At 56.7% G+C, this 140,773-nt stretch overlaps 2 protein-coding genes across 13 annotated transcripts; one reads left to right on the forward strand and one right to left on the reverse strand.

The window, feature by feature from the left end:
* Positions 1 to 1,072: 1,072 nt before the first annotated feature.
* Positions 1,073 to 105,860, reverse strand: LOC107320959 (ankyrin repeat and fibronectin type-III domain-containing protein 1-like). 11 transcript variants are annotated; one of them, XM_032447638.1, is made up of 23 exons: positions 105,746 to 105,860; positions 78,693 to 78,886; positions 76,143 to 76,372; positions 40,351 to 40,391; positions 23,812 to 23,940; positions 11,639 to 11,840; positions 11,184 to 11,391; positions 10,583 to 10,777; positions 10,302 to 10,415; positions 9,570 to 9,667; positions 8,982 to 9,072; positions 7,582 to 7,689; positions 7,291 to 7,390; positions 6,697 to 6,829; positions 6,063 to 6,182; positions 5,556 to 5,771; positions 5,237 to 5,403; positions 4,873 to 5,023; positions 4,619 to 4,787; positions 4,230 to 4,396; positions 3,728 to 3,938; positions 3,051 to 3,649; positions 1,073 to 2,257 (listed from the first exon to the last, which is right to left on the reverse strand). In XM_032447638.1, exons 2-23 carry the CDS (start codon positions 78,763 to 78,765, stop codon positions 1,970 to 1,972), a joined length of 3,810 nt encoding a protein of 1,269 aa, XP_032303529.1. In that variant the 5' UTR covers positions 78,766 to 78,886; positions 105,746 to 105,860; the 3' UTR covers positions 1,073 to 1,969. The 11 variants fall into 11 exon arrangements, with proteins under 11 accessions (XP_032303529.1, XP_015732857.1, XP_015732856.1 ...); XM_015877371.2 differs by lacking the exon at positions 105,746 to 105,860 and adding an exon at positions 96,041 to 97,095; XM_015877370.2 differs by lacking the exon at positions 105,746 to 105,860 and adding an exon at positions 86,149 to 87,460.
* A 7,159-nt stretch (positions 105,861 to 113,019) lies between these two features.
* On the forward strand, positions 113,020 to 120,848 carry TEDC2 (tubulin epsilon and delta complex 2). Of its 2 annotated transcripts, XM_032447642.1 has the most exons (10): positions 113,020 to 113,513; positions 113,596 to 113,691; positions 113,836 to 113,892; positions 114,013 to 114,679; positions 115,171 to 115,224; positions 115,936 to 116,020; positions 116,265 to 116,373; positions 116,588 to 116,689; positions 116,980 to 117,188; positions 119,110 to 120,848. In XM_032447642.1, exons 1-10 carry the CDS (start codon positions 113,288 to 113,290, stop codon positions 119,254 to 119,256), a joined length of 1,752 nt encoding a protein of 583 aa, XP_032303533.1. In that variant the 5' UTR covers positions 113,020 to 113,287; the 3' UTR covers positions 119,257 to 120,848. The 2 variants fall into 2 exon arrangements, with proteins under 2 accessions (XP_032303533.1, XP_015732867.1); XM_015877381.2 differs by lacking the exon at positions 113,596 to 113,691 and having other exon boundaries at positions 113,031 to 113,513.
* Positions 120,849 to 140,773: the final 19,925 nt, after the last annotated feature.

Raw genomic sequence — 140,773 nt, forward strand, 5'->3', positions numbered from 1 at the left:
TTTGTTTGAGCAGCTCCCCTTGGGTGGGAGAAAAGAAACACAGATGCTTCAGAACTGGTGCCAACAAGCTCCTGATTTTGGGGGGGAAATGCAGAGTGTCACAGTTCAGGTTTACTTCCATGAATCCATGTGATGTGAGCAAGGCACCGCGGGGTGATGGCTCTCCTGGCACTCTTATTTAATACACCCCTATTTGCCTCTGTGGAATGGTGCCAGTTTTCTCCTGCTGAGCTCCTGGACCTGGGTCTACTTTGAAGCAGAGGAGCACCTTGGGGAGTGTTGCTCACATCTGCCCTCACCTGGAGGAGATGTTTAAGGGAGTCTAAGACATTAAGGCCCTCAGCAGGATGTGGGGCTGGGTGAGGTCTGTGTACACGTGCATGATGCCAGGAGGGATGGCAGCCGATGGCCACAGTGTAAAGAACAATCCTGGGCTTGGAGCACGTGGGTGAGTGCTGGCCTTGCTGGGTGCAGCATTTTGTCAGGGGCATATGCGGCCCACGGTGGGCAGTGCTGGGGGACATGGGCACTGTAGGGACAGGGACATCTGCACCTCGCAACTCTGGTCACCTGTGCCATTAGCACTTTTATCTAGGTCAACTGAAGGGAAAACATCTGTCCCACCTGCCCCCATGTGGCTCTGAGGGCCAGGAGTCACGATGCCCTGGTACTGTGCTCCAACTATAAGACCCTGCTGTGTGTAACAGCCCCAAAAGGTGTAACACCAATGTCCCACATGCAGACCCTGGCTCCAGGCTGGCCCTGGCTCCTGCAGCACCCACAGCTCTGTGCACCAAGACTTTACCCCAGAACCTGCCCCATGTAGGGCCAACCTATGTCTGCTCCTGCAAGGGCAGGAGGGCACAAAAGGGCTTCAGGATCCATTGGGAAGAAAACATGGCAATGTGCCCATCAAGACATTCAGGAAGAGCAGAACATGAGAAGATGTGCATAGCCCTGTGCTAATGCTGAACTCAGCCCAGGGCTGCCAGGAGCCATGCACCAGCTGTAATGTGGGGGTAATAGGGGTTAAGGATCAGGTGCTGCCCATCAGGTCACAAGGAGAGAGCAATACACAGTCAGCAGCAGTCACCTTTACTACGGACCACAGGAGATCAGAAAAATAACCTTGGGAACAAGAGACCTAGGTGCTAAGTGTCATGCTGTAGGACATACAAGAGGCCACTCACAATCACCAGGACAGAACGGCAACCGAGGAGGAATGGCAGGCAGTCCCGTGGTGCTGCTGGGCGTGCTGCAGCCCTGCCCCATAGTAAACCCAGCGTGGTGGTGTGGGCACAGCTACATACACATGTGGGGCTGTTGGCGCACCTTCCTTCGGCCTCTACAACAATAAAAGGGTCCACACCTTCCACACGACTCCGGTGTCTCTAGCACAGGTTTGTCATTTGTCTCAGGAAAGAGAAGAAAAAGCAAAAAAAAAAAAAAAAAAAAGCATTTTGTATAAGAAAGGAGCAGGAGCTGCTCGCTGGGTAGGAGACAAACCCCAGCTTAGTGCCATCCCTGCACACCAACACCGCAGCCCCCCCAGCAGCGCCATGCAGGTCTTCCCTTCTGCCGGCCCTGGACGAGGATGTCCAGAAAAAATAAGAAGGAAAAGGAGAAATGATTAAAAAAAAGTATTGCTGCTTCTTCTCGGAATAGTTTGTCCTCTCTTTTCCAACCCCCCCCTCCCCACAACCTTCCCCTTAGAAATGTTTGCTCTCAAAAATTCCATTCCTCCCGAGCTCTGAGGTCTTCACGCTCCACCCTCGCCTTGTGCAGTCAGAAAAACCGAGTCTCGATGTCTCTTTGGTTAAAAAGAAAGAGAGAAAGAAGGGAAGAAACAACACCAACAAGAAACACAGAGCCCAGTATGATCCCACTCCACCCCGCGGACGCCTGACGGGAGGGTGTCTGTGGAAGAAGGAAGCATCAGAGCCGCGCTGTCTGCCGCAGGCTGCGCTGCTCATACGGTGGTTGCCGGCCCGAACTGCAGCACCAGCGGCGACGTCTCCTTGATGCGGACGTAGAAGCGCCCCTCGGGCCGGGCAGCCTGCAGGGGCAGCGGCCGCGCTTCGTCGGGCAGCCACCGCTCGCCCTCCTCGGAGGCGAACACCAGTCCGAAGTGCTCCAGCTGCTCCTCGCCGTAGCAGAAGGCGGCCGAGCCGCCCAGCGCGCCGTGGGAGACATCATTCATCTGCAGCACCACCAGCTTCACCACCTCGCCGGCCGACGTCTGGCTGGTGACGTGTAGCTGCGGAGAGACAGAGGTGGGAGATGGGGGTGAGGGGGGGACAGGGCAGGAGGCCGGGGAGAGGCGGCGGATCCCTCGGTACGTCCCTGACGGCTGCAGAGCGGTGCCCGGCCGGGTGGTCCCGGCCCTCAGCCCACACGAACCCCGAGCGCTCACTGAGGGGCTCTGCTGATTTATGCCAGCCAGGAGCCTCCCCTTTGAACTCGGTTCTTCGAGGAGAACATCTTAAAGCGCTGTCAAGCAGGCGTGCCCTGAGCTCTGCAACTTCAAACGCCACGTGGGCAGCCCGCCAGGAAGCCGGGGCTGCACTTCAATTGCACAGAAATCTACGGGACTTTCTTAAATGGAAAATTAATTCTGCGAGTCAGCGTTCCCTCTGCTTCTACCATCCCTGCTGGGTGAAGAGAACCCGGCTACCAGAGCTCCCATCCACCCCTCTGCCTGCAGGGAGCTGAGCAGGGCAGAGCCTGGTGCTGGGACACAGCTCTGCCTGCTCCTCCGAGGACACACAAACACAGAGAGGAGCAGAGGCCGTGGAGCCCCGCGTGGCGCCCTTCAGATCCTTTACAGCCCAGCGCAGGCTGTCAGCAGTGTGAGCCGAGCTGCCAGGGCTGTGGGGACCCCCACCCTGCAGCAGGGCTGGACAGGAGCTGGGGCAGCAGCCGGGGTACCCCTGGCACAGCAGAGGATGCAGAGGGCAGAGCCAGGCGAGGGCCAGGCGTGCCCACGGTGCCATCCTCCCCCATCCTGGGCACGGCACAGCCGCAGCGCTGCCCTCAGCGGGCGCCGGTACCTTGACACTGGTCTCTTTGGAGAGTCCGGTTTCGTACTGAGGGCAGACCCGCAGGGTGACAGAGCCCGGCTTCTTCCCACCGGGTTGCTCTGCTGGTTCCTGGAAGCTCGCAGTCCACTCGGCCGAGCGTGTGCGGCCGCGCTCGGGGCTGTGCGTGGAGCCAGTCCCTGGCCTGCCCTGCGCGCCGGCCCTGCTGTCCGTCGGGGAGCTGTCGACTGAACCGGGACACGATTTCCTGGCCACGGGGCAGAGCGGCTTGGGGAAGTCCAGGCTGCTGGTCCGCACGCAGTACGCCTGCCGCTTCTCGGTGACGCGCAGCAGCTCGATCTGCCGGCTGGGCAGCACGAAGTCGCTGTCGTACAGCTCGGGGGGCGGCCGGGGCTCCGGCGAGGCCAGCGCTGCGGGCTGCAGCTCGTGGCTCTGCAGCACGTCGGGGGCACTGTCCCGCAGGCTGCGAGCCGCCCGCCGCCCGCAGCACTCGGGCCCCGACGACACCAGGTCCAGCTCCTTGGGGCTCTGCGCCCTGCTCGAGTCGTAGTCGCTGTCGGTGGCCAGGAACACCTCGGAGGAGCCTTCCTCGTCCGACAGCCCGTGCAGGTCTGCGGGGGAAGCACAGAGGGGCTGTTGGCCGCCGGGTGTCCGCAGCGTGGTGGAGCCGTGCGGTGCCGGGTCCTTACCGGAGCTGAGCTTACGGCTGCTGTCCGGTGAGGGGGCTGGGGAGGGAAGGAAGTCGAGGTGGGACGAGGAGGAGCGTGTTTTGTCCTTCACGGTGCCGCCGGAGGTGCTGAGGAAGCCGCTGAGGGACAGGCCGCAGGAGGGCTGCTTGTAGCGGGCGTGCTGCAGGGCGTCCATCATCCAGCGCATCTCACGCCAGATCTCCTCCATTTGCTGCTCGAGCAGGAAAGAAAGGATCAGGGAACAAACCACCACCACAGAAGAATGGAGCTGAACCCCTGCCTATCCCCACACGCTTTTCCTGGGAGGCCCAGCAGAAGCATCCAGCTCTAACCAGGACTTTAACACAACTACTGTAGGAAGAACTCGTCAGACCAAGTCCTGACACTGCAGCATTCCTGGGGCTGCACAGCACATAGTCTGCCTTGGGATGCCCAGCACGTCCCTGTCCCAGCCACAGCCCACACCCAGCCACAGCCCACACCCTGCTCACTGCTCTGGTACCTGGATGTACTCCTGAACCTGCTGGTGCCGCTGCTTGGCGGTGGAAAGCTCGCTGTCGGAGAAGGCTTCCCTGAGGCTCTGCTGGGAGAGGAGGGACTCCAGCTCCAGGAGGGCGGACACCTGGCAGTACTGTGTGATGAACTCCCGGTCATACGTGAAGAAGTGCACTGAGGGATGAAAGGGAGGAAGGGAATGGGAAACAGCACATCCCAACGGGTTCCTCCCCTTCTGCTCAATGCAGGAAGGAGGCAACACTCTCCTCTAGCTGGTCTGGAGCAGTGGGGAGCCCCCAGCACCCCCCCCCCCGTCCTGGGGGAACAGAGCCAGCCCACCCCAGGAGGAGAGCACCATAGACAGGTCTGGGCAGTGCAGGTCACCCCTCTTCTCACCCAGCTCGAATATCTGCAGTGGCAGAGTGAGGAAGCCAGACTGTGGAGTGTAGGGGTTGTTCTGGCCCGGGGCCGTGCAGACATCATCTGAGGGAGGCAGCAGCAGCAAGAAGGAGACCTGACCCCCAAAGTCCAGCACCTCCTGGCTGTACAGACGGAAATCTTTTGCCTGCAAGAGTCCATCCAAAAGACACCACAAGTAATGGCTGCAAATGTCACCTCTCGTGTCCCCGGACCTCAGCTCCCACCCGCACCTCTTGCAATGGGATGTTGACCAGAGCCATCAGCTCCTTGATGGCCACCTGGAGCTCCTGAAACAAGTGGTTTGGCGATGTCTCATTCTCAGACTCCACAGGAACGGGCTCCTCCATGCTGGCCATCTTCTGCAGCCATTCCCACTCTTCCCTGAAAGACAGTAGGCAGAAATGTGCTGAATGGAGCAACTCGGGTAGAGCTGCAGTGGCAGCAGGAGACCTTGGTTTGCCCCATGCCCACACGGCAGGGACGGAGCTCAGAGGTGATGCTGCTGCTTCCTGGAGCACATGAGCAGGAGGTGGAAGCCAAGGATGCTCGAGGGCTGGATGAGGCAGTGAGGCCTGGCTGCGCCCACAGCCTCACCTGGAGATGTTGGGGTTGGAGCGGATCTTCACATGGCACAGGATGTTGGGGAGCTGCTCTGGTACCAGCACCCGGATCTGGTCCACAGCACTGCAGAGCTTCAGGTAACCCAGGTAGAGGCCCGGAGGGAGGGCATGGCTGCTCCGCTGGTGGTAAGCCAGCTTGTCCTGGGGAGACAGGCACCGCTGGAGAGAGCCAGCCTTCATGGCATGGTGCTCTCCAGCCCTTGTGCCCCATGGGACAGGCCAGAACAGCCTCAGTGTGCTGGTCAGGACTGGCAGCTGTGCCCCCAGCCTGCTCTCTCGTTGTGGAGCAGCACCTGCACAGAGATGAGCAGTGTGTCCAGGGCAGTGGGCTCCTCTGGGGAGGACACGGACTTGCGGCTCGTCTGCAGCTTGCAGATGGGCACCCAGCGCACGCTCTCAAAGGTCTGGTTGGTCTTCACCTCCTTCAGGGTGACGATGAGGATGTTGCCCTGCTTGTCTTTGATGGGCTCAAAGAAGACCTGCCCCAGGTCCTGGATACCCAGCAGCCCCTGCACACAGCAGTGAGGGACAGGAGAAAGCAACAGGTCAGAGGACAGTGCTCTTGTGCTGGAAACCAGTCCCAGAACAGTCCTCGGTCCCTCCCTGTGCCATGGAGCCTGGCACACCACTGTCACTGTGAGGGGACAAGGTGATGGCACTGCCTGCTCCTGTTGACCCAGCTGCAACCTGGTTGCACTGGAGACTTTCTCCAAAGCAGCCAACACCCAGCACCCCCAAAAAGCACCCTGCATGCCAGCAAGGAAAGGGTGCTGTGCTCGCTCCCACCCCAACACCCTCACCTGCATTTGTGAGATGGCCAGCAGCATCTTGAAGCGTGTCTGTAGGATGCAGGAACAGGACGACTGGGAGACGGTGACGCACTGCCGCAGCCACAGGATCTCGTCCCACATGCACGACACCTGCAGCACAACCAGCAGCTGTCAGTGCCAGCCAACCCAGCTGAGCCACCTCCCACAAAGCTGCTCTGAAGAGAGCCACCTCCTCGCCAGTTGTGCTGGGATGGGAAGGTGCACATGCACGGATCACTTCCAGCAGCAGGGGTCTATTTTCTCACACCGAAGGCACCCCTCCTAAAGGGGTTTCTGCCAAGAAGGTGTGCTCCCTCTTTCTCTCTTGGTAGATTAGGAACCTCCAGCAAGAGATTTTGGGCTTGAGCAGCCCACCTGCCTTTGTAGTGAGAGCTGAGGCTCAGGCAGCAGCATCCCACCCTGCATGGGAGAGGCAGAACCAAGGAAGAAGCTGCAAAGGGAGGCACCCTGCAGTTCAAGACAGCCCTGGAGAGCACAGTATTCAGTGTGGTGGCTGCCACCATCCAACCAGCACCTGGGCTGGTGGCAGCTGAGGGCAGAAATACAGGGTGCAAGCACAGCTGCCACACTGCAGCACACAGCATGGAGCCATGAGGCTGCCTACCTTGGTGAACCACAGAAAGTCCTGCATGAGCAGGCAGGAGTAAGTGTCATCGATCTCCACCACCGGTATCTGGTCTTCGTGGGTCACCAGGATGTTGTCGTCCTTGTAGAAGATGGCTGTTAGGTAGAGGCCCCTGCATGGGAGGACAGACAAGCTGCAGGGTCATCACTAGCACTGTTTCCCAAAGGGTCTCCCCAGAGGGCAGAGGAGGTGTCTGGGGGTCTGAGCTTATCGCCAGCAGCAGAAGAGGCAATAGTGGCAGAGTGGCAACAGAACCATGAGCCTGCACAGGCAGCAAGGTCAACCTGGCTCACACCATGTCTGACACGAGTAAGGGAGGTGTGGACCGGCTTGAAGCAAGAAGGTGGGAGACTGGCAGGGTCTGGAGGATGGTGAGGTGCTGGGCAATGCATGGAGATGTTAAAGGGATTCGTGCACAAGCACAGCTTGGTCAGTCCAAATAAAAGCATTTAATTTCCAAGAGATGGGACTGGCTGCCCATGATGGCACGGGACCCACCCAGAGCCCTGGCTGGGTAGTCCCATGTCCTCATGGGGTGAAGGGCTGTGAAATCCCTGCACATGAGTCTCTCACCGCTTCAGTGTCTTGAGGAACTTGCTGCCGGGGTGGAAGAGGTGCTTGAGGCTCCTGGAGACCGAGTGCTTCCTGCTCTGGGGCTGGCTCTTGCAGGGCTCTGTGAGGCAGGAAGCAGAAGCATGAGACCAAGAGCAGCTCTGGAAGCCCAGGGGAAGGGGTGGGCTTTTCTTGTGCCTCCCCTGCCTGAACTGCCTCCCTGCTGCACCCATCCCATTCCCACATGCCATCCCAACCCATTGCACCATACCAGGTAACACCCTGGAGGGCCACACCATGCTGCAGGCTCACCGTGGCAAATGCAGTGCTGGTGGACGGTCTTCACCTGGCCCAGCAGATGGTCCAGAGCTTCAGCCTGGCCCCTCCTTCGTGGAGCCCGGCCATCGTACTCTCTCCAGTCTGCAGGGACAGAGCCAGTGTCACCCCCATGCAGCCCTTGCTGTGGGGCTGCTCACTCCCTGGAACCCCAGCAGGGCAGGGAGGGGGCAGTCCCCAATGCTCTACTCCCAGAGACTCCACCTGCGGCACAGCATCCAGCTCTGGCCCCATCATAGGGATGTGAGAGGCTGTTGGGGAGGGGATGGAGGAAGACATGGGGATGTCAGAGGATGCAGCACCTCTGCTATGGGCATTGCTGCCCAGAGCTGTGGGTGCTCTGTCCCTGGAGCTGCCAATGGCCATGGATGGGCCCTGATCAATCTGCTCTATGGCAGCCCACAGGGTTGGAACCAGATGGGCTATAAGGTCCCCCCGAGCCCAAACCATGCCATGATGTTGAGGGTCCTATGTCCTCCCCCAGGCAGCAGAACCAGGACACAAAGCACATCTGGGGATCAAGAGCCACCCTGGGGGCAGCGCTGCCACATATGGGGCCAAAGGAGATAAAGAAGCAGCACTGCAGGGCCAGCAGCTTCCCTGCAGTGGAGGGATGGCAGAGGTCAGGAACAAGGTCCTGTATGTTGCTGCCACTTCACTGGGCTTAAAAAAATCAAATCCTTTCCAATGCCTTCCTCCAGGTCTTCCCTGGAGCTGCAGCTGATCATGGGATTCCCAGGTAACACAGCTGAGCTCCACGGCACCAGGACGGGGCAGTGGCACTTGTACACTCATTGCTTTGCACACCCCCTGTTCTGCCTGCTGCTGTTTTCCATGGAAAGTTCAGCTCTGTTAACTTTAGCTGAGGTTGGCCACTATTTTTAGGAGCTTTAAAAACACCCAGGGAGGTGCCCAACTATAGTCTGCTGGGCTGGGGAGGGATCCTTGGGGAGGGGAGAAATATTAATGGAGATAACAGCAAGAAAAACCAATTATGTCTGATACATTTCAGCTGCACTCTGTATCTGTGCCGTGCAGATCTGACCTGTGCTGGACAGCAAAGGGGCTGCAAGGGAACAAATGTCAGCAGCACGTGCTGCCAGGGCAGGGCACAGCCAGCCTGCTGCAAGAGCTGGGCAACCCGTTTATGCATCAATGTGTGTGCAAATGTATAAGAGATGCCACAGGCTGGAGGCAGCATCCCCCAAAGGGCAGCGCTGATGGCTCTATGGCTGAGCCCCACAGCCACTCTGGGACCATCTGCAAACCCCAGACACTGAATCCAGCTCTGAACCGAGCCCTGCTCCACGAGTCCTCACACCTCATCCCCGAAGCTCCCCCTCCTGCCCCATCCCACCGCCGGGTGCTGTACTTACTGGAAGGGATGGCAAATGTGGGTACGGAGGCTTGTGGGGGCCCCCAGCCCTTCATGTTGTAGGCAGACACCTGGACATAGTAAGCTGTGCCCTGCCAGGGGAAACAGTGTTCAGGATGGTGGTACTCAGCATACGGGGCAGGCAGGTGGGGAGGAACCCCAGAACATGGCAAGGAGCACAAAACTGGGTCTCACAGCCAGGTACCAGTCTGACCACGCCCAGCATCACTGTACATGTGATGGATGGGCTGGGGCACAATCCCTGCACAGAGCCCTGCCCCATGCTGTCCTTCGGTGGAGCAGGGTAGCAGCTCCCAGACCGCAGCACTGCTAGCTTGTCTGAGACCCCATACCTCATCCCACTCCTTGAACCCACCAGTACCTCCCTACCCCAGAGCAGGGAGTGCTGAACCCCCTTACTATGCTCCCCCACATCTCCACTTCACCCACCCCACCCCAAACCCCCACTCTGCCACCATCCCCCTGCCCACCGAGCTGCCATAATGTCCCCCTGCCCCACACACAGGGTGCAGCCCAGCCCCAAAGCTGCTCCTGCTCCACTCCCCACACAGCCCAGCCCCCAACTCACCGAGGTCAGCCCACGGATGGTGTAGTGCAGGCTCTTCAGCTTGTCCACCACGGCCTCCCCAGCCAGCGGTGAGAAGGATGGGGAGCAGCTCCACTCCACTGCAAAGAGAGACCCCGAGGTGCTGCATCCATGGAGGTGAGAGGGGACAGGGAGGTGACCAGCCAAAGCCAGGGGACCCAGCCAGGAGGAGTGAGACGTGAGCCACCAGCTGGCAAGCTCTGATGGGAGCTGGTATGGGATGGGAGCCAAAGTATCTGTTTAAAGGTGTGAAGGGCAGAGGAGCAGGTGCTAACCCCACCTGGGCACTGCTCTGGCAGGACCCAGTCTGATAGTGATAGGACAAGGAGGATCAGTTTTAAACTAAAAGATGGGGGATGTAGTTTGGATGTGAGGATGAAATTCTTTACCCAGAGGGCACTGAGGCACTGGCACTGCTGCCCAGAGCTGGGGGTGCCCCAGACCTGGAGTTGCCCATCACCACAGATGGGCCCTGGTCAGGATGAGAGGGTAGAAAACAAGCAGCACCTTGAAGTTTGCTTTGGTCCAGGTGGGTGGTTAAATCCAGCTGTCCAGCTGGAGGACACACCATGTCATGCCACAGCACGCCGGGGCTGTGCCACAGTTCAATGGGGGCTCAGCAGCCCCCTGCAAGGCAGCATGGTGTGCATGCAGCAAGACCCCATCACACGGCACCATGTGCTCAGCAGTGTGACACAGGGACCAGGTCCTTACCCTTGTACTTGGTGACAACGGCTGAATTGACACTGAGGGGCTCACAGAAGGTCACCTGCAATGAGGAGCTGCTGGCCACCGAAAGGTGGACATTAGCAGGAGGGTCTGGCACTCCTGGGGAGAAAGAGTGCAGGGGGTCACTGCAGTGAGTGGCCGCTTCAAACCCCACAGTGTCCCAGGGGCACATCCCCTCGTGCACCTGCATAGCAAGCCAGTGCATCCCCACCTCCCCCCAGCCCTACACGGCCCCACTCCCCCCTCAGCCCCCCTGCAGGACTCACGGGCGTGCTCAAACCCTGCCTTCATGCGCTTGTATAGCCTGTATCTCCATTCCCATGCTTTTAGTTGCTTCTCCTTCTCGGAGCAGTCGGCGCTGGGTGCCTCATTCACCACCTGTGCCGTCAGCTCATTGACGCGCTGCTCCGCTTCCCGCACCAGCGTGGAGAGGTGCAGCGAGCGGCTCTCCAGGCTGATGACTGCATGGCAGGAGGATGGGAAGGGAGGTGAGAAGGCAATGAGGAGCAGCAATGAGGAGCAGCACCTCGGCTCAGCCCTGAGGGCTGGTCTGGGCAGCAGTGTCTTGCTCCTGGGTGATGCTGCTCCCCAGGACCCTCCCAGGCACACATTTGGGCTCCTTGCCCCCACAGCACCATCACCACTTGATTCCCTGCTCTGAAATGTGGGGCCAGCACCATTCCCAGCTGCTCCATGGCATGTACAGCATGAAAAATGGGCTCTGCAGCCCAAGCTGGAGCACTGGAGTGCAGCACAGCCCACTCCTGCCCACCACACACACACACCCACTGGAGGGGGAGGAACCCCCCAGGCCGCCCAATGCCTCATACCAACCCCACCGCCTCTGTCTGTCCCCAGGCAACTCACAGTGCGGGCTCTCCTTTGCTCCTGCCTGCAGCAGAGCCCTGGCAATGGGCGCATTGTTGGTCATGATGGCGATGTCCAGGGGCAGCAGCCCCTCACTGTTGGGGGTGTTGAGATCCAGCTCTTCGGGGCTGTACTGCTTCAGCAGCTCCTGCACCCTGTCCAGGTCCTGCAGCTCCACGGCCTCAAAGAGAGCAGCATTGCTCTGAAACTGGATGGAACAAGATGTGTGGGTCAGCTGGGCATGGAGAAGCCTCCCGCACCCCAACACCCTTAATCCCAACAGGAGGCTGCCCAAGGCCGGGGGGTTTGGGACCACCAGCCCTTGGAAACACAACTGACAATGCTGAGTGATTGTCCCACTCCTCAATGGCTCCACCACATGCACCCACGGGTTTCATGGCCCTCGTGGTGCTCCCATTCCTTTCTCCCCTCCTCTGAGGGGCAGCAACACTTACCAGGTAGGACTTGCGGGGCTTCTCCTTCTCACCCCGTCCCACCAGGCTGCCCTCATCAAACGATGTGTAGTTGACTCGGAACTTCCCCGAGAGGTTTCGGTACAACCTTTTGGCTGCGTTTGGTGAGGACGGGCCCGGCGGTTTCCTGGCCTGTGCCAGCTGCAGGTCCCGCATCTGCTGCGTCATTTTAGGGGACGATGACCTGGGGCCGGGGGAGAGAATGCAGTGAGCACCCAGCCAGCAGGACATGACAGCAGGCACCGGGACCTGCACCAGGACTGACCCACAAGAGCCGGAGCCCCAGCCTGTCTCCAGCACTCAACAGCCATTCCTCAGCTTCTGAACCTAAAGGAGCTACAAGGTCTTTTCTCCATCCTGATTTTAAACACCAAGCAAGGAACAAGCACAACAAAAGCCCTGCAGCCGTCTGGCAGGTCGTGGCACAGTGGTACTGCAGAGCTGAACCTGTGGCCATGGTGCTTACAAAGACACCACCAAGAAGGCAGGATGTCAGTACTGACATTGCCCTCCGCCATCCTGTTTCCTCAGGAGGCAGCCAGAGTCCTCTCATGTCACCTTTTATGATCGTGGCATTTAGAAGTGATGTGATGGGGAGCCTGGTTCCTGCCCACCTCTCATCTCATCAGCTTCAGCCCATGGATTGAGAGGTCTCTATGGATGGAGCAGGCAGCCATGCCCATAGAACCACAGATTAAAGCGAATGGCACTTGAGCAAAAGAGCAAAAGCACATTCCTCTGCCAACTAAAACAGAAGGCAAACGACCCAGCACAGGCAAAATGCAGTTTGGAGGCACTTGTCTCAGAGACTCTAGAAACAGAGGAGATATAGGGAAATTTCTCACTGCTTTCCCTCATCTGATTTACTTCTAATGAGAAGTAAAGAGACAGAAATGATTCCAAGCTCCGGAGTGAACTTCTGTCTATATTAAACCGGCTGCGGCGCAGATGAAAGGGTTCCGTGCCCTGTGGCTGTGAGTCATTGGGACTCAGTGAAAGGGCCTTGATTTATCTAGAGCTAAACTCTGCGGTGGAGCAACTGATAGCTGCAAACAACGCCCACGATCTACAACCGGCCGCAGGAGTGTGCCCAGCAGCTGGGCTGTGTGCTGTGGGCATGGAGCACCAGGTCAGGGCTGCGGCTCAGCTGCATTTATCCCCACTGCAATCAGGTCTGGCTGCTCAGCTGAGAGCTGCCCTGGGGTCGGCAGGTCACAGGTGCAGTGACAAAGGTTTTCAGAGCGTGTGAGGATGGATGTGCTCAGTACAGCTTCATTTTATCCCTCTCTTCCACTGCTGCAGCTTCTGCATATTCTGGGTTTCCGTGTTTGTGGTGCTGCAGATCTCAGCCCAGTGAGCAGTGTTAATAATTACTGCAATTATACAATTTTAAGCACAGTGTGTTGAAGGGCGTGGGCTGCCCGAGATCCAGCACAGAACCAGTCCGGGTTGGACAGGGCTGCTCCATCCTGAGAAGAAGGAGCTGAAAAGACAGAGGTGGGAGGTGTTAACTCTTCAAAGGGATGCCACAGCGGGGGGTGGCAAAGAGACAGGGGCTGGGGCCATGCTGGGCTTCTTGTGGCTGTGTGGCGTGGGGAAGGTGCTGGTGCAGAGGTTGCTGTGGGATGTCTGCACTGGGTGCCAGGGCTGCTTTCCTGAACCACAGCCCAGCCCGACTGGAGATCACCCAGCAAAGGAGCAAGCAAAGCCAGGGAGAACACTGATGAGAAGCTGTCAGGGAACAGCCAACCCCACGCGGCCAACCTCACCCCAAACTAGGAGAGTGGAACCAAAGGATCAGCCAGAACCCAAACTGGGAGCTGGCACCAAAGGATCAGCCAGAACACTGCCCCAGGGCACGGCGTGCAGACCACTGCCAAAGGACTCAGACAGCACTTGCAGTTTCCACTCTCACTGCCTGAGCACAAGCAATTTTTCAGGACTGGAGAGACAGAAAATGGGTATAAACTGGAGCGTGAACGCCCTCCCAAAACAGTGGGATTTCATAACCCACCCACAGGCAGCCTCAAACCCAGGACACAGCTCCTTGCTTGGCACCCCTGCTTGGCGGCAGCGCTGCTGGGAGCGGCGTGCCCAGCCACCTGCACATGGAGCATTTCACAACCGGGCACCTGGAGCGCCGCTGGGCTCCAGCCTAGAGCCAAGGTGCTGCTCTGGTGCCGGCCAGGCGATTTGCAAGCACTGCCATTGCTGCCCAACCCCATGGAAGTACAGAGGGTGCTCGCCACACCAAAGCCCTTTTTCCCACGTGCACACACCCCAAAGCTATTCAAGTATTGCGCAGACGTGGGGTGGTGACCAGGCCTGCAAGGATGGAGCACCCTCAGAGCCCAGGCTGCCTCTACCTGCACTGCTGGGCCAGACGCTGACACGTGCCACAGAAACATCTGCGTGCCTGGAAAATGCACTTGCTTATTGAAACCTGGGTCCAGGGAACGGCAGCAAACAAGCAGCAGGGCTTTGTTTGTCTGTTTCCTACAGATTTTCTCTTTTTCCCACTTGGCAAAGCCACCGGGTTTTGTTTTGAATGGAGCCGAAATGAGCATGCCTCTTTTGTTTAGCAATAACAACCAACTTATACAGATCCCACTCCCCCAGGACATCTTTGCTCGGGCTCCAGAAGCCCAGTGCTGTCAGCCCAGCACCGGGAGGAGCAGGGTGTCCCTGCACTACCACGGGGCCAGGCACAAGGACGTGCCCTGGGAGCTCCCGTGTTCCTTCAGACCGAGCACAGCGCAGTGAGGATGCCGGGACCTCCCACAGCACGTTGTGAGGCCGGGAGAGATGGAGACTGCAGGTCAGCAAAAACGCCGGGACTCTGAGAAGGGTCTGGAGCCAACCAAGGAGATCACTCGCTGGCAGCCACAGGAGGCCTCCCATAAAACACAGCGCTCCTGCCAGCCCAGCAGTAAATTTGGGGCAGGAAGGGAGCCGAGACGCTGCAGCAGATTCTGTTGCGACACAATCGTGCTGCTGATGCTTCTTTGGGGGCTTCATTTTTTTGTTTTGCTTGTTTTGTTTCTTTTTTTTCTGCATTGTTTATTTATTTATTTGTTTCAATTAAGCGCTCTGATCAAGGCTGTTAAATGAGCCCAGAAGGAGCCCCGTGGCTCCACTCCCGGTAACGGATGACTGCAATTAGACTTCCAGCTCCTCGCTCACCCATGAGAACCTTCCACTGCAGCCGTGTGCGCAGCGAGTGCTGCTCTGTGTGCCCACACAGCCCCTCTGCATTGGGCACTGCAGGGCAGGGGCTGCTCCCTTCTCTTCCAGGAAGCCCCTGTGCCTGGAAAAGCCTCATTTCTGCTTCGGCACATCCGAGTTCCCGAGGTGTGAGTGCTGCAGAGTGCGGCACCTCTGGCCCGAGGGGCTGCGGGGGGCAGCTCGGCCCCATCCTGCCTCCACTGAGGGCAAACGCTCTGCGCTCCTGCAGCGCGGCCCTTAATTGCTGCTTGACATGAAGTATCTGAGCGAGGAAGTCTTGGGTAAATGTTCTTGCTATGGGAACACACAGTGCTGAGTCTCTTTAATTACATTGTTTTTGTTTGGCTTTTTTTATTAGTTGCGCTGTGGCTTCCCCTCCCCAACGGGCCGAGCAGCTCACGCTAAATATGGCCGGGCTTAGCGGCAGCGCTGAAACCCGAAGCGCGGCACCAGCTTGGCTGGACGCGGCCGGACAGGGGGACGGGGGGGACGCATTCCAGCAGCCACGGCCGGCTCCGACCCGAGCCGCTCCGGGCACCTCCACCACCCTGAAAAGCATCCCGTGCCCCCCCACCCCTCACCCCACCTTCTGCACCCACAGCCCTCCTGCACCTCCGCAGCACCCCCCAACCCGCGCCCACCGCTGCCGCACACCTGCTGCCCTCACGCTGCCCACCGGGCACGGCGCTTTCATCTCCTTCCGCCCCCCTCTCCCTCCTTGTTATTTTAAAGGCATTCCGGAGGATGCTGTCGGCCTTCGATGTGGTTTGGTTGGGTTGTTTGTTTTCGTACTGGAGGTTTTATGATCGCATTGGGAACGGGCCCTAATTGAGCTGCAATTCGAATTGCAGTCCGTGGGTATTTGTTTCATTTTTGGAAGGGCTTAAGCTGCAGCACAGCTTAGGCTGGAGAGAGCATTTGGTTTTAACTGGAACCTGATGGGGATGGGGCTGAGCGGGATGGAGCCGACACATGTAGGGAAACCAGAATGGGGACAGCAGCCCTGCGGCCACCTGAACCTGCAGCACTGCCTGGATGTGCATGGGGCAGCTCACAGCCACCCCGCACACCCCACAGTGTTCCCAGCCTCTCCAGGAGCCGCAGCAGAGCTGAGCTGCACACAGGCAGCAGGCAGGACCTAAAGGTCAGCACCCAAACTGCCCTTCATGGGATCGGCGTCGGTGTCAACTTCTGCTGACTGCCCAGCGCCGACTGCCAGGCCCCAGCACTCAGCGTACACAGAGCTGCTGGCACAGGTAGGGACGGGGAACAGAGGGATTCCCACAGCACAAGGGTCCATCCAAGCAGCGGCCCCACACTGCAGCGTGTCCCTGTGCTCCCTGTGCTCCCATGGGTGTTGGGATGCTGGGGCAGGCGGCGGTGCTGGGGGGACGCCCCGACCCACTGGCACCATCCCGGCTCAGTCCGACTTCCGCATATCAAAAGCGGATGAGGAGCGGGGACTTAGTGCCTGTTTCAGGAAGAAACCCAATCCCCGCACGGCCTGCCAGGAACAGGCAGCGCTCTGTGCCACAGATGCATGTGTGCAAACTCTTCTCGGGGGTATCAAATGCAGGAGCTGAGTCATACGACGCCTGGGCTCAAAGAGCACTGAAGGCAAAAGGAGGGGGGAAATTCTCTCTGTGGGGTCACCGGGCCCCTGCTGGGCCCCCCCAGGGGAAGGGCCGGGATGCTGAGCTGAGGACACACGGCCGCTGTGCTGGGAGGGGTGAGAAGGGCACTGAGCCGTGTGCTCCCACAGCCGATGCCATCCCATGATCAGCTCCCAGTGGGGCCAGAGGAGCTGTGGGGCCAGTGGCTCCATTACAGCGCTGTATCATTGGGATATAGGGCCGTGGGGCAAGGTGGCAGGCAGGACCCCCAGCTCCTCTCAGGCTGACCTGCAGGCTGGGCTGAGACCTGCAGAACTGTCACAGCAGTGCCAGGCACCCATTTGAACCCAGGCCTGGGGGATGCACATCAAATCCTTTAACCTCCTGCGCCACCTGGTGCCACCAGGACGAATACGCGGATGAGCGCCGGCTCCCACTGGAAGCCACCCCTTCTCCCAAGCCATGAAATTGCAGAAAATTGGCCCGAGGAGGATGTGGGGCTGCGCTCTGCCCCACGCCTGGGGCTGGATCCCACGCCCAGCCCATCCTGCCCAACCTGCACTCCACAACTGCCCCCCATGCGACCTCCCTGTCCCTCCCTGTGGTTTCCCCACCAGTGGAAGGCCACCTCCAGTCCCTCACCCTACCCAAGTCATGCAGTGAGATGGGGACTGAGCTGCTTGCTCATGCCAAGGCTGCACGATGAAAACCAGCACTGGCTGAAGACTTCCAGAGCTGCACCCAAAGGGGTTATAAAAAGGCAGGCCACAGACATTGATCTCGGCAGGGAGGAGGAGACAACGGCCAAGGCACAATGGAAGAACAGACAAGCGCACACACCCGGCTCCAGAACTGCTGCCCAGCTGGTAAATGTTATTGGAGTCAGAAAACCCCTTTCTTGCTGGAAGGCAACCAGCAAGACACAGCCGGCACCACCGGGCACGCTGGTCTTGACCTGCACAGCAGACCTGGCACCGTGACCAAGAGCGGCCACCATCCATTCCTTGGGGACATCCCTGGCCTGCAGGACACCTCTCTGCCCTGCACACACTGGGCTCTGAAGCCAAGCTGGCCCAGCCAGGAGTCTCTCTATTACAGCACAAGCGTTCCCAGTGCTCCCATGTGCCCTGCAGCAAGGCTCGAGGCTCTCCCATAGCCTCCATCCTTCCCATCACTGGGTGAGGAGCACAAGGACAATAGAGCGTATGGATGAATTTCTGAAGCCCTCAGCAAAGCTCTGCCTTCCACTCTAATACGAAAGAAGAATGCCAAAAAGCCACAGCAACCCCCAGGTCACACCTCCAGGTGAAGGGACGCACTCACCTGCCCATGTGTTACACTGGATGTGGCCAGCACCGCAAAGCAAACCTACTGGAGACACAGGGGCAAATGCCCTTCTCCAAGGATTCTCAGGATGGCGGAGCACATGGAGCTGTTCTCCTCCCATCACACACCACCTCAGCTCTCAGCTGCTGGAGCCCCGGGCACAGCACCCCAGGGGACTCAATGTGCCTTTCCAGGCTTCACAAGGAGACCCAAAGGGCAGTTCCTGCCAGCAGCCAGAGCCTCAGCCCACAGCCATGGGGACCAAGACAATGCCATCATTTGTGGAGTGCTCTGCAGCTCCCCAACGACCCTGCTGGGGTGCACACAGTCACAGCTCCTGACTCAGACCCTCATGGGCTGGAGGTGGCTCAGTGCTCGGTGCCGTGACCAGGAGCCTCCCTGCCTCCACTGGGGACTCTGAGGAGCAATCCTGGCATGCACGGCCATGCTTCCCAGAGGCTGACAATTTGACCAAATCTGGGTTGATTTCCATCAGGAATGTCCCAGCCCTGCCAAATTTCAAGTCTCTTTTCCAAAGCATGGAGGCACCAGAAGTCCTTAAACAAAGAGACGGAAAAAAGAAACAGCATTGGCAAAGCTACCGTTTTTCCCCAACCTTCTGCTCAAACTTGAAAGAAAAAACAAAAACAAAAAAAAAAAAACCAAAAAAAAAAACGAAAAGGGAGAGAGAAAGTTCAGCCCGAGGCAAAGTGAGCATGGAAAAATTCAGCCCCAACAGTTAAGGTCTGGCAAAGGTATAAGCAAACAAACTTCCATTGGAAAGCATCGTATAGCCTCAACAACAGCGTCTGCTGGCTCCGGCCGCAATCAGTGCGGCGCACAACGTGCCCCCCGCGCCCCTTCACTGCGCTGCGGGGCACACGAGGACGGCGCTGCTGCGGCTCAGACACCGCAGGAGCGGATCCCGAGGCCGGGTGTGGTTGAGGGGGGGGTGGCTCCGCCCGGTTGTGTGTGTTCCTCCTCCCGGTGAGGAGCCGCTGCTGGGGCGGCACATCCCCCCTCCCCGGTACAGCAGCAGCGCCAGGTGAGCGCAGCGGCCTCGGGAGCATCCGTCTGCGTTGTGTGTACGGGAAACGGCCGAAGATCGGCCTCAGATGGACCTTCACTGAGTTCATGTGAGGTTCACAACAGTGGAGCTCCGCCGCACAAGCAGAGTTGCTTTTCTGCTTGCCATGAGGCTCTGGGACAGTGCAACTGGGGCAGAACAAGGCTAGGAGCGGAGGGCAGGAGCTCCTGGCAGCTTCTGCCTCCTCCTGCTCAGAACGTGGGGCTCCAAGCACAGACACATGGCTGAAGCTCACTCACACGGCCCAGACGCAGCTGCATGACCCTGGGGGGAGAAGAAGCGTCGGCTGAGTGCCACAGAGGCTTAGCAGCACCCAGAGGCATCTTCCTCGCCTCCCAGGATCCACAGGAGCCATCCCTCAGTGCTCAGACATCCAAAACCCAGCCAGGAAATAACTGCAGGCTATACCTGCCCAGATCTCCTCTGACCTGGAAAGAGCCATCCACCCACCTCCTGTCACTGCCTCTGACCAGAATAACTGCCTCCTCCTCCCCACAAAGACACTGAAGAGTGAGAACACCACTCAGGAGAAAAATAAGCCTTGCTTTTTATAGCACCTGCTGCTCAGCCATCACAGGATTCTGCTATGTGAGACCCAGTGCACAAACCCCAACCTCGGTGCTCTTTGCAGGAGGGGAACCCACATTAATGGTGCAGCCAAGGCACGAGGAGGGGGAGGCACCTCTGTGCTGGGGAGAACGGAGATGCCAAAAAGGAAGAAATGGGAACTTGGAAGTGAGCAGCAGATGGGGATGAAACTGCTTCCTCCTGACCCCCAGGCACACATCAGTGGGTTGAGGGGCTCCCTTGGCTCCACAGAGTGGTGGAAAAAAGCTGGGTAAAGGGAGTGCATGAGAAGCAAAGCAATGCAGGAGAGTGAGCATGCAGCCAGGGGAGAGCATGGGGCAGAGGTGAGGGAGATCCCAGCACAGCCGGGCACTGCTCAGCCATCTCACAGCAGCCAAGCCAGGAGGTCCAGCACCGAGCTGGCACCTGGACACGCTCTCCAGGAAGACAAACAGGAGATTCCTGGAACCCTGGTGAGCAGTAGTGTCTCAGCCAGGAGGAAACTATCAAAGAGCAGAGAAAACCACGCAACACGGACTGCTGCTGTTTGTGGGATGAGGGAGGACTACAGGCACTCACTGCCCTAAAGCAGCTGGGAGATGGGGCTGGGGAGGTGGTGGTGAGGTGAGGAGTGCTGCTCCCACACCTCAGTGTCCCCAGCAGATCAGCAGTGATGCGGGACCCTGTCTGCCCCAGACACCAGCCTGGTCCCCTCCACCTGTCCCACTGAGTGATGGGGAAGTCATGCTCAGAGCCCACAGCTCCAGAGCCCCATTGTTGGGAAGCCAGGACTTCTATTGGTATTCCCTCTGCAGAACTGAATTGAGATCTATCTTTTGTGCAGGCTGAGGGCTGGGAAAGCTGAGACCCCTCCTCCAAATGCAGTACACAGACATGAGCCAGCACCTAGTGCAGAGGATCCGGCAAAGCCCACGAGAAGGGCTTGGCTCACAGTAAAACCCAGATATCCACAAGGTTTCCCTTCACACCAAGGACTGTGGTATCTCTGCACCTTCCTCCAGCACAGCCATGGGGTCTGGATGCTGCCATACAAACTCAGCAGCGGGCACCTTCCAGGCATGGCTGCATCCATAGAGAAGGAGCCCTGGGGGTTCTGCACAACTGAGAGCATCTTCTACATTCCAGGTGGAGACCTAAGGCATCCAACCTGCTATACAGAGCCGGGCCATGGGGGATGAGATGGCAAACGGCCCCAAGTCAACGTACACTGAGGGTAACAGATATGCTGCACTGAGAAATAAACTGATCAGGCTCAGATGTGCCAACTACCAGCAGAAGGAAGCACCCAGAACCACACACCGGTGCCACAGTGCAGGGCCATGCTGCCATGAGCAGAGCGCAGTGCTGAAGTCCGGTTCCACACAGCTAATTCAATAAGTCCCAGATACCATTACTTCATAAGGCAGAGAGGCTCCACAGCTATTAGGGGAATTGGGAACGGGGGGAGGAGGAGCTGAAATGGAGAAGGGAGAGAGACGGGGAGGGTGGAGAGGGGGAAGCTAAGACAAGCAGCAGAACAAAACATCCCATAAATCATGAGGAGCTGCTGAAATACCAGAACAAATGACCCCATAGCTTGGCCATTGTTCCTGAGCGATGGCTCAAAGCTCTCCCAGCAGAGACAAAGCGCTGCTCCTTCATCCCAGTGCTGTGCTGCCCGGCCAGGAGCAGCACCGAGCTGGGAGTCAGGAGCCACGATGGGTGCACGTAACCCTGGCACGGCCACGTGCCCCATGGCACCAGTGGGACACATGTCTCCCTGCCTGCCATGAGCATCCCTGAGCTCTGAGCATTCCCACAGCCCTACAGACCCCAGCAGTGCTTTCACCGAGTGCATCAGAGCCTGATTCTCCCTCTTGTTGTTCCTTAACCAGACCAAAAGGCACAGGGCTCGGGAGAAGCAGATCTCCTATTGGGCATGTAAGGGGTAGGACTGCTCAGGTATGGCCACGCAACCCAAAGGAGCACAGAGCCCTTCATGGAGCTGCTGCTCCCTGGCTCCCAAAAAGTCACTGCTAACTCCCATCATCAAACAGAGAACCTTGCAAACCAAGTGCTGCGTGCCCATGGGCTGCAGGATGGAAGCAGAGGCAGCAGCAGATCTCTGTGCATGGGAGAGAGGGGAGAGTCTCCATCCTGTTTAAAGCTAAAAGGGGAACATTATTGCATTAGGAAATGTTCAACCCCTGTGCTCCTGGCCAGCAGGGCTCCTGCCAGCACTGCTCATGGTGGGCAGCCAAGGAGCAGGGATAGGGGATGGGGACAGGAGGAATGCACTGCGCTTTTCTTCTGCTGTCATGGGAATGCCCTGCCCTGAACACTGACATGGACGGGCTGAAAATGTGGGAAGCCCACATGGAACCAGGGAGTGCAGAGATGCCCCAAGCCCTAACCCTAACCCTAACCATAACCATAACCATAACCATAACCATAACCATAACCATAACCATAACCATAACCATAACCCTAACACTGAAACAGGAGGAAAGCAGGGGAAAATGAGAGAGCAGAGAGCAAGGAAAACTGGAATGAGAGGTGGGTAGGAAAAGGAGGGCACAGCCTGATGCCAGGAGGGTACGCTGCTGCTGGGCACAGGAGCAACATAAGGCACAGAGCATCCCAGACCCTGCACAGAGCCAACAGGAGTGGAGGGGTGGAGCCCTCCTGTCTGCTTCAGGCTCATGTAATGGGACAGAGGATCACTCCTGAGGTGACACCCAGGGAGGGGGGGCTCCCACTCACCTCGGCTCACCCCAAAGGGGCAGAGGGATGCTCACATATCCCAGGGGGGCTCTGCAGACACCGGAATGTCCCTGTGGGGGCCATCAAGGTTCTGATTCAGAACCCAAACAGCAGGAGGTGCTGAGCTGCAAATGCTTTTTTCTCTAAGCCTTCCCCTGATGGAGGGTTCAGAGCTACATGGACATCATGGAGCAGCAGAACCACCCCATGGCTCTGGCCATGAGCACTCCGAGCCCCCCCAGCTCATCCTGCAGCACCCAGCATGCTCTCAGGGCCCCAACAGTGGGAACTTTGTGGTGGTGCCCTTAAAAAAAATTCCCTAAAAAAAAAAAAATAGTCCAAATAATGAAGTATTTATTTGGGTAAACAACATATGAATGGAAGAAGTGTTTTCTCAAGACTTCACTTTTTCCCTGCCACCTCTCCATCCACTCCCAGTAAGAAGCAGAACTAACGGGGCTCTGCTCGGTCACAGCTGAGCTGGGGATCAGACCACGCTCGCTCAGTGCAGCACCACGACAGAGCAAGCAGAGCTCAAAGCCAACCTGTCCCCAACCAGAGCTGCCCTACAGCCCCACAGAGCAGCACCATTTCCTGCTGCCGTGGTGCCACAGCTGTGCAAGGTGCTGTGCAAACACTGCAGAGAGATGGGCTCCCTTCTTGTAGCCCAGGGGGCTGATGGGGTGTCAGAGGGAAAAGAGACACACCGACTTCTCTCTGCATGAGTAGAGAGAAGAATGAAAAGCTGGTGGGTTTTAATGAGCACTTTTGGCTTGTTTTCCTGTTTGCTATGTTACCAATTCCCGTGTTTGGAAGATCGAGAGTAACTGAGGTACAGCGTTCTGATGACATCAGTTCAGCAAAGAAGAAGGTTGTGCAATGGAGAGGAAAATGATCTGAGCCCACAGAGCTGACATTCCTTGCCTGGCCTCCTTGGCACCTGCACAGCTTCGGTGCCCAATAACCTCACGGATGGAGCAGCCCGGAGAAGGACCCACCGCCTCACAGCAAAGTGTGAGAACATGCAGCAAATGCCAGAAAGTTCTCCAAAGAAAGCAGGGAAAGCGAAAACCAAACTTGACATTCTTCACATTTCTGAGCTTTTCTTTTTCTCTTTCTTCTTTTCACTTCTATTTTTTTTTTTAGTTTTTTATTTTTAAGCCTTACCCTCCTTTCTCCATCTAAGGAAGCAGAGAGCGATGCAATTTCCAGTTCTCTGAAATATCCTTTGCAGGTCACCTCCAGCGCAGGGAGGGCCAGCTGTCAGCTGCTTCCAAGGCTGCTGAATGAGAGCTCCCCAAGCCGGGGTGGAGCTGGGCTGAGCATGGGGAAGGGGCAGCCCCACACTCCATGGGGCTGGGACCCAACACAGCGGGCTCACACACAGCTGCCCATCTCAATGCTCTCCTTTACCCCACGCAGCAGGAGCCCATCTGGGGCTGCCCGTCACTCCTGCAGCGGGGTGATGGTTTGAAGGGTGTTATCCCGTGGGGCAATGCACAGATAGAGTGGGGACAGGGGGCAGGAGAGGGCTGGGAGGCTGCTTGCCCCCAGCCCCGTCCTGCAGCTCTTACCATTCAATGCTCAGAGACCTGGGCCGGAAGGCAGACAGCTCGGCCGAGCCATACTCAGCTTTCCTTCTCTTCTCCTGCTTCTGCTTCACCGACAAGCGGTGGGCAAACCTAGAGAGGCTGCTTTCCGACCTGGGGAAGGGGAGAGGAAAGGCGTTAATGTCACTGAAGCTACCTGTGCTGGGGATGCAAGGGGTGGGGGGCTCCCAGGGGCAGCAGAGCAGCACCACAGCACAGCAGCAGAGGCCGAGCAGCGCTGCAGCTCCAGGGTCAGCCCCATAGGGCTGCAGCAGCGGCACAAAGCTGAGCCCCTGCCCAGCACCAGCACCACTGCACGCTGCCAGAACCATCGCTGCTGTTCTCTGGGGTCCTGAGCAGCCTCGCTCACCAAATACCTCTTAAAGCACAGTCACATAAAGAGAAGGGACTTCTCAGAAACGAGAGCTCTCGCTCTTTCCTTACGCTAATTAAATAAACCACGAGCAGCTAACAGTTCTTTTCCTGATACATTTTAAACACAGACATCTTCAATTCATTAACTCTGGTTATTGATTTATTTTTCAGCTTATGAATTGCTGTTGCTCGGGACGGGGTGGAGACAGCTTTCTGGAGCAGGCGCTCGTCTCCACCATCAGCGCCGGGAAAGAGCCGGTCAGCCCTTCCAGGGTCATTCCTCACATTCTTGGGAAGAAACACTACTTTGATGTAAAGGATGAGATTTGCCTTTAAAGAAACCCCAGCAGAAATGCAAACCCCAGCGTTCCCCCTCGGAGCAATGCAGGGAAGGCACGGGGTGAGAAGGACCCACGGGAGCACTGGGAGTGGAGCTGCTGCGGATGCAGCCTCACTGTCACAGCTGGGAGGAGTGATGCTCGGTGCCCATCACTGCTCTTGAGGGGTCTGGGAGCTGTGGGACCTGCCTGGAACACACTCCCACTGGCTCTGCACAGCCGGTACTTCAGCCTGCATCCTCTCCCAGACCGACAGTGCGGCCGAGGGGTGCGGATGGGTATAAGGAGAGCAGGGAGAGGTGCCAGAGGGCTCCAAGCAGAGGCACGGGGCAGCTGGGGAGCGGGAGAGCAGGGACACTGCAGGAAGCAGGATGTGGGCGTGCAGGGATGCTGCTGGCACTGGGGGAATGGTGTCCGTGGAGGGCGGGAGGGGACAGGTGACCACATGTGCTGAGGCCACCAGACCCAACAGCTCCAGCAGAGACTTCAATTTCCTTTTCTATTTAGAAATCCAGGAGCACATTACAGTATCATCTAGCTATTTATACAGCACTGCTTTACATAAACGGTGCTGCAGAAGAAAGAATGAATCATACCTGCTCTGCCCCGGCTGCGTGCACACCATGTCCAAGCCTTTCTGCCCCCTCCCCTCACCCCAGGCTCCATGCTGGGTGCACCCTCAGCCCCCTGAGCTCCAGTTCTGGGATACTGCTGGGTCTGTGCCCAGCTCTGAGGTGACACCGGCACAGCAGGGATGCTGCTGTCACACACATCCACTCCCCAGGTGCTTTCCAAACACAGATGCCCCTTGTCCTTTGATCCATATTAGGGTAATGACAGGGAAACTGAGGCACAGAGGCCACACAGTGAGGCCAGCTTGCCTTTGGCTGTCAGCCCCATCTCCTTACAGGCTGCACCAGCCAGCAAGGTGTGTGTGTGTCTCCTCCCAGCAGCACTGGTACCATCCTGGCCCCAGCTCTTGCCAAACCAGCCACCAGCGAGGGACATTCAGGGAGAGCCATCAATTGAAACATCAACTGCAGCGATGGGGAGAGCCGTCTCCTGACAACCAGAAGAGGTTGTTCAGCTACTGTGCTGTATCATAAATCACACCTCTCTGACTTGCCATCTGTCAGCCAGATTACACATGTTCAGAGTCCCATGTCAGCGTTTAAGTCCGAACACAGCATCTTTTTCCCAGAAACAATTATCAGCCCTGGAGATTCCTGCAGCAACACCACCGAGCTACGGCTCATCCCTTCCCTTACAACACTGCAGTGGAGCAGGCTGGCAGTGAAGGCAATGGGGATGTGGGGGGGAGGGTGGAGGGGCGGAGGGGAAATGCAGCTACCCCCCTCCCCATGAAATCACAGCTTGGTGCACGTGAAGGCCATGCACCGACAGCACCTCTTGGCAGCAGCTCCTGTGCCTGCTCTGTCCTCAGCCTGCAGGGACATCACAGAAAGGTGACAAGGCACCCAGGGCACCTGCACCCACTAGGAGAGCCATATCAGCTGGCACCAGCAGCACCCCCTGCCCCCAGCCCCTCACCAGCCCCCTGCATGAGGGCTTGAGGCAGCAGTGAAGGAGACATCTTAGCCAGGGCAGGAGCAGCTCCCACCTGTTGCGCTCGCTGGCCCAAGACACAGCACGTGTTTGGACGTGGAGGCAAATCGACCCCACTCCTGCAAGGCAGCCAGCATCCCCCCGAGCAGGCAAGGCTGAGCCAGGCACCAGGACGGGCACGAGGTGGCTGTAGGCACATTGCAGCACCCGACGAGCAGCGCTTTTTGCTGTGCCTCCCCCTGGAACGGTCCCCGCACAACCAGCTTAGGGCTCATCCCCCGTGCTGGGGAAGGGACAGAGGGCAGGAGCCGGCACAGCTCCCGCGCCCCTCAGAAGAGCAGCCGGGCTCCTGGAAGAGCTCTATTGGCACGGGTGCGTTCAGAATAAAAAAGGAGAGAGCAAGAAGCACCTCCCGAGCAGGGACAAGTTTTCCGAGGCAGCACGCACGGCCCCACGGCTGCACGCGCGCAGCCCCCAGCGAGCGTCAAACACGAGCACGGCCCCGGCAGCCCCCATCCCGCCCGCAGCCCCGCGCTCCTCGGGCACGATCGAGCGCGTCCCCAAAGCAGCAGCCACGGATAAAACCGACGGGCCACGCGCGGAGCCGCCCCGGGAGGATGCGATGCCCGCAGGATGCGCACTCACCTGCACCGCTCCTCCGCCTTCCCCTCGCGCTCTGCCAGCAGCCAGCAGCGCTCACCCGCGCACAGCTCCCCGGCAGCGTGCCCATCCCCAGCCCCATCCCCAGCCCCAGCCCCAGCCCCAGCCCCAGCCCCATCCTCAGCTCCATCCCCATCCCCGCTCCGCACAGTGCCGCACACACGCTCCCATCCTGGCCGGGAGCGCAGCCCCGCTGCCCCGCTCCCAGCTGCCACCTCCGCCTCCCTCACCCATCACCTCGGGTTCCTGCTGCTCCCCGCTCCGCTCTGCTCTTTTTTTTTCTTTTCTTTTCTTTCTTTGCTATTTTTTTCCCTTTTTCTTTCTTTTTTTTTTCTTTTCTTTTTTCTTTTCTTTCTTTCTTTTTTTTTTTTTTTTTTTTTTNTCTTTTTCTTTTCTTTTCTTTTCTTTCTTTGCTATTTTTTTTTCTTTTTCTTTCTTTTTTTTTTCTTTTCTTTTTTCTTTTCTTTTTTTTTTTTTTTTTCCTTTTCCTCCCAATCTTGTTTCTATAGAAACGAGATTAGCAGAGGGGGAAATAAAACAGCCCCATGTGACTCAGATTCCAACACTGAAGAATCTCCTGGTCGCGCCTGTCGGCTCTTTACATAACAGGGAGCCTGCGCGGCTGGGCACAGGGACTGGGCACGGGGAGGGGGCCCAGGATAACCACACACTAACCACACACGCTCCAATGCCACGACGTGCCCTGAGCCTCGTGCCCCCAGAGGCCCTGTTCCTTACAGGCCCTGCTTTGCCACCCTCTTCCATCAGCAGCAGAAGGGGCAGAGGCACTGAGAGCGGCCCCAGCTCTCACCAAACCCCCCGCACAGTTTGGGGCAGGTGACCCAGGAGCCCCTCACGTTGCTGGGCTGTGCTGGTGGCTCAGGGAATGGCTTCGGTCAGCGGCCCCCAATGGTGGCGGCCTCACAGGTGACAAATGCCCACAGGACGTCCTGAGCCCCCAGTGCTGCACTCACACGCTATGGGTGGGCAGCTGGGTGGGATGCTCAGAGCCTCAGGGACAGACACTCACTGTTCCACGGCTCCTTCCAGCCCCACATCCCCCATCCCGGTCCCTCCATGCTCCCCTGGTGGTGCTGACTCAGCCATGATTAACATGATTAACGTGATTAGTGTGAGGCCCCATGGCACTGCAGCCTTGGGGCCACCCATAGACTGCTCACCCCCAGGCACGTGGGAAGGAGCAGCCAGACCGCGGATGGACAAGGCTCCATGGTGAGATCCTGTTTAAAGGATGATTATGGGGCAGCAAAAAGTTCCTGCAGCAGCACAGCTTTGATACTGGCAGCTAATTATAGCGAGCATTATTGGGATGCGTGACAAGCAGTGACCCGGGGGATGCTGCCTATTTTTGACCCACAACACCAGGTGGGCAGGTGGCCCAAAGGGTGAGAGGAGAAGGGAAGCGTGGGGAGAAGGACGGAGATACCTTCCGTGCGTGGTCAGATGAGCAGAGCAGCTGCTTCCGAGCGTGGGTTTGAGATGTGAGATGTCAGTGGTGAAGGCTGGGAAGTGAATTGACACATCCTGCAGTGCAGCCCCCCATTGCCTGCTCACTCCCCTCCCAGTGTTATGGTCCTTTGGGTGCATCCCCTGACCCAGCTGTCCCCCAGGCTGACTGTGCTGGAGCCATGATAAAGCCAAGAAACCCAACACCCATCCTTTGCCTTTCACAGTGCCCATCCCTGCTGGCCTCTATGGGACCCAGCACCAAGCTGGTTGCTGTGCATAAGAAGTGTCAGTCCTTGGAACTGGGTGGCATTTTCAGAACTTTTTCTTGTTTTCTCCGAGTTTTGTTGAACTTACAGCTTTTGCTGCAAAGGATTTGATGCAAATCCAAGCAGAAGGGACCGCCTTGTGAGTCCTAAATTAAAACGTCCCTTTGTTTTGGCTTTCAAACACTGTATTTTAATGTCCATCCACACTCGGAATGGAAGGTAAATTTGCATGTCGTTCCCCTACGAATCCTTTGCCAAAGCAGTGATTTGGTTCATTTGTATTCCCCGGCGACAGCAGCTCTGCCCTCGGAGCAGCAGCTGTCTGCCCGCAGAGCAGTGGGGCTGGGCATGCTGGGGATGGTGAGTACAGACAGCCCCAAACACAACTTGATGGGGTGGGTGGGCTGTCTTCAGCTGGCCTTGGACTGCCTGGGTCTGCCTTACAGGCCCCAAAAGAGCAGCTCCAAGCAGCACTGTGGGCTCAGGCTGGGGCCTCCAGGCACAGGCCAGTCCCATCGAGATCCCTCTTGGTGCTGTGAAGCAGCTAAAAGAAACCGGAGCATAGATCTGATCCTGCCATGTAACAGACAGCTGGCAGCACCATCTCAGGGGTGTGCAACGATGTACTTCACCCTCAAAATCAACCACATCAAAACCAGGCTCCAGTCAACTGCAGAGAAGATAATACAGGTAGAAACTGCCTTCCTTGGGTCCAATCCTTGCCATTTGGCTTGTTTTTCATGTTTCTGCTATTTCACCCTATGGGAAGCAATGCTGGGCTGTGCAGGGCAGCAGGACAGGGCCTGTCCTGTCCCATAGTGGCTGCATGAGCCTCGAGTGTCTGGGTGCCACACAGAGCCATGTGTGTGCATCCCTTAGTGCTGGGGGGCAGGAGCCCGGCACACACAGCTCCAGCACTCGGTCTTCAGAACATCCCCAGCAGCAATTCAGGCTTTTACCATAACTAATGTGATACCGAGAGCAAACAAAGACCGAATTGCAAAGCAAACGCTGATAATTCCCTTTCCTCCCACGGATCTGCTCAGAACCAGGACGAGTTCCCCAGGGCTCAGTGTTCCCTCCCCACAGAACCTCCGTGGCAGCAGCCAAAGGGACCCTGGGGTGCAGCGCTCCCCAGCGCATCCCCCACACAGGGGAGCAGAAAAGCCCTGCGGGATGTGGGGCTCCACATGCTCTCAGCCCCACGCTGCAGTCAGCCCTGCACGGCCCCACTGTGCCCACCGCCCGCTGTGGGGCACGGACGGCCCATGGACCTGCTGTTGTTTAGTCTGACGGCGGCACTGACGCTGGAGCCAACCCTTGTTTTCGATGGCCCCGCGTCCAACGCTGTGTGCAGGAATGGAAAGACTTGTTATTCTGGGCTGCCCGAGCGGCCGGGTTTTCCAAGTGCAGGAGAGCAGTGATGTGGTTAACGCGAGCCGGCCGCAGAGCCTCCATGGTTTTCCTTTTTGGACGGGCATCAACCTGCAGAGGACCACACCGGCTGACGCCATCGGGCACCTCCCAGAGGGCGGGCAGGTGCCAGCAGCCACGCGTGCACGGGGGTGTGTTGGTGCACATGGCACACTGCTGAAGTGTATTGCACACAGAGGCGTGCCATGCACGTGGGAATGCTGCGCACACTGGTGTGCTGGTGCAGGGTGCTGTGGGGCAAGGTGAGAGGCACAGCATGGCCTGGGGTCTGCCCTCCCCTTATCACCTCCACAGACACAGAAGGTAAGGAGTTACCTGGGCCAGTGCAGCCCCACTCCATGGAACCCAGCCCCAGGTTGGGCAGCAGGAGGCTGTGGAGCCGTGGGGTCTTACGCAGGGCTCACACACAGCCTGGTCTATGCACAGATCCACACTGACACTGGTGTGATGCAGCCTGATAGTGATAGAACAAGGAGCAGCAAGCACCAGCCCTACTCAGTCACAGTCACAGCATCTCCAGGCGAAAGGAAAATTCCCCTCTCCAGTTTTTTAGTAGCTCTCGTGAGCGTGTCACTATTGGAAACGCAACCTGCCAGGCTCCCTGCTGCTGCTGCATCCCCCACAGCACTGCGCCTCGCTCGTTCCTCCCGGAGACATGCAAAGGTTCCCCTTGGAGAAGGGACCGAGGGGAAAAAGGCACCGGAGAAAAGCCCTGGGCAGCCCCCGCTCCTCCCCACGGCACGGAACCACTGCGGAGGTTTGAGGGACTTGAAGGGCTTTGCAATGCAATAAAAACATTCCTGCCTACAAAGCATGAAACCCCAAAAGTTTATGGGAAACCACTGTCTTCGGATGTCTGCATATCTTCAGGCATCCTGGGAACTGTAGTTCAAAGAAACCAAGAACAAGAAAGCGGCCGATAATGACGGTTTCTGGACGGAGGCTGTGTGACTATTGGCTCCCGGATGAAAGCCACATTTCTGGGATGCTGAGCGCATTTCTGCAGCCAAGCACAGAGCAGCTCCGTGGCGGCGGGGAGGGACCCGGGGCCAAAGAACCAACAGCAAAGCTCCAGGCAAGCACATCGAGAGCCCAAAGCTGGTTCCTAAGGGCACTGCGGGGCCATGGGAGCTGTGGGACCCCGAGGATGTGGTACAATGGCTTTCCCTGGGTCCTGCAGAAGCAAGGGGTGCAGTCCGGGCTGTGTAAGCCAGGCCCTTGTGAGCGAACAGCTTGGTGCCTTGGTTTCCCTATTAGCTCATACTGCCCAGGGCTGCACAGACTGCCATCACAGACTCAGTGCCCATCGGAGCTGAGCTCCTGGGACACCAGCTGTGTGCATCACACCATGCCCACCATCCTTAAATCCCCACCAGGCCCATTTCTTCAGACCCCACGAAGAACAGCCATGTCAGCCAGGCTGCTGAAAGGCATTTCATCCGGACACAGAAGCCTCTTTGTGAAAGGCAGTCACATCCCAAGGGGTGAAGAACCAGCATGCAGTGTGCCCGGCCCCACACCTCTCTGTGGGGGGACCCTTGGGGACCCGGGGCAGCACCTGCCCACCCCACACAGCCAACCACAAACACATGACGTGTGACATGGTGCTGCTGGCAGGGCTGCTGCAGGGAGCCTGAGCAGGTTGCTTCAGACACTCTGAAAGCAAACAGCCAGCAATGACAGATAAACCACAGGAAGGTTCTGCCACAAAGAAAGTCTGGTGCCCTGAAGAATCAAGAGGAGGTGCGCTATTTGCGCTGGCAATAGCACCACAAATGCTTTGCACCATGCTCAGCAGTGGTTCTGCTGTTCCTCCAGCACAGAACACGCTGCAGGTCACTGCCAAAACCGCATCTCAGCACCTTCACACTGCCCTGCAGCTCCTCTGGGCTGCCACAGGGCGTGCAGCCCCCTGAGGTCCCAGCAGCAGATCCACACGGTGCTGTTTGGATCCTGGAACAGCACCCCAAGGTGTGTCTGTGCTGGCTGTGTTTCCATAGACAGTAGGAAAGGTGACTTGGAGGTGCTGAGAAATGAGCAAGGAATAGATAGGATGGAAGATGCGGTCAGCAAGATTTTGGGTATCTCACGGGTGTCCAGTGCTTTCCTACCCATGGCTGCCAAAGGCACACAGCCACCCCAGCCACCCCAGCTGTTACCAAGAGCACCCCATGGGCACAGCCTCTCGCCCTGCTTTGCAGTGACTTGGCCCTGGGGTAAGGTCCGAGCACAGCCTCAGCACTGGGCACCCCAAGCCCCAGCCCAGTGCGCTCAACCAATAGAGCCCTACAGGATGGCACTGCACAGCCCTATGGGATGCTCCAGCACAGCCCCAGCTCAAAGCATCCCACGCTGCCGGGGCTCGGGGCAGGCTGTCAGCACTCCCCAGACACGGAACGCGCCTTCTGCAATCTAAAACACAGTTGTTAAACTGCGCCTCTCTTTGAATTAACGCGGCTGTAAAGGCCAGGTTGGAATTGCTGACGTCCATCTATTATATCCAGAGCCGTTCCCAAAGCTACTGTGTCTCTTTCAAAATGAGCCGAAGCAGCATTGGGTTATTAACCAAGGGGAAAACGAGGACAGGGAGGGAACGTGCTGTTCTTTGATCAGAACTGCGCTAATGAACATCATAAAGATTAGCAGACCTCAATGACAACTTCAGCCCTAGAACTGCTGCAGTCAGACCTACAGCAAACTGGATGAGAGAAGAGGGGAAAGGCGAGATGGGTCCAAGGTGCTCAGCATCCCATGGGGACCACACTCCCACGGCCTCGTAGGGGCTCTCAGCTGCCATCAGCTGCTAGAGGGACCAAACCCAAAGCGTGTGGGTATCTGACAGGGTGAGAGCAGCCCGGCAGAGTGATGCTTCATGATGTGAAGCCTGGGAGCCAACACCTGAGTGGGACCTCCCGCTGCTGCCTCTTTCCTGGACAAGCAATGAGCCCACACCGCGTCAACCTATATTTTAGGCATTCAAAAACAAGCAGACTCACCCTTCTCTGCAAAACAACACAAAATCCTGGGGAAAAAAAAAAACAAAACGGAGCACAAACTGTGCCTTCACACACCCCCCACTGAGCACAAGGCTGGGAGCAGAGAAAGGAGGCAGAGTGTGAGGGCAGCCAGGTTTGTGAGCGGTGACAGGGAGAGGCGCTGCGGGAGCTCCCAGCGCTGTGCTGCTCTGCAGGAGTCGGGTCGGACCCCGGCGGAACGGATGCGCTAAATTAGGAACGAAAACATTCCCCCTTCAGCAGAAGGGGAGGCTCAAAGTGAGCCCTTGTCCTGGACAGACAGCGGCCGAAGCCGGGCGACGACGACAGCTCGATGGAGTCCAAAACACACTCGAGGCTTGTTTTGAATTACTCTGCGCGCAGCTTTAAAATGCTTAAAACTTTCCATCTGACCCGGCTGCGGAGCTGCGGGGGAACCCCGTGCTGTGGGTCACATTCGGTTTTGTTTCCACGCAGCTGAAAAGAGAGAAACCCCAGGGGGTGCATCATCGAGCAGGGCAGTGCCCACGGCCACCCAGTGCGCTGCGCCCCTGCCCACTGTCCCCACTGTCCCCATTGCAGATGCAGTGGCCCTGCACAGTGCCCTGCTGGTGCCATGCAAGGTGGTGGTGCCCAGTGCTCCTGCTGGGATCGACACAGCAATGGTGCACAGAAACATGGGGGAGGGAGAGAGAAAGGAGGAATCCCTTGAGGGACACGGTGCTGGAGGAGCTAAAAATAAGCACTGACAACAAGTTGATGCAGAAAGATCAAATCAGGATTCCCAAGAACATGGGACTGCCAGGCAGTGGAGGGGCTACATGGCACCCTGCACAGCGGTGCTGCTGGGCACCAGGGCTGTGCCAGAGGGGACAGCAGGACTTGAGCTGGGCTCACACCTGCGGCAGAGCCAGAGCCCATGTCCCACACGGCAGCAATGGGAGCAGCTCACTGCTGTGAAGAGCACAGGTCTCTGTGGCTTTTCACCCATGTGGCCTCCAGGTGCCTCTCAAGATGGACCAGCTGACTCCTTAGAACCAAGTTGCCAAACTCCCTCCTAGGCTCCCTTCCCAGCTCCAGAGTCAAAGCCTAACCTGACCTGCCCAGTGCTGGCCGCTGTCTTTCCCACACAGTATCACAGCATAGATGCAGCCCAGGATGCAGTCGGCCTTTGGGGCTGTGAGTGCACACTGCTGCGCTCCCAGTCTGCATAGATCTGGGATTGCCCAAGTACAACACCCTGCACTGGGCCGTGCTGAACCTCATCAGGTTCTCATGTGCCCACTTCTAGAGCCTGTGCAGGTCGCTCTGCAGGTTCATCCATTGGGTGCACACAGGAATTCACAATGGGTGCCAGGGCAGGATCCTGCTGTCACCTCGTTTGTCCCCACGCTGTCACCTCAACCCAACACGCCGCAGCCCAATGAGCCCAACATCCCGCACCACGCACACCCTTCACACACCACACAGCTGTGAGCAGAGGGATGGAGGAAGGACAGCCCATGGGAGCGAGGTACCGAGTGGGGGGAGGTAACTCGATGACTTCCACCCCCCCTCCCCAGCGCCAGGCTCGGGTGTCTAATGCTGCAGGAAGGGGACACCGGGCTCCTGACACGTTACCCGCTGCTAATCCTATGGGTTTATCTGTCGCTTCCGCGCGCCGGGAGCTGGCAGCACCTGGCACTGACACAGCACCCCCTGCCTGGTGGGGAGGCACAGGGATGTGCCCACAGCCACGGGCACCAGCACTGAGCTGAGAACCTGCAGCCGGTGACAGCCAACACCATGCAATCCTGGGACGTGCAGCTCGGCGCTAACCCAGCTCTCCTGCTCAGGAATGTCCAAATAAATACTGAAAGGTATAAAAAGGACATAAATAAGGTTGCCTGAGATGGCTGTTTGTCTCCTGCCTGGCCAGGACCCCCTCTGCCCTGGTACTGTTTGGCTTGGCAGATGACAGCTGGGTAATTTGTTTCCATTGCAATGAAGTCCTAATTAACTGGAATAAACTTTTTACACTAAGTGTGTTTGTTTAACAAACTGGCTCTTTCAGAGCCTCACCGAGACCTGATTGATGCATGCGAGGGGAGTGGAAACACGCTGGGTGCTCAGGCATTAAAGCTGCAGTGTCTGAGCAGGCCAACCTGAATGGGCTCTGTCTGTGTTGGGAAAACTTAGCTGACACCCCCAGTGTCTGGGCTGGGGTGCGAATTTCACCATGGCCTTTGCACACTCAGGGCTCCACGTTCCTCCAGGGATCCCTGTGGGTTGCTGCAGAGGTTTTGCTGTGTGCAGTGAGGCACAGGGACACAGCCATGCCTTGCAGTGACAGCAGCACTCGTGGCACTGAGTGGGGGCAGCTGGTGAGCCCAATGTGAGGATGCTGGGATGGCAGGGGTCAGCAGGGGGCTGCCTGCAAACATCTGGGAGGGGGTGAAACATCTGGAACGGCAGCACACGAGCTGCACTTCCTGCAGGAAGGCAGCTGATGGAGCAAGGAGCCTCGGGACAAGCAGTGCCAAACCCATGCACTGATGACCTCAGCCCCTGCACTGAACCTGCTGTCACAAAAAGGAGAGGGACACAGCAGGACATGACAGCAGGACCGTGGCTGGGAGATGCAGACTGGCTGTGGGCAGAGTCCATCCAAGCCTGGGTCTCAGCAAGCCCTGAGCTGGAGCTGCTGCTGCCCTACACAGTGCCCCAGACCTGCAGGGACAGTCAAGCACTTGTGTCCTCCCCTCTCTGCCCCACATCCCAGGCAGCCAGTATGTTGCTCTGACTCCTGCCTTTGCTAATGGCCAAAACCTGAGGGCAAGCTTAGAGCGTCAGATCTCCGCTTTGCTGCTGTTAGGGTGCAGCAGAACTGATGTGCTTTCCTCCTTTCATGTCTGCAGACACACCGGTCCCAGAGCAAATTAGCACTATCTCCACATCTGTGCAGCACAGCCAGGTAAATGGTGCATTCCACATGATGGTCCCTCATTTTCCCACAGCAAATGGCCCCACCAGAAGCACCACACAAGGACGGAAGCCTGGAGGCTCACTGCTATCAAGGCCAGTGCTGTCATTTCCACCAGCACAAGCAGCTTTTGCCTTAGCAGCCGCAAGCTGCTGTGCTGCAGCACATGGCCCCATGGTGACGTGGGGTGGTGAAGCTGAGTAAGGAGAGTGAGGCACTGGAAATCTTCACTCATGGGCAGAGATTTCATGCAGTTGACACCACTGAAACCTGCTGCAATGATTCCCATGGTCGGGAGATTGAAGCCTCTGCACAGCAGGGATGAGCAGAGCCGCAGCACGTGCATCTCCAAGCATTCCTGGGGCCAAACCTTCATCATGCAAGGCTGGAGTCAGGTGCACACAGAGCTGCTTGCAATCCTTGCAGAGCAACAAGGGATGGTGGCAGCCGGATGGGCACCCGTGGGGCTGCAGAATGGCTGTTCTTACACATGGGAGATGGGATAAACCCACTGCAAGGAAAGGCTTTGAAAAAGTCAGGGGAAAAAATACGGAGTTCTTACAGGGAGTTTGTTGGGTGTCTGCAAAGTCCAGTTTTATAGGTAGGAAAACGAGCAAGTGGCTTAAAGCCCTGTTTGCCAAATGAGGGCTCAGAGTGGAAATGGAATACGCAACAAAGAGAGGCCATCGAAATGAAGAGTTAAGAGTGTGTAGAAACTTGATTCGGAAAACACACAGCTGGGACAGGCAGAACAGCACAGCTACCGCTGGGTCCCACCGTGCCCTGGGCAGGGCTCAGGCTGTGGGGCTGGGGGGCAGGAAGCCCCACTGCGCCATGTAGAGCCTGGGGGAGGGAGACCCAATTGGCTGCAGAGAGGCCAGGGCTGAGACCCAGAGCCTGGGCTCATCTGGTGTGAAATTAAGACATGATTAAAGGACGTGGGCTGTAATTAAAACCCGCCGGCAGGTCTTCATGGGAAAGAGGTCTTGTCAAATGAACCTGATTTTGCTCGTTAGTGAATGCAGACTGAGTTGTAAAAACACTGCGTGCACACACAGCCCCTGCAGCCGGAGCGCCCAGCACTTCATAACACTGATTTGAAAGGATAATAGTACTACATGGTGCCAATACGGCACACTGAGCAGGCTGGGAGCTGGCTGGCAGATCCCAAACAGAATGGGGAACTGCAGAGCTGTTCACAGTGAGCTCACATGCTTAGTGATGGCTGCGTCCAGAGACTGGGGAGGAACCAGAATCCTCACTCTGAAAATGAATGGATGACAGAAAGATGGATGCAACAGTAAATACTGAGGGGCAAAGAGAGAAACGTGGGCTGCCTGGTAGTGCTGAGCTGAGCCATGGAATGGATCCCAGCCATGTTCAGGGGCACAGAGTTGTCCCAGCAAGGGAGGGACTGTGGGGGTCACCACGGGTGAACAGCCCTGCACAAGGCCCTAATGTGGTGCTGCGGCTAAAGGGGCTGATGTGGTTCTTGTGGGAGAGGGGAGGTACCTCCGTGTGCTGCTGAGGGTGGCAGGGGAGCACTCCTGCCATCAGGATGCTGTGCTTAAATTGGGACACTGAAACCAGAGGGGACACAGGGGGACGGGCCACAAAATGGATCCAAGGGCTGGGAAAATGTCCTGCTTCTAAAAGCTCGAGCTGCATTCAGTTTATTGACAGAAATCCTGCTCCCGTTCCCCCAGACCAGAGCACAGGTCAGGGAGAAAGCAGCACATGCCCCACTCCATAGAGGGGCAGAGCCGGGGGGCTGGCACAGGGATGGGGCCTCACTGGGCCCCTTAGAGCAGCTGGGAGGAAGGGCTGCTGCTCACAGAGCATCCACAGCCCACACAGTGCAATGTGACAGCCCCAACCACCAAACCCACAAACCCAACCCCTCTGTGCCTCCTTCCTCAGCCGTGATTAATGGCAGGCGTGGTGGATGTGGGAGGGCTGCAGTGGGTGCAGGGGGCTCCCAGCTTGTCCCAGTGTGGCCCAATGAGCCATAATGCTGCCCTCAGGGCATGAGTCCCCCTGCGTGGCCTTGGGCACAGCATGGGACCCCCAGTGTATTGGAGTCCCCATGGGTTGGGACCCAGGGCTGCCAAGGTGTGCCACCCTTAGGTGAGGACAAAAGGAGACACAATGCAAATACACCAGCTCCTGGTGTGGCAGGGGCTGAGCAGGTTTAATTGGATTGGAAGTGAAATTATGAGGGGAAAAAACGGCTTTGGTTTAAAGAAAGGGGCTGGGGGGATAGGAGAAAAAAGCCCTTCAAGTTTCTATGACAACCGGCACAGCAAGAGCCTGCATTGAAAGCTCGCTTAACACATTGAAAGCTGTACAGAAATAACTAAACCCCAAACTTTGCTCTGCCAGAGCCGGCAGCAGCACTGAGCCAGCACGGAGCACTGCTCCTCCTGTCCTGTGGGCTGCAGCTGAGCAGAACCTTGTCCCCTGGGCTGGCACATTTAGGAGCAGATCCTCATCCCTGGTCCCACGTCAGGTACCACTGATGCTGGTGCCACCCCGGCACAGTGAGAGAAGGGGCCTCTGACCCTGGACGTGGGGTACAGAACCCCTCCATGGCCCTCCCGCTCCACAGCTCCAGGCTGTGTCCCATCCTCTCCCCTGCAGAACCATCTTTGCCCTCTGCAGACATCCGAGGCAACCTCCTGCCATTCACACCCACTCCTGCCACCCTTCCCCTTCCATCAGCTCCAGTCTTGCTCTGCTCTCCAGCCCCAGAGCGACATTTGTTGAACCACAACATTTCTCAGAAGCACCTTGGAAGGATTCCCTTCCTTTCCCAGCACTTGGGGAGGCTCAGAGCTCTCCACCTGCCCATAACGCAGGATCTGTGTCCACTGTCCAAACCCCCAGGGAAAATATATTTTTAAAGTCCCAGTGGCTCAGCTCGGATACCCTGCCTGGCAATGGAATCTCCTTTGCCTTATTACACGGCGTGAGGAGGAGTTAACTCCCTCACTCTAAAGCCAGGGTTAGGGCTCTGCTGCCCCTCAGCTGCCCCCCATGCCTTCAGAACCCTTCCTAATGCTGGGCAATGCACCGTCCAGCTCAGTGAAGGCAGCCTGGGGCAATTTCTTGCACAGATGTGCTGGCGATCACCTCCCCTACCCCCTGGCAGCATCTGCACCACCCCTCAGCCCTCCCTTCCCCTGGGCTTCCTGCTCTCACTGCCTGGCACTCAGCAGCTCCTTGCAGCATCCCAGCTGAGCAGCTCTCTGGCTCTTGGGCACTGCAAAGAAGTGAAACCCAGCACACAGGTACACTGCTGTTATTACTGCTGTAATGATAGCGCCTGAGTTAAGGAGGCAGTGAAATGAACATCCTGCTTAGGAACACATCTAGATTATCGTGATGGCTTTTAGTGCTTCCAAGGTGTAAATACTGGTCTCCAGATCCTTAAAGATGCCAAGGAGTTACAAGGTAATGACTCAGAGATGAAACACTCACTTCCATCCCTGTGCCGGCACAGAGAGGTCTCAGTGTAAGACATCCACCTTAAGAGCAGGGTGATAACAAATTAGCCACAGACACTCTTGGCTTAATGAATACTGCAAGGCAAAACAAACACGAGATGCTGCAGTTACATAAGGAGGTTTCAGAGGTGTGTTTGCACCTCCGAGGCTTCACACGGAAGGTGGGCGGCAGCCTTGAATGTGGAGCAGGGACAGGATGGCTGCAGGATCTCCAGGGTGCAGAGGGCTGAGCACGGCCATAGCTGTGCACAGGGACATGGGCAACGTCAGGGCTGACACCTCGAGTGCTGCAAACACGAGCTGCCCCCAGCAACTGAGTGCTGCTCTCAGCGCCGCTTTAATTAAATCCAGGTATTTTGGTCTGCACTCACACGGGGCTTTATGATCATTATTACAACCAACATTTCCCTCTTGGTTTGAAGAAACCAGTCCACGCCTGACACTGAACAGCAAACGCCTCCAGGAAGCAGCAGCCTTCCCCAGCCCCAACGGGGCTCCCACAGCCATCCCAGCACTCACCCACAGCACTGTGCACACTGAGCCTGGTCAGCAGCGCAGCCCCACGCTCTGCTCCATAGCACACACAAAGGGCCTCGAGTAGAAGCACAGAATGGGCCCTGGATGTCCCAGCACGCACCCAACAACAGCAGCTCCCTGTGCCAACAGCAGAGTGGAGATGGGAGATGGGAGCAGTCACTCCCTGCCCCACTGCACAGCCCCATGGGGTCCCAGCTCTGGCCCCATGCTGTCAACTCCCCCTGATCTGATGTAACGACCTGCACATGCCCCAAAGCCAAGGTGACTGACAGCCCTTCGCTCTCATCCTTGCTCATGTAATTGCTGCAGCTATTCCTGTACACTGAGATGTCTAATCTTAGCAAGGCAGAGCTGCCTGACGGTACGGACCAACCGGGAACTTCCACGCAATTACTCACCAACACCACCAGCACTTACTTGGACTGGTAGAAGTCCTTCTTGTCTGCTGACCCCAGGCTCTGCAAGACAGAAGACAAAACAGTTATGTCCCTTTAATCCATGGCCATGCTGTGCCATTGATGACGATGTGTGAGCAGGAAGGGCTGTGTGCATGGCTGGGCAGGATGGGGCACTCTGGGCTGCCAGCTCAGGATCTCCCACCCCAAACACGGTGCAGGCACAGCCTGCAGTCACCAGGGCTGTGCTGAGAAAGGGTCATGGCAGCAGCATGAGGATGCACTGAGTCTGGGCCCAGCATACCCACATCTGCTGCCACTCACAGGGCAGGCTGGGAGCAGGAAAGGGTGTGGGGTCAGCGGGGAGACCCACATGCATGGGGACGGGTCCATTAAATTCTTCTGTCCAGTAAAACCCCAACCACGTGCACAACGAGGACGGCCCAATGCTCGTGAGTTACCACACACCCGCGCCTGCACAAATCCACTACCGGAACCAACATGTGCTATTGGAAGCCCAGTGCCACCCCGACCCTGCAGGATGAAGGGATGGGATGAGCACAGGGAGGCCCCCAGCACTGGGGGGATGCACTGGGTGCAGCGTGATGCTCACGGTGAGGCAGACAGATGGGCTGATGGATGGAAGGACAGACAGACAGACAGACAAACAGACCCACCAAGCCAGGGCAGCAGCGCAGCCACTGCAGCTCCTGCTCCAGGGACAGCCCTGCCCTCGCAGCCCAGCAGCGCGGGGTGCCGGGCAGTGGCACCGGGTGGCCGGGCCACCGTCCTCTCCCCGTCCCCGTCTCCACGGGCGGATTCCGGCTGTCGGGAGGCACGGCGGGCCCGGCAGCTGTTGTAGTTTTGCTCCGTGGTTGCCAGGCAATCGCGAAGGCGAGCGCCGAAGCAGCAGCGGGGCCGAATGCTAATGGGGACCGGGAGCGATCCCTGCCCAGCCCTAAGGAAAGCTGCGGGGCTCAGTGCCGTCCCGCAGTGTCGCTGGGCAGGTTTTCCGTGCCACATTTCCATGGGGCTGCGGGCACCCACCCGCTCCCAGCCCCAACTGCAGCCAAACCTACGGCACGGGGAGCGTGGAGCTGGGGCTGCGCTGCCCCCACACTATAGACCTCATCCTATAGACAGGGATGTGCCCAAGAACCGGCCTGGGCAGAGCTCAGTGGGAACAGTGGAGCCCCACGCGATGGGGCAGGAGCAGCGCAGGGCAATGTGATGGGAGCTGTGCTGCAGCCCACAGCCGCACCGAGCACCGAGCAGCTCCCCAGAATGAGGTGACTTTCACTGAAGCCTCTTCTATACGTTACAATGCTCCTCCTCCTCCTTGCTGAGCCTTCCTCCCATCTCCCACACTCAGAGGCTCCTCTGCAGACTCTGTGTGCACTGTCCTCATGGTTTTCCTCAGGGAACCATCCTCAGACCATCCCCAAGTAACACCCGTCTCATTTTCACTCCATCACCAGATCACACAAACTCATCATTGCTGTGGAGCTCTGCAGGACGGCCACCACTGCCCAAAGGCAGCTCAGAGCCTGAGGTGGCCCAGCACAAAGTTGGCACAGGCAAAACTGGCATCAAGAGCCCCACAGCTGGCACTGAGAGCCCCAGAAGTGACGCTGGGAGCCCCACAGCTGGCAGCAGCAGCCCCAGAGGGCAAGGAACGGGTTAATGCAAGCCCGCTGAGCAGCTGGTTTTTAAGAGTCATGGAAAACTCAGGGGGTATTAGATAGCTGGAATAGAACAACGAGGCACGAGCTTTGGAGAGAGGAAAAACAAAACAAGAAAGCGGGGAGCTCTGTAATGATGGCTAGCCAAAACATCTCATTTGGAGCCTCACTAAGAAAATAGCAGCCGAGGAGGGACAGCAGAATTCCAGCCCCATGTCCAAGGAGTTGGGCCTGGAGCGGGGCCAGCAGCCGAGGCTCAGCTCCTGGCTGCCCTGCACCCCCTGGCTGACCCCTGTCCGCCCCGTGCCTCCCCACAGCCCCACACAGCCCTCCTCACCCTCTTCCCAGAAGAAAGAGGGTCTGTGCACAGCACACAGCCAAAACTCCCCCAACATCTCATTTCTTTCTCCTCAGCACGCACAGGGGGTGAGGATGTGCTCTTGGCATCCCATCTATGTGGGATGTAATGGAAGCCCTTTGGTGAGGAGCAGCATCACTCCGGGGCAGTGACAACCCCAGCCTCTCTGCTCCAACAGCTCCAGTCCTGCTGTACTAACAGCCCCAGCCCTGTTTTACCATTGGTCCCAGTCCCATTGCACCAACAGCACCAGAACCTCTGCACCTACAGCCCTGGCCCCGCTGCAGAACGTGGGGTGATCTCAGCAATAGGTGACAGGTGGGGACAACCGTGGATGAGTGGATGAGGGAAGCACCACGGGGTGGAAGGATGGACTGTTGTAATGAAGCTGAGTGTGAGGAAGCACAATGGGAACATAAAGCTGAATCTTCAGAGAACCATGTTGGCACTCAGCAGAGCTGAATCCAGAGAGGGGAGAGGATCAGCATCGCTGGGGGCTGTGACACCAACCAGATGAGCCACACAGAGCTGGGCAGAGCTGCTGGTGTGCAGGGAGCTGGGATGAGCTCTGCTTCCCCCTCCTGCGCTGGGAGAGAGGCAGAGCTCCCAACACAGAGCAGAAGATGGCCTGGATCCTCTGCACCCTGGGCGGAATGATCAATCCCTCCTGAATTGATATGGCCTATGGAAGTTTTAATCTCTGCAGTTATACAACACAGCATTGAACGCTGGCCGTCTCACACACATTGAGACTGGGATCTGCTGGCTGCCAGGAGAGCTGCACACTGGCAGCTTGGGCACATCAGTGCCAAGCTGGGGCTCTGGGAGCTGCAGATCCACAGGCAAAACAAACCCAGAGCCACAGAGGGCTCTGCTGATGCCACGGGGAGAGCCTGGGGGGGGTGGGGGCATAGGGAGGTGCGAGCATCCCCGTGCTCAGCGCACACCCCACACTGCAGCGTGAGTCACGTTCCACGGGGCCGCCGCGCTGCTGCTGCTTGCTCATTTCATTGATGACTCAGGGCTTAGGAAGCACGTTTGAAATCCCTTAATGAAATAATGGAGAGAGTCATTTTTATCGGCATGTATTTTTAAAACAAATCCTTGAGTGAGGCTTGTGCTGAGCTCTGCCGTTCCGCCCCAGGGATGGAGGTGAGCAGCTCTTGGATAGAGCTCAGGGCACTGGTGGGGCAGGAGCAGCCCCTGCACATGGCACATCCCAAAAGAGACGGTGGTTGGGAGTGAGGATGGTGCCTGGTTGAGATGGAAGGGCTGAATCCCAGCATGGTTGGGTGGGAAGGGCTCTCCCAGCCCCCAGCCCTGCCATGGGCTGTGCCCCCTCCCAGCTCAGGATGCCCAGGGCCCATCCATGGCCACGGGCACCTCCAGGGATGGGCACCAACAGCTCTGGGCAGCGGTGCCAGCATCTCATCGCCCTCTGAGTGAAGGATTTCCTCCTCACATCTCACCTAAATCTCCCCCGTTTTAGGACTGCTGGCCAATGTGACTAAGAAAGTGCTGTCCCAAGCATGGCCAGGGCCGTCACCACCAGGACCCTCTTCCTTTCCCTATGCCAGCATCACAGAGTTGGGCCGGTGCTGCTGATGCTGCCCTTGCTCTGAGAAGAGCAGCACTCCACATGATGCTCAGAGCCTGCTTCAAAGTGCAGCATCACCAGAAGCACCAAGAGGGAAAGAGGTGCCCAGTGACAGACAGGGCTTATGCAGGCATCAAACAGGAGAACGCTGTAAAGGACGGCGCTGAGCTCTGATGTTGAGCTGCACTGGGAAACAACAGCCATGGGGCTGGGAAGGCGGCTGCACAGAGGGGCCGAGGCAGTTCTACATGATCCATTGATTCCCACCAACACACATCACTCCCGCTGCACTTCTTACCCCCTGAAATGTTGCCAAGCATGATCTGAGCTCATCTTTTTTTCTGGGCAGTGTCCCTGGGAGAACCACGTTCTGAGCGGGGCTGAAGAAGCCTCGTGCTATTGTTTAGAAATGACACCAAAACGATCCCCAAAGAGAAGCAGCTGCTCGCAGGTGGCAGCTTTCTCAGTCATCCCAATAAAATGTGGCTCAGTGCTCCTAGAATAACCAATGCCCACACAAACAAAAGGAGAGACAAAAACCGAGGGAGGTGATTTTTTCCATGCTGGAAGAACACTCCTCCAAACAAACCTGGGGGCTAATGCTGATTGAAGCCCAGCCCCCAAACCTGCACCCAGTGTGGCTCCCGAGCACTGGGGCTGAGGCAAAGGCAGAGCTGGGGTTGTGCAGTGCAGCCTCACACAGCACTGCATGCACTGGGGAGCCCAGCATGCCATGTGCCAGTGGAGCCCATGTTGCTCGCTGCCCGGTGGGGATGGGGGCAGCTGCCCAGCCCCTGGTGCCCAGCCTGGCACACAAGGCACATGGTAGCTCCTCATTGCTTCACCCCTCTGCTGGCTGTAGCTGCTGGGACATGATGGCTCGTGGGTCATGAAAACCCATGCTGGGGGATGTAAGGGTGGAGCACAGCCCTGCTGCAAAGGACTGGGGTACTGGTGGATGGCAGCTGGGCATGAGCCAGCACTGTGCCCTCATAGCCCTAAAGCCGATGGATCCCGGGTGCACCAAAGCAGCATGGCCAGCAGGGCAAGGGAAGGGATCTGAGCTGTGAGACCTCACCTGGAGCACTGCGTCCAGATGGGGAGTCCTCAGTGCAGGAGGGACATGGAGCTGTTGGAGTGTGTCCAGAGAAGGGCCACAAAAACAATAGAAGGGATGGAACAGCTCTCCTATGGGACAGGCTGAGAGCTGGGGATGTGCAGATGGAGAAGAGAAGGATGTTCCAACCCATCATTGCTGCATGTGAGTCTGTGGGAAATCCAATCTGGTGCCACACACTTCTCCAGGAGCAGCCCTGCCCCAGCAGCCCTGCAGGAAAGGAGCCATGGTTCCCTATGGGCCCCCAGTGCCACCCTGCTGCTGCCCCACGCGTGGCCCCGCACCGTGCAGCCCGACCACCACTACGTGCTGAGGCACCAAACCCCATGGAGGAAGCGCGAGACACACTGCAGAATAATTTGAGAGCATTTTAAAAAGCCCGGAGGGGAAAAAAGCTTTTTGGAACGTGTTCCCAATCTCATTAATTGGGAAGACAGCCTTGGATGGGGGGGTGTGGGGGGGAGCTTATATTCATCCCCAAATCATTATCCACTCCGAAGAGTGTATCATATGAAAACAGTTATATAAAAGAATAAATTATATTTGGAATGGCAGGAACCCCAGAATAAAGCTAAGAGCTCTGATGTTCCCATATAAAGATAGGAGACAGTTATCTGTTCCAAATTTTCCAGTTTTCTGCTGTGCCAATTCAAATTCACTACATACCAGCATGGCCATATAAAGGGGACTCCACCCATGTAATCTTGGAACGAGCTGTAATCCCCCAAACTATCAATTTAATGTATGGGGATACAAAATGAGACAAGAATGTACTGACGGGGAGCGCGATCCATTGGCTCCGTGGCAGAAGGCACCAGAACGTGTGCGCAGGAACAGCTATTTAAAGCCACATTTGCATTTAAAGACCGGGTCTGAAATGAAGATTTCTGCACGCAGACAGCGCCGGTTCTGCCAGTGAAAAGGCCATCTCGGAGCCCAGAGTGAGCTCTGTTTTCCCTTTTATTTCCTCCTGTTTGCTCAGCGTCACGTTTCTTGGCCGGCGCTGGGATTAAAGCGGCTCAGGGTCAGGAGTTTCCCATCTGACCATGGCTGTGTGCAGCCCCCCAGCCCGTCCTGCTCGTTGTGCCCCATGCCATCACGGTGGGGATCAAAGCTCCAGAGCTGCTGTTCTGTGCTGCTGGGGCTCTGGGCGCCCTCTGTGACACCGATGCAGCCAGAGGGGACACCCACAGCTGCAGGGATGCAGTGCACACAGACAGCTCGGCACTCCTCTGCTCCTCACCCCACACACACGCTGTGTAACATCCCAGAGGAGCAAAACACCCAATTTTCCTGTATTTCCACAGGCGCAGTGTGGCTGCAATGAGCCCCATCCTGCACCGAGCCCTTCCCACCAGCCCACAGCAGGATTCTGCTCCTTGCCCCAGCGCTGCCTGCTCAATGGCAGCTCCTGCAAGAGCTGTGCTGCAATGCAGGGCATGGCATCAGCAGCACAGGATGGCACACAGCCCCCACAGGGAGACTCCCCTGCCTGGGGATGGAGGCCTGGACAGGCCAGGTCAGCTCAGTGTTTCCATTGAAGCCAGACAGTGACTGATAACTCCATGGATTTGTTACTCAGTTAAATTTTTCAGACCCACAAGAGCCAAATGGTTGCTCCAAGCAAAGAACTCCTGCAAAACGCATTCCTTGCTGCTGTCCCAGGAACACCCGGGGATCCAGCACTGCAGGACAGAGCTGACAGCTCTTTCATCCATCACAAAGAACAACACAGTAACCTTTCCTTTCTCCCTTTTCCTCCCCAAATGCCATTTACTGGTAGTGAGAGCTCACGTCACGCTCCCGCAGCACCACAGGGGTGGGGGCTGAGCGAGCTCCTCGTGCTGCCACTGCTGCACATCAAACAGATGAGAAAACAAACATTTGTTTTATTGGCGTTATGGCTGTCAGCACAGGGAAGGGAAGAGCGTGCTCCACAGAGCACCCACCTTCCACCCCTTCTGCATCCAACGTCACCGCACGTACCAGCTACATCTGGCAGCCCTTGGAAGCCCCTCTGAGCTCCCTGTAGGTACAGCACAGAGCTCAGCTCAACTCAGCGCTGGGATTGGTGATGCTGTGGGATTCATGGCCATGGACTTTTTATTTGTGCCTTCAGAAGACACGTGCCAAGGGCCTGCACTACACACCAGCACATCCCAGCTGCACAAGGGGAGCCCAGCATTCCCCTGCTGGCTGCCCCCAAGCCTGGGGCACAGAGGGACCCCAAGTGTTGTTCCCCACCCCCCTTCCCACTGGCTCAAAATGGACCTGCTGCCTCCGAGACTGCATTGAGATTCAGTTGAGAACCATCAACTGCTCCATCCCATGTCCCACCAGTCACACTGACCCCTCCAAGTGCAGGGCAGCACGTGGTGCCCCCACACCACCTGGCAGCCACTCCAGCCCAGCCCTTCACCTCGTGCCCCCCTGAGCCCCTTTACCCTCCTGGCCTCCACCACAGCCAGATGCTTTGGTTCCCATTAGGCTTTTCCCAAATTATATCCCAGGGTTCCCCAGCTCTGCAAGGTGCACTGCTCACCATCTCTGCTACGCTCTGGTCTTCAGAGGGGCTCCAGCTTCTTCCTCCTTCTCCTCCTCCTCCTCGTCCCCTCCCTGGCTGCACAGCAGCCGCCCGTCCCGGCTCCATTCCACGGTCTCTCCCCACGATTACAGGGCAGCACAACCACCCCAGGTGAGCTGGCAATCACAGACCTGGAGGCAATTTCCATGGAAATGTCCCCTCCCAGCTCAGACGTGGGTTTATCTGCCTGGGAGGAGCATCCCACACCAGCTCTCCATAGTGCTTGACCTGTGCCTTGCCATCCCAGGATGCAGCAATGCTCCACAAACAACAAACCATTTCATTCACTACTTTCCTCCTTCTGTCCCACCACAGCCCGTGAACTCACTTCCTCACTTGCTGACCCCGTACCCCAGGTCCTGTCTGGCATCACCAGCCCCATGGCATTGTGTACCCGCAGGGTCCCCAAGCTCCAGCCCCAGCCCCAAGCCATTGATGGGCAGAGCTGCTTCAGGAGAAAAGCACACATTTGACTCCATGTGGGGTTAAATGGGCAAAGACCTGACTTCACTGCAATAAGATGGGCATTTATCAGTGCTGGGATGAAGATGAGGGCAAGCTCAGACCCCAGAGCCCTCACAACCCCGTCCCTGTGGGCTCCAGCACAGCAGCCTCCATGGGGCACTGTAGCAGGATTTGTGGCAGTAGCACAGAAAAACAAATGTGCCGAGGATTAGATGACCTGGCAAGTCACAAGCATGGCCAGGGATGGAAAACCAGCAGTCTGTCTCACCATGACACCATGTAGAATCCCTGCAGGCAGAGCAGTACCCACCCCTATGGGAGCTGTGAGAAGTGCTCATCCAAAGCACCCCAAGAACAACACACAGAGCTGCAATGGGCTGTGGGTGTCTGTGCTCAGAGCAGCTTCCAGGGGAAACACAGCACCTCGTGCCCAGGCCCTGGGGAAGCCCACCCACATTCAGGCGGCATTTGGGCTGCTGAGAGGGAAGAAATTAAAGAAATAAATCATATTTTGTTCGTGCTCAGTAAACACTCGCTGGAGAGCCGTGATTCAGCCTTGCATCTGCTCCTCCCCGGCAGGAAGCCATGGTGCTGGTTAGTGTGGTGGCTGCAGGGTATGGGGAGCCCAGGGCTGGTGTGGGGACAGGGATGGGGACAGGGACAGGGGCAAGGGATGGGGATGGGGATGGAGGGGAGGATGGCACAGCCACACATCCTCAGTGAGAAGGATTTGTGGGGATGGGGAGAGAGAAGGCAGCTGGGAGGAGAGTGGTTCAATGGGGAGAGGACACTCTGGGCAGTCCCTGGGGAACAGGGGGGAGTAAGGAGCTCGGGAAGGGAGAACAGGAAAAAGAGATGAAAAAGCTGCTGGGTAAGGGATGTAGGAAGGGAAAAAATAAAAGGGAAGGGAAAAAAAAATAAAACAGTTGAAAAGAAATCCTTGGGGAATTGTGGAAGAGAAGAAAGCGCGCAGACACGGCGGGCGCGCCAGAGCCAGAGCCAGAGCACAGGAAGCGCCTAACGAGGCTGGAGACAGAGATACTACCGTGCTGCTGACATCATGCCGCGCCGCAGCCCTTTCCAAAACAGCTCCGAGCTGCTGCGTGGGGCACAGGCAGCGTGATGGGAGATGATGTGCTGGGAGATGTACTGGGAGGTGTGCTGGGAGCTGCCCTCGGCCAGCACGGCCCTGGAGTTGGCACAGAGGAGACAGTGTTGGTGTGGGGCTGGGTGCGTGGGAAGGGGCACTGCCAAAGGTGTTCTCCAACATATACACACACAGTGAGACCTGACGTCCCTGTTGGGCAAAAAGGTGAATGCCGGACGCTCCCAACAAACAGAGCCAAGGAGAGAGAAATGGCACAGACAGAGACCCAGCGGCAGCAGGGCACTGCAGGCACCGGGGAGGATCTCTGGGCTGGGCTGGCAGTGGTGCCACGCAGCTCCTGGTCCTCAATGGGCTCATCGTCCTCCCGGGGTCTGCATGGAACACCCGCACCGAGGGCGCCCAGCAGCTGCTCACCCAGCACCTTCTGCAGGAGATCTGCCCTCCAAGGGCTGGGCAGGTGGGAGAAAACCATCATGGAGCCTCTGTTGGCCCCGGGGCTGCCCGCACCCCCCAGCTCCTCGCTCCCAAGCCCTGGGGCTGCCTCCCTGCCCGAGGGGGGCTGACTCACGCGCTGGGAGAAATTAATAAGCACACACAGAAGAAGGCTCATCCCTCCAGCAGCAGCATGAATCACGGCTCTGCCTGCCTGTCCAACGCATTGTTCTGCACTGAGTCAGTACTGCTGTGCAGGTTAACAAGGGCAGAAATTAAAAGTGATGGCCCACAAAATGCAACAGCGCTGAGAAATTATAAGGCAGTGCTACTGTAAGTAAGTTAATGGGACTGCCCACAGAGCCCCAGAAAAGACGCTCTCTGTACTCCAGCTTCTCACCAGCTGCCTCTTTGCAGCCAAGCCCTCCTGGTGCCTGCAGTGCTCCCCATTGCCCCTCAGTGAGGGACAGCACTCCATAGCCACCACCTCTGTGCTGGGGGGCTCACCCCTGCAGCCTTGGCTGGGGGGAGAGCCCTAACCGAGCAATGTGTGTCTCAGGGCTGGGGGCCATCCCCAGAACAAAAGCTCTTGCCAAGAGCAGCTGTCACTGTTTCCCACCCAGAACAGCTCCTGCAACACCGGGGTGCATCACCAATGCAAAGAGCAATGATGTTTAGAAAGTACATCGTAACCTCAGCATAGCAGAATGACTGCTGTGGAACACCTCAAGTGCTCTTCAGGCCCTCACCTCCAATAGCCCTCACGCTTTGCAACCTGGCAGGTACTATGAGAGTACACCAATATGGGCTGTACTGCACTCAGAGAAAGGTGGGAGCAGAGAGAAAGAGAGGAGACACCCAGTTTGGGAAATGGGGTCAGCTGCTGGGCTGCCCCGGTACGAGAGCATGAGCATACCCTGGAAACAGGAGCTGTGCCTTAAGTGATCCCTTCTGATCATATCTGCCACCAACGACTCTCATCCCGCTCCAACAGCAGCTGATGGATCAGCTTTGAAGATATGGTGCAGCAGCAAGTTCTGCAGGTTACGTCCTCTGGTATAAGAAAGCACTTCCCCACAGCAGTGCTTCACTACCTTCCTTGCAGCTCTGGCTAATAGACTTGAGCCCAAGACACAGACCAAAGCACCCCCAAGGACACTGTGACTCACGGTGCCATCCCACACTGTGCCGGGACCCCAGGGCAGCTCCCACCCACCACCAGCACCTCTGCTTTGTCACTGCAGGGCTGGTGGACAAGAACACACCGTGACACGCTGCTCCATCCCACCCAGCGGTCCCACAGAAAGCTAATCTGAAGGAACCATCAACTGAAAACAAAACAAAATCTGCTCAATCTGGCGAGCGCCAGAGGACCCGTTTTCTTCGACAAGGATCCAATTCAACTCCAAGAGGACAGTTATTAGATTTTAAATGAATGGCAATCGATTATTAAGAGCGCATTCATTGGGACTGGGTAGATGTGTAAGAAGATACCCACCTATTACATAGCTGTGAAACCACACTGAATGCGCTCCTAATGACCAACTGGTATTTACTTAACATTCAATATCCATTGCTAGGGAAGGTCTCTCTAGATTTAATAAGCCTCTGTTATTTTATGTTTAATTAAATACCGTCCACTATTAAAAACATATTTAACTGAGGTCAAAACCAGTAAAAACTGTATCTTATAACACAGCTGCTAAACCTCAAATATCTCCTTAATGATTAATTGGGATTTAGCACGATTGCTGTCCGACCGAGAGCACGTGGAAGCCAGAAGCTCCAAGATTCAAGGACAAAAGTGCTTTGCTTCTGCAAACAATTCTGCTGGTTGAATAGGAACGTAGCAGGGTGGTGGGAGCCTCAGCCCAGTGTAACCCAAGTGTGGAAGATCCAGCATCCAGCACATCCAGGTGCACAACGCCTGCACAGCCCAGTGGGGAGCTGGGTCACAGTGCCCCACATGCCCCATGGCCTGGGAACCTCACTGGACCCATCCTGCTCAGCCCTGACCCAGCTCTGCTGCAGAAGCTCCGGGAAAGTGGACTGGGGGCCTCCAAATGGGACACAACCAGCTGGGGTTACTGATGGTCGGGACTGACAATGGTTGGGATGGCCAATGGCTTGGGATTGTCAATGGACTGATTCCATGGTTCATCACCCACAGCAGCTCCTCCAGCAGGAACCATGAGTGCCGGGAAGGACCCGGAGCTGGATTTGCTATGATGGCCTAAGCCCTCCTCTCCACTCCATTCGTCATCAGCGCCACTGGGCACAGGGACAGCTGTGGGGACGGGGGCCTCTCAGCTGGGAGAAAGAAGCTTGAACAGAGAGCAGGGAGAAGTTCAAAGCGTGTCAGCACTTGGGATAAAGCCATTCCACCTCAATAACCTCCTGCAAGAGGATTTGATTCTTGTTGTTTTCATTCTGAAAGCCCTTCAAAGCAAAATCTGATACTAGCAAAGAATTAAATAGAGCTGTGCTTACCCACACAGATTGCACAAGAAAACAAAAGTAAAAATAGAAACAGCAAGAACAAAACTGAATGCAGAAGAAAAGCTCAAGAGTAGAAATCCCGGGGGTCCTCTCATTCTGTTGTTCCCTCCTAACCTAACCTAAGGGATGTGGTGGCAGCAGGGTCAGGGATGGGAGTTAAGAGCCCAGAAGTTCAGCTCAGCACTGGGCAAACCCAAGTGCAAGCTGTGAGCTCACCGCACTGCGGTTGGAATTGGACCACGGTGGGGGGATTTAGGGAGATGTCTCAGGCAAATGTCAGCCCTGAGCAGCTGGATGGGGCTGAGACAAGCAAAGCCCTGCCCCAAATCATGTCCTAAGAGCAGCTCATCATCCTGCCACAAATGTCATTCCAAAAGAATAAGAAGCCATCGCTGGCATCTGACAAGGCGTCACGCTGTGCACTGAGATGAGGTGGGTGCTAATATCCATATTGAGCAGGCACCTCTGGAGGAAAATGTGGAGATAATTAAGAGCTTCTGACACCTTAAGGGATCCTGGGAGTCCCAGCAGCGTACCCCGAGGGAAGCAGCAGCACAAAGCCAGCTGGGCGCTTGTCTCTGCCTCCCCAGGTACTCCAGGGACAGGACAGGAATGAAAAGGATCCTGTGGGAGGATGCTGGTGGAATAACCACGTCACCAAAGCCACTCACATCCCAGATCTCAGCACCAGGAGGAAAGTCCACTTGGTCTTTCTTAACTACCTTCTCTGAGTCCTGATTTATATGTACACATAAATGCACAAAGTGCCTATTTGCTCTTCACAACAGCCCTCCCATGAACTAGCCATACCACAACAGTAAGCAACCCATGGCAGATACCATCTGCGTTACTTCAAAGCCACGCAACACATTAAGCAAATAGCAGAGGTGTCTGTCTGAGGAATATGGTGATGAAGGACGTCTCCATCTCCAGATCAGCCTTGGGGACCTGCTGTGACATGGAATGCTGTGCCAGGATGCAGGGCAAAGAATGCAGCACCCAATCTGCCCCATCTCATTCAGGAAAAGTCAATGGATGGGAAGAATCGGGAGCAGCTCCTGAGAAGCCTCCCTGGTCCAGCAGAGGAAGGAGACACCTATTTCAGACATGTTCATCCTGCCTGCTTCCCTTATGTTCCCGACGCTCTGTTCGTCTTCCAGTGAGTCCACCTCTGTCTGATTCACTCTATATAAGGATCCAAGAGCTCTGCTGAAGTCAACAAGCCAACACTGAATGCTGGTATCTGTGAATGACTCCTGCAGGGCACGGGAAACATCAAGTGCTGCACCTACACAAGCACAAGGGTTTGCTTGCTTCAGTTCACCTCTTGGTATCCTTGCCATGCTATGATTCTCATGGCAGATGACTAAGGAGTACCTCCTCTGCCAACAGAAATAGGTTGCATGGATGTCTTCAGCTGAGGCTCCAGGCCACGTGCCATAAAGGGCTGCGGGGGCACCATGGATGTGTGGGATGAGGAAGCAGGGCTAAAACAACCCCTCTGCACCTCTGCTCCCATGGCATCATGGCAGCAATTCGGCCAAGGCTGAGGGCAGGACAGCCAATACCTTGGGGGTCGGGCAGACAGCAGCAGGGGGTCATGGCAGAGCCAAACCCCATCTCCATGCCTGCTGCAGCTTTCTTAGGTTTCACATCTTCCTCCATTGGCTGCCTGCAATGCAGTCATCGGCTCCAGTCATCTCTGCAGCCACCGTTCCTCTGCTGTTTTATGCACCTACACCCATAGCAGCCTATGGCACACTTGGAAATGCCCATTTCTCTCCATCCCCCATGTAGAAAGCCTGGACACACGGCCCAGACACCAACACATGCCGAGAACTCCATCCTGCCCCAACCACAGCAGCACAGCACGGCTTAATTCATTACAGCCTGCAAACCGCCTTGAGATCCTCCCCTGCTCCACAACCCCAGGGCTGCTATTTGCTTAACCCCGCCGAGCAGACGGGGCAGGCACCCAAAGCCGCGGCAGCACTGGCTGCTTCAGCCGGCCCCACGGAGCAGCAGCAGATGCATTGGCTGCTGCGAAACAACAACTTCCTCCTTTCTTTTTGCTGGAGTTAGCTGGGGTTTAGGCTGAGATTTCGGCTACGTTTTGCGGCCCGTCTTTCTGGAGACAACCACCCGCCTGATGCTGGGCGAGAGCGCGATGTCTGAGACCACGAGCGGTTGTGTTTATTTGGGTTCCAATCTTCCAATCATTCAGAACCCTGGGAAAATGAAGCTGCGTTGCTGGGGCGAAGCTTTTGAAAACTGGTTTTAATGTGGGGTTGATGTGACGTCTGCAGCCCCTGCCCGCAGCTCCCTGCAGCTCCATGCAGCACCGCAGGGACAGCAGCTCCATGCGGCCCCCGAGACATCCGGGGAGCGAGCGCTGAGCCGCTGCCAGAACCCGACACCGCACCGGAATGTAGAAAATTGCAAATGATACTTTAATTCCACAGTCACTCACCGCCAGTAGCTCTGGCCATGGGAAATACTGGGGCAGGAGCATGGCTGGGAGCGTCCGCACAGAGCACAGCCAGCCCCAGCAGAACCCAAAGGGCTGGAACTGGGATATATCAACCAGCGCTCCCAGTGTGAGCAAGCTGTGCCCACCCCATGGTCACACCAAGTGCTCCTGCCCAGATCCCATGTCCCTGCTCAGCCATGGCACCTCCAGACCCTGCCCCATCCACAGGGCAGTGCCTGCTCCCTGCATCTACTGCTCCCCAGGAATCAGGAAGTCGTGGCTTCAGGACTTGTCCCCTGTTTTGTCTGGTGCCTGGCAGAGCTCCGGAGTGACAAAGAGTCAGAACAGAACTGAAATGAAACACAAGACAATGTGGAAAACTCAGAAAGTCCATGTCCTGCCCACCAGGAGCTCAAGAACTGCCAAGGTTGGATTTATTGTCAGGGTAATTATCAGATACAGGAGGATGTGAACTCCAAACTCCCTGGGGCAGCTTGGAGTTGGATTTAATACCACGTAGAGCTCAGCCAAAAGTGCTACGAGAGAAAAGGGGCAGCACATTGGGATGAGGCTGCTCTCACATTTCAGGAACTTCCTGCTCCAGTTTCAGGTCTTCCTTCCTTCCTCTCAGCCGTCCATCTCAAGTCAGTGGTTTGGACACCAAGGAATAACATGATTCCCTGTTGTCGCGCTCCAACAGACAGAGCTCAGGGTTCCACGGCACCCAAGTGGCTGCCACCTCCCTCGGCTCTGTCTGCACCCTGGGATGGTGCCAAGCATCCTCCTGCCCACCATGGCCAGGAGCAACCAAGCCATGACCCAGCCTACCCCATCCCTTGTGACAATGAGCAGCAGCAGGTGAGTTCCCACTCAGAATAATAGAACCATTGGAGGACGACCTGGCACTTCTGCTGGCCACAGAGGCCTCATCATTGTGTCCACACCAGTAAAGTGCTACAGGTATGGATTAGGTTCCCACAATGGAAAAGCAGCATTAAATCCTTTTGTGCCATGGAGATGGTCTCTAAGCCAAAGTCTCTGTACTGCAAACATGAGAACCCTGAGGTGCCAGTCCTCAGCCCCACATTGAGCAGGGGAGAGATGTGGGGGGTGGGGTAAGAACTCAAAGCCACGAGCTGGAAAGCTGTCACTGGGCAGCTGTCACCCCACTGCCACCAACGGGGGCTGTAGGAACCGTCTGGGCCACATGCTGCACCCACTGCCTCCTTCCCACACCTCTCTCTCCTATGGGGTTCCACCTTCAAGCAGATGCATCAAAGTGAAGAGCAAAGCTGAACCAAGGGCACTTCTGGAGATGCACAGCCCAGGGCAGAGCACAGCAGCATCCCGGTGCCTCCTGTGCCAGACCCAGCTCCCAGGAGCCCTGTGTGCCACCTGCAGCACGCAGCCCCAACGTGCCCAGGGCAGGATTTCCCTTTCCAGCAGCACAGCCCAAGGTTTGCTTTGTGCTCTGCATAAAGGGGAGAGTGCAGAGGAGAGATGAGAGGAGCGTCACGCCGTGCGATGGAAGAGGGTAACTCGAGCTGTGGTCTACCCTACATTCCTTGTGGCTCCAGATCCCCAGCCAAAACAAAACCAACATTTTCCCTTTTTTTTTCTTCTTCTTTTTTTTTTTTTTTTTTTCCCCTATCCTTGAGGCCAAACAGGAGGTGGGGGCACCCCCACAGCACTCAGCCCAAGTCCTGCTGGCTGAAACCCAGCTCAGCTCCTCCAGCTCCCAGCACTGCTCCCAGCAGCACATGGCCCAGACCCAGGGTCCCCCTGCAGTGACACCTCCACCCACCCACCACAGCCCTGAGGGTCCCCCCGCTCCCCTACCACCTCCTGGTGTGTTTATGGGAAGGTTCCTGCTACCCACAGTGCCCACAGGAAGCCATGGGGCAGGGTGCCAGGAGGAGGACACCAAGCCCTTGATGTTCCATCCTGTGCCATCCCGTCCCACCTGCCAGCAGGAGCGCTCTCCAAACTGCTGCCCACCCCATCCCCGAGCAGCAGATGCACTGAGTTGGCCTTGGCTTGGCCATACGGCAACACTGGGTGCTAACGTCCAGGTGTGAAGCACCAAGAAATCCCCGTGTGTTCATGTGGGTGCATTCAGTATCTGACCCCTCCAGGCTGCCCAACCGCACGGGTTAGAGCTCACATTTGGGCACATGCTGCCATTCACTGCCCAGCCCCAGCCATGGACCAGGGGGCCCCGCTGGGCTCATGGCAGCAAGATGCAGACAGGGGAAAGAGTTAACGCTTCCCCCAGCTCAGCTCGTAGGCTGTTATTCAATACATTATTGACGTTGAAAAGTCGTCACGTTACAATCCAGCAGTCCACGAGTATTAAGAGGAAAACAGAGGCATGCAGAGCGAGACACACACCGCGAGCTGTGGGCCCCTCCGCGCTGCGGTTACGTTGCTGCACACAAACTCCTTTCCCAGACTTGGTTTCCTCCCCCACCACTCCCATTTGGTGCAAAACCCACCCGGCCCACTTAATGCCGCCGTGAATCCCAAATCCTGCTCACAGGAGGGATTACCCAGGGGGGGAACGGCGGCCGGGGGCTGTTCTCAGGCTCCAGCAGCTCTGATGCTCCGCGGCTGACATCGGTGCTCGGGGCCAAACCCTGCAGGGAGGGCTCCCATGTGGGACCCCGTGGCCGTGCCAGGGGCTGCCGTGGCAGCAGGGCAGGAGGGGAAGGCAGCACCTGCCCAATGTAAGAGTGGGGTCAGGCTTCTTGGGCCGCTGCTCGCCAGCCACCGCACACCCCACTTGTATTTTATTTCATCCCCTGATGGGTAAAATGTGTCCTTAATTTGTCCTGAAAGAAAAAGAGGGCGAGCTGCATTCTCACATCCAGAACGAAGACAACACGCAAAGCCCTTTAGAAGCCGGCGCCACACATACGACGCGCTCCTTTTTCTAATTAGCGACGCTTTTCCCAGCGAGCAGAGTGGGGGGGCTGCACACCAGGCCCTGCGCCGCTGCCCCTCGCGCCCCTCTGTGCCCGGCTGGGCCCTCCCCTCCGATCTGTCCCCAGAGGGCAGTTCTGGCTCCTCTCACACAGCACAAACGGGGGTTCATCTGGTTTCAATCCAGTCCCTCACAGTAGCTGTCACCATGGGTTTGCTGGTGGGGTGAAGGATGCCTTTAATGCAGCCCTTTGCCCAAGTGACAAGCACTCAAACCTGTGGCTGTGGCAGAACCCCAGTGCCCCGCTGGTACACCTTGGCCACGTGGGGCAGAACACAGCGGCGCTTGCAATGAGCAGACACGGAGCAGCGTTTGCTGGGCTCCAGCCAGCACCTGTGGCCGCAGCACAGCAGCACGGGCTCTCCTGGTCCTCATCCCCTCCCCCAGAAAGCCCCAGGAACCGCAGGAACCACAGAAATGCATCCCCGTGCTGCAGAGCCTCCCTGCGAAGGGCACGCTGTGCTGCCGGGGAGCTCTGCCGCCCGCACCGCCTGGCCGCCCGCCAGCCTCTGACAGCAGCTGTCACATAAAAGCAAACACTTAAAACCATTACATTTACAGCAGTTTATCTTGAACGCCGCCGAAGGTTTTGACGTCGCTCCACGATGACCGAGTTCAGTGGGTTCCCCCTGCAGCCCCCTCCTCCTCCCAGCTCGCTGTGACGCCACGACACAGCACTGAGGTCACAGCTCACCCCGTCCCATGCAGTGACCATGAGCTGCGTCACTCCATCCCTGGGCACAACACAGCCAGCATCCGGCTGCCAGCAAACAGCACCATCCTGCACCAGGGGACACAGCCCCTTGTGATGCAGCTCCCAATCCCATTGGTTTTAGGGCTGTGAGGGCACACTGCTGGCTTGTGCCCAGCTGCCACCCCCAGTCCTTCCTGACAGGGCTGTGTTCCATCCTTACATCCCCCAGCTCATACTGACAGCAGGGGTTGCCATCACGCAGGTGCAGACCTGGCACCTGGCTTTGCTGAACCTCACACAGCTCCCCTGGGCTCCCTGCTCAGCCTGTTCAGGTCTCTTTGCATGGCATCAAATCCCTTGGGTGCACTGACAGCCCGGCACAGCCCGGTGCCATCTGCAAACTGCTGAGCATGCATTCAGTCCCAGTGTCAGTGTCACTGATGAAGGTGTTGAAGAGCATCAGTCCCAGCACTGACCCCTGAGAGGCACCACTCATCATTGATCTCCACTGGACACTGAGCCATTGGCCACCACTCTCTGGGTGTGATCTCATAACCAGTTCCTCACCCATCCAACAGCCCACCCATCAAATCTCTCCAGTTTGGTGAGAATGATGTTATGGGCAGTTACACCACACAGAGGCACACGGTTGGTCAGGCAGGCTCTGCCTTTGGTGTGGCCATGCTGCTTGTCCCATCACCTCCCTCTCTCCTCCCCTGGCAGCAGTGCCCCAGCGTTCCCCTTTGTTTCCATCCCATTCAGTGCACATCAGCCATGAGTGATTTCCTTGCAGAGCAGCACAGCGCTGGCACAGCCCTCACATCACTGGGTGTTTTCCCCACATCTCCCACTCTGTTTCCTGCACTCCTCCTAACAATGTGACTTCTTTTCTGTATATATATATATATATATATATATATATATGATTTTAAGCCCATTTTGCCAATGATCAAAAACACACCACAAGAAGAGAGCGGGAGCCCCAAACCAGCACCTGGTGCTTCCAAACCAACACTTGGCATGTAGGGCTGGGAGGGAAGCGAGGTGCAGCCCCAGGAGTGGGACAGGCACAGAGCTGGGCCAGGCCCCGTCCTGCTCCTGGGCTCCCATGGGCTGCCATGTCACTGCCATCACTAAAGCACTGTGCTGTGAGGTGATGTCCATCCTAGGACAGGGCTTCGATCGGTGTCACCATCACCGGGAGCCTCTCATTCTCCTTCCTCCACGCTCACATACAGATGTGTGTGATACAAATGAGAAACCATACTTGCAAGGAAAAATGGCAGCAGGAAATTAAAAGGTTGGTGTGACAGCATGAGCACGGCTGTAAGGCACACTGCCTGCCCTGTGCTGAGCACACTGCCGTGCTCACCCAGCTCGGCTTTTCTCTGTGACATTTCTCTTTGCTGCTTTTACTTCTTAAGGCACAGGTGAAAGAAGGAGAGAGGCACTCAGCCCCGCACAGCATGCACAGCCTCAGCAAACACTGTCAAGGCTCCTGCCCTAGATGTCTCTTGCTAACATCCTACAGGTGACCCTGCTCATCTCAGGCACCTCATGAGGCTGCCAGAAACCCAACAGAGGCCAAATTACAAACAGAGCAACAGCATTGACCCGTCTCCATCCCAACACGCACAGGTCCCACAGGACAGCACCGGGAGTGCTCCTCCGAGCATCACCACGCTGCAGCCGCCATCCTCGGGCTGCCGCTGGCATCACAGCGTGCAGTCAGGAGGGAGGAAGGGAAATGGGACCTGCAACGGGCTTGGCACCGTGGGAGAGTGGAGGAGGGAGGGGGTCGGGGAGGAGGGGAGAAGCAGAAGTTTGGGAAAGCGGGAGCCAGACAGCCAGGGGATTTCGCTGCGCTTTGCCATCGCCCTGAGTGCTCCATGGGGTTGGGAGCAGCGAAACCCGATCGGCCGTTAACCCTGGAATGCGTGGAAATGACAACTGCGCATAACTCCGGGGAATCTGCAACGGTGCCCCCGCGCCCGGAGCGGCAGCGCCGACCGCGAGCCTGCGGCATGAGCTCATCGCGGGGCTAATACCCTCCATGAGCCCAGGCTGCAGGAATGCGCCGCGCTGGGGGCCGGGGGGACGCGGGGGGACGCGGGGGGACACCCACCTGCCCCGTCCCCTTCCCTCCCTCCCCACCCCCCGTTTCCCACAGGTCACACGCAGCTTCGCCTTCCTCTGTTCTTATTTTCTGCCTTGCGGAAAGGGGTTGAAAGCCCCGGGGTGCTTCCCCCGTAAGGCAGCCTGCTCCCTGACACCAGGGTGAGGCGGATCATGGAGCACCGAGCCCTGCCAGCACTCAGGCTGCCCGCAGGTTGCAGAGCTGAGCTCCTTGTGACTCTGTGAGCAGCCCCAGCGCTGCCAAGGTCTCCCCGGCACGTGCTGACATACAGGTGACAATGCAGGTGACACACGAGCTGGGAGCCACAGCAAGGCTTGTATTTTGTTCTGCATGAACCGGGGGCTGCTGCCACATTCTCTTCTCGTGGCATCTGCTGTAAACCCAGCCCTACACAGTGGGCACACGCAGGTTGTGTGCAGGGGAGCAGGATCCCCCTGGGCAGTGGCGCTGCAGCAGGACTGTCTGCTGCCCGCTCTCCCTTCTTAAGCCCTTATTCAGAGCTGCTTTATGCTCAGAGGGAAAGCCCCATGTGGAACCTCGCAGGTATCCAAGTAAGGGGCTGCTCGACAAATTGCTTTGAAACCTACAGAGTTTATTCTCTCGAGAGTCTTTTCTGTGTTTCATCTGCAGCAGCCTGAAATATCCTTTGGCAGGTGCAAATGTCTTTACTGAATTCCAAACTAAGATCTATTAGTAATACAGCTGGGATGGGGGTTTTTTTTGACCCAACTGGGAGAGGTGAGTGCGTGGGAGCCTCAGCCCATGTAAATCCACAGGGAGTGTGGTACTGTGGAGGATTTTATTCCTATGAAATGCAGCAGGACTTCGGGAGCAGTCACAGGCTTTGGGGTGCTCAGCAACTGGGGCAGCACTGCTCCTTCATGGCCACCTGGAGTCCTTCCTGTGGGCAGAGCAGCTCTCCCTTCTGAGCTGGGGAAACCAAACCAAACCACAGCAACAAAAGGAGACGTGTCCATATTCCACCTCATTGCCAGGGGGGGAGCAGTGAGAGCCGTGCCTGAGCACAGCTCCACACCATGCCCACAGCCCCGCGGCCGCCTTGGGTTACACAAGGGAAGTAGCCCAGCCCGGGCTCCCATTTCCAAACACCTCGCCTTCATATGCCAGGGTTGCATCAGCTCCTGTGCCCGTATTTATAACTGGTCCTAATACCCGATATTCCATTTCCAGTAGCTCATGGGGTGAGCTCAATGTCCGGGGCTCCGGCCAAGCAGCTGCTGCCAGCGTGATCCCTCTTCCCTTCACATCCTGCTCAGTAAAGCTTCCCACTGGCAGCCCAGTGCCTCAGCTTACCTCATGGGCTCCTTAATTAGCTGACGAGGCACGAGGCAGTCTCATTAAAGAGAGAGCTGACAAGGGTGGCCACAGCCGACACCGTGTGGCTCATTGAACCTCTCCTGCCCTGCCTCCACCACAGCCAGCACAGCCCTCAATGGCAGGAGGGCCCCAAAAGCTGGTTTGGGGCTGACAGATGGGTGGGGAGGGCTTGGCCCGAGGGGGCCGGGCCTGGAGTGCAGAGGGGCCCATCTCCATCAACGCACCGGTGCCTCCAGGAGGAGACCTCCAGCTGCTCCAGTGATAAATAAGAAATGATCCGATGAAAAGAGCGAATCTTCCAGGCACCGGATCAATCTCACACCTATTAAATGTACAAAGCCACCTCTCAGATTAACCACCATTTATAAACCTTGACACCGGGAGCAGATCTGGGCTTGGCTGGGACCCATCGTGCTGTGCCTCGACACAAAGCAACCATCAGAGCCCCTTAAATCTCCATCCCCCAAGGACTTCACAGCCATCCACAGAGAGACACACACACAAATCTGGCACAAACTGAAAGATCAGCTCAGAGCTGGGCCAAGGAGCCCAGCAGGAAGGTGCCCCAGCAAACACAGGGCTGAGCACTGCTAAGGACACAGCAACCATCGGAGCATCCCCTGGCTCAGCCCAGGGCAATCCCAGCACTTCTGCAGGACAGGAAACAGGGCTGATTTCTCCTCTACAAACACATCTCCTTCCTTTCTCTGTCCTCTCAAAGCAGAAGTTCAGCTGTGATCTACATGTCAGAAACAAGAAGGTTTCCCAAGAACGCAGGGATGTGACATGGCAATGGGAATGAATGGAGCTACCAGCAGAAGAGTGGTCTGACCCCAACAGAGCCAACAAATCCCATCTTAGGAAGAAAACATTCAAAACCTCACATTCCTTAAACTTAGAGTCCAAAAGAGACCAAAATCCACATCTGAAGCGTACAACACACGCTGCCCCACCACCCACTGCTGCACGCCCCCAAGTGCAGCCCCTCACTGCACATCACGGGGCTCAGCTGCTGCATCAGAGGCAGAAATGCATTTGTGTCCTCCCGGAGAGCCACAACTGCTGCTGCTGCCACTGTCTTGCTCTGGTGCCATGGGAAAGGCACTGCAGACCCCCATGAGAGCTCTCCTCCCAGGGGAGCAGCATCCCCCCACTCCTCACTGCTCCTTTTGAACGAGCAAGAGGGAAAAAAGGCCCCTCTGCTAATTTTATAGGCACGTCACAAATCAATTCCTCTCCCAGGGAGAATATGGGAAGGGAACTCCCCGGGGGTTGTTTTAACAGTGAGCCCAGATATCGGGCTGCCTCTGGGGCTGTGCAGCATTGGCCTCTTCCAGAAGCACTGAGTGGGGAGGATGGAGCAGCTCCCTCAGCACTGGGTTCAGCTGCCAGGAGGGGACCTGCATGCTCAGTGCTTCTCTGCAGGCAGCACTGAGAATGTGGATTTGCATCCCAGCCCCTGCTGCAGGGCACTGGCTTTGCCCAGCCAAACATGATGAGGTGAAAAGAGCCACTTGAGAGGAGCTTTTAGTGATACAGGTGGTTGCACAGACCCCAGGGCACATTTCCAAAGCTGAACAGCTCTGCTGAGGGCAGGCTATGAACTGCCCCGATCTGATGATGCTTTATTGCAGATGCTCAGGATCAGCCCTGCAGCCATCGCGATGGGCACTGGCTTTATGCCACAGACCACTGGCAGCGTGAGGCAGGCAAGCTCAGGCTCAAGAGCAAAGAGATCGGATTCCCAGCACTAAGCAGCAATTAGGGCTCTTATCCGAAATCCCCTGATGCCAAAAACAATCTTTACATTGGCTTCCAGCAGCTCTGCTCACCTCAGGGCAGGGACAAAGCCTGAAGGTGGCAGGGCAGCCCAGCTCTGCTGCTCCCCACTGCCCACAGGAGCACATCCACAGCCACACAGCCACCGAGCACAGCCTCCACCTGAACACAGCCCAGCTCCGGCCCGTGTGTTCACACACTATTGACTCTACAGCTGGAAGGTGGTCCCCTTCTGGGTGGGCTGTGGGGCACTGTGGGGTGAGGGCACAGGGAGCTGCGTGCCCAGCCCAGTGCTGAGGGCTGCAGCCAGGGCAGGGGGGGCAGAGTCAACGCCTCGTCTTCTGGTGGCGGCTCATGTACAGTAACATCTAAATATATACTGAATGGAAAGTGTGGAGGGATTTATTTTTGTTATTGTTGGTCTCAAATGATGCTGGCTGAAACGGCCCCGCTGAGTTACAGGGCCTGGCCAGGAGCACGCGAAACATTATCAAAGGTGTGTCATAAAGCAAACACCGCTGGGAGCCAGCACGGCCACCCTGCAGCGGGACAACGCTCTGCACCCCATGGAGCCAAGCTGGCATCATGCAGCTCCAATGGCTGAGGGCTGTGCCAGGCTCTGCAACAGACCCTGCTTCTCCCTGAATGGCCTCCAGTTGTGCCAGGGGAGATTCGGGTTGGATGCTAGGAAACACTTCTCCAATAGAGTGCTCAGGTGCTGCAATGGGCTGCACAGGGAGGGGGGGAGTCACCGACCCTGGAGGCATTCAAGGAACATTTAGATGTTGTACTGAGGGAGGCGGCTCAGGGGGCAATATTGGTGGTAGGTGCACATCTAGAGGGCAGGATCTCACTCAGCAGATCATCTCTCAAGTTGTTGTTGTTGTTGTTGTTTAAATTGTGCCTCTTTATTAATCCCAGACAGAAATCTGAAACCCCCCTTTAAAAAAAAGAACCACCAAAGATATATAATGAGTTTCAAAGCCGTGTCACATAATTAATGTCACATTTATCTCTTCAGCTGGAGAGATAAAAAGAAACCATCTACCCATGTCCTCGTTATTCTTTATTCCTCCTTTAAAGCCTGGGTTTAAATCTTTGCGATGGGGATGGGGTGGGGGGGAAGCGCTGACTTTCCCTTTACCCCACACAGTGATGCCAACAAGAAGGTTCCCCTGCCCCATCCCACAGCTGTGTGTGGCTGGTTGGGGTCATCTCCCCTCTGGATCCCCATCCTCTGCCCACCAGCACCGGGCACCTGGAAATGATGCTGCTCCCATTCCCACAGCACTGCATGCTGCCACGGATGGACCTCTGCCTTTAGGAACTGCCAACGCTCTGGGAGCTGGAGGGCAGTGAGCTCAGCTTCTCTGCACTACCAGCACCAGCAGCGAGCTCAGAAGTTGCTCCTTCCTGCCCCACATGGCACCAACAGAAGAAAAAACCTCATATCCCCCTCCCCACTGCTTGCAGAGCATGCAAGTGTACTTAGGGACACACAGAAAGGAGCAGTACGAGCTCCCCATGTGCCCTCGTCTCCCATGACATCTTTGTAGATGTGGGACATGACTGCACTTAAGCCACGGCCCAGGCGCTCCAAATCCCTAAACCACAGCCACATCTCTGCTAACTGGGGTGGGGAAAACAGCGAGCCCAACAGAGCAGCTCCTCGTGCACCAAAGCATGCCAGCAGATGTCCTTTCCACTGCACGATGCGATCACCCACCGCTCACCCTGCCCAAGCCCCAGTGCCAGCCCCATCCCCAACACTGGGGACAAAGCCCCCATCACCCACCCCGCGGGGCACCGCACACAGCCCAGACAGGCATTGCATTTGTTGAATGAAGTTCGTTTATACAACAGGCTCTGCAGACGCACCGAGCGCTCGCTCGCGGGGCCGCCCCGCAGCAGCAATCCCTTTATCTGTTTATTTATTGAAAGATATTTCTGTAGGATAACACACCCAGCGAGACGCAGCTTTCCTCGCTCAAACAGCGCCTTGTAGCACAGGCAGCTATGGACAAACTTTCGGAGGGAGGATGATGAATTAAAACCAACACAGCCTTGTGGAGGGAGCTCCCCACCAGCAGCGCAGACGGGTGAGTCAAAGCCGGGCTCGCAGCACCTGGAGCCTCAGCGTCTGCCCCTGCTGTCCGTGTGGTCTGGGCAGGACACTGAGCTCACTTCCCCACAAGATGCCAACGCGATGGAGCCTCCAGGACTGCCTTCACCACTGGTGTCCCTTGGAGGAATCCCTTTTCTGTCCCCGGCTTTGCACCCCATTAGGGCATCTGCATGCAATGTTCATGGGGGAAACCCAGCTGCCACGGGGCTTCTGCCTCTCCTTGCTGTGGTCTCACCTCTGTATTCACCTTTCTGCCCAGAGCAAGGAGAGGCAGAGGGCAGGAGGTGCAGACAGAAAGCAAGAGCATTAAAACATGAGGAATGAGGGCATCTGGGAGCCAGAGTCAGGGACAGAGTGCTGAGACCCCCCTGCATACAGGCATGGACACCTGGTTCAGCCCATGGCCACTGCTGTGCTCTGATCCCACACCTTCGGGAGGGGTGAGCTCTGCACGGACAGCAGCAAAGTAACCAGGAACTGCTTCGGAGCACTGCTGGGCCGGACACCTCCTTGGAAAAGCAAAAGCAAGAGCACAGCACCTCCTGCTGGCACTGCCGGGCTCACAGAGCAGGGCTGCACAGTGCAACAGCAGCACCGGCGTGTGCAGGTGGGATGTCACAGAGCAGGGAAGTTTGGGGGTGTAAGTACAGGCATACAGTGAGATACGTACAGCTACATGTAATGAATCTTAAGGTAACTCACTTGGAATGAAACTGCTAAGGGATGCAGATCAGCACCTTATCACTTTCTGCAGGCGAGCACCGAGAAGCACATTGTCAGTTCTGCGCCCTGCGTGACAAACATGCAGTGTGACAACTGCTGTGTCTGGGGCTGTTTGCTGCCACCGAGCAATGGAGCTTGTGCTGATGCACAGGGTTTGCAAATCGGTTTATATGTGGCCAGAAATGACCCAGTTCTCAGTGACTTCAGCTGACGGCCTCCTGCAGCACGTAACCAGCACAGAGATGGGCCCATTGCAAGGCTGAGCACATGAAGCACGTCCCACTCATGGTCCCGACAGCACTGATGTGTGCCCCACATGCAGCTGCTGGTGCAGTTTGCAGCACCCATGGGACCTCAGCCCCAGCACAGCCCAGTGCATCCCTGACCTGCAGCCCCAGGACGGTGGGTCCCTGCAGTAGGTGGGGCAGATGGCAAGGTGATGCTGTGCTCTGCCCAGAGGGAAGGCAGGGAAGCAGCCTCACGTCCCCCTGCACCCTTCAGCATGGGGACATCAGTGCAGAGAGAGGAGAGCATGCTGGCATGCTGGCACTGCCATCAGCAGTGGGCTTTCAGTGCAGTGACATGGGAAGGGACTGGGACATGAACTCCACGTGCGGACACTTGCACTTGGGCTTTCCTTTACCTCTGCCTTCTCAGCAGCAACACAGCAATGCACTGCTCCCCTGCCTGCTCCATGGTTTTGTTTTTCCCTATGACCAAACCCAATCACTGACCTGGCATTCAGTGCCAGAGCCTTTCTCTTGAAAGAAAAAATAGAACACAGCTCTTCACACAGCACTTTGCTGTGCAGCCCTTTGAAGCTCACAGAGATCAGCTCTGCGCATCAAAGGGCAGCACAGGGCTTGGACTCGGCCGGCAAAACGCTTCCAGGCACCAGGAGATACCATCAACACTGCTGGACGCCTCCGAAATCCCACTGGGAAGGCGAGCGGTGCCGCTGCCAAGCCCACCAGGAAGGGATGGGGAGGGAGCCCTGCTCGCACTGAGCACTGAGCAGAGCGGAGCAACAAGCAGACTGACCTTCCCTGGCGCCCGGGCTTCCCTCAGCTATGCACACCCTTACCCAGGAATCTGCGGCAGGAGGAACCCAGAGCACCAGGGGAGGGCTGGCAAAAACCACTTCTCCCATTTTATCATGGACCAAAGCTTCACTCAGGTCTGCTTCCCCTTGGCTCGCACGCTGCGCTGGGTCTACCAGCATATTTTGGGTAATTAAATGCACATTTGCTGGTCAGCTCTAATATATCCAAAGGGACAACTTTCTGCCTGTGTTTGGTTTAAACTTGAGGGTGTTGTGCAGTTGTTCCAGTGGCGCAGAGACAGGAGATAAGACATGGCAGGCAGCGCCTGGCTGCGGGGTGCCTGCGGGATTAGCATTTATCCCATAACCAAAGGGAGACGTGACAACATGAGGAAAGCAAACCACCACAGTGTTTCCTTACAAGGCACACGCTGAGCCCTCAGCTGAGCCCACCAGGCGCTCAGCATCTCATACTCTCACTGCTTATTGCAAAGGCCATGCTCCCCCTCTGCTCTGCCCTCAGAGCACCCACCTGCAGTGCTGCATCCAGGCCTGGGGAGGCAATGAAGGTGCTCAGAGGTTGCAGCAGCTCTGCTATGGAGACAGGCTGAGGAGCCGGGGCTGTGCAGCATGGAGAGGAGAAGGCTGCGGGGGGACCTCACTGAGGCCTTCCAGTACTTAGAGGGGGATGGACTTTTGATAGTGACAGGATGAGGGGGAATGGCTTTAAGCTCAAGAGGAGAAATTTCGGTTGGATGCACAACTGGCAAACGAAAGGATCAAACTGAAATACCCCAAACCAGCAGCAGAAATGAATGCAACTGCTCCTCCACCACGGGACTTGTCCGTGGCAGGCAATATCCGTGTCCAATAAACCTTTTAAAGGTTCACTGATCACAGCTAGATGTGTCATAAATCTCCCTGAACAGTTTATTATGCCCATAAATCACTGTAAAAACGACTTTATCTCATCTGGATCGGCAATTAAGCCAATTCTGCTCTGCCTGCAGCTCCTGTGCAGACGAGGTGTTCAGTCCTTACCAAGCAAAGTGGGCGCAGACCCCCCCAGCCCCACAGCTCTGCCATCACTGCGCTGCAGGGACCACTATGAACCCACACGGAGATGCATTGCCTCCCACACCTCCGCCCTCCGGAAGCAGACCTGCTGCCAATATCCCCTTTTCCACTTTATCTTCTAAATGTGCTGCTTAAGAAGGGGGAGAAAAATTAGCTTAGAGGATTACTCAGAGTGCCAAAATACATGCCCTGCTTCTAATTCAAGGGGGGCTTTGGCTGCCGAGGGCTAAGCAGATGCTTTGTCAACAGTTCTCATTGTGAAATGTTGACGTTTTATGGTCTCATGTAAATCAGGTGGGTGAATGCACAGCCATCATCTGCTTGGCTTGCAACTACAAGACCCAGTTCTGGGCTGCCCAGCCTCCCCTGTGACTTGGGTTCCCATCCAGTCGCTCTCTCTGTCATCAGGGCAGCAGATCGTTTCCCCCATGGGAACAGACACGGGGCACCTTTAGAATCACGGCATCCTGAGTGGGAGGGGAGCCATGAGGACCATGGAGCGCAGCCCCCAGCTCCACACAGCACCACCCCAAACCCAAAGCTGTGCTGCCATCCCCATCACCACCTCAGGGAGGGACCAGGAGCCTGAAAAGCACCCGGAGGAGAGGACCTGAGCATCCCTGGGACAGAGCCCAGCCTGGGGAACACAGGCTGCACCGAGCATGGCCAGGCTCCCAGCATGGCAGTGTAGATGCACACAGCACCAAGCGGGGACTGTGGTTTCCATGGCAATACCCGGATGCCATCGCAGAGGATTAGATGGTGGCAGGATGAGAAGCAGGGCTGGGGAAGGAGGTGAAGCTGTGACAGTGACGCCGTGGATGGACAGAGCCCTCGGCGCCGATTTTCACGCCCATCTTCCCTTTTTCAATTCTTTTCCAGCATGAAAGTCCCAATTTAAATGGCAGCCTTTGACACCATCACAAACCTTCAGAGCGTTTCACACTCTGCCCCTTCCTCCCACGTCATCACAGCTCTGTCTGCCATGGAAATAAAGGGGTCTGCACGACCCAGCCCAAATCTGCCTCACACTGAGACCCTTTGAAAGGGGCTGAATGCAAAGTGAGGGGAAAATAATTTCTTTATTTATAAAGATCGCATCTCTTGTCATTCTAATCCACTCCAAACACTCCTGGCACTGCACAGCTGCAGGTTCAGTCACGAATACATGAACAGGCAACAAACAAACAAACAACAGCAAGTCCCCACGCACAAGGTGGGCAGGGGGAGCACTGCTGGGCTGGCTGCTGCCGAGGTCTGGGCAGCCCCTTCATGCACAAAGCCCATCCCTGCAGGGCTGTGCTGGATGCTGCCAAGTGCCCCTTCACACACACCAGCTCTGCTCTCTGCTGCAGTGCCCAGTGGGCACATCGAGGAGCTGGGATGCAGCAGGAATCAAGGCAGAGCACTGCAAAGCACTGCACGATGCTCCGAGGGGAAACGGGACCTAGCAGAGCTTCCTAAGGGCTGCTTTGCAGAAGGGATGATTTCATTTGTGCAATGAAAAGAGCAGGATCTGAGCGCAGGGCAGGGTTGGTGTGGGGCTGGTCACAGTCCCAACCCCACATGATGAGACACGACAGGTTTGCACGCTGAGGGTCTGGGGCCCTGCAGCAGCAGCAGGGCACGACAGCGCCTGGAGAGCGTATGACAAATTCGGTGTCAAAATAAACAGCTCCGAGGAGGCTCAGCCAGCTGATCCCTCGTCATGGTCACACTGCAGCGTCCAACCCAAACACAGCACTCACACGGCCGGTGGTCCAATGCAGAGATGGGCAGGAGGGACATGGGGGGTGTGCCAAGGGGAGGGGGTCAGCAGGATGGCTGTGGGGCGCAGCGGGGCTCACCGTGATGGGGAACCACATGGAATGCAGGGGCAGAAAAACAGTGATCCCTGTGTCTGTGTGGGTCAGTGCAGTGTGATGCCCACAGACAGCCCCACTGCCTGCCCACCCCCACACTGCACAGCACACAGCATGAGAAATGGTCCTGTCCCCCCCCAGCCTCTGAAACCACCCTTCTTAAAAAAAAAGGTCCCTGAAACAAATGGCAGCAAATCCCGATGCAGAGCACACAATGGAGGCTTCAGTCCTGCCCAGGGGGAGGGGGAGAGGGGCTGTCAGTGCCCAAATAAATTCAATTTGCTCATTAAGAGGCGAAGGGGACCGCGGGTATTCAGGGCCCCAATTAACATTCCAGTAGCACTGCTCTGCTTTCGAGGAACAATCACTTTTTTGGGGGGAGGGGTTGTGATGAGTGTGTGATGCTCCTGGAGAAAGGAGCCACATCTGCATCCCAACAGCACCCAGCTCCTGTGATGGGAACCACCAAACAAAACCAAGAGTACACAAAGATGGAGCCTGTGCCAACTGAACCCGCAGATAAAGCCTCTTGTGACCACAGTCCAACATCATTTGCCTTTGCTGCTGATCTAAACGCCCTCTGCACAGACTGTGGCAACAGAAGGAGGCATCTTGCTGCTGGGCTGCTGGTTTCACATTGCCATCTCTAAGTGCCCAAGAGCTTGGAAAACCCTCACCATGTCTCAGCACACCCAGTGCCAAGAAGTGTGAAGATCTACCAGCTGAACATTGTCGCCATCTGCAGAAGCCTGAGCTCTTCCTGCCTCTGCAAACATCCCCTCATAGAAACAGGCTCTTCTTTCCAAAGCTGCAGACTGGTCATTAAAATTAAAACGTGAGAGCGGAGCATTGAGATGACCGAAATGCTAATGGCAGCCCCGGGTCAAACCGCCTCCCCTGTCACCCAGCCCTCCTCGCCAGCACATTCCTGCCACTAATGAGGCCCCACCGCTTCCTCCTTCCTCCTCAAGTTGCTCCTGGTGATGCAAATCCACCGTCTTTGTTTCTATTCTTGGAGGAAAAACAGAACCAAAGTAAATAGCAAAACAGCTCTAAGGTTTCAGGATCCTTTCTTTTTCCACCCTTCCCAACAGGGCCGGGCTGCCGCTGCGTCAGAGCGAGGTGACACCCGACCCCAGACATCACCCTGCGCCCACCGGAATCGTTCTGCTAATCTCCAGTCTCCGGTGCCCCCTTGGAGCTGCAGGACTCACTGAGCATTACGTGTCCCTTCCACCTTGGGATGCTCTGTGACCCCCAGAACTCTGCTGCCCTGTGCTCCCAGGGGGCTCAGGAAGCACCAGCAGCCCCCAGCAAGAGCAGGGTCTGCAGAGAGCTCACCATGCACCCCATGCAGGCAGAGCTGCCCCCTCCAGCAGGCTGGGGAGGGGTCCTCAGCAGAACCTCTGCCTGAGGAGACGACCCCAGCCCAGGATGCACGCAGGGAGACCTTGCATTGCCCAATACGTGCCCATTACCAGGGTACAGGCACACAGTGCTGCACAGCAATGCAAACCAGAGCCACCATCTCCCTGCAGGTGCCAGCAAAACAAATGGCAGCAAAGTGATGGCTGTGCTGCCATCATGCTGCAGGGCAGCCAAAAGCTGGGGCTGAAATCAGCTCTGCTGCTGCTCAGCTCCCACAGACGCTGCAAACAGAGATGGCACAGAGAGGCACGTTGGTGATTTTGCAATGAAACCCTCTATCCAGCTAGAGGTTCTGTCTACGACATCCCCAAAACCACTTGCTGGGGTTCAGTGAAGCCCAGCATGCAGACAGCATGAGGTGAGGTGCAGAGCCCCGATCAGAGCTGACCAAGGGCAGCAGCAGATGGACACACCTGGAAGGCAGCAGTGGATGGCAGAGCTCTGCTCCAGGTACAGCTGCAGGGAAGAGCAAACAGCCCCACAGAGCCCAACAGCTCTCAGTGCTGTTCAGACATGACCGCTGCCCTCCTACCCTCCCTCAATGCACTTGGACACAAGAACATGAGGATGTGAAGGTGGGGAGAACTCAGACCTCTCCAGCAAGGGAAGGGATGGGGAAAACAAACCCCCTCCCTTTCTTCAGAGCTGGGGAAGGAACAGTCCGGGCAGTTTGAGAGCCGTGGATAGGCGTGTGGCAGCACCCTGAAGTGCAGTGCTGCAGAGACCTCTTGCAGCACAGCGCTGCTACTGCACGCCTGCCTGCAGCCCAGCATGGGATGGTAGCACACTGCTGCACACCCAGCTCATCCAGGGCAAAGTGCCACCTGTGAACGGACACCGACCTGAGTGGCTGCCAGCTCTGCTGCCAGCTCTGCTGCCCGTCCGCCTGGCACATCTTTGAGGCTTGAACCTTGAAACCACCACGACGTGCAAAAGGGTCTCAAACATCCCACTGCAGGAGCTGCTTGCAGGGAAGGTGCTTTGCAGAGCTGCCCCATTGCATCAAGGATGCAGGGCACTGCTCAGAGCCCCACCTCTATAGACTGTGAACTCTGAGCTGCATGAAGACAGCGCTGCATGAAGCCAGGTGTGCTGTCCAGAGTCTGGGGGAGAAACTGCAAGAGTTTGAAAGGAAGAATAAGGCAGCACGTCTACCAAGGGAAACGTGAGGAACAAGAGGCTTCGTGACCGGCAGCAAATGTGACCTTCTACACCTGGCCTGAGCAGTGAGCAGGCTGGGATGCAAGGATGTGCAATCACAGAGCCAATCCCACTGTCAAACCAAGAAATGAGAGAAAATCAGGGTGGCAAAAGATACCCAGCTGTGCCCTTTGGGACCACCAGGAGCAGCCCTGGCTGCCAGGATGTGAACACCAGAGGGACCCAGGTGGAAGGTGCACAGCCACCATCACAGTCACTGGGAGGGGACAGGCAGTGGTGGCACAGCAGGACCTCCTCACCAGGACCAGATCCTGCCCCCGCTCCAGCCCTGACAGTGCAGGGCCAGGTGTCCTTGCTGCATCCTGGCACCCTCAGCACCCCGCAGCCCTGCTGCTCTTGCACAGCACCAAGCCAGCAGAGGGAGCAAACCGTGTGGATTCATGGCAGATGGAGTGCTTTGTTCCTGGGGCTGGGACATTAGGGATCTAGAGGCCATTTCCCAGCGTTCTGCAAGTTAGGAGCAGATCCAACCCACACTTGCCCTTGTAGGAGCCCTGAGCATTGACACAAGCTCCTACCAACTCCCCACCTGCAGTGCCATCCTTTCAGAGCACCATGCGACCCTTGCTTGGATTTGGGGGCACTTCCCCCTGACTGGGATTCCCAGGGCTTCCCCACATTGTCCTGCAGCATTGGGGCACCACAGGCTCCTGCTGCAGTTCAGCCCATGTCACTCTGAGCATGCAGCAGCCCTGCCTGGCCCCGCTCCTGTTTGCTGGCTGTGCCGCGTCGCTCCCCACCGACCTGCAGCACCCAGTGATTCACGCCCGGCCTCCCCCCCTCAGTGCCCACTGCCCAGGACTGTTCTCTGATTGAGCCTCTGCCCGGCACAGTGTTACATCATCATTGATTGTGTTTGTAATTTTTATCAGAACACTCACTGAAACAACAGTCAGCAAGTGAGCAGTGAGCCGAGGGCGGATCGCACAATGGGATGATGCAGCGCTGCTCTCATCCACCTCCATGTGTGTCTCCTTGAGACACACAGTGCCACCGAGCTCTGCAGAGCTGAGCACACGCAGCACCTTCACTGCCTTCTTCAGCCCTTTTGTGAATGGTGACCCGTCTGCTGAATGGCTCCAACCTCTTTTTCCTTCTGCTCTTGAGGCGCATGTTGCAAACACTCACAGAATGGTGGCATTGCAAAGGACACCAAAGATCTCCCAGTTCCAACACTGCGCTGTGGGCTGGCTGCCCCCCCCCCAGCCCATCCACAGCCACAGACACCTCCAGGGACGGAGCACCCACAGCTCTGGGCAGCAGATGGAATCAGGGCAGGGCTGACCGTGGGCATCCCACGGGCCCAGCAGCTTCAGGATGAGATCAGGAGGTGGGGGTAATGCAGGGATGGGGAAGGGATGGCTCTCACCACACAGAAACCACAGCCCCACGTTGTGCCCCACACAGTGTGGGTCCCTGCGCATCCCCAGCCTGACACGTGCCCCATGCCGAGGGACGCGTGCAGCTGTGACAGCAGCACAGCAGCGACCAAACGCTCCCAGCTCTCAAAGATGGGGACTGTGCCAACGTCAGCAGCCTGAGAGCAGAGCGAGGGGAAGGCTCGTCAGAAAGAAAATTCATTCTGACAATCACAAAAATCGGAATTCATTTAAAATTCAAATTATGCAAATTCCAGTAATCCCTCCATGCAGATCCATCACATGCCAGCAGTGGGATGGCAGACACGCCGCTGGCTGCAGCTTGCAAAGATCCATCCATCACCAGCTCTGCAGACAGCGCAGGGCCACGGGCAGCACCCAGGGGGTCCCCCCAGCACAGGCACCAAAGGGACGAGCTCCCATAGCCCCATGGGTGCAGGGTGCAGGCCCCCAGTGCTCCCACACCAGCTGCAGGAAGTCCTCTCATGGAGATGCATGGATGCGTGCTGCAAACATGAAGCCTCCATTGAGCAGAACCCCCAGAATGGCAGCCCTGCTCCACCTGCACCCGGATACGGCATCAACACCTTTCAGGCACAAGGACAGCAAGGAAATAAAAGTCATACACCATCCCTGCTGTGCTCCTATCAGCCCTGTGGGTGCACCACGGAGAGCTGAAGGGCCACAGGAAAAAGCCCTCATGGATACAGAGGCTAAAGAGAACCACACACAGAGCACAGAGAGCTGGAAGAGAGCACAGTGCCCGCTCCTTACCCCACAGCAGGACCGCCCAAGCTGCACCCTGCAGTCCCTCAGATGCCACATCCTGCTGCTGCTCCTCGTTTCCAATACTCGCTGCCTTCCCCAGCACAGGGCAGCAGCTCCAGGTCCCCTCTCAGTGCTGGATCCCAACCAGCTCCTGCAAAATCCTTGCCATGGGCAGGATCAGCACCAGGGAGCACAAGCCGCTACTTTCAGTGGTCCATGGGGTGCAAGGGGCTGGAAGAGCCCTATGCAGCACCCCACACATGGTGGGGAGCAGCTCCCAGACCCAGCCTGTGTCAACGGGTGGATCAGCCCTTCCTCAGGGCTGGGGGAGGCAAACAGACCCAGCAGCAGCGGGTTTATGGTGATACATTGCACCTCCTCATGCCCCGCAGCAGGTGAGTCCCGCTGGCCTCCACTGATGGCCTGACAGCACTTCAGGTTGCACAGGTGCACGGCGCCTGCTCTGCTCCCATTGTAGCAAAGCCCTCATCCACTTCCAACCAATGCCGGGTGCCTTTCAGTGCGGGGACACCCGAGCCCTCATTACAACCCCAAGCCAGTAACAAGGCGGGAGGAAGGCCACACAAAGCCCCATATCAGGTGTCTCTGGGAAAGGGAAGACGCAGAGCTCATTAAACATTGAGGGGAGCACATGGCACACACAGAGCATTGAGCCCCATTTCATTCTGCCCAGAGGAATGGTGATGGGATACCCACACTGTGCACCGCCTGCTGAGCAGCAGCCACCCAACCTTACAGCAAGGCTGTGACCGGGAGCCACAGAGCCCACCCAGCACAGCAGATGGGATGTTGGCGTGGTGTGGGCAAACTGAGCAGCATCAGGCTGGCGAGAGAGGAGTCTGTTTTGCTATGCTGTTCATACATCCTGCCCTCTGCCATGTTTTGCAAAGCCACGTGGCTGGGTCGTGTCACCCCATGTACTCACAAACTGCCGCCGCAGTCGGGTCCGCACGCGCTCAGCCTTGGTCTCGGCGTGGTGCCCGGTGTAGCCCAGCGAGCCCAAGTGGTTGTCAACAGAGAGACTCTTCCGCATGTAGAAGGAGCGCATGCGGAAGTGGCTGAACGGGGCGTCCTCCATCGCCGTGCGGAGCTGCGGCTGCAGCGGGGCATCCCCGGGGGGGTCCAGGCCGTCGTCCTCCAGCCGCCAGGCGTCCCCTGGGGACAGAGGGACAGAGGGACAGAGGGACAGAGGGACAGAGGGACAGCCGCCCCGTCAGAGCTGTGCTCACCACTTGGTTTTGTGCCCCTCAGAGGATGCGGGTGGAGATGCCCACCCAGACCGCCTCCATCCATCCCACCACGCAGCACAAGGGCTGGGGTGCTGCCCCATGGGGGTTCCTGACCCTGCCACAAGCCCCATTGTGTTCCCACCTCATTCAGCAGCTCCCAGCCCATGAGGGCCCAATGAGGCAAACTCCTCCCAGCTTTTTTCACCCATCTGCTCCCCTTCAGGGGCTGGAGCCACCGTCCCCAAAGCACAGAGCACTGTGGCATGCAGGACTGGGACAGTGCTGAGCATCCCTCACTGCACCAGAAGGGAAAATGGGCAAAGCACACCGGTGGCATCTCCATAGCATCGCTGCTTCCCGAGCAGCCCAGGAATGGATGTTGTGCTTCTCGTTGCCTGGCAGACAGCGAGCTTTCCTCTCCCACCCCCCACAGCCCAAACTGCTTCTCAAAAGCGAGAACAAATGAACAAAGCAACCCCGCGCTCAACCCTGCAAAGCCCGGGCCAGCTGCCGGTCCTGCAGCACAAAGGCAGCGGTGAGGGCTGGCACTGCTGCCTGCTCCTGCGGCTGCACCACTCTTGTCCTTCTGAGCAGCCTGGCACTGGGGGGCACAATACCACAACCAGGGCTGGGGAGCAAAGTCCTTCAGAGCTGAAAGCAGATAAAGGTCTTAAGGAGAAACACAGCCAGAGTGAAGGCGAGTGAAGAAGAGAAAGGAAGAGGCTCCAGCTGCCAACAGAGGCGACCCGGAGCAGTGCAATACCTAGCAGCTATTTTTATTATTTTTTTAGCCCTGCTTTGAATTTAATCAGCTGTGCTGCTCCTCTCCAAATGTCAGCTCGTACAACACAGGAGCGGCTGTTTGAAAGCTGTGATGACTCCAGGCACAAACACGTCAATCGGCACCAGCCCCGGCTGCTGCCACACAGCAGCCCCACACTGACCGGGCTGCAGGGCTGGGGCAGCTCCCAGTGTAAGGGCACCGTGCATCCATCCCAGTGGCCCCATCCACCCCCCATGCCATGACACCCCATAGCAGGACGGCTGGGAGCACATAGAGCTGCCCTGGAGTGTCTCCCTGCTGGGATATAAGGCTACAGTGGGTGTCAGGAGGCAACACAGAGGAGGGCAGGACTTTGCCTCCTCTAGAACAAGGACAAGAGGGAATAACCTGAAGTTGTGACAGGGCAGGTTCAGGTTGGATATTAGGAAGCATTTCTTCTCTGAAAGAGCCTTGGTGCACTGGTATGGGTTGCCCAGAGAGTGCTGGGGGCTTTGCTCTGTGCCAGGACTCACATCTCCACTGTGCAGCCAGGTCTGTCCTTGCCCACCCCGCCTCGGTGGCCCCAGAGCTCCTGAGGGAGCAGCCCTGACCCCACGCAGCTGCTGCCATCCCACCCCATCCCATCCCATCCCATCCCATCCCATCCCATCCCATCCCATCCCATCCCATCCCATCCCTCGTGTCCCCATGGGCACAGCAAACATCCGCAGCCCTCCATCCCACACCCAGACCTGCTGTGTCAGAATTAGGAGGACCAGGAAATGAAGCACAGCCTGCAGAGCATTAAAAACAATCCAGGGCTTGGCCAGCTGCTGACAGTGAGGGCCAGTGATTGCAGTAATCTGACAGCGAGGGCTTTAGATTAACAAAATAATAATAAAAATCTAAAAAAAGTCAAAGGGTGTTGGGCAGAGGCAGCTGCTTGGTAGGGGTGTTATTTTGCACTGGATTGCCAGCCCTGGCTCACAAGCTTAATCTCTGTTTCAGTGCTAATCACCTTCCCCATCACTCCTATGGCCCCAGCGTGACTCTGCTGGCAGCAGAAGCGTGAAGCACTTTGCCCATCAGTGGTTTTGCCAATAAACTTGCTCAGAGCAGCTGGACCAACCGTATGAGTATTTCATCAGGATCAGTGCAAGAGCAGAACACAACAAAAGATTCAGCAGCCAAGAAGGCCAACCCCCTGCCCTCGGGTGGGGAGCATCCATCACAGCGCAGCCCCAGGGTGGGAGCGTGGGGAAGCAAAACAGTGCCACTGTGCCCTGCTCCACACGGAGGCAGGTTGGTGGCCTCAAGGAAAAGCTCAGAAATGGGCAGGCAAAAAATCATCGAGAATGGCTGATCTGGGGGGGGGGGGGGCAGGACAACCCCACAGGGGCCAGTGCTGGATTTGCCAGGTAGCCAGTGGCCCTGGAGAACCAGGCTGCAGCTCGACAAGGGTTTGCAGACCTCATACACTCACCGGCAGACGGGATGGTGCAGCCCTTCTGTCCATCAGGGGCTGAGTGCTTCTGGTAGGACTTCTGCTCCGGCATCGCCTCCTGGAACACTGCGGAGTCCAGGAGGGGAATCCTGCTCAGCACCGGGGACTGTGGGATGCTGGGCAGCGTCCGGGACTTCCCCAGGAGCGGCCTCTGCAACTTTCTGTCCAGGGACCTGCAGGGGAGAGAACACGGGGCTCACTGCAGGCCCTGGGATGGCTGCCTTGAGCCACGATCTCCTCTGCAAGACGCTTTGCCACATGCTGCCCCTGGACAGGCAGCACCCGGCTCTTCCCAACACTGAAGTGCAACCCTGGTTTGCAAGGCTGCAGCTGTTTGGGCAAAGCCTTCTCCCTTTGCATTTTAATTGGGATTTGCATCTTGAGCTGCAAGCCACAATCAGCACCAATGGCACATCAAGCACTCAGCACCTCCAATCCAGCCCACCTCAAAATGCACAGATAATCAGAAATAAACAAAGCAGAGGCACCAGGACTGAAATTATACAAACTGTGAACAAGAGAATGAAAGCTCTGCCCACCCTGCCCTGCAGCCCCACACCTCACCCCACCGCCACCATGCTGCACTGTCAGACCATTTCCTTCTCTCTTGCACGTAAATCTCAGTGCTCCTCCACGTGTGCCTGCACACAGCTCTGTTTGCTGCAGAGCACCATCAGCATGTGGGACATTAACGCTGCTCTGTACCTACTGCACTGCTCACATGGACTGCACGAGGGTCAAAGGGGTGAACTCTTGGAGGAGCCCTTTGGACCTGCAGATAATGATTTATATTTGAATCCCAAACCTGCTTCCATCTGGAATCTGACTTGAATCCCCAAGTAAAGGCAGTGCTGGGGATGCACCGCGCAGTGTCCCTGCTGCTGGGACGTCATGCAGCACCGTGTGCTTTGTGGGCTGGCCGCAGCGCCATGCGTTACCAAGGATGCCGCATGCCATTAGTAAAGAGCCTTGATGGGAGTGTACAGCTCAATTAGAAAAGCCATCATCAACGCAGCTACAGCCCATAAACAGCAGCTGTTCTGTGCTTGGTGGAAAGGAGAGCACATACTCAAGTCTTGCCAGCCCCATCGCTGCCAGGTCCCTGCCTCCAGCTCTGGGATCGCCGCAGGGCGCAGGCGGGTGGCACCAAGCTGGTGGCACAGCACAGATCGCTCCAGATCGCCCATTCTGCAGCACCCAGGGCACAGGAGCTGCTTCCTCAGGCATTTAGTGAAAGCAAACCAGCCAGCCAAAGCAGCCACCGAGGCAAGGAAAAGCTGGTGCCCATGCAGCACCCAGGTGGACCCCCAGTGACGCAGGGATAGCTCAGCCCTTGTGGGATGTGGGGGTGTTCTGAAATCACCGCAGCTCACTCGGAGCCCCAGACCACTAGCAGTAGAGCTGGGGCTGAGCTGCGGGTGCTGAACATCCCTTCCCAGTCCAAGATGAGCCTCCACCAAAATGCCTTTGTGCCGCTGGGTGCTACCAGGGGCTGAGGGCGAGAGCTGAAAGCACAGCAGCCTTGAGCTGGCTGCAAAACGGAATCAAAGCAAAGCAAAACAAAATAAAAACAGCATTCAGCTCACAAGTTCAGGGGGAAAAAAAACAAAACAGCCAACAAATAAAACCACAACCAACATGTGAAGCAATAAAAATACCTCCCCCAAAGCTCAGCTGTGAGCTGGTAAATATGATTTCCACCAGCTGGTTTGCAGAGCTCCTCTCCTGCCATCGCTCCGGGCTGACAAGCATCACACAGCAGGGGCCATCGCCCAGGCAATGACAGGAGGCAGCCAGGGCTGTCCCCAGCAAACCCCAGTGGGACACAGAGCTGCTTTCCCACCCTCCCCCCCAGTGCCCACGCAGCAGTGAGGATGCTGAAGGCAGCTGGGATGCTCAGCAGGGGAACGGGAAAGCCTCACAGGGAAAGCAAACCAGGAAATGGCACACAGCTCTTTGTGTTAAGCCATGAAGCTCTCAGTCAGACACACAGCAGCTTATGCTGAGAAGCAGAGAGAGCTGAGATGAGACCCCATGAGCTACCAAAGCTTGTGGCAGGGCAGGTTGGCCCCGACCCACACACACACAGGGCAGACTTTCACAGCCACCAGCCCAGCATCTGGTGGTCTCATCCCCAGGCATGGCCATGAAGCTATGGGGCAGGGCCAGAGCCCTTGGCAAAGGAGGCAAATGGAGCTGAGCTCACCTCATACAGGACACTGCAGGCATGTGTGAAGTGCATCAGGCACGAACTCTGAACACTCTAGTGCAGAAAGCTTGGTTTGCTTTAAATCCCATCATTTCTGCAGCATGAGCAAGTGTTCCACCCCTTGAGGTCAGCATTGGCAAAGCTGCCCTAAGTCTGTTAAGCCCCGGCAAAAAGTCATCATTTCATATTTTGGCCAAAAAAAAGAACATCCCTAAGCACAGTTTTGGACAGTTTGTTGTTGTTGTTTCACACACTCCTCCCCTCTTGAGCTGGGCTGGGTTTCACTCGGAAGCACCAGAACCCCAGAGCACCAGCAGCACCAGTAGGGTTCCCACTGCGGCCAGGTAGGCACAAACCCAGCCAGTGGGGTGGATTCGTGCTCCCAACATGCTGCAGTAACACCCCTGAGAAATGCTGTGTAATGGGGGGGGGTGGGTGCAGGCTGAGGGCAGGGATCCATGGGTGGCACTTCCCCCATCCCACGGGGTGCCCCAGCACTGGGTTGTGAGGTTCCCACCAAACAGATGCAAAGAAAGCACGACGAAGCTCCTTCCCATTGAACACTGAGAGATAGAAATATCGGTGCCATTGCCAACAGCTCCCCATGGGCTAAATCCCACCACCCCTCCTCGAAGGAAAAGGGGGAGGAAGTAGAATGGCAAAGGGCTCCTGGGTTAAGATAAGGACAGGGACATCACTCACCAATTACCCACACAGGCAGAGAAGACTCAGCAGAGGGAGATTAATGTAATTTATCACCTACTGCTGACGGATGGGAGCAGTGAGAGCTCAAAGCGAACTGAACAAACTCTGAGCCCCCCAGCCCTGTGTGAGCCCAGCCGTGTGAGCACAGCCCAGAGGTGATCCGGGGACACCAGCAGCACCCAGCTCCATTCACAAACCTCCCCCTCGCCGACCGCTGCTTTAATTAGAAGCTGTTGGCATTCACATCCGCCGCGTTCAGCCGCTTCCCACAGTGTGTGCGGCCGGGGCCTCTGTTTCCTACCTGCCCACCCACCCAGCTGTGACTCAGTGCCAACACAGTGGGTGAATGAGGCACCGAGCAGTCTTTCTAGCAAGCGTGACTCACAGGCCAGGGCTCACTGCCGGAGAAGTTTGCTGCAGTCATGCTACATATGTAATTCTCCTTAATGCCAGCGTAACTTCCCCTTCCTGCTAGTCCATCCAGCTGTCACACCAAACTAAAGGATGACTGCTGGGTTTTTGCTTAATCCGAGTAAAGATGAGCTTCAGCTCGCGCAGAACACAGCCAGCTCCCAACCTCATCCCCGCCCTGACAATTAGCTCCAAGAGGAGCCCAGGAGATGGGCAGGGGGGAAGAAAGCCAGCGCATGCCCCATCGTCACTAGGGTTTGGATGGAACACTCCCCCTGACCCTAAAGGATGATGCTAAGAGCACCTGGGCGCTTTTCCAGCCTTTCCGAAGCAGCAAGAATTCCCAGCACCCTGGGGACACACACACGGGAACAGGAGGGGGCAGAGAACCACCCCCACAGCCATAGAGCACAGTGATGGGGCAGGAGGGCTCTGCTCACCCACAGCCAGGTGGGAAAGGCACAGAATGGCCGCAGAGCACAGCCCCACAGCACCCTGCGAGCTGCACCACAGCCAGCACCCACAGCACACACAGGTACAAGGGAGGGGGCCGAGTCCTAAAGACACTGAAGTCTGCAGCAGGGAACTTGAGCGGGATCAAGTCTGCCCAGCAGGCTGCGGCTGACTCACTGACACGGGATTTAGGGCTATTTCCAGCTTGGCTCGGTTCAGCATCAGCACGGAGCGCTTCCACGCGTCAGCAGTGGACACGTCCATCACTTTTTGTATTGCTGTTCATTCCTTCCATAGGTGTCACTGACCGGTTGTGGCAGTGATGCAGGTGCACACACACACACACACACACACTGTCCTGATGTGCTCAGCCAGGCGGGTGTTGGAGCCAGAAGCGGCCACATCTCACATAGAGCTGCCACAAACACCTCTGGGCAGCGTGAGGTGCAAACTTCTCTCAGACTCAAGCGCTCCCCAGCACCTCACTCACATTCTCTATTAAAACCCAGCTCCACCAGCCAGCACTGACCGACAGGCACAGCACTGCGACATGGCAGGACCCAGTCATGATGTCCCTGGGGACTCTCAGGGTTGTAAAACAGAGGTTTAAGACCCACTTCCACCTTTACCCTCCAGCTGCTCACACAGGGTTTGTGCCTTCGGTGCAGTTTTCCAGCCCCCAAACATGCCAGTTCCTCCTCTTCCCAACCGCAGCCTGAGCACAGACAAACTGCCAGAGCTGGAGAGATATTTTTATGTACCCCAAAGCAACCGAGCACAATCCTGCCAGGAGAACACTGCCTGCTGCCCTCCCTGCCTGGCAGCGCTGCTCTCAGGTCCAGCCCAACCTCAGCAGCCACTGAGGAACCATCCAAAACCCATTAACTATCTCATGAAAAGCTGCTGGATTCGCTCCCTTCCAGCAGGGCCAGGAGCACCTGGGATCTGCAGCCAGGAACCTGCCTGGGCTGAGACAGAGCCTGGGAGGCACCTCCACTGTGCACACACAGCGAGTCCCAGCTGTGGTTGTACCTTCCTCCTTCCCGACCCGCTTTGGGAAGCAGCACGAACTTGGCAGATGCTGCCCAGTCCTTTCAGATGAAAAATAACAAAATGAAAGTCAGCTATTTTGTATTTTGTCTTTTCCTTTCGTTGCTCCACGCCAGGTATGCAGAACAGCAGGTGTGAGCACCCCAGTGCTGGCACCGGGAGACAAAGCAGAGAATCTAGCCCTGTTTGCTGCATGCAGCCCCTGCTGCATTCCTGCCCAGGCTCAGGGCCCCTTTGCCCAGCACTGCAGCCTCCAGAAATGAACCTGTGTGACAGTGCAGACTCTCAGAGTGCAGAAACCAGCACGGCTCCACAGCCGCTCAGCTCAGGTGTTCGGCTCTGCCATAAAACTCCTACAAGGCTGCAAAAAGTCGCAGAGAATAAATCGCTTGCTTAAAGGATTGGCTCTGTTTGACCTTCCCAGTCCATCACAAGAACCGGGAGGTGCTGCCTGCTGGGTGCACCAGCCCCCAGCCCAGAGACCTGCCAGCCCATTCAGCTCAATGCAGTGGGCACCTGTAGCACAGCAGAGCTTCTCTCAAGGTGGAGGAGCCCCTGATGACATGAACACAGGGGATGTGAACCACAGCACAGCTCTGCACTGCAGCTCACAGCAAAGCAAGGGGGCTGAGCAACACCTGTGAGCACTGGGTTTGGCCAATAGCATGGAGCAAGAAGGTACTATATTGCTATGTGAGCCGTCCAAGCACGAGTTGGGCCCTGCTGGATCACAGCACAGATTCCCAGACCCAGCAGACTTATTCAACCCGCCTCGCACTCACTGCTTTTTCTGTGGGTGTCATTTAAAAATGCAGGCATATTACTTAATACCACGACTACACATCGCTGATATCTTGTAGGTCCTCTGAGAATGAATGGGATTGCTATATTTGGAATGCAATAACTCCAAGCAGCACACCCTGTGTGCTGGTGTTGCTCGCTGAGACCCAGCAGCACCCGGAGCCGATTGCCCCGAGCCACAACAACCCTGGGCAGAGCTGGGGGGGATGCAGCCGCCCTGGGGTGGCACTGCCCAAAATGCAGGAGCACCATGTTTCATCCATCCACACTGCCTTGTAGAAGTGAAGAAGGAGCTTTTTTCATGAGCTGATTTCATGAGCATCCCATGGTTCGACCAACGCTTATTTTGAGTCCTATCAGCAGCTGCGTGTAACCAGGGCACAGACACAGCACCAGCAGGAGCAGCCCTTGCTTGGGGCCAGCCCTGGGGCTGCTGGGCTGCGTGGGGAAACTTCTGCTCCCAGCAACCATGGGGCAGAGCTCCACCAGTTACCCCCACACCCATGTGCTGGGTGTTAGAGCAGCTGTGCCCAGCAACACCCCAGGAAGTTTGGGACATGAGTCACACAGCAGCAGTGCTGCTTTGCTGTTAGTGCTTCAGAGAGAGCAATGCAACACAACATCTCCCTTGACATGGGTAACCAGGTCTGGGAACACAGCACCCTGTGCATGGTAGTGGCACAGTGCAGGGCCCCGAGAGCATCACCTTGCTGCCCTCTTGCTGGCACAGGAGCTATATGGCACATGCTCACTGTCCACAAAGTGCTCAGCTACATGTCAGCAAACCCTGGGGATGCGTGTGCTCAGCAGTGCCCGCACCATCCCCGCATACAGTCTGCACTGGCACAGCCAAACCCAGGGCTCACGGCTTCCATGTCTGTCACTGCGCTGCCTGGAAGAGCAGAACAAAGCTCTCAGCTCAGCCCTGAGCACCTCCAGGCTTCTGGAGACAACACGCCACGCTGAGTGAGCAGGGAAGAGGCGATGTCTCTGGGATTGTGGAGTGCAGAAGGGAGCAGCACTAGCACCGTGTGCCTCACCAGCTTGGTGTGATGTGCAGAGCAGCAGGAGGGGCCCAAGCAAACAGATCACCAAGTCCTTAATACCATTAGCAGAGCCCGAGATGCTCAGACACCAGGGAAGAAGGTGAGTGGATATCTCAGTGCTGTTTTTCCATGTCAGCCCCACCTGGCACAGACTCAGCTCTGCCTGGGCTGGCACACAGGGACAGCAGGGACAGCAGCTGTGTGCCAGCTCAAGCAATAGCCCTTCCCTACAAAGAACCACAACAACAGCGAGGTGTTCCCACATGCCATGGGGTGTGAGCCCCCAGCATCACACCCCTCCCTGCAGGGGCTTAGGCAGGGCACCCAGCACACAGGCTTCCATCTCTGCCTATGGAGCAACCTGTTGCTGGCTCTGTAGTTGTGGGTTTTGTATGCAACAGGGTGAGGGGTAGATGGAGAGAAGGACAATTGTGGTGCATAGCCCCGCCACTGTAACAAGGGGCTGGGTGAGGAGGCACAGCACAAAGCAGGAGACAGAAGCAGGCAGATATACGTGCAGGCAGTCACATGGCAGACACCCGAGATGCACCACCGACACCTTGGACGTGCCCTGGGCAGAGACACAGGACACCAGACATCCCGAGCTCTGGCACCGCAGGCAGCACCGAGACGCTGCTTGCAAAGCTCCTGGCTCATCCCCAGCCCCTGGTGGCAGGAGAGGGGCACGGGAAGCAGCGCAGCAAGGGCCACAAGTCCCACCCTGCAGCCACACCAGGACGGAGGGGCTGCCACCCCATACCTGCACTCGGTGACACTACAGCAGCAGCTCCCACTGCGCCGGCCCCGTCTCTCGGAGCGCAGCTCCGTCCTCGACTTCCTCAGGCTGAAGTACTCCGTCAGCTTCCCAAATGAAGCCATGGCCCCCGCCAGCTCCCAGCGCAGCCGTGGGCACCGCTCCCACCACGTCCCGCATGCTATGTCCCAACTCGTGGCCCTGCACGCTCCATCAGGGGTGGGAGCAGGAAAGGAGAGCTGCAGGTCCACAGGTGAGCTCAAGGCAGGAGTCGCAGCGAGCCCTGGAGCCGGGAGGTGAGGTCACTGCCCGCCTGAGCCGTCTGTGGGCACCAGGCTGCACGACGGCAGCTCAGGGCTGCGTGCTGCTCTGCTGTAACGTGGCAGCTGCTACAGAGCTGAGTTAAGAAGGAGAAAAAAATAATAATGCCGTCTGGAAAGGATCCTTGGTAGAGGTGGCACAAGGCTGCATGCCCCTGTGGAAAGCGAGTGCTCAGCAGGTGCCCAAGATGAGGGAGCTGGTCCTCAGCCGGGTGAGCGGATGGATGCCAGGCCAGCAGCAGTGTGAATGCCTGGGACATCAGCTGGTCGGATGGATTTCCAGAGGGTCTGTTCTTATGGCACAGAGATCACACAGGAGGTGGAGAGCATCCCCGCTTGTTCTTCTTGTGGCTGTTCAGAGTTTTCCAGTTCTCCTCCTTCCCTGTTTTCCAACACAGAAGCCAACCCTTTGCCTCCAGCAGCACCTACCCAACACGATTTTCCAGCTCGTCACGGAACACCTGAGCACGAGGAGAGGCACAGACATTTAACACGAGCAGCTCTGATCCATCTAGAGGTCACCTCTGGGCTCTGCTTCCCGAGCTCCGGCACAAAGCACCTCTCCCGCTGGCAGCAGGCAGAGGGATGCTGCGGACTCGGAGGGAAATCCTGCTCCCAAAGCTCCCCCGTTGGGAGCTCTGCATCCTCAGATCCTGGCGCCGCCTGGGCAGTGAGAAGGAAAAAAAGGCTTCAAAACGCCACTCCAGCCCTGCGGAGCAACAGCAGGGGCAGCCAGCGAGGAGCATCCAGGGCTGGCGGACGGAAACCGCCAGCGGTGCCCGCTCAGACCCTCGGGGAAGCGGCCGAGACGAGCGGCACTAACCGAGGCGGCAGATCCGGGAGCTGCCTTCGCATCCTCTCGATCCCCGCGTTGTGGATGCCATGTTAAAATAAATAAATAAATAAACAACGCAAATCATTCATTGCTTTCTCCTCGCTCGGAGCCATCCGCTGCCGACAGTCCGCTTCCCCGCCCCGCCGCCTTCCTCCCCGCTTCTCCTCCTCTCCCTCGGCTCCTGCTCCGAGTCCGATGCCTCCAGCAGCAGCGGGGTACGCCCCGCCGGGGTGGGGGGAGAACCTCCTGCCCGCCCCCCCCGCGCCGCCCACCTACCGGCCCCGAGGGGCTCCAGCGCTGCCGGGGGATCCCCAAAATCAGCGCGTCGGCGGAGAGCGGGGCGAAGGCGCAGCACAGGCTGGATGTGCCGCTGCGCACCCCCGGCTCCTATCGGCTCCCTGTTACTATTCAGGCGAGAGGCGAGACGGAGAAGGAGGGCAGCGGGGGGGGTGCAGCGGGGAGCGGAGCGGGACAGACCGGGCAGAGCGCGACCCGAACGAACCGAACCACCAGCGCCGGTGTCGGGGCGGCCGGGGATCGGTCAATAGGGGCTGCAGCGGGGAGCGGGGGGAGGAAAAATGAGGAGCGAGGTCCGGCACGACGCCGACCCTTCGTTCCCTCCGAACGGAGCGATGCCGCCGCGGAGCCGCTCCTCCAGCCGCTGTGCTTAGCGCCGCTTTGCAAATGGCATCGCGTCTGCAAAGGCCAAAAGCAGCGTCGTTCCGAGGGGGACAACAGGGAAACGTGGAATAACGGGGAGAAAGCAGGAGGATTGTGTGCACCAGACACACACTCCCAGGAGCGAGGTGCTCAGCCTGGAATCCCACGGCCCAGCAAGGGCAAGGGGCTGATGTTGGCAAGCTCAGAGCAGGACAGCTCCGTGAACACCTCCAGGTGTGACAGACAACAGGTACCAGAGGGGAACTGCTGCTCTGCAGCCCCCACTGCCGCATCCCACTGCCCCGTCCAGGCAGAACCAGCTGCAGCCCCATCTCTCCTACACCCTTCCGTTCCCCCCATCCGGGTGCCCTTAGGCCAAAGGAAGGTTGTTCCCTTCCTCCCGAGGCAGAGGAGAACCCCAGGCCCTGAGATCAGCCCTTGGGGACAGGGCTGTCACAGCCACCGGCTCCCAGACAAGTGCTGCTCCTTTCATTAAGCAGAGACGATCTGCTGAGATGCTGTTGGAGTCTCATTTCACATCAGCAATCTGCTGTGCTGAGGGTGCAACCGTGGACTCAGTGATGCGAAAGGCAGCTTCCCACTGCCACTCAACAGCACAATGGGAAACTTTACATGAAACCATGGTTAAGTTTGTATGTCATTTTGATTTTGTTGTTTTGTGATTCTTTTTAAGGAAGAGCTGCAGAGAACACAGAGGGTAAAGCAGAAATGAAGATCCACAGGGGCTGGGAGTTTGTGCAGCCTCACACACCCCAACACCCACCAGAACATTGCACGAGCATCTCACACCTGTGTCTGGAGGGAAAAAAAAGCCATGAGAATTCCATGGTGTCTGGACCTGCCATATTCCTGAGCACGCACCCACCAGGGCAACAGATCAGCAGTTCCCATTCCAAAGCCCTCGCTTCCAACAAGGTGAAGGCAGCACAGACATGGGAAGCGACACAAGTCCCAGCTTGCAACCAACAACAGCCCATTTTCAAGGCAGAAGTGCTACCAGCTCCTTTACCTGAATCAGCCCCATGCTGGGTGCCCAGGTGCAGGGCTTGGAAACCATCCCTGCTGTTGGAGACGACTCCAGCCCCAACCCCAGGGGTCTCCTTGCAGCCCCATCACTGCGCTGCTGAGCAACCCGCAGCTGGATGCTCTGTTGTTTCCCTGGGCAACTTTTATTCCGACAGCTCTCCTCCACAGCAGCGAGGGAAGGAGGGAAAGGGCATTGCTCAGATGGAGCTGACAGCTTCATCTGCTCCCGTGGCGCCAGATGATGCCAGCACCATTCCTGCAGAGCTTTGCTTTTGGATCCCCAAACCAAGATCTGAGCTGCACCCCCAGAGTCACCAGGAGCCACAGAGCCCAGGGACAGCTGATGGATTTGATGGGTGAGGAACTGGTTATGAGATCATACCCAGAGAGTGGTGGTCAATGGCTCAATGTCCAGATGGAGATCAGTGATGAGTGGTGTCCCTCAGGGGTCAGTACTGGGACTGATGCTCTTTAACACCTTCATCAATGACACTGACACTGGGTTTGTTGTGACCGGACAAGGGGAAATGTTTGAAATCAACTAAAGGAGGGGGATTTGAATATGGAGCAGCTACAGCCCTATGGCAGTGCTGCATTTTAATACAGTCATAATAAAAAGCAGAGAAGGAGCAGCACTATAATTTCAGACTAACAAGGCACTTTGCTTTAATTGTCACTTCTATGGCGCTGCACACAAATCTCAGGGCTGATACCTGGCATCAACCACTGTGTCAGTTTGAGTCTGCCTGGCATGTGGCCGCCTCAGAGCTCACCCAGCACCAAACCTCCAGTTCCAGCAGCAAATCCAGATGTGCTGCACAAAACATCCTCCTCCCTGGGAACAACACAGAATCAATTGGAGAGAGGCTTCAAAGACACACCGTCCCTTGTAATTTGGCCCACTTTCCTGCGCACAAAGCACAGAAGAATCAGCAATAGCAACATTGGGCAATCCAGATGCAGTGAAGCATCCTGCAGCCGAAGCTGCTCCACCTGCAGCTGCCAGAGCCCTGCCCTGGTGCCTGCTCCTTGGACAGGGCAGGGACACCTTGCTGAAGCCTGCAAGGAGAGATAAGGGCAGGATGCAGCGGAAGGGGCAGCAGGGGGTTGCTAAGGAAAAAGGAGAAAATTAGTCAGTTTTTCCCCAGCAAGAGAGTTTGCTGAGTTCAAAAGGATGAGAGAAAGCATCAAACACAGGCACAGTGAGAACAGAATGGCTTGGGTTGGAACAGACCTCGAGGATCATGGAGCTCCAACCCCCCTGCTGCAGGCAGGGCTGCCAACCCCCATATCTAATGCTACACCAGGCTGCCCAGGGCCCATCCAACCCAGCCTTGAGTGATGTGATGGGAGGAAGCAGCAAAAGGAAAAAACAGAGGCAGAGCAACCAGAGGAGGCTGGAGCTGGTAGGGGCACAAAGGGGCACCACGGCTCAACTCCACATCTTCATGCAAACCCCCAGACCCTGCCCAACAGGTGACACATCATCACTCAGCTGGGAAATAGACAGCTCAGCGTGCCCCAAACTGTTACACTTCCCCTCCCACCCACTCCCCCAAGAAAAGCCTTAGCAAAAGCCTTAGCAAAAATCAGAAAACCTACCAGCACGATCAAAGACCTCAGCAAATGGAGCCCATTTTTTGTAATTACCTCCCAGCCGACACCAGATATCCTTAGAATAACAATCTGTATCGAGCGAGAAAGCTCTGGAGAGCAGCAGGGCTGCAATCCATGGGGCCAGCTGTGCCCAAGGACAGCCATTGTGCCACCTGGTGAGGAGCAGCCCTGCACAGACCAGCCCCTCCCTGCTGGCACCTTTTGGCCACCCCTGGGTGCTGCCAAGCACTGCTCAGAGCAGGGCTGAGCGCTTTGGGCTGGGCAGCATCGGAGCACAGAGCCCAGCGGGGACTGTCAGCCCCTGGGATCCTTCTCCCCATCACCCAGTCATTGTTTCTGTGTCAGAACAGCATGAAAACCCCACCCAGCTCCTTTCCCAGATGGTGGCTGGACACAGCTCTCTTCTCACAGCACAGATAAGGACAACTTTAACCTCTCACACCAGAACTCAGAGCGGTGCCATCATCAGAGGGTGTTGGATTTACTCAGCACTCGGCTGCTTGTTTAAATTAAGCTGGGAGATTTCCCCCCAGGTTCCAGCAATTTAATTAAAATAAAGTAAAAACAAGCAAACTTCCAAATGCTCGTTGTGCAATTAAAACCTTCAGGACTGCCAAACAGAGCACAGAACCTAAATAACATCCAAGGGAAAAGAAACACTCTGACTCTTTCAGTCCAAAGCCAGTCACACCAAACTCCCCCAGCACGAAGAAGAATTAAAGCCACCAGCAGGCACAGACCAGACAGGGGGATGCCTTCAGGGTGACCAGAGGATGCACAGGGCACCAAGATGCTGCATGACACAATGCAATGCCTTGAGGAGAGAGAAGCCAGCAGCCCAAACAGCCATGGTACTTGTGGGGCAGCAATTGGCACAGCCAGAGGGTCCCCAAGCAGCAGCCGGCATCCCCAGCACCAACAGCTCCCACTCACTGTGCCTGCCTTGCCCTGGGCAGGATGTGATGGTCCCTTGTTACCTGATGTTCATGGAGGCAGAAAGTGGGGAGTCATGAGGAGCATCACGGCTGAGAACAGCCGCAAGCAGAGCTCCCTGCTGAGCTCTGTGATCCTGACCCCACATGGGGCAGAGCCTGAGCCGCAGGGATGGCTCCAGACGTCACAGCCAGGCAAGCAGAACTCAGCATGAGCTTGGTTATGCAATCTCCAGTTGGGGCTGGATATCCTGCAGGTACTGCTCTCCAACCCAAGAGGGTCTCTGTGGGCTCCTTCCCTGCGGAGCCACCCCACAGCCCAACAGTTACAGGGGGCTGCCCCTGCTCTGGGGCCCACACATGGCTCTGTAGCCACATCTCCATACAGAGATATCAAAGGCGATTGCCAGCACAGAAGCAACGCAGCCCTTCACCACCGATGCTCTCACAGTACCAGCTCCAGCTGCTGTGTACAGCAAAGCCTCCAGAACAGCACCAGGGCCATGTATGAGATCAGCAGCATCGCGGGGCGGCTCGGCGCGCTCCCCCAGCAGCTCGCTGGATTAAAGATTTAATGCAATGCGTCCCTCTGGAAGAAATTACATGGGCTATCAAGAAAGATGCGCCGCTCATCTGATGAAATCTCACAATCATTGCGGCAATATGTGCAAACTAAATAGGCTCTGTAGAGCAAAGGGAAAGCTGCAGTTGCTCTCGTGAGCCCTTTTCCAGTGAGAGGAACCAATGGGTAAAGCAGCAGCTCCATTAGCAGGAATGTGTGTGTGCAGACACAGCCGTGTTTGCAGAGAGCGAGACGGCCCCACTCCCACAGAAGGAGCAGAGCATCCCGGGGCCTCCAGCCCCAACCTCCAACACCTCGCAGGGTCCTGGCTGGCAGAAAAGAGCAGGGGGGGGTTTAGTGCCTGGGGAGCTCGGGAAGCCAAAGCATGAGCTGGCACTTCTGACAAGCAGGAATTAATCCCACCACGCTCAGCCAGGGCCAGTGGGACATCCCGTGCTCAAGCATCTTGTTATATGCTGTGGATACCCCCAGCTTCACAGCCACCTTCAGATGCCTCTTTCTGGCAAGCTCTGCATTGCTCTGAGTGCTGCAGCAGCACACTGCCTGCATTAAATCCTGCTCCAATGTCCCCAGAGAGCATTCACTGCAGCTGAACCCAGTCTATAAAACACCCGACTTGACCGAAGAGCTGGTGCCAAAGCTTGTGTTTGTATCTGCAGAGCTCGTGGTGTAGCAAAACCATCCATGCAGGGCTCACCTGGGGCGATTTTCCCCAAAAACTCAAGCTGAGACCCCACACCTCAGGGGCTGTGGTGACTGGCACCCTGGAAAGGCAGTAAAGAGTCTCAGCCCTGCTCCACGGGCTGACCTCCTACAGCAAGAAAAGGGTTGGAGATGCCCAAACACACGCTGGTCCCTGTGCGGGGGACAGGGCAGCCCATGAGCAGCAGTGAAGCAGGACTTTGGGGTTGGGGGAACAGCAGTTGTTCAGCTACACCCCAACTCCGCCGTGCTGGGAGCACAGAGCAGCACAGCTGGCTCTGCTGAATGCAGCTCTGCCCACAGCACCGAGCAGCTCAACACGGCAGCTCCAGCACTGGCACTTTGTTGGCAGCTCCTTCAGTCCAGGAGCGAATGCACAGACAGATCCCACAGCTCAGCTGGCGAGCAGCATTTTGCAGGTTATTAATGAAATCATTTACAGCTTATTGCGAGGATTCTGCCAAAAGGCAATGAAAAAAACAACAAAAAAAACAAGAACAAAAAAAGCACAACTCTTCCTGCCAGCAAAAGCCCTGCTCTGCTGCAGGCCGCCTATTGGCCACGCTGCTGAAAACACGGTGTGCAATGACCCTGAGCACGGCCAGGGCTGCTCCCAGCACAGCACTGACACCAGCACAGGGATGACAGTGACCAACAGGCCGCTGTGCCAGGGAGCACGCAGCACAGCCAACCTGCACAAGCACAGGGCTACGTGTTCACAGCAAAACCCCACTGATGGACGGGGACGCAGCTCCAGCCCCAAAGCACAGAGAGCACGGCCCTACACAGCACAGCTGCTGCTGACAGCGGCCCTTCCTCCCAAAATAGCCGAGGGAAGCAGAGCGGCACAGAAAGGGATAAGAGCCAACCTGCTAAATAGCAGATCTGATTTCAGCAGCACATCAAGGACCTGTGGAGATCAAGGAAACATATTCCCTTATACGCTCTCTAGGGCACGCAGCTATTTGCAACCTGAAAAATAGCTGCTGTCGCTGTATAGAGGAGGAATTTTCCCGAGCACAGCAGCGCTGCTTTAGGGGAACAAACCAGGGCTCCAGGAGGGCAGGTTGCTCACAGTGTGCTCTGGCTGGGGCTGCAGGGGATGGCAGTGTCCCACCCGTGAGGTGGCAGCAGGCAGCGTCCCTCTGGCCGGGCACCCCACACCATGGGACTGGGAGCTCCACGTGCACCCAGAGCAGCCACCACCCCCCTCCCCACAGTCACTGAATTATTAATCCCCCAGAAATTCATCAGGCCTCAGCTAAGCCAGCTCAGCAAACCCAGCAAGGAATTTCTAGGTCACAACAACATGGAGGGGGGTGAGGAAATAAACAAAAACTGAGACCATTCCGCAGGGCTGTTTCTTCCCCCTGTCATAAAGCCCAGGGATGGATCATGCAGGAAAAGCTCCAGGACATCACAGCTGCATTTCCCAGCACTGGACATCAAGACCAGGAGACCCATCTCCTGTCCAGCACAGCAAGGGGTGGCTGTGCAGAGAGCGCAGTGATGCAGGGCATGGGGTGACAGCTGACCCCTCTGCAAAAAGAGCCATCTTCCCAGAGGATTCTTGTACAAGCAACTGATGATTTTCTGGAGACAGCTCATCCCTGAGACACACAGCTTGCTTTTGGGATACCCAAAGGACCTGGGGCTATGAAAGCTGCTGCTAGCAGGCAGCACACTGAGCTGCAGCAGCGTGGCTGAGGGACAACACCGAGCAGAGCACAGCCAGCTGCAGAGCCACACCGTCACCTTGCACCCCTGTCCCTGGTGGGTGCTCACCCCACTCTATGGGACACATGGGGCACAGCTCCAGGGAGGGCTGAGCAGCCAGCAGGATGCACACGAGGAAATTGGACAGGGCTGGACTCCTGCCCAAAGCTTGGGAAGGAGGGACTCTGCAAAACTCCTTCTCTTGTTTGCACAAGCTAAAACCACAGCCCTGATCCCTATCACTACGGCCACTGGGCAAAGGTCCAGTCTTGAGGAGCTGCCACAAGCAGATCCAGAGATGGGAAGAGCAGAGCAAGGGTCAGTCCCTGCATTCAGCCCATCACCGCTGCAGGGCAGGAGCAGCACGGCACAGCCACAGAGGGATGCCAGAGCCCCTCACACCCACCCACACTCTGCCCAGAGCCCCACCGGGGCGGGGGTGGCCACAAACAATCCCAGCATTGAGATCCCACCCGCCCCATCTGCAGCTCCACGGGCCAGCAGCACACAAAGCCAACATCGGCCCATGATGAGCCATGCCAAGGCGGGGACAGATCAGCCTTTGTGTGAGCCCAGGCTAAGTTAGCTTTGGGAGGCAGGCGGGATGGCTCGGGCACTGGAACCTGCGCTCGGGGCTGCTTCCCACATGGAGGGCAGCAGCTCACGTGCAGATGACAGCAGAAGTCACCAGCGCTCCCCCCTCCTCACTCTGCCCACCCGTGGGAAGAGCCAGGGGTCCCAGCTCCGGCACAGACACAGGGTCCTTCAGCACAGAGACACAGGGTTGGGCACACCTCACCCGAAGCCATCCATCACCCGTGCTCTCCTTTCACCCCAAGCTGGGAGCAGCAGCTCCTTGGGGACAAGCCCACCAGATCCCCACGCTCTGCTCTCACACCCAACCTGCCCCATCCCTTCCAGCACTTGGACTTTGCATCCACACCAGCAATGACTTCCAGATGTAAAACCACAACCCCCCACCCCAGGGACAACAAGTTTTCTCCCATTTCCCCTCTCCCTGTTGTTACTGGAGCCGCCAGGACAAGCACAGCCCACCTGTGTGCCCTCACCCACACGCTGCTCCCAGGGCATCCCAGCACAGATCTTCACCAGGGGAAACATTCAGCAGTGCCACCAGGATCTCGGACTGCCCAGCTCTGAGGGTGCTCCCCCACACAGTGCACTGCAGTGAGGACACAAACCCCCCCAGCTTGCTGGGTGCCACCAACATCCAGCTGAGAAACAAGTGGTGCGTGCCACCATCCTTCTGGGTGACTGCCAGTCACCGGATTGAAAAGGAATTACATTCATTAATTGATTATATCAGTTCCTTATTTAACAAGAGAAAGATACGTGAGCAACAGCTACGTGCTTGTACTTCCATACATCTTCCCTCCCTGGCACTCGCAGACAGATATATTAGGGCTTCCTGCTGACCTCAATAAATATGCATGGCTTGGCAAGAACATCCCACACATTTACTTACTGCATGCTGACATCCATTTATTATTACAGGGACGGATTCTCATTAGCCTGAAACCCGGAACGGCGAGAGATGAGACGCCACACGCAGCAGGCAGGAGCAGCAGCCACCTACAGCAAAGCAAACAGGCAGGGCAGGGAAATGCACAACGACAGAGCGAGGGGAGCTCAGCACAAAGCCTTCCTCCATGACAGACCACAAAGGGAAAAAAAATCCCATGAAAAATAGGCCTTTCAGGGCTTTTCCCACACATCACAACAGCGCCCTATTGGCACGTCTTTCTGCTCAAAGCCCCTTTGCTTTCAGCCTCCAACCCTCCGTGCGTATCACTGAGCTGCCTGGCGTGGATTCACCCCACGATGGAGCCACACCTGCTGATAAAGCAATCTGCTCCCACCGAGCCAGGACTGCGCCGCTGCATGTGTATGAATGCACGCAACCAAGGGAACAGCTCCCCTTTGCTCCCGTGTTGGCTGCGGGGCTGAAGGAGCACAAAGCATCTGGCCAGGAACTGCCTTCCTCAAAGCGATGCAGAAATGCACAGTGACTGTCAGGTGGGAGCCCTTCCTGCTGCTGAATTAAGGCTGCAGCCAAGGAAGTGGTTGGAGCACTGACCAGCGCGTCTGGCGTGCAGGAAGGTGCCAGGGAAATGTTATTTACGATGCTGCCAATGCCCTTAAGCACTGGGAAAGGCTTCCAGCTCATTACCCGACGCCGGCATCCCTCAGATGAATTAGGGATTGGGAAGTTGTGTCAGCTGAGCAGTCCTTTCATTTACCTTAAAATGACCTAGAAAAGGAAGCTGACACCACGTGGCGCACGCCTTTCCCAGCCATCCTCAGCACAGCACTGATATTAACATCCAGAACGGGACGGGATTTGGGGACCTCATGACACAGCCGCTCCCTGCAGCCCAGGGAACGCTTTGATTGGAGCAGGTACACAAGCCCAGCAGCCAAAAGAGGCGTCTGGGGCAGGTCTGGTCCCACAGCCTCACAGCAGAGCTTCCCAGGGGGAATCCAGCCCCCAGCCCATGGAATGAGGACCAACGCACACCCACCCAGCAGCCCATGCAGGACCCCTATGGAAACAGTCACGCTTGCCTTCTGCAGAGCTGGGCTCGTACACCTTCGGGTCGTCCATCAGCTCGTTGTTGCCTTTATGGCTCAACCTCGTGTGCTGCTCACAGTGTGGGGCGCTCATTTGTGCCCTGATGACTCCACTTCTTTCATGGAGCGGGCACAGCCAACAGCAGCACAAAAACGAGCCGCTTCAGGGGAAGAGGAGGAAGGAAAATTCCCTTTTGCCACGAAGAAATACAGTCCTATGTGAGAGCTCCTGGTGACGCAGGTTGTTTGTTCTTGCTTTTAATCCGCAGTCACTGAAGGAGGTTTGTGCCCATTGCGCACCAATCAAGCACCTTCATTGGAAACGCACGCTCCTGGCTCCAGCACCAGCAATCAGAGCTGCTCTCATCCCTTCCAGCACCAGGCCTGGGGCTGCAGCAGAGCCCAGCAGACACCACAGCCCCCGGGGAGAGGAGCAATGGAAAAGCTGCTCTGCATTGCACTGTGGAGGGGGGATGGAAGCCCTACGCTCACCAGCACCGCATCAGCCACAATCTCCTTCTGTGATCTGAGAGAGCCACAGATCAGAAGCTCTCCCCACTCCAGGACAAAGGGCTGCCACCAAAGCAGCCCGGCACAGCTGTGCTCCCCCAGCAGTGTCAGCCACAACTCCTCCGCCTGCAGGCAGGGAAGCAACAAGCATCAAGAAGGGCTTTGTCTGAGAGCATCCCCAGCCAAGCACGTGCAGTGCGCACTTCCTGACCAGGGCTGGAGAGGGGGGGGGAGAATGAACTTCAGGCACCGTTTCCTCCCACAGCTCCGCTCACTCTTTGGCTTCTAAAAATAAAAGTAAACACTGAAGAAGAGCCCTTTTGGTTTTCCATTTCTGCTGTGTCAGTTTGCTGCTAGGAAGGGGTCCTTGCAGCGGTTCTTCCCCAAGCCCTGGGAGCGCAGAGCAGCCCTCAAAGCAGCAGCAGCTGTGGGGTGCTGTGATGGGGCCTGAGGTGGGGGTGAGGGGCTCCCACCTGCACCGCGCTGACCTCCTCTCTTCACCCACAGTGTGGGAGAGCTCAGTCTGAGCCACTCTGCTCCCCTTAGCAATAACCGAGAGCATAAGGACAGACAGCAAAGTGGCTTTTCTTTTCTTTCCCTCCTTCCCACGTATATCACAGAGCCCATGGCAGGCTGTGCTGGATGACAGTGCCAGCCTGAGCCTGGCAGCCCCATGCAGCCAACATCACTGCTGACCCACGAGCACAAACTTCCTCAGCAGGCAGCCACTGTGATCACAGCACCTCGCTGCTCCACCACTTGTTTGTTCAGGCTCTTCCTTCACCGCTGAGCTGCCGTGCAGAACTGCAGGGCAACGAGACACAAACACAATTATTTCCTTTTGTTGACCTGCATACGGAGTAATCCCAGCATCAATTATAGCCCAGAGCTTCAGCTGTCCTCCCAGATTCCATAAAGTTGCTTGTCTAAGCAAAACCCCGCAGCAAGAAGCCTCACTACCCACCACAAAGTGCTTCCCCCACACCCTCATTAACGCTGCTTAAATCCACCAATGCCCATGAGAACTAAAATACAGAGAAGTGCATTCTGCCCATCTCACTGCTCTGGCTGCTTGCACTAAAGGACGTGCCATTGGCCCAGGAAGGAGAGCGTGATGGGCCAACCCAGCCCAGCAGGGACATGGCACCCCCAGTGCCCCACATGGCAAAGTCCAGCTCTGCCACACATGGCACAAAACATGCCACGCAGCTGAGGCTGCAGCACAGTTGTGCACCTACAGCAGAGAGTACTTGGAAAGTCATCAGTCAGAAGGGGCTGAAATTATCTTATGCATCATTAAAAGGGAGGGGAAAAAAAACCAAACAACAAAACACAAGAGAAAGCAGCTGAGATAAGATCAAGTGCACATCCTCAGAGCCCCGAGCCAGTCTCAAAATTAAGTCCGTAAGAATAGCAAATGAAATGCTACCTTGCTAAAAGGCTTCCTCTACAAGTGCATTCATATTCAGGACTCACTGTGTCCAAGCTCTTTAGAGCAGTTAATGTGGCACCAAGCAGGAAAAATAAAGAAGCAAGCCCAGTGCAAACCTTTCCTGCACAGCACTGCAGGTCTGCATGGCTGCTCCCAGGCCAGGATCAGCTGTGGTTGTAGGACAGGGAGCCACCAGAGCTCCGGAGTGCTGCCGTCCTTGCAGCAGTGCCCGCAGCCCTGCAGATCCCACAGGGAGAAGCCCCAGGTGGGGTGTGAGCACCAGCCTTAGTGAGAGGCTGCTGAGCAAACTGCATGGCACAGCCCCAGCCCCTCTGCCATAGGGCTGCTGGAGGATGGTGGCTGCCCTGAGTCGCTGCCCGCTGACTCACTGAGCGGCTCTGTAGGCACAGAGATGCCATGGTGACACCGGCTGAGCATGACTGCCCCAACAGGAGCCTCCAGCAGAGCAGGAGCTGTTGGTCACAGCCATCACCCCCGCCTGGCTGAGCCCTCCCCTGCTCCCAGCAGAGCTGTGCCACTGCTGCCCAGCACGCCAAAGCAGAGAGCAGCAGGAGGAGACGATGCCACTGGAAAAGCAACAAACCCAGAGCACAGGCAGCACTGGTGTCCCCAGCCACACAACAATCCCCACCTGCAGGGCATGCACTTATACCAGCACCGAGCTGCCCCGGCACAAAGCCAACCCTCTGCAAGTGCTGCACAACCCAGGGAGAGAAGGGAGAGGTGTCCCCCTCCCATCCCACCCACCCACACCACATGCAAACAAAGAGCTCTGCACAGGAAGCACAGGAGGAGCGCAGGAGCACTTTGCTTTGGGAGCAACAGACAGAGGGTCACAGCCCTGCAATCAGAGCCAAGGAGATGACGGGGAAGCAGGGAAGGAGCCAGAGGGAAGCTGTATAAATAGCAGCATTGTCCTTGGTGTCACAGGATGTCAGATGTCAGCTACGATCCCTCACTCCAGAGTGGAAGCCTCTAATTGATTCCCATCTGACAGTTCCTTACCCAGCAATTACCGTCCGCCCAAACAAGCTGAGTAAATACTCTTCTTTCTGCTATTACAGCCAGCAACAAATCATTGACTTACAACAAAAACAGCACAAACAGCAGCGTTTCTCCAGGCTGGTTCTGCTGCTGCTCCCTGGATGCTTGGCCAACCCCGTCCCCCAGCAGCCCCCACCCAGCTCTCCTCAACCAAGGGAAGAGATGCTGCACATCCCACAGCGCAGGGGCTCCCCAGGTGCCTCCATTCACCTTGAGGGAAGCTGGGGCTGGATGGGCAGCTGCTGGGATCAGGGATGGATGTGAGAAGAATGCTGCACCCCAAAGGAAGGGACAGCACTGGACAGCACCCCTGCCATGTGCACCAGCACCGTGCCCCAATGCTGCAGCCCTCTCTGCTGCATGGAAGCAAACAATGGGAACAAGTTTGTGTTCTTGGATTCCTTCCCACTGCAAGAAACACGATCCGGTCACTCGAGCCCAGCGTGCTCCATTCCTCACTTCTCACACTGCTGTCCACAAACACAGCGCCCTGCTGCACAAACAGCACAAACAGCAGCAGAACCTGGAGCCACACAAAAGTGGCAGCAACAACAGAGGAAACATCAGCCCAGAGCAGGTGTCATCCCAGGGAATAAACAGCTAAGAAAGCAGAGATGAGTTTCCTTTCTCACAGGTCGTTTCACTTTCAGGTTGAAGGGAGCAAGAACGTCTCAGTGAGCTCCTCTGTGAGGTCACCCCATTAAGTGACAGCAGTTCATTTAAGCAGCACAGAGCACACCCCAGCCTCCCACTGAGGGCTCCTGCAGGAGGCAAAACCCAGCCTGAGCAGAAGCAGCTTGAACCCAAGTCACAAAAGACCTCCAAGGATCAGAGCACAACCCCACACGTGGGCAACCAAACCCAAGCTCTATTCCTGAACACAGACACCATCTGCTCGGGCAGAACTGGAGAACAAGTGCATGAATTCTGGCTGCTTGGTGCACTGCCATCCATTCCCATGGGCTCACCCAGCACCAACACCACTGCATGGGTCCCCTCTGCTCTGACCGACGGCACACGCATGGCTTAAATTGCTGCCAACCACCCCAACGTGCAACCAGTGCAGGATAACCAACCACACTTCTGCCTGGGGAGCACCACTGTGGCAGCGCCGCACCAGAGAGCTCTGCTTAAACACTGTGATCCCAGTGTAAGCTCCAGCTTTGCTTCCTGACATTTGCAAACCCCCAAAGCACTCAGCTTGGAATGAACCCAAAGTGAAAAAGAGAAAAGGAGACACATGTTTTTCAGATATGATTGCTGGGAGCTCCCGAGGCCTCGCACTTCTCCAAGGCCCTTCACATGAAGCATACGTGGCTGAGACCAAGGTTAGACCTAAACTGCAGCCACAAGTTGATAGCAGCCCGATGTTCAGCACCCACAGGGAGCTGCAGGCAGACACACACCATAAGATCCATAGCCAGCTCCTGGGCATCCCAACCCCCATTAATGCACTGCAGCCACCAAGCATCCTGCCAAGGGGGGCTGCTGGACCGTGAACATCCCTCCACCAGCTCCACAAGCACCTGGCCAGGCTTTATGATGCTCCACCATCAGCACGTGGGTTAAGGGCTCAGCACCCACCTGCATGGGACAGCAGTGTCACCGGGCTGTGAGCTGCAGGCAGTGGCAGAGCCCCAAAGGGAACTGAACCCATAGGGAACAGCTCAGCCCTTCCACAGGGGGCTTCAACTCTGTTCCTGAAAAGCAGAGCGAAAATAAAGAACCACGTGTGACACAAAAAGGAAAATCTCAAGTTTCTCAGCTCTCTTTTCTCTGGGAACTACAAATATTTGCAGTGTTTTATCCAATATTCCTCCATATTTGCCCAATGTCTAAAGATGGATAAAGGGGTCACGTGCACCTCGGATATTAAGATTTCATAAGGTTTTTGCCTTTCCTCTGCTTTGATGCCCTCCATCCCCACAGCACAGTGGCTCAGCCCACCTTACACAGCACAGCAGCACCGCACGGCTGGGCTTCACCTCCAGGCAGGCTGGCAACCCATCAGCAGCACCCAGAGCAGCCCTTCCCATCCACACTCTGCTCCGGCTCCTTGAGAAGCGCTCCCGACTGATGCCAGCAGTTGGACAGCCGTGCTCTGGCTCTCCTCCCACAGCCTGTTTTCAATCATGTGTTAAAAGAGCAAGAAACAAATCCGCACTGAAGGTCAGGGAGCTTCCAACCCCACGCAGCGGAAGGAAGGCCCTGCTGGCTGCAGGGCAGAGCTTGGCACAGCGCAGCCATCCTGCAGCTCCGGGCACCTTGCTGCGCCCAGCCAGGGCTGCCACCTACTTCATGCAGCCAAAGAGTCAGCAGAGCACGGCTTGGGTGGGAAAGGACCCCACAGCCCACCTACCTCCATGCTGCAGGGTGGCTGCCCCCCAGCTCAAGCTGCCCAGGGCCCATACGTAGCCATGGGCATCCCCCCACAGCTCTGGGCAGCAGTGCTATGGCCTCCAACCCCACGGCTTCCTCCACCAAATCCTGTCTGAAAGCGCTACGAGCTCACCCTTCATGCTTGGAATTAGTTCTTCCCACATTGCTCTGGGCAACCCAACTGAGAGAAGCACAGAAAAGACCTCAAGCCAAAGCAAACAGCCCCAGCAAACACAACAGCACAGGGCTCGTGTTCAGAGTCAGGAGCTGCAGAGCGCATCGGAACATGCTGGGCTTTAAGAGGAATGGTTTCCTGCCCACGCTGGGGATGCCACAGCATCTCCAGGAGGAGCAAACCCAAACAGCAGGGCCCAGGCTGGGATGGGAAGAACCTGAGCTTGCTCCATCAGCCAAGCCTCAAGCAGCTCCCACACTGCAGCAAAGAGCAGTGGGGCAGTGCAGCTGGGCTATGGGGTGCAGCAGCAGCAGGGACACTGCACAGACCTGAGAGTGCAGAGCAGGGGGGTGCCCAGCAGCAGCCACCCACAGCACAAGGCGAGTACAAGCTGCAGTGCAGGCAGCACTCGGTGTGCTTTCATCACGCTGTGCATTTCTGCCCAACTCGTTTTGCTACAAAGGGAGGAGAATCAGAAAGGTACAGTTGGAGCTGTAGGAGAAGAACAGATCAAAGGTCTGTCATTTGAAATTAATTAACTCAAACCCAAACTATTAACGTAAATTAACAATTCAAGCCACATGCGCAGCTTCATTCATTTCCAAGTCATTTTCAAGAACCTGCAGCGCTGCAAGATAAGTTAATCACACATTTCATTAATGTGCGGCGTGCACAAAGGTTAACCTCCACTTAATTACAACTAATTCCAATGCTGCGGGAACAGGGCAGGCACACCTTGTAAGAAATCCCTTCCACGCTGCACCTCAGCAAGGGGAGCTCCAGCTCCAGCTCCCTCACCTGGCAAACCAGCCTCACCAGGACCCAACCTGCAGCCTGGGAAGGCTCCTGACAGCTGCACCTCAGCCCCCCCCCCAGCCTGGCTTCACTCATGGTTCTGTTAGAGCCATGCACAGAAACGCACTGCGGGGGGAACCCTCCAGCCCGATTAACCCAAATTGATGCAAAGCAGAATTCAAAGGGAATTGAACACATCCGCACTGGAATCTTTTAAAACTTTGCCTAACCCAGTTTAAAGCCCCAAATCCCCAACTTGGCTGGAGTTCCCTGTGAGCAGAAGGCTTTGCTGCAGCTTGGGGTGGGCTGCAACCCGCTGCCACCTGCTGCAACCCCTGGACCCCAAAGCCAGGAACACATCAGTGAGGACACCCACCCCTGCCCCCCCATTGCCCACAGCCAGCTCAGCCTGCACTGCAGGGCACAGTCAAGATGCTGCTCACAGCCAGGGACGGGGATGGGGCTGTTCTTGGGGACAGAGAGAACCCCCTGCAGTGACCACCCTGCATGCTGCCAGCCTGGGGACTGTGACAGCAACCCACACACAAAGGACAGAACTGCATGTTTACCTTCTGACCGCCTTCACTCTGACCCTCCAGCCCCATCCCGCCAGCACCAAGCCAAGCAAATCAGTGACTTCATCGCTGCTTCCTTCACCTAATGCCCCGGGAGACCCCACTGCTGCTTTCCAGCACTCAGCATCCTCTGCACACAGCTGCACAGCCCCCGCTTCCTTCCTCCCTGCAGGCCCAGAGCTCGCACCCACCGCTGTTTGACCTCAGCCTCTCCTCCTCCTCCTCTTCCTCCCGTGCTGCCCCATGGCCGGGCCTGGTGATGAGCAAAGGCAGCAAGCAGCAGCTTGCACCCCCCAGAGCAGTAAGGCATGTGGGGATGGTGCAGCCTGGGAGGAAATACTGCTCTAGGAGATAAATAACCGGCGTGCCAGGAGGAGCCGCTGACATAAAGCGATGTCACACACGGCCACCTTTTGCTTCACTCCAACCAGAGCAGCAGGCAGCCACCAAGGAGCAGCAGCACCAAACGTGCTGTGATAAAATGCACGGCCTCGCTTCCAAGTGACAGGAGCACAGAAGCAAGGCTGGCATTTCCTGAAATGAAAAAGGCTTTCATTTCATCCTGCCTCCCTAAACACCTCCCTCCTGGGCCCTAAACAAACTGCATGCAATGCCTGGCAGCACCTCACCTGGAGACGCTGCACCCCTCCCAGGCACACACTGCCCGGAGCAGGAGCTGCCTTCCTGCTGCCTGCGTGCACAGATGGAGCAGCTCTGAAGGCTTAACCTGGAACTGGGAGCACCAGGACAAGCAGTTCCACCACCAACCCCGCCAGCATTAAGACCCCGTGTGTGGCTGAGGACAGCGGGGCTCACGGCACGGAGCAGGCAGCGCTCAGCAGGGCTGTGCATGCACTTGTGCTGCTCAGAGCAGAAGGGAGCTGTTGACACCACGCACAGCGCTCGCTGCTCTTTTTTGTATTACGATGAAACTTGGAGGTTTTACGAGCTTTCACGGCTCCGTTTTCCTCCTTAATTGGCGCCACTGTTTTTAACCCGCAGCCGGAGCTGCATTGCCATGGTTACACACACAAGCCTCAGCGAGCGGGAGGTATTTTTAGAATTGCCCAAATGCAAAACTCCAAGCAGCGGGATGCAGCACACACAGCCCTGCTCGGCCCAGCACAGCACCACCACAATGAGGGACATTCAAATATCATGGCAGGAGGGGCGCCCAGCACAGCTCCCATGTGCTACCTCCTGCTCAGCTTGCAACCACCCCTCCACCATCACCCTCCATCTCTCAAGGCAGCAATTGCAAGCTCTACAATCAAAAGCAGATACATCACAGCCCCCTCTCCCCTCCAAGCAAAAGGAAAATACACCAAAGCTGGCAGCTGGCTCTGGGTGCATCGCACACCTGGAAGGATGCAGCATTGGAGCTGCCTGCAGCGATGCTCGCGCTGCCCCAGCTCCTTCCTAAGGACACGAGTAATTATGGAGCACTCAAGCTACTAAACCTGATTAGAGCAAAACAAACTAATTTGGTTGCAGGGCAATGATCTGACCTTGTTAACGACGTATGTAGCTCACTGACAATGTTTTGCTCTTGCACAGTGATGTCTTTCTTTGGATCCCAAGCTGCTTTATAAAGGAACCCATGGACTCTGACCCATATTTGCACACTACAAGGAATGAGATGAGGACAGGGCGCTGCCCTACGCTTACCTGCACACGGGATGCTCTCAGCACAGGTACCGGGCGGTGCTGGTGGCCATGGGTGCACTCTGTAAATAAGAGAACAGGGTTTTATACTGTGTACATCTATCACACACACGCCCCACATCAGATCCCTGGTGTTAACCTGGGTGCTCAGAAACACGCTTAGCTGCAGGCGAAACAAGGAGCTGGGAGGAGGGTGATGCTGCTGCCTCTCATCTGGGGAGGAGGCTTACAACCACCAAGTGCCCAGAACAGGGACAGCACAGACACTGCAGTCCCAGGAAGATAAAGGAAGAGATGACAGCTCGGCAGCAGCTCGAGCAATGCACACAGGGCAACCCCACATCTGCCAGCACAGTGCTGCACAGCAGGACCCAGCAGCTGGCAGCATAGTGCCAGGGGAGCCCAGCAGGGCCAGGAAGAGAGCACCCAGAGGAGGGCTGCAGAGGAGGGGAAGGGATCCCCCACGCACTGCACAGAGCACACTGCCAGCCCCAGCTCTGCTATGGGCAGCCCCCATTGTGAGCACGGCTGCAAGCAGAGGGCTGGAAACGAGAATTACAGCGGCTGAGCGCTGTGTAAATGGCAACGGGTTGCCCTCTTAGAAAATTAAATCCTCTGAGCTAACGAGAAGAGTGTTTGCTCTCGAGCTGGAGGTAAAGGGCTGATAATTAAAAGACCCACTGGCATAAGGGCTGCCACATTTTTCTCACTCTTAATGTAATTATCCCCATTTCATCATCCCGTAGGAACACACTAAACGTTGCCCCATGAGTTCCAGATGCCAGAAGCACAACTCGCTCCGTGCTGACAGAACAAAAAGGAAGAAGCACCCAACCCCTCTGTGCTGCACAGTGCTCCCTGCCATGCAGAGAAGCTGCATTCCATGATGCAGCTCCAGGAGCCACAGATTGAGGTTCTGGCCTGAGATGGGCTCAGCCCCGAGGTGCAAATGGGGAACAACTGCAGGTGCCCCGACTCTGGGAAGCAACTGGATGTGTTCTGCCAGTAACAAAACACATCTGGATCATCGCTTTGCAGAGGGGGAGGGATGTAAGCAAAGCTGTGCAACTATTAGGGGATGGATGCCCTCATGATTTTAAATGAGACATGCAACTTAAACTATATATAATACACACATAAACAACGCCAAAAGTAGTTTGGGTTGATATGGAGCGAAAGCTGCAACAAAGGCTGCAATAGGAAGCTCCCACCGCACAGCTCTGCCCCCACCACCCCCCAGGGCCCTCAGGTGCAGGAAGGCTTCGGGGGTCACGGTGCAGTTAACTGCAGGCATGCAGAGCACAGCAGAGCGGAGCAAAGCAGCGCACCCCAAATCCCAACAGGAAAAAAGAGACAGGAGCAGAACCTCCATGGGAACGAGGCAGAGCCGGGGCTCCCTCCTGCTCCGTCCCAGACTTCCCTACGGAAATCTGCTGAAAACCAAACCAGAAAGTCCCGGCAATGGAATGAACCTGCCGGGCAAGAAGGTCCCCGAGCACAAGCGAAACCAGCGCAGGACCCGCTGAGCGCCCCGTTCAAAAGCACGATCCCCTCCGAAGCCGCACAGAGAACGAAACCTTTCCTGCGAGCTCGGAGCGGGCGGCCCACGGCTCAGCCCTTCCACGCGGGACGGCAGCAGCGCCACATTGCAACAGCATGAAGTAATCGCGCTCCTGCACTCGCTGCTCTGCCGTCCGATTAGCCGAGTGTAGGACGGGGGGGAAAAAAGGCGGAGGGTGGGAGGAGGAGAGAGGAGGAAAGCGCGATGGAAAGCCAGGAGATGTTTTGCAACCGCGGACTGCCGGAGCTCAGGGCCTGAGCAACCGAAGCCGCGGGGGGGGGGCAGAAATAGCGGAGCTGGGGGCGGCGAGATGGGGAAAAGGAGCGGGGGGAGCGGCAGCACCATCCGGCCGGGAGCAGCAGCGCCCACCCCGCTCACTTCGCTCCGCCGTCCCTCCGCCTCCCGCTGCGGCCGGAGCCCCGGTGGGCGCGGGGCAGGAAGCGGGGAGGGGGCAGCCCCGGAGCCGCCCCGGAGCCCCGCCCCGGGATGCTCGGCCGGGGCACGACGCGGGATGGGGCCGGAGCGGTCGCTCTTACCGCGACTCGGGATCGCGCCGCTCCGCCGCCCCTTTGCTCAGCTCTTCCCCCCGCGGCTCGGCCGAACGAAACCCGTTCGAATCGCTCCCTACAGCCCGGACCAGCGGAGCGCGCGGCCCCGAGCAGCGCTCGCACTGCGGCAGCCGCCGCGCGGACGGAGCCGGTGGCGACGGGCAGGTGCAGGTGGAGCTGCGGGAAGAACCGGCTGCTCCGAGCCGACACCACGAGGTGAAAAGGCTGCAGAGAACGAAGCGAAGTCCCGAGGCGGGCGTTCCTTTTTCAGAGTTGCAGAAGCGCCGCGCTGATGCTGATGCTGATGCTCGCTGTGCTGATGGTCGCTGTGCTGATGCTCGCTGTGCTGATGGTCGCTGTGCTGATGGTCGCTTTGGGCTCCGTGCAGGACGCGCACTTGTTTTGCAAATGCAAACGCGAAGTCCTCCGTGCGTTGCGGCAACGTGCCGGTCCCACAGTCCCGGTGGGACCCTCGGAGAAGCCGCAGAGCAAACCCAAGGCTGAGGGCTGCTGCTCTTCCCCCTCCCCGACCCACGCCGGCCACTTCTCTCCCCTTGTCCCCCCTCTCCATTTCACTGCTGGCACAGCTGCAGCTGACGGCGCATCCCAGCTGCCACCCCCAACCCTTGTGTAGGGCCCCCCGCAGCCATCGGGGCAATGGGCCTTGCAAAGTGCTTTGGATACATTTAAATGGTTCCAAGTTATTCTCTAAATGCTCTTAAAAACGGAAGGGGTGCGGGACGGGACGTGCAGCACGCCTCTGTGCTCAGGGCAGTCCGGACCGCGCTGCACGCAGGCAGGGAATGCGGAGCGCTGTGCTCCTGCACTTGGTTTTGGTGCACACCCACGTGCCGCGCTGTGCAGCTCTTCCTCCGAGTCAAAAAAACCCGAGAACCCCCAACAGGGAGGATTCCTGCTGCCAGCCCTGCTGCTCATCTCATCTGGGACACCCCCACCGCAGGCTCTGCCTGGTGACCTGCAGGTTAAGACCTCTGTCGTCTCCAGCCCGGCAGAGTTCAGTGCACTCGTGTGCAGCCCCAGGAGCTGTGTCAGCATTCACCTTAGAGCTGGAAAAGGTCCAGAACAGCATCACCCTCACACTTCACGTTGTGCAAAAGAGCAAACCATATCTCTCAGCAAGGGGAACAAGATACGTTCTAGGACTAAGGAAAGTGAAAACATTTGCTGGGAAACACAACATTTTTCTTTGTATGATTAAACAGCAAAAACTCCCGACAGGCCCATGTCTGGCAGAGGAGCTGTGGGACGAGCTGAGCTCTCGGGCCAAGACGCCTGAGGCAAGCACTGAATAAGGAAGGAAAGCATTCTCTACCCTTGACACAAAGCATCCAAGCCAGGAGGGAGGGCTGAGCCTGCAAACACTGCACGGAGTGTGCATCCCAACCCCGCAGTGCTGCAGGGCTATGGTCACAGCGTGCCGAGGGAGAGGGCTGGCATTGCACTCCCTGCAGCCCACAGGGCTCCTGCTCCTCACACTGTGCTTCCCACGAGCACAGCTGTACAGCCCGGGTCACTGCATGTGCCTTTATCCACAGTTCAGCTCCGTGCTGCTGGCAGAGCTGGGCAGGGACAGCCCTGGGGCCTTCAATCTGCCATTCCTGGCATCTGAGAACCCGCACACCCCGTCCCGACTTTACAATTTTACATCACTTCTCCACACAGCAGGACAGAACGACTTGACCTCTGTTCAGGCAGCTCCAAATCAGCTGTGAAACAGTAGGCTGTAATTAATGATCTGTATTAATGCTCAAAGTCTCTCACTTTCCAGCCCTCATAAAGAGCAATTGCCCTTCAACAGAAGAGCAGCATCACAGCCACCAGTCCTGCAGAGCACGCTGCTTTCTCTGTGCCATAAATCACTGCCTAATGCAGAAACAAGGATAACAATGCTAACAGAAACCCTGACATTCTGCACGTGTGAAGCCAAGCCCTGCCCTGGCCGTCCAGCTGAGCTGGGGACAGGGAGCAGCTCCCTTTGCATGGACACGGGCTCTGAGGGGCCATCACCTCCAGGGCAGAACATCCAGGGGGATCTTCAGACACACCTTAGCATCAGTCCCCATCAGTGTCTGTGGCTGGCCCATCTTTCAGTCACTGAATGAGAGGCAGCACCTCTGACCACTCTTAATCAGTGCCTGCTTCTGAGTACAGAGGGAATCTGAAGCAACTTCACCTGCAGCCTGACACGACCTCCCGTTAAGAACTATGAATTGTCTGCAGTGGTGGTTGGAGTCTGTGTGTACCAGGGCTCTGAAAGGAGCATGATGTCAACCGAGAGGTGGAGAATGAATGGCTGCTGCAGGAGGACGGCATGAGATGAAAGTGTTGGCCCTCCCAGGACGACCCACAGCCCCACCAATGGTATTTTCCCCAGAGAATCTTTGGAAAATAATGTACATTCTTCTGCCATTCAGAAAGAGCAGATGGAGCTTTTGAGGGTGAATGCGAGTGTTGGTGCCGTCTGATAACCCCGGCCTTGCCAACAAGGGCAAGGAGCTGTCAGTGAATGCAGGGATGCACTCCAGCAGATGGAGTGAGAACCCAAGTGTGAGATAGGAGCAGAGATCTCTGAGCACAGTGTCATGTGTTTGTGTCTGGAGCAGCTCAGATCGACTGATGGGAAAGAGAGTCTCAGCTGAATGCAGGGGGTGAAACGCGGGCAGCTGAACTCGGACATCTCCATAGCTGTAAAGTTCTGCCCTGTGCACCAAATCCAGCTGGGAGCAATGAAAAGGTTTCCAGCCTCCACTGGTGGTAATTCCTGAATTCCAGATGAAAAAGATGAGACTGAATGAAGCAAATCAAAGAGCTCAGTTCTGTGTGATTGCTGCCCAGGGGAGCAGGATGCAGCTCATCAGATGCTCTCACCTGTGCAGCAGCCGGTGCGATGCCCTGCAGCAGAGCAATCCTGTCTGAGAGCAGCAGCAAAGATGACGTTAATCAGATCTGATTAATCAGACCTGAATCTGACAGTAATGGTTTGAGAAGCTGAAGACGCCTCCCCCCACCTGAGGAGAAGCCTCAATGCTACAACAGCCCCATAAACCCCTTAGTGGTGCAGATCCCTCTGCACACAACGGGACTGGAGCCCTTCACATTCCAATGGCTACGAGGGATGCTGTGATTGCTCAGTGTGAGCCAAGAGCTCAGCTCAGCTTCAGGATTTTGAATATGTGCTAATGTGATTGTCCTTACCAGGCATCGATCCTCTGCTTCCCACAGGCACAGCAGTTATCCACCGGATTGGATGGGACTGCTGGCATTAAGTGTGCCCATCCAGACAGAGCAATGATGCTGTCACTATGGCAGCACACCACAAAACCCCTCAGCAGCACAACACAAGGCCGTGCCTCACGTCCTTCCACCCCCATGGCCAAGCAGCCGCCCTGAGAGCCAGAGCTGATCTGCACAGGAATGCAGAGCAGAGAAAGAGCTGTGAGCCCATTGCATGCAGCCACCCTCCCCTCCCAGCTGCACGCTGTGCCTCCCCAGGACATTCTGCATCCCCTTCCCAGCACATCTTGCTGACAGACAGGAGAACTCTGCAGGGATTTTGGCTGCAGCAAAGTGCAGGGGCTGGGAATCGATTTCCTGGAGTATTTGCTCCAAAGAGATGATGGGTTGAATGGGATCCCTGGGTGGCTGTGCATTTCTGCAGCCACACAGCAACATCCACAGGCTTATCCTGGAATTGCTGTGAGGATTTCTCCTGCCTCAACAAACAGGGATGGTTTGGGACCCAGAGAGGAGTTACCTCAGTCCTTAAGGCATCACCCCGCAGGCTGACGGGTCTGTATAGGACATTACCCTCCTACACACAGGGAGGATTTTGCCACATCAGCTCAACAGGCAGCTGTGATCGCTATGGGCAGCACACAGGAGGAGCTTGGCCGGTGTCACACCATAAAGACTGGGTAGGTTGAATGGTGACAAATAGCACCATCATTCTGTCCATCAGGATTAAGGCTTTCCAGCACTGGGTGAAGCATCAGTTTGCTTTGAGGGAGTCTGCTCTGCTTCTGTCTCCTACTTTTCCACCCCACTGTTGATCCAAGCGTGATGCCTGCTTGAATTCTGCCCTAAGGAGTCTGACCATGATGGGCTCCGGGTTTGGTTTTCAAAGAGCTTCAGGCACTCAGCAGGAGATCGAGTCCCCACACAGCTCTACTGATGAGCTGCCAGGCGTTCAGCCGGGCTGTCAGTAATGAGGGAAGACAGACCACAAGGCATCACTGGACACCTGTCAAGCCAAGCAATGAACGCTGACATTGTACCTCTACATTTCATCTGTGCAAAATACATCATCATCGCAGGTCCTGGAAATACATGGTTTGCTCCAAAAGTAACGCCTCCTGTTTATTCTCATGGAAACCACAGCTGATGTACAGAGCACAATGACAACATCTGTCAGAGCCAGTTCTCAGCTACCAAACATTATTCTTCAACAGAATCACCACCACCAGCTGTGCACGTTCACCAGCAATGAACAAGAATCTGCACGTTGCACTCATACAGATCTGCACGGCCGGATGGAACGTTGATGTCCTTCACATCACTGTCAGCTCTGCTGAGATGCACCACCCAGCACCTCGCTGTGCTCACAGCCTCTGTTCTGCCTCCACCAGCACTCACAAGCTCTGATGAACACCAAAAGGTGCCATGTTTTCTGCAAAACCTTCTTGCTGTATGTCACCTTCTGCTCGTTACTCCTCCTATCAGGAGCTGCTATCAGTGGGAAAATATCAGAGATGGGTACCTTGGATTGTGTCAGATGATCCACTGGAAAGGCAGCACCCACTGGGAAGGTCCGTCTGTGTTTGTGCAGCAGCTGCCCAGCTGCAGGGCTCTGCAAGAGGCACAGAGCAGCACAGGGGCGCTCCGAGGGCAGCAGGGCAGGTCTGGAGCTCCAGGTACCAGCAGAGCTTTCATCTGTCAGAGGTTCCTGCTTTCCACCTGCTAATTATCACCTCACCCTGCTCTTGCAGCACGGTGTGGCTCCACAGCTCACCCAGCACCGCGCTGCCGCCCTCCCACCTCCAGGTACAGTGGGGCTGCAGTGACACCCAGCCCTGAGACTGCAGGTGAGGGACGGCCCGTGGCACTGGTGACACACGGGGGGTCCCCGGTCCTTCTTCCCAGCGGGCACAGACCATCCAGGGCTCCCTTGGCCTCAGCAGGAAACACAGCATCCAGCCGCCCGCACAGCGCTGTGTTGTGGGGTGGCTCCGCTGTCGGTGCTTTGGATGGGGGTGGGGGTCTCTTTTCTTCTTCAACAGCCTCTATCTTTTCAAATCACCCTCCTGCCCCCCAGGTTGCTGCAGAGCTCGAGGGCAGCCGGAGGGCTCTCAGCACACACCGAACACGACGCCACTTTGTCCCATTTTAGACTAATTCTGCCCATTGTAACGGCCGATAATGGCTCGACACAACACGTGCCCAGCTCCCCCCGCTTCGTTTCTTTCCCCTCCCGCCGTCGCTGTCCCGGCGGGCAGCGCAGCGGGGCGGGCTGCGCTCGGTACCGCCCCCGGACCGGGCAGGGCCGGAAGGAGCGCGGGGCGGAGGCGGGATGCGGGATACGGGACACGGGATGCGGGATACAGGATACGGGATACAGGATGCTGCCGGCGGGATGCGGCGGGCGGTGAGCGGACGGGGAGCCGAGCGGGGCGGGCTGGGCTGAGCTGAGCTGGGCTGAGCTGACGTTCCCGGCTCGGGCCCCGCAGGTTGTTGCTGGAGCTGCAGGCGGCGCTGCGCGGCGGCGCGGAGCGGAGGAGGGAGTTGGAGCGGAGCGCGGAGCGAGGCCGGGATCTGCTGCGGGGGTGATGCGGGAGGGGGGTGAGATGGGGGTGAGATGGGGGTGAGATGGGGGTGAGATGGGGGGTGAGATGGGGGTGAGATGGGGGTGAGATGGGGGTGAGAGTGGTGGGCTGCGGAACACGGCCCGCTGTGCGTGTCCCCCGCAGGGAGCAGCGCGGAGATGAAGCGGCCGGAAGCGGAGGCGGGACCCGGCGCTGGACGCGGTGAGCGCTGCCGTCCCGGCCGGGGTCGTACGGCACCGCTGGGTGGTTCTGCGGGAACGGCTGGGGAGCGAGTCGGAGCGATGTCACGCGCACATAACGGGGGGTCCGGGCCGGGGGCAGCTGGGCCGTGTGCTCCTCGCGCAGAGAGCTCGACTTCAGCACGGGAGCTGCAGGAGCTGGAGCTGCTGAACGCCGCCCTGCAGAAAGCGCTGAGAGTCAGGAACAGCGTGTCCGGAACGAACGCACCGACACGGGGCGCTGCGGGAGCAAAACCTGCGGGCGAAGCAGCTGATGGGGACACGGCCGAGCTGAAGGTGCCCGCGGCCACCACGGACGGCGCTGCGGCTGCCGGCACCAGCTGCGAGGTGCGAGGCAGCAGCCAGGAGCACAGCGCTGCCAAGAAGCCTCCGTACCGCCTGCGGGCCCCGTACAGGACTGAGCCCGACGTGAGAAGAACCCAAAGGAAAACCCCGGCAGGACGTGTCGGCAGGGCGGCTGGGGCGGCTGCAAAGAGCTCCTCCAAAGCTGTGGCTTCCAAACAAGGACGCAGCCGTGGGCAGCCGGTCCGGGCGGCTGCTGAACCCCAGAGGACAGTTGGCATCCCCAGGTCTGCACACAGTGAGCAGCTCAGCCTCCCTGCCGGGGAGGGGAGCTCGGTGTCTGTGTGTGGGCAGCAGCCCAGTGCTGGGCAGAGCTGCTGTGGTTCCCTCGGACCGCCCGGAGCAGAGGAGCACACAGCTGGGGCAGGGAGCGCAGCACTGCGGGCAGCAGCACTGCAGGAGCAGAGGTGGGTGCTGGCTGTGCTCAGCATGGCCAAACACGGCTCATTTGGTTCTGCCCACCCTCACCTTCTTTGCTGGAGGAAGGGGCCATTGCAGTCCAGAAGCCTTTGTGGCTGTTGAGTGAACCCCTGCACGCCGGGAGCTGCTCTCGGGTGGCTGGGACTTCACAAGTCCTTTCACTGTGATTCCTGCTACTTGTCAGCACTGCTCTGACTGCTTGGGCAAGTTGTGTCTGTAGAGCTTTCCTCGGAGCCCGCTTTCCACAACAGCTCATTGATTGTCTTTATTTTCATTTATTTAAACAGAGATAGCGATAAATAATTCACAAATAATCTCTCTCAGAAGCCCAGTGCTGTTTGGAGAGAGGCTGTCTGGATCTCATGTTATGCCCTTTAACCTCTAAGATGACGTCTGATAACTGTAGAATCGGGATTAGGCTGAGTGTAGGTGTAGGAAGGCTTACAGAGTGGGTGGAAACTGAGCTCCTGTTTTGCAGGTTCCAGCTGGAGCTGCCCCTTCCCTACAGGAAAGCACATGCCAGGAACTCCAGGTAAGCACCAGGGCAGCCTGCAGGGCTCGAAGTGGGGCAGTGCAGGGGCCCAGCCTCGAGTACCCCGTGCTATTAGCTTACCGAGTTGTTGGTGTTTGTTGTGTGTGGCTCTCTGTCCTGGAAGCAGTGCTGCTGTGCTTGCATGAGGCCAGGTGAGCTGCCCTGGACAGAGCTGTTAACCAGCAGGTAGCTGTGTTTAGGGTGAGCCTGGTGCTCTCATCCATCCTCCAGTCCCCAGGGATATCTCTCATTGCTTCCTCTGTGGCTCCTGATGATGGGATTTGTCCAGATCTGAAGCTTAAGCCACCAATGCAGCGATGGCTGCTTGCCTTAACCTCAGGAATTGCTACTTCTGTGCAGTCATTTATCGGGCAGCAATCTGTCAGCTGCCCTTCGGCAACGTGGAGATAATCAGTTCCCTTCATTTTCCCTGCTAAATTGAGCCCTTCCACATTCTGATAGCTCTGATACAACTTAACACTGTTCATTATCTCTTCCCATTCGGTAACAAATTGAAACCAACCTTTGTTGTCCTGTGTGTCCTGTGTGTGCCCTCCCACCGTAACTTTGGTTTGCACACATTTACTGGAGGAGCAAATGTACAGGGAAAGAAACATGCGGGGAGGTGCCTGTATTGGAAGCTCTGATGTGAGCAGTTGGTGTGAGCAGTGCAGCACCCCTGAACCCCTCCTGACCCCCTGGGCTTTGCAGGGCATGGGAGAAGTGCCGTCTCTGCCACACAAGAGCTGATGCAGCGGCTGCAAGGAAATGTTTCACAGAGAGGATCCAGAGCACTGTATCCTTCCTCTGTGTGGTGTGTGCCATTGGGGGGAGATGTGCTTCCCATAGCAGGAATTCAAGCCTGCTCTCTAGGAAGAGTTTTTTCTTCCTCATATGGCAGCTTTTATGTACTTGTCTAAGTCATGAGCTGTGCAGAGGAGGCTGAGAGGTGAACATCTGCCCTGCCCTCACCTGCCTCGTGAGAGCTGCTTGCTCTGTGCTGCTGTTGTGAAATGTTCCTTAAGCTGCTTTTGTTTGAGTTTCGTTCACCAACGCCAACGCTCAGCCCTGCAGAGATAGAGGAGGAATTAAGAGCTCTCCAGGATATTCCCTCCCATCTGAGCCTGTGCGTGGAAGCTGAGTCTGCAGGTAAGAAAGAGCAGAGTGGGGAGGAGGGCAGAGGGTGGAGTAGGGGTGGTTTCAATGGGTTTGAGTTCCGCGTGTCTGGTGCTCTTGGCATGTGCCAGACAAGACAGACAGGAGCCCTGTGAAGGCTTGTTAACCTATGGCCACTGCAGAAACTGATTCTCTGGCGGGTTTCAGCATTCTCATACCTGCTGGTTTTCCTCTGCTTCTCCTCTAGACCATCCCACTCTTCAAAGAGAGTACGAAAGCCTTCTGACCTTGGAAGCTCTGCAGAGCACAGTATCCCAGTACTTGCATAAGCTGCAGCTTCTACGAGCAGGTGAGCTGGTGCTGGTGCTGGTGCTGGTTGTCAGGTGTGGATGTGGCCAGCTGTGCCTCAATAGTAGTTTGCCTGGTGTGGGTAGAATGCTGCAATTCAGAGCTGGCGATGGAGCTGTTGAGAGAATTGGGAGGGGACACTGTGTGCCATAGGATGTCCTGATTGTGCCATGTGTGAGGAGTGTGCCCCAAATGGAATAACATCACCGTTCCTATATGACTGAAGTAGCTCACGAGCTCTGTGAATACAGGTTTAACTTGCTTGTCTCTACCAATTCTTCACCCTGATAGCTGTGGAGTCCCAAAGGAGGCTGCAACCGGACTGCACTGGGGAACAAGGAGATTGCTGTGCAGCCTGTGCTGCCGGGGCTCGGCTGTGTGGCAGTGCAGACACGCTGGCTGTGCCTCTCCTGTGCTACTCCAGGCTCCAGGAGCTGAGGGATTTGTTTGCCTTGAAGCTGCGAGTGTCGATGCTGCACCAGGAGATTGCCTTACAAAAGGTGAGTCTTTAAGGGTTAGTGCTGCTGTGGTAGGGCAGGAAGGCAGCTGTGGGGCAGCAGGGAGCAGCAGCACAGTGAGCTTTCCCAGCAGTATTTCTTTATGCCTCATGTTTGTGTCCCATCAGTGCCTCACTTTATTTTGTGGAAGAGCAGACCTACCCTTTGAAGAGCTTTAAGTGCCTGACCCTCTTCCGATAATATTTTCAGGTCACTCTTTGGAGTGTGGTAGTGCAGGCTGAAGTTGGTAGTGCTTGGAGATCAGCTTTGGCCACCCCTTACTGTCCCATCTGGGCCCCCACTTTGTCATCCTCTTGTGTGACCTCTTCAGCTATCAAACTTCTGTACTGCCTGCTGTTTTCCTTTTAGTGTCAGCCCCCTGTGCAGCTAATCTTGACTTTACCTTCCTTCCATGGCCTGTAAGAGCATGAAGGGAAGTCAGCCTCTCTACCAGCCCAAGCTCAGTGCTTGCTGCACGGGGACCATTTGTTCTTCTTGACAGCAAAGGGCAGAGATCTGAGAAGCCACGTCTGCCCTGTGCCTTTGACCTGCCCTTCAACCTACTTCTATGACAGAGGCTTTGGAAATGCAATTATTTATAACCAAGGGAAGTTATTTCTAAGATGCCGTGCTTTTCTCCCCATCTGAAGTCAGGCTGTGGCTTGTTTCCAAATGGGATTTTAGTGCTATATACTTGAATTATGGGTTGTGAGGTCTTTGCTTTTATCTGCCTGAAGTATCACAGTGACTGAAGCCCTGTGCTTCGCTGACGGTCCCATTTCCTCTGCACGGGTTTTTAAACAGCGCCATGTTCAGCTGAGCACTGTAGACACCCCCTCTGCAGCAGCCCCAAACTCTGTCATTTTTGAGTCCTTCCTTTCTGTCCTCCACTGGAACATGCTTGGAGGGGTGTGATGATCACACGGAGCTTATCATCCCCTCCTGCCATGAGAAGCAGTGCACACAGTTGGCCACATGCAGCTCCATTGAGCAGACTGCTTGGAGTTCATTAGCAGGTAGCTGAAAAAATCCCTGGCCAAATGCCTTTGTGAGTATTCATTCTAGACTGACACGCTGAAGGGAAGCTTTTGTCCCTTGATAATGAGTTCATTTGTGCTTCAGTTGTCAGTCACACCGCAGAGCTTGATGCTGTTATGCTGCTGCAGGCCAGAGGGTTGTTGGTGAGTGGGCTGAGCTCACTCCGAGCTCGGCTTTGTGAGCCAGGTGCCAGAAGAGCTGTGCTTAGCAGCGGGTCAGTAAGCCCTGCCTGGTGTGGTTGCAGAGCTACCAAACCAACATCAGCTTTAATGGATGGCTGTTAACAGCATTAACAACTGTTAAGGTGGGCAGTGATAGAACAAGGGGGAATGGTTTCAGACTGAGACAGGGCAGGTTTAGGTTGGATCTTAGGAGGAAGTTTTGCACCCAGAGGGTGGTGACGCACTGAACATGTTGCCTAAGGAGGCTGTGGATGCCCCATCCCTGCAGGCATTCAAGGCCAGGCTGGATGTGGCTCTGGGCAGCCTGGGCTGCTGGTTGGTGACTTTGCACACAGCAGGGGATGGGACTGGATGAGCATCATGGTCCTTTTCAACCCAGGCCATTCTGTGGTTCAGCTCCGTGTGCCCTCAGCTTCTCACAGGGATGCAGCTGAATGCAGCACTGGCCCTTCCCTGCAGCACAGTGCAGCACAGGAGCGCTGCCCATCATCTGACTGCTCAGAGCACTGCATGGCTGCTGGTGTGCTTCACGAGCAAGGGATGAGCAGCCCTGCCATCCTGAAAGCTGCCACTTGTCAATTAGCACATTATTACTCATAGCACTCTTGATAGATCGCGTTTGTTATGCAGCCACTTCAGCTCTAGGAATCCCAGGGCGGCACCCCATCCTCACTCCAATGATGTTTCTCCTTTACTCCTGCCAGCTCACCATGACAGAACTGCTGCCTGTCCTGGACTCCAGGCCCTGCCCAGGGGCCTCTGCAGCTCAGCTGTACCGGGCGATGTACACACAGCTCTGCGAGGGCGGCGGGCGCTTCCCGGTGCTGGTGCAGGATGAGCTGTCAGACTGAGCTGCTGAGAGCCTCCCTCTGCCATTCACATCAACAGCCACGGTTTGAAGCAATAAATCTTTTCCGATAACTTCTAGTGCTTCACCTGTTTGTCCATCTAAAGGAAACTCAACTTCTGGGCTTTGACTTGTTGCTCATCAGTTGCTTTTACAGCTTGTTAATTGTGAAGGTCTGTGAGGCCGCTTCATGGACACCGGAGGTGGCTGTTCTTTCAAGGTCCGTCTGCTCTGGATTCTTCTCCACTTCAGCCATGGAGTGGCCTTGCATTCAGATAACACAGCTGTCCCTAACCCAGGCCCCTTCAGCCTGCGGGTCACCTTGCTGCAACCACTGCTCCATCAGGCAGCCTCGTGACTTGCCCTGCTCCTTTGCAGTGACTTACACCTCCATCCTACAGCTGATGAGGTTCTGCTGGACGGTCCGATCTGGGCTGGGCTGCGTGTGCTCGGGGGGCTGCGGCTGCAGCAGGAGGGAGGGCTGGAGCAGCCCGGTAGGTGGCACTCAGCCCTTGGCGTTGCTGCTGAACCTGCGCTGGCGGCTGCTGTGGAAGCAGCTTTCCAGAGTGACTGAGGCAATGCCCTGCCCAGCTGTGGGAAGTACAAGCTGTAGCAATCCTGACCTTGCCAATACAGGAACCCCTGCTTCGGTTCTTCCTGCACCTTCAGTCTGCACTCAAACCCCTGGTGCTGCTGTGTGGCAATTGCTTCAGAGTCACATGGCAGCCTTCTGTCTTGCACAAGCGTTTTGGAGTTCATGTAGCAAAGGGCCCCAAATACTGATGCGGCATTTCTACTTCTTGTTACAGCTGGGCTTGCATCATACCTTGCAGCTGGACCAGGCTCCTGCTTGGAGGAGTTCAGCTCTTGGAGATGCTGACGTTGGTCATTATTATTTCCTTCTGTGTTGTTTTTTTCAGGGCTGGAGTTAAGGTGGTCCGACTTCCAGCTGTTGGGCTCTTTCTGACCCTCAGAATCTGCCCAAACCCATCCCAGTGCTGGGTGAACGGCAGCTTTTTACCTTTAATTTCTTCTTTGCATTGTGTTCAGTTCTTCACGTTTTGGTTCCCGTGGGGTGTTGAGCTGGGGCAGCTCTGCCGTGTGCAACAGCAGCCGCCCAGGAACATCAGTTGTTGGAGTCTGGCTGTGTTTTATCTGCACGCCTGGCAGGTTTTCTGCATGCAGATGTCAGCCAGAGGGGGGAGGGATCGTTGTGCTTGAAATGCAGTGTTGGGCTGGGAAGGAAGTGATGCCGGTGCTTCAGACTGAGGTGAGGAGACAAGAGATTGTATTTGTGATGCCAGAGGGTGGTGATAGGAAGAACACAGGAAATACTCGCTGTCTGCTGAAGGTGATGGATGGCACCACCCCAGTCAGTGCAGCCAGGGCTGTGTTTCAATGGGAACTTACTGGTTCTGCCCGGCCTCAGTGGGACTCCACAAAGCAGAACCCCTAAGACTGACGCCATCGGACTCCAAAGCGATCCATCCTGCAGGCCTTGGAGCTTCTATTCTGCATCATGCCAATGAAATTCTAGTTCTGTGACATCCAAAGGGAAGTTTTATTTACTGAAGACTTTCTTTTTGCACATTGTAATGGAGAAAAGTTGATTGCTGCTTAATTAAGCTGAGCCTGTTGGGCGTTGTGGCAATGTGAGGTGATGGGGATCTGCAGCTCTCAGTGCCTTCATGGGATGGGGAGCACCCAGAGCACCCAGCACAGGGGCAGCGCACACAGTGAGGGCACCGGGATGGGAACTGCTCGGTCACAGACCTGGAAATACTCCTGGGGCTGCCCAAAGCTTCGCACTGCTGCTGTCAGTGCTTCTGACACTCATATTGTGGTGCCTTCTGCCATCCCGAGGCACATGCACACACACAACTGCTGATGCTGCAGCTGTGCTGGGTCCCTCTGTGGCAATGGACATTGCATCAGACCTGCACCCAGCCACGCTCTGCCACTGCAGCTGCTCGGTGCAGTTGTCTGTCACGGGGGGTTCTTGTGCCCTAAATAGTTGTTCACTTTTTCTTGCTATAGCCTTAAAGTGATGCGTTAACCTTTCCCTGTCAGCCAAATACAGCGCTGATTTCCTGTGGGAAGCCAAAGCCTTGTGAGGATGCCGTGGTTCTCACAAACTCCTGTGTCTGTGCAGCCCTGTGTGTGCCATGCTGTGCTGCTGCGTGGATTTGGTCCATCTCCGTGTCCCCGCTGTGGGGCTGTGGGCATCACCCTTCCTACAATGGCAGGGTCCTGCACTGCCCCTCCTGAAAATGAGGTGTGGGTTGAGCACAGTGTAGCAGGTGCCGTGGTTACCTCTGCCCTCAGCTGGTGCCCTGTGCTTGTTTTCAGACGCATTGCCTTCCAGTTTGGGGAAAGATAAGGCATATTTCCTACACCTACAGACCCTTTATTCTACATGGCTGTTTTAGCTCCTGACTGTAGGTGTTGGGGTTGGGGTCACCACCAGTGTGCACGAAGGCAGTGGGCTGCGCTGAGCAGAGCTGTGTGGGCGTCTGCATCCTGGCCTGGTGTTCTTTTGGTATTTCCTTGTGAACTCCAAATTATTTTGGCTCTCTGGGATCTATAATGAAAAGTAGAAGTTGATCTTCTCCATGTGCTGATCCAGGGGGGTCAGCACTCTGCTCAGCTTCACGCTCCCTTTAATGGGGCTCATCACTCTCACTTGGAGCCCAGGTTCCTTGTCCCTTCTCTCTTCTGTCTCCATCCCAGGTTTGGGTGCACGCTGGTCTCCTTCCTTCAGGCTCCTGCAGCGTGAGTCACCGGTCCCAGCTGCGCTTTTCTCTCCTTCTGTAGGAAGCAGGAGGGGGCACGCACAGATCTCTATTTCTGTAACAGAAATTACACCCTTAGTTCGTGGCAGAAGGAGCTGCTGATGCAAGCAGAGGAGCCTGTTCCCCCCCCACCCCCAGGAGGCTGCACCAGAACGGGATGCTGGGGGAGTTCATAGTGAACAAAAAGAGCCTGTACCCAAACGTGGCTCCCAGCACACAGCGGGCTGTGCCCCCAAACTGCTGCCTCAGCACACGGGGTTTGGCACTGCACAGGGACAGAGCAGAGCCCTCAGTGCACCTCCTGCCCTTCAGCTCCCCACCCTGCACCAGGTCACAGCACAGCTGGGGTGGAAGGGACCTGATGGATGCCCTGATTCCAGCCCCATCACAGCGGTATCTGCACAGCTCAATCTCAACCCATTCCTGCTGCAAAATGGATTTTCTTGCTTTTGGCTTCCCCCCGGCCTCCTGCTGCCCGGTGTGGAGGCAGCTGGGCCCCACATGCTGGGGGAAGCTCTGACCTGGGAATGGCTCCAGGGTTCTTACGTTTGCAGCAGCAGCCGATTCCTCCCCTTCCTCCTTCAGGAACACTGGTTTTAAAAAACAATATGCAAAAGAAATGAAGGAGGTGGAGCTGCTCCCTCCTTTTCCAAAGCCTCCTGCCTTCGTGCAATTATCAGGTCCTACAATGAGGAGCAGGATGCTGTACCGGGGAGCCCCAAGGGCAGGAGCAGTGCTGGTCTCAAACCTCAACAGCTGCTGGCCCCTTCCCATGTGTGCTGCCCTCTCTGCATCTCTGCCTGTGCCCTAATGCCCCTCAACCCACCGCAGTCACCCTCCAAGTCCTCCTATGGCTCCAGCCCCTTTGGTCACACCCCCTGGCCGGACCCCCCCAGCAGTGTTAGGGTCCCATCTCCAGGTGTGCTGCGGTCCCACCATACAGACGTGCTGGGTCTCATCACCAGGATCGATTGGGGTCCTACGAGTACGGTGTGTTGGGTACCCCCACCCCGCAGCCTCCAGCCCTCTCCCATCCCTCCGCATCCCCAGCCCCGTGCTAAGGGACACGGCCGGCTGATGTGAGACGGGGCAGCTTGGAACGAGGGCACGGTGTGCTCGGGTTGGGCACGGCGCTGCGGCTCGCGGTGCTGTCGGGTCGGGCGTCGCAGGGCAGAGCGGGGGGAGCGGAGCGGGGCTGCGGGCAGCCACCAGCGCCCGAAACGGTTAATAGCAGCGGCCGCGCGTTCCTCCCACCGCCGTGAGCTCAGCGCCGCCGCCGCCAATCCCCGCTCCCTCCGGCAGCAAAAGAGCCGGGAGCAAAAGCCGGGAGCCAGAGCGGCGGCCCCGAGCCCAGCCGGCCCAGCGGCACCGCCAGCCGCCGCGCTGCCATGTAGGGCCCGGCCGGCCGCGGGCACGGCGGCTCCAGCGCCAACATGATGGGCTGCAAGTCCAACTCGCTGACCTGCCTGCAGGGAGGGAAAGCGGGGCTGCCGCTGAACGCGGCCACCGACTCCACGGCCACGCTCAACAAGCTGGCGCTGGCCACGGGCGGGACGGAGAAGTCCTGGTACCGCTGCATCTTCCCCTTCGGCATCGTCTCGGTGGTCGTCGGCGTCGCCGCGACGTGCATCACCTTCACCATCAACGGCCCGCAGATGGACATCGCCAAGGTGGTCTCGGTGGCCACGCTGATCTTCGGGCTGGGACTGCTGGTGGCCGCCTACGTGTGCTGGAGGGCCAAGCGGGAGCGGCAGCAGAGGAGGCAGCGGCAGGAGCCGGGCTCTGCGGAGCAGGGAGCGCAGTGACGGACGGAGGAGACGAGCGGCTCCGCCCGGACACCCCGGTCACGGACCGCGCGTCCCGCAACACGGAGATGGCGGCCCCGAGGAGCTGCACGCCGTGCCCGAGCTCAGCCCGCCCCCGTCCCACCTCGGGCTGCGGGTGTCCCTCAGGACCCTTCTTGCGGCCGACCCCGAGGGGCCCCGAGAGCGGCACGGGAGCGCTTTGGCCGCCCGCAGCTGTGCACAACGCAGCGCCGCAGCTCGGCAGGATGCTCCGGGCCCCGCACCGCTGCTCCGGGATGGGGATGGGGCACCTCGCACCACATGGAGGCCTCTGCTGGGGGGACGGGCGGCCCTCGGTCCCTCTCGTGGCAGTGACGGGCGAGGACCCCGGCAGCTCGGGACAGGGGGAGATTTGGAAGAAGGCGGCAGGGTGCGGGTGCGCGTGGGGCGGCGCGGGGCAGCGGGAGAGGCTGACGGCAGGAGGTGGGTGCTGGAGCGTGGGAGCGGCTGATGGCACGAGAGATCGTGGTGATGGCTGCGCTGATGGCTGCGGTGACACGGGGCTGGGCTGAGGGTGGGGGCCAAGGCTGCAGGGGCTTCACTAAGATACGGTGGTGATAAGATGGCACGGGGCTCTCGCTGCCCACCCGGCACCAGCGCGGGGGTTCCAGGTCCCTCCGGGGGTTCCAGAAGCTCAGGACGCTCGGTCAGAGGGGATCAAACTGGGAAACCCAGCGGCAGCCCCTGACCTGGAGGTGGTTGTGACAGGACAGGCAGCTGCAGTGGCATTAAAGAGAAGAAATTCCATCTTTACCAGTTGTTTGTAAGCTGTGAAAAGAGGCTCCTCTGTGCATTCACTTCCAGCTCTTTCTTCTAGAAGTGAGTGTGAGGGAGAATCCCACTGCAGGACTCCCAGTGCTGCTGTACCACCACCAGCCCTGCACCTTTGTGCCCCCAGAGCAGCCCTTCTCCTGCAGAGCACGTAGATGTGCTGGGAGCTGTGGGGAGCAGCCGGGGCTCTGCGTGTGTAACAGAAGGGAGTGATTGTGGCCATAGCTGTGAGCGGGGCAAGCAGGGCTCAGAGCACATGGAGAAGCTGGGGGGCTGCGGCCCTGCTGAGCTCTGGCTCTGCCTCAGAGCTAAACATGGGGCAGCCCAGCAGTGAGTGTGGTACCGGCCCTGTGGGCACTGGGATGGGGGAGTGGGGCCGTGGTGGGGCTGTCTCACTCAGGGATGCTGGGTCCACTCTCAGCTGTAGCTTCTCCTTCACGCCAGTGTGGAGCTGGGGGGTGTCACAGGAGCCATCACAGCTCCGCAGCAGGTACAAGTTCAGCAGGTGCCTCAGGCCAGCGGTGCTTTGCGGGTCTGCCTGCTGCCTCGGGTGCTGCTGTATCCAAAGTCTGTGATTTCGGCACAGCTCAGGAGAAGTGAACTGGCAGTTCCTCCCCGCAGTGTTTGCCCCAGACCCCCAGGCCCAGCCCTGCTCCCCCAGCAGGAGCTGCATGATGCCGCACACAGGGAGTTATCACACCTTATTTCTCTTCCCGTGCACCGTTGGGGTTGGGCTGGCAGGCAGCGGAGCTGGCACAGGGACACAACAACAGACGGGGTGGGGGGGTGGGGGACAGCGGGAGACCTCAGTGCACAGACGGACCCTGCAGCATGGAGTTGTGGCCCTGTGCCCCATTACATCACCCCCACCTGGATCCCATCCACAGCTCTGGGTGCCCAGTTTCCTCTCTCTGCTCATCAGGATCACGTTGGGGCTGCACAAAGTGGGGCTGAGTGTGGGGCAGTTGCTCCTGGAGCACAGAGCTGTGCCAGGCATGGGAGTGCTCTGCAGGGTGGTGCTGCTCCTGCTGCTGTTAATTGCTTCAATGGATGCGATATCTCTTGTCAGCAGCACACACACAAATCCCTCCTACCGCCTTCAATAGTTTTATTTACATGGACACACTCTGGCAAGTTCCCCCTGCAGGACACTCCTGCAGCACGATGGTTGGAGGGCGAAATCCAGAGAACATTCATCTCCTTACAGAACATGGAGTGATCTCTTTAGCTGCAGGAATATGTGGTTAGGAATGTTACACCCTGTTCAGCAGAGACCCCAGTCCTGCACAGTTGGACCCTCAGTGCCTGGCACCTTCTGCTCCCTGCTGCCCTGTGCTGGAGTGTATGGAATGGAGCCAGTGGCCAATGGATGGTGATGGCGCAGCATCCCATCCTCACAGCACTGTGGGCGCCAGGCACTGCTGGCCGCAGTCATTCCCTTCCCAGCTCAGGGCCATCTTGCTGTGTGTCCCACCTGAGCATCCTGCTGTACATCCCGAGGCCATTTCACGGGGTGCCCTGACACACCTCTGGCTGCTCGCAGCCCTCGGAGCCGTGCCTCCCATCAGAGCACTGTTTTAGGGGAGGCAGCTCACACGGCAGCCCCTGGCCCAGTGCAGCTGGCAGCATTTTGTTTGGTGGGCAGGTAGCCCTGCAGCTCCACTGTCACTGCCTGTGGCACAGGATCCCATTTACTTTTTCCAGGTCAAAAGAACCAAAATTGAATAAACCTGGACAGCTGTAACGCTGGTCTCTGTCTGCTTTGCTTCCCGCTCCTGCCAACGCCCTGGCACTGCTCGGTGGTTTCCAATGCAACAGGAATATTTCCCTGTTCTGACACCAAAATCACGTTACAGCCTCCCCAGGATTTCCTCCACGCCAGTTTCTCCACATTGCAGTGCTCCATTTCAGCCAAGCCCACGGTCATCACTACAGAGGCTTAAAAGGAGAAGAATCATTTTGTCGTGCCCAAGTAAAGGGTTAAAGTCTTTGTTACTGGACTGGGAACAACTACAGAGGGGAAACACAAACAAAACCACGTATCCCTGGAGCACGGTGACATTAGTTCCTTATGGCTGATGCGTGGGTGCACCCTCCAGTGCAGTGATGCCTGTGGGGCTGTGGCTGCTGAGCAACCCCCCACCCCACCATCGTGCACCCAAGGATGGGCCCAAACCCAGCCCCATCCTGCATCTCCAGTGCACAGAGAGTTTGGAGCAGCCTGAAGGTGCCTCCTGCCTCAGCCCCAATGCTGTTAACCCTATTAGTCACCATGGCACCGGTGCGCATCGTAAATGAGTACCTGATCTTGCAGAAATGTCATCACTACAGCATGAGGCATCTTCATTAGGGCACTGAGGCGCTGGCACCGCTGCCCAGAGCTGCAGGTGCCCCATCCCTGGAGGTGCCAATGGCCACAGATTGGCCCCGGGCAGCTGAGCTGGGGGGGGTGTCAGCACCGGGTTCCCCCACGATGCACAGACAAACTCCATTGTAGGGGTGAGGGCTGCAGCCCGGTGATGGGAGCAGTGCTGCTGCCCCTCTTGCAGCTCCAGGGCTTCAGCACACTGTCCCTGTGTCTGTGCAGCTGGAGGCAAGAGAATATTTTGAGCCTCCAAAGGGTTTTGTTCTCCCATCGATCTTGTGAAAGACAGATGCAAAACAGCATTGTGCCACGAAATGTATTAAAAAGGCTATAAATACCGTGACATTATCAGGGTGAAATGCCAGGGGCTGTTACATCACTGTGGCTTTGTGCCGGGTGCTTTCCATTCGGAGCAGGGGCAGCGCAGCCCTTTGCCGGCCCCATGCAGCACTTTGCAAGTCCTGGTGTCTGCTCCCATGCTCTGAGCTGCTGCCATGGCCTAAAGCTCTGCTGCTCCACCAAAGGAACGAGAACATTAGGTCAAAAATGTGACCTATCTGCACTAAGTCTTATTGCAGCATGGGGTCTGCTCTAAGCGTATGAAAAATCCAACCAGCCCGCAGCTACTTATTGCAAGCAGTGGTGCTGGTGGGACCCCTGGGCACCTGGCAGCTGGGTGAGGGTTCCCAGCACCTGTCAGTGGGACATGGGGCTCTCGGGGCATCACAGAATGACCTGGGTTGAAAAGGAGCACAATGCTCATCTAGTTCCAACCCCCCTGCAATGTGCAGGGCTGCCAACCACTGGGCCGGGCTGCCCTGAAGATGAGCAGCACCAGGCACAGAGCAGCACCAGGCACAGAGCAGCACCAGGCACAGAGCAATGCCGTCCTGTTCTGTCAGTCCTCGGTGTGCACAGTTAGAAACTCACAAACAAAGCCTGAGTCACCCTGTCCCTATTTTGGAACACTTGGAACCTCGCAGGCACCTCATCTGCAGCCCCTGGGAGCCGCCTGCCCTGCTCCCCATCATGGTACGTGTGCTTGGAGCCCCAAGAGGAGCCATCCATGTCTCTGCATTGACGCTGCTGCATTTTGCCACTCGCTGCTCACAGGGATTTGAAATCACTCAAAGAAGCTGTAATAAAAACGACAGCACAGTGCAAAGCAGCGTGACCCTGTGCCACGCTGCCCTCACACAATTCACTCTGCCTTTTCTGAACAGAGAATCATGGAATCATTACAATTCAAAAAGGCCTCTAAGATCATCCGGCCCAACCACCCACCTGCCACCAGGAACGGCTCAAACCTCCCCGAGCTGTGGGAGCCTTTGCTGTCCCTCACTCTCATTGCACAGAATTAAATCCAATCAGTGTATTCACACATCACTGTGCCACTGCAGCCAAAGGGGAATTTCACATTTGCTGCAAGAACCATGGGCGAAAACTGGCAATTTCAGTGCACTGGGGAACAGAAAAGGGTTCCTACGCTGCGGACTGAAGCCACGTGCAGCTGGCAACTTGTGTGTGTTACCAGCAGCAAACCTGGAAAGGGAGAGACGGGCTGGGACACGGAAGGCAGGAAAGCACCCAAACATGAAGCCAATATACATTGGCCAAAGGAGACCTTCCGAGCTGAACGCCACTTGGGGTGATGGCTTTTCTTGCAAATGCAGCGCAGGATGGCAACAGTGCCCTGCCCTACAAGCCTGAAGCTCCCACCACTGAGAAGTCCACGCATTCCAGGTCCATTGCTGCAGGCAGAGCTGCGGTGCGGCTGGAGCACAGCTTTGCCTCTCCTCCTTTTCCTGCACGGCCACACCATGCTCTGTGCGCTGGGCCAGGAGAACACGGCGGCAGCTCCCAGGCACCAGCAGCGCTTGTTGTTTCAGTACAGAGATCTGCATCCCCTCAGCACTGTTGTGGATGCCAGCAGGAGGAGGCTGAGCACTGCACAAATCCCATTTTCCCTGCTGTTCCCCGGGGGGTTTTCCTGGTAGCGCTCAGCTGGGGCGGGGAATCCACGGCAGTTTCATGGGGATTTTAACGGGCCGTGTCCCCCAGAACGATCGCTTTCAGATGAGCGCTATGGAGGTGATGGGCGGAGGTGCTGCCATGGAGGGAAGGGGAGAAGCCCCGCAGCAACAACCGGGAGGTGCCCGGGGGTGATGGGGAGAGGAGGAGAGGACCAAAACTCAGGGAAGAAACCCCACATTTTAGAGGCAGGAGCTGCCAGGAAGCAGCTCTGGTCCCGTCCAACCTCTCAGCCGGGCTCGGCGGGTCTGCGCTCCTCGTTTCACGGTCGTGCAGCCGCAGCTTCGGCTCGTCTCTGAACTTTGGGCCTCCAGGTCCTTGTCCAGCCGGCAGGAAGCTCCCCGTCAGCTTTTCACTGGGGGCGCGCTCCGGTTGTTGTTCCGGCCGTTGCCATAGTGGGCAATGATGTCCTTCACCCTGCAGTGGGGGTGGATGAAAAAACAAGCGGGGATTTTATTACAGCTCGTGTCACACCAGAGGAGTGAGCGCTGAGTCACTGCCAGGTACAGACAGTGACTGTGAGTCACCGCCGAGCGGCTCATCAATAACCCCGGGGCTTTGCGCCCCGGCCCGATGCGGCCCCGCAGCTCCGGCGCTGCCCCGTCCGCCCGCTCTGCCCAGGGGACGCTGCGGGCAGCGCTCGCCGTGTTGGAGGTGGGAGCAGCAGAGCAGCAGAGCAGCAGAGCAGCTGGTCCGTCCGCAGCGGGACATGGGGGGAAGTGCGGCAGGGAGCTGTGAGAGCGGCAGGGACCCGAGCCCGAGCTAAATCCGTGCAGAAATGCCAGCTGGTGTCTGCTATCCTTTAAACCCAAAGGCCGGAGCTCTTGTTTACATGAGGAGCTGCTTTCTGCTGTGCTCATCACCCTGCTGCCCTTAGCACCCACACACGGGCTGACCCCAGTAGCTGTGGGTCCCCCAGCGCCGGGTGCCAGCACACCCTGTGCCCAAGAAACAAAGCAGACAGAAGCCCAAAAAGCAACCCATGAGAAAAGCACCTGCAGCACATGCAGCACATGCAGCACATGCAGCACAGACATGTGTCCTCTCCACAGTCAACCTGGAACTGCAAGAATGCAAAATAAAACAAACAGAGCAAAACCTTGGCACCAACCGTGGACCTGGGCCACCCAGAGCCATGAGGGTGCCCTGCAGGGCCACAGGGAATGCTCAGTGCAGGACCACAACAGCGCAGTGGGGGCACGAGCCCCAGGCGAGGCTTTGGAGATGGGCAATGGGCAGCGTCAGTCACCAAAGGGGGGGCACATGGGCTGTGTCCTCAGCAGCTGCCAGGCACCGGGGCAGGCACTGAACGAGCATCTTTTGGAAAGCTTTGCCCCAGCAAAAGTCCCATTTAATGAAACAATCAACCTCCGGGGAAAAAAATAAAGGGAAGAAAGGTAATTTAACACGGAGTTAATAAAGGCAATGAATAATCCTCCCAAGCGCCCAGGAGACAGATGTGGCATCACACAAGTAGCACTGGGAGCCTCTGCACAGTTTTTCTTTCCTATCTCAGCAGCTGGCAGCATCAGGTCCCCATTTGCTGCCCTTGTTCTTCAGATGTTGTTATTTTAAAGATTTCTAAGCACTTCCCATTCTATTATGCACACAAATAACCTCGCTCGGCCCCAAAATTCATCTGTTACTGTGGGAGGAGTATGGCAGCACACAATAATTTATATTACACAACAGCTTAGGACCAGAAGCGAAGGATAAACTCGGTGCTGGACTGTAAATAAGCGGGGCTGTGTAGGATGAGCCAGCCAGGCTGGAGCTCAGCCATGAGCCCTGCGGGTGTGAGAGCTCCGGGGCTGCACTTTGCCTCCAGCCCAGGCAGCAGCACAGCACGACACACCCTGCCTTGCTCTGAACCCCCCTGGAAGCCCCTTCTCAGCATCCTCCTAATTCCAGGAAAGCTTGGAAGGGGGCCCAGCCTGCCAGGAGGCTTTTTAGAAATCAGGAAACCAAAGATGTGTTAGGAAAATTGCATTAGTACCTCTGTGCAGCCCATGAGTCACCACTGGCAGCCCTGCAGCCCTATTGCAGCAGCGCTGTGCTGCATTCTGCCTGCACCCAGCAATGCCTCCTCCAGCAATGCCTGCCGCAGTGCCATGAAGGGCCAGCACACAGGATGGGGGTGTCAGGTCCTGAGTGCAATTCTGCAGCACATCCCCCTTCCATCGGCACCCAGCCCTGCTCCATGCGGGTTTGGGGCACACAGTCTGTGCCCTGCAGCCCCAGCAGCACCTGGGCTGCTCTCCTGCCCCCCATTTCTCAGTGCTGTCCCAGCTCTCCAGCCAAGACCATCCCAACTGGGGCTGCCTCTCCTGGAGGGAGGATGGGAGGCGTGGGCTGTGAAAGCTTTCAGCTCATTAGCTGCCACTGGAACGGGTCATTAGGTTGATTTGTGAAGGAAGCACAATGGGAGCAGCCTCTCTTTAAGCAGCACTGTCAGCAGAGGCAAGGCTCCCACCTGCCCCCTTGTCAGGATCTGGGGGCAAGGAGCCATCTAAGCAGTGCTTGATGATGTGAGGCTCCAGAGCCTTCCGCAATGGGATTGTCTCTGTGCCCATGCTGAGTGTGCAGGATGGTCAGGCTGACCTGCGCTGCCTGTCCCGCCTGGTGATTTAAGCAGGTCTCCTTGTTGGCTGCTCCCAGAACAGCAAAATTGTGCTCGCAAGGATGGAAGCAGGGTGGGTGCAGGGCTGCACATCACTGCCCACGCAGCTCCCTCACTGCCCTGCCCAGCACCGGCTTTCTGTGGGCCCTAAATATCCCCCAAACCTCCTGACACGGGACCAGATCCCAAACCCCAACCCCCGCTTTCCCCAACCCTCCACATCCAGTTCTTCTCCCAGGGGAAGAATGCATCATCAGTTCAGTTAAACCTGATTATCACTGCTGAAAACAGAGCCTGCAATTCTGGCTCTGGTCCATGGCTTCCCTCCTAACCCTGACGTGTCTGTGGGATGCGAGTAGAAGCAGAGGAGCGATCCCAGCCCACATCTCCAGCCAAGCTTCTCCTTGCCCATGTGAAAAGCTCCTTCCTGAAGGGTGACACTGCGCTGCAGGAGCCAATGTGTGAGAGCCACGCGTCCATCTGGAGACAGCGTCCTCAGCCCCAGTGATGCTGCTGGCACAGGCTGTGCCCTCCCCGTGCTCCTGGTGGCCCTGTGGGGCTCTTTGGGAAAGCTTTCAGCCAGAGGCTGCGAGGGCTGCAGGTAATTGAGGATGATGGGACTAATCTTTTATTTTTTGGTTGTGTAAAGGGTGTGAAGAGGAGAAAAGGAGAAAATGAGATGTACGGAGATGTACTAGGAAATTACCAGCAGGGCTGCTATAGTAACACGACTTTACAGACAGCAGCGCCGGCCTCCTCGGGGCTATAGAGAACTCTCCAGTTTGTTCGGTAGTTTTCCACTTTCCCCTGACGCAGGCTGCCCAGGGCTGCCCCCACCCCGACCCACTGCCATGCCCTGCAGTGCTGCCTGCACCCCGCGGCCATCGCAGCCCCACAGCTCCAGACTCAGCTGCTCGTAGGCAAATACTTTTCCTCCTCCCTCACCGACTCCTCATCCACCAGGCAGCCCTTCCGCCTGCTCCATGCCCAGCACTGGCACCAGGGATGCTGTGTGGGATGAGCTGGGGTGAGAGGTGAGATGAAAGCAGCAGCTGCTTCAGTGGGATGGTTCCTTCACTCTTTGTAAAGGAATGCCCCAAACCACAGAGCAGCAGCAGCAGCAGCAGCAGCAGAACTCCCCAGGGCAAAGCGCTACGGATGCCTCCAGCCCAGGAAAGCACAAAGAGCCTCCTCCCTCCCAGCCGCCATCGAGCAGACTGAGCTCCTGCAGAGCCCTCAAGAGCAAGTCTTGCTTTCAGCACAGGCGGGTTCGGGGTCACCACGTGCTGCTGAAGTGTGGCTGAAGGATAAACAGGACTTCACAAGATGTCAGGCTCACCGCCGACTCAGAAGGCCCTGATGGAGGGATGGCCCTCCCCTGCTCTCCTGCACGGTGGGGTTTCTCAGCACAGCCCAGCACGGAGGCGTTGGTGTTTGACAGCTTTGTGCCTCTGAAGTTCTCCAGGAGGGAGAAACGTGAACGCTCCATTGCTGCAGGTGGGAGAACGTGTTAGAAACCCAACAAAGGAAGCCGGGGTAGTATAGGAAAAACAAAGGGCTGCTGTGAGTTGTGCTGTGAACATTTGGAACAGGCAGGTGTGCTGCCTGCAGCTGAAAGCACTTCAGGGTCCTGAGATACACACTGCAAATCCAGGCAGTAATCACACTCACATTCCTGCCAGGCACAGCAAGAGCAAGGTGGGGATCTGTGCTCCCTGTACGGCATTCCTAAACATAAGAGTTCCCCCCGCTGCTGTGTTACCTCACTCAGCTCTCATAGTGCAGCCCCATTCTTTTCCTTTCTAACATCTTGCATCCAAAATATTGAGTTCTATTCTTGCTCGCTCCACCTCTCACTTCCCTTCCCTGAGCTGTGTGTCCGTTTCTAACACAAGAGCCACCTGCTCGAGCACTTGGTCACTTCTAAGCTCCGCTGGTTTCCTTGCAGGCTGCAGGGATGGCTGCCGTGCTGCTCCCGCTGTGCACAGCTCTCACCACGTGCATCCTCTGTGGGGTGAAACCACGCAGCCAAAGATGGAGACGCCCAAAGATCCTCTCATCCCGTCTGCTGGATGCCCCAGGGACACCACCAGCAAACTGCCAGCAGCTCCCTCTGGCACAGGAACACAAACCCAGAGCCACAACTGCACTCGGTAATGCCTTGGCGGGGACCCTGAGCCCTTCCTGGCTGCTGGAGCTACGTCAGAGCCCGGGAGGCTCCCTGGCAGCCACATGCTTTATGCATTTCAGATGCTGATGGAAGAACATCCCCTGGTTCTGTGGCCGAGCTGATTTACCCCTCCTCCAGTTACAGGAGTCAGATGGAGCAATCCATCTTCAGCAGCAGGATCAGTGCCTGCAGAGCAGCAACCAGAAACTTCCCGACAGAGATGAGTGCACGGCAGCCCCAGCCCAGCCCCAGCCACGCTGCCCTCCTGGCTGCACAGCACCGGAGGAGCCCATTCCTCGGCCTAGGGGAAAAAGATAAAGAAAAATAAAAAGCTCTTTTGTTCCCTTGTGTTGCCATGTAAGTATGCAGTGCCCAAAAAGTTCCTTCATTTCTATTCCAAAATGCTTCAGTTTGCCACCACTGTGGTTGCTATTCCTCTGTCCACAGCCCTGTGATCTGCAGAGTAAATTATTGCTAACATCCCCTCAAATGAAAGGACTCAGCCTTGGGGTTGCATGTGTATTCATACGAAATGCCAGGCTTGCAAGGACCTTGGCATTTCACTTGGTTCCTCTCTGAGAACAGCAATCTTTCTACCCTCTTGCCTAAGCATTGTACAACACTCAAGCAAAAGCCAGATGGAAAACAGCCCTTGGCGAAGAGGGAGAGATCAGAGCCCTGACATGGAAGTGGTGCTCTCCCAAAATCGGGCTGCTGCTCCATAGCTGCTCACAGATGGTTCCATTTGGAGCAGGAGGAAGGCAATGTCAGAAATCCTTCTGTTGGTGGCACAAGGATGACTTTAAGACAGTGGCTTTGCCCTCAGGACTGGGCATCTGGAAATGCTTCCTGGTTTTGTCTCGATTTGTTGCGTGATTCTGGGCACTGTGATGACTAAGTGGAGGCTGAACCTGGATGTGCAGCGTCTGTGTGGCTGTGGAAATGCCTCATCCTCTGCCCTGCTGACCCGGCTCAGTGCTGAGAGGTGGTGGCACGGAGCAAGCTTTTGTGGCACAGCCCCTGCCTGCAATCTGTGCAGCCTTTCAATTGCTTGGGAAAGGCTAAAATGAGCTCCCTAAAAGCTTTCTGCTGCTTCGTCACTCCTCTATTGCACTTCTCAGAAGGAACAGGATGGCCAGGGCAGCCAAAGGCAGCTTGCCTTGCTAGATGCTCCAGACATTAATAGTTCCTCGAAGTCCCAGGTGCCTGCAGAAAGCTCTTTAACCCTCACAGGCCACTCCAGTACCTCAGCACCAGGACAAGTGACCCTCCAGCTCAGCCTCTGCTGATGTGAGCTGTGAACTCCCCTGCGGTTCCTTCTGAAATGGTTCTGGAACGTCTCCGAGGCAGAGCGAAGCCCACAGCCCATCACATGAGCCGCACTGCTGCATTCATCTTCATGGAGGCACCCTCAGCACTGCTGCTCTTACCCCGGCTTTTACCTCAGCTTGGGAAAAAGATGTCAAGTTTCCTGCCAATGGAACTTCACCCGCAGGGCATCCCTTGTTGCATTCCCACCAGGAAGCTGTTAATCCCACTGGCCTGGCTCGGTTTCAATCAATGTGGAAACTCTCTGCCTACGCAGGTTGCTCTGATGGTTCACTTGCCTGCAGCACAGCTTCCCATCCCTTTTTTCCATACTTTGTATGCATTTTGTAAGTGCAGCCTGTCACAGACGCCTGGCAGTCACTCAGCCTCTGTCCCCCGCTGTTTGCAGCGTGCAGCCCTCAGCAATGCTCCTCATTGGCCTTTACAATAGCACGATCTTTCATCTCTCTGGAACCTTTTCTCTTTCTTTCAGGAACCGTTTTCCCTCAGCCCTACGTTCCCTGCTCTGAGCTGTGGGTGAAACCAAACTCATAGATGGACCCATTTTCAACATTTGCCCTCCTGCAGCCTCACACCAGCCCTCTCCTTGGCTACACAGTGTGCTCCATGCCTGGGAGCAGTGCAGCTTTTTCACATCACACAGAACAAACATTGTGAGCCATGAACCCAATACGTATTTTATTACAGGACCACTGACCATTTAGTCTTGTGCTGTGGCTCTACCCCTACAATACACCTCTGGAGTTAAGAAGCATATGAAATCTTGCCTCTGTCTGAATGCCTCCCTGGATGGGGAACCCACAGCTCTGGGCTTTGTGGTCATTGAGATGAGTCGTTCTGTGCGTGCATAAGATGTATGCACACAGATTTCTGCCAGGGTATCCGCTCTCACCCATACTAGGGAGCAAGCATGGGTCCCCCCTGCCCAGCCCCATTCTTCTTTCTGGTGTGATAATCCAGGAGGGTTTTCCACTGCCCCTGGTGTGTCTGGTTCTGGTTCTGTTTGCACAAGGTGTGGTGTTCTGGGGAACATCACCTACAAGGCCTCAAGGTGAGGAGGACAAAACAGAGCTTTAGAAAAGAAGCCACAAACCTGGGCAGGTAAATCGGTTCCCTTCACCCTGCTGGCATCCATGGCTTCACTGCTCTTCTTCCACACGAGTCCTGCACTCTTCCAAGGCACCGCATGGCTCCGTGCCTGACTCTGCCCCTGTCTGATGGCACTGAATGATCCTTCCTCTCAGATGTGAGCTCTGGAAATTCCATTGTTTGCTCCTGCAATTGAAACAGGTGTCCTCTGGGGCTGCTATGGTTTGATTTAGAAAAGCACTGAAGTGCAAGACGACAGCAACACTAACGAGCTTGTTTGAGAACAGATGAGGCAGGAGAAAAAGGTCTGCTTGCTGGCTTCTGAAAATTCAGCTGTGCTGTGGTTGTGAAGATGAAGTATTATAGGGAGCAACAGGAAGGAGCAAATCACGACAGCTCCCATCGTGCAAACACACACACACACACACACAGAGGCACCTTGTGCTCCTCTGCAGGGAAGTGAGGAGCTTCAGTGTGTGTTCCTGGGAGCAAGGGAGGAAAGCTGGTCTCTACAAACCCAGGGGCAGGCAACATTCTTGACAGTGAATGAAAATTACCAATCAAAAGGATTGTAATTGAAGCAATTACCGTGTTCTCTGCAGATACACACACTGCATGTTTCATAAAGTCTAATAGAGTAGTGTTGGTCTGTGATGGATAGGAAATTGCTAGTTAATCACTAGGGAATGGATAACTTCCTCAGCCAATCTTCAGTTAATGCCTTTAACACGCTCTTTCGAACACAATTTGTACAAGCTGTGCTTATGGAGAGACTGTTCGGCGAAGTGAAGCTGGTTAATACAGTGATGGCCCCCCGTGTGCATCAGAACAAGTCTTTGAAGCACTGCACACAAGGTCCGGCTCCATCCCAGAGATCCTGCTCCAGTACTGTCACCTCCTCGGCAAGTCATATTTCATTTACAGCTACAGCGCAGGAGGCATTGTGCCACAACCTCACTGTGGTCCTCTAAGAGAAGTGATAACTCTTGAGCATATGAAGCCTTTCTATCTAAACCCTTCTCTGGGTTTTTTATTCCCACTTGTTTCCTTGCAGGGAACGGAAAGTTACTACCTTGAAAGCCCAAGAGGAAAGCTCAGTCCCTTGGGGGCCTCTGGCACAACCCAAGAACCCCAACTGAAGGTGCGAGGCCAGCAGTCAACTCGTTGGCAGCAGCCAGGGAGCTGATTTCTGTGCTCCCAGCAGTGAGATCACCCTGCTCATCTCATAGGTTTTGGGACTGCTTTGGGACTCCTTGCGAGCCAATGGCCAGGGCAGCACTCTGGACCCAAGCAGCACCCCAGAGGTACATCACCCAAGTGATGGGAGGGAGGACAGGAGATCATTTGGACTCCTGGGACTTTGCTCGTATCTCAGGCTGAGAAGTCCAGGTCAAGTTAGCCAACAGCAGCAGCAGACAATGGGCAGAAAATAGCTCTATCTGCCACAAGGAGAACATAACATCATGAAAAAGCACCTCAGAGGCAAAGTGGACCTGTCAGAGACTTGGCCTTGGGTGCCTGGTTGGGAGGAGAAGCTTCCCATGCTTCAGTGTTGCCTCTTTACAGGTAATCTGACATCATTTTCTATGGGTGCCTCATAAAACATCCAACATAAACGTCAGCAGAGTACAGTTTTCTCTCCACTCTGGGAACGTTTCCAGCTCGTTGGGTTACAGCATCAGCACAAAGAAAGCAAAATTTTATGAGGATAATTATTGAAGATTGCCATCAGAAGAAGGTTAACAGTGTTGAACCGTGGTGATGCTGGGAACACTGGGGCAAAGGCACGTTCAGAGGCTTTCAGCCTGATGCTTCTCACTCTGGGTGTCATCGGGGTCCGTGTTCAGCCCCCAGCAGTGCTCAGCACTGCAGCAGGCTCTGCTCGCACTGGGAGCAATGCAGAGCTCGCTGCCCTGACTGGCTTTTCCAGGCATGGGTCAGGGCCATGCGTGCTGCAGTGGGGATGGGCTGGTAGGACTCAGCACAGAAGCAGAAGGAAAAGAAAACTTTAACAGCAAGCACTTATTTAAACATATTTTTTGATCCACAGTGAGTAGTATTAACGAGTTTGAACTCATTTTCTCCCTCCCTTCCCACCCACCGTCCGTTCCGATCTCCTGCTCCTCTTGCTGTGTTGTGCCACCCATTCCCCACCACGTCTCCCACCGGCCGTTCAGCAGCCACCTTCGGAAATCCTCCATCAACCTTCTCACTCCCACAGCTGTGCTCATTGCTCTGCCCTTCCTTCCTGTTGCACACTCACTCCCCTTCCTCCCCCGGCGCTGTCCTGGCTCCAAGTCTGCTGGTGTTGAGTTGCAGATTCCTTGGACGGGTCCTGGTCCTCGCGGTGTGTGCCGTGTGTTCCTGGCCAGCTGTCAGCGCCGGGACGTGGCTGAGCCCTTTGAACGCGTTCCTCTGCCTGTCCCTTTGGCTCTGCTCGCCTGAGCTTCTTCTGTTACACCCTCAGCCCACTTGCAGAAATCACTTCTAATTTTGTGCTTCATAAAGCCAGAACTGTAATTGCAACCCTATCGATGACTTCCTTTTCTCAAGCCGGAACTCCCTTGCAAATGTTTTATTTCACAGAACATTAAAAAACAAACAAACAAACAAACAAAACCTAATAATTAAAAATATATATGTATCTTGAGTTACAATACAAATTGCAAACTGTGGTCCCCAAAACATTGCATCTGACTACCAGGTCTGGGGTCCCCAGCACAGGAAAGACTGGGAGCTGCTGGAGACGGTCCAGAGGAGGCCACAAAGATGAGCAGGAGGATGGAAAAAAGAAGGCACCCATGTCCCACAGTGACATCTTCCTACCGCATGGATCCAAGAGGAGATTTCTCCACCTGTCCAAAGCTGTGCCTGAAAATTACCATTTATATGTGTATCTATGTGCCCCCACTTGAAAAATAGCAGCCAATTAGCAATCACAAAGAATTCTGTCACAAATGGCCCAATTTGGTTGTGCTCTGCAATCCCAGACTTTCCGCTGCAAAACAACTCATTTGGGAGATTTTTGCCAGCACAATCCTTACCCTTGCTTTTCTAATTAACAAAATGGAGGCCCTGCGGCTCGATCCTGTTTTTCTGCTCTAGTCAAACTGTTTAAAAATGCGCTCATGATTCATTCTTCTTTCAATTAGGTGCAGCAATCAGATTCTGCTGCACTCCAGCAAGGTCTGCTGTGAAGTGGGCAAAGCAAGCACAGTAACAAGTCGCAGATCCATACTGAAAATCAGTGGCTGTTAGTTGGCCAAGCACGTCTGGGGATCTGAACACGTATTTAATTCTTGTCATTATCTCCCTGCAGGAGACGAAAGACACGAGGGAAAGCTCCTTCCTTCTTTCTGTTGAGCTCTCATAGGGTATGTCCAGGTGGAGGCCGGCCATCAGGGGTGTCCCCCAGAGGTCCCTCTTGGGACCTGTGCTCTTCAGCTTCTTTATCAGTGACACACAGTGGGATCGAGTGCACCCTCAGCAGTTTGCTGATGGCACAACAGGAGGGAGGGGCAGCATCCAGAGGGACCTGGACAGAACCTGCTGTGGGGGTTGGAACTAGATGACCTTTAAGGTCCCTACAAACCTAAACCATTCTATGATATTCTTAAGTGTTTAATTTTTGGCTTGGTTTCTGTATCTAAAATGCAGGTCTCTAAGGATCTGCCTTGAAGTGTAATGGGAGGCACCATAAATTCCTGGCATCACAAGACTCAGAGAAATGAGTTTTCTTTGTGGATGGGCACAAATCAGTTCTTTGCTGAAGAGGAGTCTGAAAGGTGATCGATGTTGCAGGATTTGTGGGACAGGGCTAAGGCTGCCTGGGTGTGCTGAATTCCCAATTGAGATGGGTTTGCTATAATAAGACAGATGCAGATCCTGCTGGCTAGGATGCAGAAAGGAATAGCAAATCCCCCCTACAGGGTTAGCACTGGCAAGTTTTTACAGCGAGGGCTTTGTTGCAGGAAGAAGGATTAATTCTGCTTTTGGGGAGCAACCCACAACTCCACACACTCCTCAGAGCCCCATCTCAGCTGAGCGGGGGAGGGATGCTCGGGTAGATGTCACGGCACTGAGTTGCAGTGCAGAGCGTTTGCTGTTAGAACGGTGAAAGAGCTCGATCCTTTCCTCTGTTCTGAACCAGCAGCTTTGTTTCTGTAGGAGGTTATGGATTACAAGAAGGGAAACACTGACACAGAAGGCTGCCAAGTACTTGCACTATCCTGCCGTTTGTCTCCTTCACACTCTGCACGGGTGTTTCTCTAGGGCTTACTCCTCCATAAGGAGTGCCAGTGCTACCTCTTTAGCCATCCATTCACCACATCCAAACAGGGCTGGTCCTGCCCAGCCATCAGCTGGCTCTGTCCCAGCCCTGCAGGCCCCTCAGCTCTCATGGTGCCCAGACCCATTTCAATATTGCAGTGCTGTGTCCCCTGGAGGACGGGCACCCTGCACGCAGGGCTCTGGGCTGGCCCACCCATGTGTCCCCCTCCTGCGCCTCCTT

Source organism: Coturnix japonica, chromosome 14 (genome assembly GCF_001577835.2).
Source record: "Coturnix japonica isolate 7356 chromosome 14, Coturnix japonica 2.1, whole genome shotgun sequence".
NCBI classification, from domain to species: Eukaryota; Metazoa; Chordata; class Aves; order Galliformes; family Phasianidae; genus Coturnix; species Coturnix japonica.

Excerpts from the sequence above, each read along its gene's own strand:
- LOC107320959 (XM_015877370.2), bottom strand. The coding sequence starts at position 86,267 with ATGGCTTCATTTGGGAAGCTGACGGAGTACTTCAGCCTGAGGAAGTCG. Across the intron at positions 10,778-11,183 it reads AGCAAAGGAGAGCCCGCACT|TCATCAGCCTGGAGAGCCGC; the intron begins GTGAGTTGCCTG and ends CCTGCCATGCAG. Across the intron at positions 5,404-5,555 it reads CACTGCTCATCTCTGTGCAG|GACAAGCTGGCTTACCACCA; the intron begins GTGCTGCTCCAC and ends CTGTCTCCCCAG.
- TEDC2 (XM_032447642.1), top strand. The coding sequence starts at position 113,288 with ATGGCTCGACACAACACGTGCCCAGCTCCCCCCGCTTCGTTTCTTTCC. Across the intron at positions 113,692-113,835 it reads GGCCGGGATCTGCTGCGGGG|GGAGCAGCGCGGAGATGAAG; the intron begins GTGATGCGGGAG and ends TGTCCCCCGCAG. Across the intron at positions 114,680-115,170 it reads GCAGCACTGCAGGAGCAGAG|GTTCCAGCTGGAGCTGCCCC; the intron begins GTGGGTGCTGGC and ends CCTGTTTTGCAG.